Source organism: Monodon monoceros, unplaced genomic scaffold, assembly GCF_005190385.1.
Source record: "Monodon monoceros isolate NGI ecotype Baffin Bay Population unplaced genomic scaffold, NGI_Narwhal_1 Super_Scaffold_14, whole genome shotgun sequence".
Classification (NCBI taxonomy): domain Eukaryota; kingdom Metazoa; phylum Chordata; class Mammalia; order Artiodactyla; family Monodontidae; genus Monodon; species Monodon monoceros.
Window position 1 is genome coordinate 72753938 of NW_021703770.1, and position 136365 is coordinate 72890302.

Here is a 136365-nt window from a genome sequence, read left to right on the forward strand (position 1 = left end):
CTGTCTACACACCTGAATGATTGCAATTCGTGCACAGAGCAATAAGAAACATGAAAGAAAGGGGATCAGCCTCAGGACATAGTTATGTATGTCACTGGATGACAGTGGTGTCTGTAAGGAAATTTATATTGGTGGGCCAAATATAAACCACAAATACTTGTGATTAAACCATTGGAAATCTTATTCCAAGCAAGGCAACAAAAAGAGTGTTGCATCACATTAACTACTGTTTGAAGAAGACTGATTGTGTGAAATCAGAAGTAGCCGTAAAATAAATAACTTCTGAGTAGTAGGAGACATAGAACTAATGGAAGAGAAATGTTTCTCTAGTCCTGCCAGAAAAGCCTTTCTTTTAGCTTTCTGCCCCTAAGTAGCAAAACGCCACTGTGAGAGTCCAAAACAATGATGGACGGCTTGACACATGGGGAGGGTCACTGTGTGTGGTTCTCTGTGGCACTCGTCTGCACACTGCCTCTGAGCACCGAGCTGACTGGGCTCCCGTATCTCTTCATGGTTTCTATCTACACCCAGAGTATAAGGCCTAAGGCTACTTCCCCGGCTGCGTACTTGGCAGTGGTGGAAAACTCCAAGCGAGGCACTCGGGGCTTTGGTCTCCAGCTGGTTGAGCAGGTCTTGAAGAGGGAAACAGAAGAAGATAGACAAACAGAGCAATTTTGAAAGAGAACAAAGTTGGAAAATTTTGCACTATCTGGTTTCAAGGCTTATTATGAAGCTACAGTAATCAAGACAGTGTGTTTTGGCATACAAATAGACACACAGATCAATGAAATAAAATAGAGAGTGCAGAAATACTCCCACACATACATGGTTGAATGATTTTCAACAAAAGTCTAGACTTTTCAATTTCAAATTCCAAGTATTTCAATGGGAAAAGAATAGTCTTTTCAACAAAGGGTGATGGAATAAATGGATATCCGTATGAAATAAAATGAACCTTGGCCCTTTCCTGCTACCATATAAAAAAATAACCTTAAATGAGTCAAAAGGACCCAAGATAAGAACTAAAACTGTAAAACTCCCACAAGAAAACAAAGAAAGTCTTATCATTGGGCAGAGATTTCTTAGATAGGACTTGAAAGATATAAACCATATATCTTATAAAATATATGAAAAAAAAATAAATAGAACTTTACCATAATTTAAAACTTCTGCTATTTGAAAGTCTCACCAATAAGAAAATTAAAAAGCAAGCTACTGACTGGGAGAAAATATGTGCAAAACATAGATCTGAATACGTTATACCCACAGCGTATAAAGAATTCTTACCACTCCAGGACTGCAAAGACCCAATAGAAAATAAGATTTGAAAAAACACTGTGACATAAAAGACATATGAATGGCAAACATCAATAGTTATTTGGGAAATGCAAATTAAAACCACAGAGATATCACTAAACACAAAGTAGAATGGTTAAAATTTAAAAGATGATAACACCAAGTGCAAGCAAGAATACAGAGCAACTGGAATTCTTATACATTGCTGGTGAGGATGTGAAATGGTACAGCTACTTGTGAAAGCGGCTGGCAATTTCTGATAGAGTTAAATATACAATTACCATACATCCTAGCAATCTCACTGCTAGGTGAAATAAAAACCTAGGAGAAATAAAAACCTATGTCCTGTAAAAAGACTTGTACGTGAATGTTTATATAATTTACATTCATAATAGCCAAAATCAAGAAATAACTCGTGTCCTTTAATCAGTGAATGGATAACCAAATTGTGGTATATCCATATAATGGCATACCATTCAACAAAGAAGAAAAACAAACTGTTGATTCAAACAACAATATTAATGAATCCCAAAAGCATTTTGCTAAGTGACAGAAGCAGACATCAAAGATTACATATCAGGCTTCCCTGGTGGTGCAGTGGTTAAGAATCCACCTGCCAATGCAGGGGACACGGGTTCAAGCCCTGGTCCGGGAAGATCCCACATGCCGCGGAGCAACTAAGCCCGTGCGCCACAACTACTGAACCTGTGCTCTGGAGCCCGTGAGCCACAACTACGGAAGTCTGCGCACCTAGAGCCCGTGCTCTGCAACAAGAGAAGCCACCGCAATGAGAAGCCCAGGCACCACAACAAAGAGTAGCCCCTGCTCGCCGCAACTAGAGAAAGCCCGCATGCAGCAACAAAGACCCAATGCAGCCAAAAATTAATTAGTTTTTTAAAAAAGATTACATATGATATGATTATATTTACATGAAATTCCAGGAAAAATACCATAGCAACAGAAAGCAAATCAGTGGTTTCCAAGGGCCTGGCAAAGGGGAAGGGGACTGACGGCAAAGGGGCACAAAAGAACTCTTGGGGGTGATGGGCATGTGCTATACCTTAATAATAATGGTAGTTATATGGCTGCCTATCTCAAAAGCCATTAAATTGTAGACTTGAAATTGAGGGGTTTGTTGAATGTAAATTATATCTGAATAAGGTTTATTTTTTTAAATGATTAAAAAGGAAATACAAAAGAAAACTAAGACATTAAATCAGAGGTTCATCGTCTTCAGAGGATATTCATAGTAGGATTTCTAAAATGAAAGAACAAAGAAACAGAAGGGGGGGAAAAATCAAAGAAATAACATAAAACAACTTCCAGAACTGAAGAATATGGGTACTGAATGCTTAGCATAAAAAATGAAAAAAATGCCTAAATCAATGTGCCTCTATGTTAAATTTCAGAATATCAGAATAAAGGGAGGGTCCTAAAAGCTTTTGGGAAAGGGAGGGTGGGGAAGTTACACACATAGAAGCAGGAATGAGAATGGCTTAGCACTTTTCACACTGGGATTAGGAGACAGAAGACAAATGAAAAAATGTTATTTCCAACATGTAATGCTATATCATTTTTATCAATTAAGCATGAGAATAGAATAAAGGCAGTTCCAAACATTTAAGACACGAAAAGTTCCTCCATGCATTCTTCCTTATAAACCATCAGAAAATTCGTTCCATCAAAACTGAGGCCTAAACTAATAGTAAGATATGGGTTTCGGAAACAGGACATCCAATACCGAGAAGGAAACGAGATTCCCAGGATACTGCGGAAGGAAAGCTTCAAGCTGATGGCTGTGCAGCAGGCCTGGAGATCAAACAGTCCGCTTTGGATGAGAAGGGGTCCGGTGAGGTGGGAGGGGGCTTTATGAAGAATGTCTCCAAGACAACTAATGTCCCCAAGGGAAAAAAAAATGGTCCAGTGGAAGAACTGATACGCACTTCTATGATGATAGGGATTTTCCACCGTGGAAGAGGGTTTGGTAATGTATGAGCAGTGGTCAGGTTTAAAGTTCAGGGAAAACAAAGAATAGTTCAAGAAAGGAAATATAGTCCGAATACACTAAGAGGCTCATTTCAGGAATAATATTCGCATGGTAATTAAAATAAAAATTCAGAATAGTGTTTGTTTTTTTAATTATAACATTATTGGGAGGAACAGAGACAGGAAGTAGAAAGTGGGAGGTGGAGGATATCAACAGACAGACAAAATCTAAAATTGAAAAAATACCAGTATCTTAGACATACATAAACAGAAGAAAGAGCTAAAAGTTTTAAAGATAAATGCCTCTGTGGAGTGGAAATTATATGTAAAGGGTCAGAAAGTGGTCTACGTTTTTTTTATTTTGAGCCTTGTACTTCTACCTGATTTTTAAAAACTATGTATACATGTATAATTTTAATTAAAAAATTAAAATGCAAGGGGAAGGATTTGTCATCCAAAGAAGTAAAACTTCTGAGCCGGACCACCTGCCAGTGCAGGCCCACCCCTGGCGCTAGTTCCTTTCGCCCGGCAGAAACCAGCGGGCGCGGCTGCATGCGGTGCCTGCAGCGTCTGCAATTAGGCGGTCACTGTGGATGGACCCCCATTCCCACCCCACTCAAGGCCACTCAAGGTTTAAGTCAGTTCCATCAAGACATTCCACATTCTTCGTATCAGTCAACTTAAGCCCATCTGTTGACCCCCGTCAAGGTCTACATTATAATTACGCCTGGTGGGCTGCCAATCAAGCCACCTCCCCTGTGAACCTCCAGAAGGAAGAGAGCACCACCCTGAACCCCCATAAGGCCATCCTATACCATAACCTCTGGAAGGGTGAGAGGGGGAGCGTACGTTCTGCGAAACGCAGGAGAGTTCAGCGTGCACACTGGTGCCTACGAATGGGTGAATAGGGCCAAAGTCAGGAAAGGCACAAAACAACAAAACTAGGGCTTCCCGTTGGCCCAAGTCATTCTTCGCGTAATTACTTTACCTTTTTGACTGAGAATTTCCACTGTCTAATCGTCCTGGGTTTACATGTGTCTGTAAAAGAGTTCCCGATATCATACAAATGATGTGGAACTGGGGCTCCAGATCAAGACGGCAGAGCGGGAAGATCCTGCGCTCCCCTGCTCGCACAGACACACCAAAACTAAAGCTACACACAGAGCGATTATCTCTGAGAAAGACCTGGAGGCTAGGGGGACAGGTGTTCGACAGCGAAGGGTATAAATAAGCAAAGGCCACTTCAAGACAGGTGGGAGGGGCAGAGATGCGGTCTAGTCAGAACCCACCCCCCAGCCCACGTGTGGCGACCCCCAAGTGTGAGGGACGTCACAGCCATGGAGGTCCCCCCGGGGAGCAAGGGGTCCAAGCCCGGGTCGAGCTCCCGAGCCCAGGGAAACCGCCCCAGGAAACAGGCCCTCCCCACGCCTGGTTTTTAACAGCTGAGCTGACACCCAGGAGAAGCCAGGCTCTGCTCTTGCGGCGCTGGTCCAGGTCCCGGCACCGAGGAGGCAGCTTGAAAAGCGCTGGGCCCCGCACGGAGAGCCCCTGATGGAAGCTGCCTTCAGGGGGGCCGGATGTGGCGCACCGCCTCCGGGGGCCGCAAAACGTACCCGGTGCTCCGGGCCAAGCTCTGGGCCTCGAGCCTCAGCCACTCTCGCCAGACCCTCTCCGCCGTCTCACGAGGCAGCTCCGCACGAGGCCCCATTTTACGGATGAGGAAACCGACAAATCGAGCGCCGCCCGCATGGACCCCGGCGTCAACACCCCAGTCTAAACCTTGAAAACGGGACACGGGTTGCGTATCACTGAAAGGTGAAGAGGTAAGACGTCTGACAGCTTCATGTGAGAGCGACCCCTACCCGCCGGGCCAACAGCTCGCTAACTGAGCTTCCGCTCGACGTAGGGGTCCGTCTGCTCTTTGCTCCTACTCTCCCCAGGCTTTCCTTGGCGCCGGCTCCGAGGAGTCTTGACAGCCGGCGTTCCCCGTCATAGCCCCTCCATTTGCGAACTTAGACTCCTTGCTAACAGTGCCTTTCCTTTCATTCCGAACACTTCTATACCTCCGGGCTTTAGGACCTGGGGCTGCCTGCACAACTGGGTCCTCAGCTCTTTGAAGCAGCAGCAAACAGCCCCCGGACTGCCCCCGCCCCCGCCCGTCCGCCCGCCTGCCCGCCCCGGGCCTGAGGCGCTAAAGGTGCTCCCGCGAGCCCGGGAAGCCTCCCCCCGAGGGGGTCTTAGCTCCCGGCCGCACGGGGCACAGCTGCCATCTGGTGGGCGCAAGCGGGAACTGCATCAGCCCGCCCTGGGGACATTCCCCTGAACGCAGCAGGCTAGCGCCCCTTCCTCTGCCGCAAGCACTTATCTCGAAGGCGGGCAGATCTGGGCAATATTCTTAAATTTCCTCTAATGTCTCATTTGGTCTTCTAAATTTCACAGCCTTTCAAGGTTTTTTTTTTGATGTAAGCCTTGTGGAAAAAAAAATCCTTTGAATGTTTAAAAGAAAAAAATCATTTTCACGTTCTTTTAAAGATGATTGGAATATTGCTTCAAAAAATATAAGAAACTTAGTTCTATCCCTCAGCATCTTTACATATCTTTCTACATGTATGGATTCGAAGTTAATAAAGAAAGAGCGCTCAAAAGCACTTCTTATCCATCCAACACACATTTACGCGGTGCTTACCACGTCCCAAGTAATATGCTAGATCTGGGATATCAACATGAGTAAGACCTGGTTCCAAAGCTCAGACAGAATTCAATGCCTCCGAACATGTTCATTTTAGACAAGTACATTACACAGTCGTGCATTACCCATTCATTTCTGTCACTCCCAATTTCTTCTTCCCAATATCGTCTGGGTCTCCTAGGACATCATTTGATGTAGTATTACTAAAAACCATATGCTACATGCCACATTTTCCTAAAAACTCCTTGTTGTTGTGAGTGATTCCCCCAATCTCCTTGGTACATCTAAATATCACTCCTTCCAAATTAAAAAGAAAAATAATTTCCTTGTCTCTCTGCTCTGGGGAGAGTGCTAATAACTTTTAAAACATCTTACTCCTTCTTCCTCACGTGAGAAGAATAAAAATGTAGTAAAAGTAGCATTGACTTTCAAGCACAAAGGGACTGGGTTCAAATCCTGACATATGTACTGTGCACCACTGACAAAAGTACTTTACCTCCCTGCTTCTGGGTTCTCTCATCTATAAAAAGGGAGCAACAAAGCTAAACTCACAGCGTCTTTATTAGGAAGGGTTACAGATAATAAACCCATAAGATTACCATAGCCCCTCGTATACAGTTAGCACAACTTTAGTGTTAATTCTCCTCCCCTTTCTATCACAGGAATACCTGGGAGATACTGCAGGTTCAGTTCTAGACCACTGTAATAAAGTGAATGTCACAATAAAGCAAGTCATACAAATTTTTTTGTTTCCCTGTACACATAAAAGTTATGTTTACACCATAGCCTATTAAGGATGTAATAGCATTACATCTTTAAAAAATAATATACATGCCATAATTTTAAAATACAAAGCAAAAAAATTGCAACAGTAATATCAAAGATCGCTAATCATAAATCAACAAATATTAATAATGAAAACGTTTAAAACATTGCAAGAATTACCTAAATATGACACAGAGACACAAAGGGAACATGTGGAAATGTCGGGAAAATGTGCCCGACACACTTGTTCGACACAAGGTTGCCACCAACCTTCAATCTGTAAAAAGCGCAGTATCTGCAAAGTGCAGTAAAGCTAAGTGCATGTATATCTCCACAGTTTTAGCCCTTTTATTTCACCAAAATTTCTCATTGCTCATTACAGAAGCTTACATAACAACTTCCATATTTCAATTAGAAGAGTGCATCACAATGTAGAAAAGTCATACTCTATGTAGAGGTAGACTTCCTCTGGTTAAATAGCAACTCATAATTTTTTATGGATTTATGACTCATGCTGAACTGAAACCAAAGGTATTCCTTATATAGGTAATTACTTTTAGTTCCCCAATGCCAAATTTGTTATTTTAGCACCTCCGTGTGTGGCTCCAAAAACATTAATTTTTCTATTTTGAGTCAGTTCCAGACAAGAGACATAAATTCCCACGTTTTATAAGACTTGTTTCTATACCATCAAATAGTCATGAAGAACAAGGAACCTTAAAAGATACCCTGGTTAAGCCCCAGGCAAAAATAACAAGTATTCAAGAGACAATTTATGGTTCTTAGTCTAATCAAATTTATTTATCCTTCTAAGCAACATGTTTTTATTTATATCTAGTTAAATATTTTATTAATGCAGGTGGACACAGAAAGAAATCTGTCAAGTTCCTCTCCACAGCAGTTCTTTTTCGATTTTGAGAACTCTGGGTGAAGTCACCTTCCTCTTTTCTTTTCCAAGTTAAATCATTCCAGTTCCTTTCATTTTTCTTCACAGGGCATGCCTTACACTTTTCCATTTTTTTCTGACCTATCTGAATTTCTTGACACTTTACTAATGTTTAAGCGATCATTAATTTCTAGGCAAAGTACTGGAGAGCCAGCTTTGTAGTACAGCATCTTTTTCTAGTCATGAGGAAACACAGTGAATCCTCTCCCATGGAAATGCTTGCAAGTACATTAGACAGATGCTCTGAGGAAACTAGATTCAACACATTTGGCACACACACACACACAAAAAAAACTTATGAGATTGTTGCTGAGATCTTACAATCAGACTTTTATCGAATCAGCAGTTAAAATAAATGAAGTAATTTGAGGCTATGTCTATTCCATTAATTCACCAATATCTTCAATACACATTTTGCACTAAGTTGACAACATAACAAAAAGGGGGGGGTATAATTCCTGTCCTCGGGGCATTTATGATGTCTTAGGAGAAAAATAACAGAAACAAGAAATTATACATGCTCAAGAAAAAAAAACACAGAAACTTCAAAAATAACAGAATAGAAACTGAGTCTGTAATTGCTGAAAAAATGAAGAACACAGAAATGATGAAAGTCAAGATGGATAATCCAGTGGCAAGATTTCTGGGGTAAGCTCATTTTGAAGAAGTGGCAAATTCTTAGAGGTTATCTAATCCACACCCATCCCATGTGCTTCATCTTTCTCATGAAGAAAGGCCGTGCTGACATTGAAATGAGAGACCTTCTTGTTCATCACGGCTTTCAAGACCAGTTCAATTTAATTAGTTTTCCTCTTCCCAAATGAAAAGATTTTCATCTTCAAAAATATAAAATATTTCTAATGTGCTTCTGTTGCTGATATCTAAGGATGCCTCAACTTGGCAGAACAGGCAGGCTCGGCCAAGCATTTCACAGGAGCAATGATAGTTATTTTCTCTTACTACTTGGTTGAGATTTGTTCTTGAGTTCTGGAATCTGTTATTTAGGACGTTGTTATTCTCATCAACTACTTCAAAGATTTCATTTGTCTGATTTTCGGGGTCTTGTATATTTGAATTCACAGGACCCCCAACTAGCAACAATGTGTGCAAGAAATTCTTTAAATATGACTGAAACTTATTTAAATTATTTTCTTCCTCTAAGTCCAAGAAGTTAATTCTTTTTAATTTTCTCCTTTTATCCATCAAGTCAAATGTGCTATTATAATAAAGCCAATCAAATGTACTGCCAATGGCATTATCCATAAATGCTTTTCTACTACTTGCTTTATTGTTCTTATCTCTGAACACGTTTTTGTCTGACTGTAGTAAACATGCGTGTATTTTCATCCATAATTGGAGACTCAAAGAATTTTCAATATCAGAATCCTTGCAATATGCAAATCCTCGGTGTTCCTCATTTACAGGCTGGTTAATAACAGGTAGTATTGGGCAATGTTGACCACAAATATTATAGAGTTTATCCAAAGAGTCACCTTCCTGAAGTGCACCATGAATTACAGTATTACCAGGCAATGGTTGGTTTTTAATAGTATCATCAGAGACAGGATGGACTTTGTTACCAGCAGGTGTGAAGACATGAGTGACAGATGTGCATACTCTCTCTGACCTACGATTACACTTCTCTTCTGCATGGTGGTTTGGTATTCTCTCCTGAGAACGAGTTTTATTTTGAACATCCAGCAAATCCTCATGAAAAGGCTCAGAGTCACTACAATGAGGCACGTTAAAATAATTGCATCTCAGTTCAGGAGGTTGAGTCAGCTCCTCCAATTCTGAAGAGGAGAGTTCAGCCATGTTTGGGCCTGGGGCCAAATTTCCAAAATGTGAATACAGTACCTCACTGCTGTTATTATCAAGTAGAGTATCCACTGATGTGGTGTCTGCATTGCCACACATGCCCCAATTTTCAAGAGATGATACTCTTAGCAAATGATTTTCTTTCAGGAGCCACTTGCCCTTGTCAATCAGTACCCCCTCTTCCATGTCTCTGGGAATTCTGTTATGACCATTTTGTTCAGTACCATGTTCCACAATGTCTTCCCCATGGTAACTGGCCCTCACATTATTAAAATCACATTTATCTCGCCTTTCCTCCTGAAATTTCTGCAACACAGTTGAATTACTAGATACCTGTTCAGAAGAGCCAAATGACTGACCTTCAGAATCATAAATACCTACTTTCCCAGCACCCTGAAATTCCATAGAATCATAAGGACAAACCTGAGATGTATGTGTAGACCCAGAGAAAAAAGACGGTTTCATAATCTCCGCTTTACCATAAAGTTTTTCTATTGTCCTTTTAACAAATCCTTTATTATAGTCTTTCTCTTGGGCCACCTCCTCACCACCGTCACTGGGGCCATCACTGGATGTTTTATATGACTGTTCATTCTCACTGTCTTGTCTATAATCTGACCAATCAGAAGTCCCTGACCTTTTGAAGTCATTTTTAAAATTAAGGAGAGACTCTGCAAAACTTCCAGTTTCCATGCTTTCCACCATCTTTTTTACTCTCATTTCAGTTTCTCCTTCAATGAGCTGCTTTTCAGTATTTTGCTTAGAATCATAGCAAAATACTAAAGATGGTGGTGTTGCCAGCCTCCTACTGATTGTCTCACAAATGACACCATTCCTTCCTTCTTCTTCTGTAATGTTCCTGCTAGAGACTTTGATCAATTCCAAATTTTTACCAGCCTCTAATTCTTTTTGGATCAATTCTTCAGTAGCTTGCTCTCCTGAATTTACCTTTGTATTAAAGATATCAGTGTTCTGGTTTTCTAATTCTTCAGAAGATTCCAATTCTGAAATGTTTCTTTCACTTGATGTCATGCTGTTGGTTATTGAGCCTGGTTCTTCAGAAGTCTTTGAGTCTTCCTTATCAAAAGATGTATATGCATTTTCATCCTGAAATTTCTTTAATGAACAATTTTTAAATTCATCTAGAGAACTATGTTTCCTATGAAGTTCTGGTTCAGTTGCATCTTGGAAAAAGCCACCGTGGCTTAAATTACTGACATTTTGGTGTGGCACCAATATACTAAAGCCATGTTTACACCCAGGGTCTGCCAAAATATTTAGGTCTTTCTGAACTTCACCAACTCTTTCTAACTCTTCGGTCAATTCCAAATTATCAGTATATGTGTTTTCTTTGGAATTTAAGAAGTCACTGGTATTACAGACTTTGATGGGAATGTAGGCCTCATCAACTGAGCAAGCCATCTCACAGATACGGTTTTCCTCATAAGCACAAGGCTTATGAGAAGACACAGTGTCAGTAAGTGAAGAGACCTCTCCTAGGAAACAAGCCTTATGCATGGAGGTCTGATCCGTGGTACAGCCATCACTGGGGAAAGAATTATCACTGAGGTTCCAGGTCTCTTTTGGAGGATAAGTCTTATTCACAGTGCACGTCTCACACGGAGAGCAAGTCCCCTCTGCAACACAGACTTCAGAGACACTGTCCTCACCGGCAGAACAGCCTCCATCTAAAGAGGAGATTTTCTGTGTTCTCTCATTTTCAGTGCCTTTAGGAGCTATCTGAATGTTGGGTGTAGAACAATTTGCAGAAAGATCTATTGGAACCATGTCCTGCTCTTTCTCAGTGAGTCCAAAGTGATTTGTGGTTGATTCCACTAAACTGGCAACAGCAGCCTTCAAGTCATCTGCTTCCTCTTTGACAGCAATGTGCTTCAGAACCTCCAACAACGCAAGTATTTCTGAAGTTCTGCTGGTAGTCTTGTGAGCATCACCTCGACAGAAGCTATTCATACCTCCCTTTAGGTTTAGCACCAGGAGCCAAGCCAGAAGAACATTAGTGGATGAATTATATATCGGAGAAGGAAAGGGAATGTCTGCAAGTGAACCTGGCATTTGAACAACTCCATTCTGAGTCTTGTGACTACTAGGAACTAAAGCTTGCAGTTGGCGAAGCAACCAGACTGGTAACAGGTGTTTTGGGGTGTCCTCTTCCATGAGATCTACTTGAATGGCAGCCTCTACACTTTGTCCTTTTGTAGCTAGGTTTATGTCTCTGTAAACAAGGCTCACCTCGTGTCCTGACTTTTCAGCAGATACCTGACTTTTAGTATTAGCCTCATCAATAGCTGACTGTGACAAAGTGCGATACTCATGGATGGAAAGCAAGTAAGCATCCTTCAGAGATTCAACCTGGCTCCCATAGAGATCTTTGCTAAGTTCTTCACTGTTATCTTTGTCAAAAGATGTACCGACCTTTTTCCCTAGATTATCTCCTGTCAAACTGGCATTTTCAGTTATATGTTTATTACCTTCCAGGACAAAATTATTTCCTTTTCCAGAACTTTTGTGGGAATTATTTCTTGGAAAACAACTGTTGTTATAACCTACCACACTCCTTTCCTTTGTGCATATTGGAGCTGACTGTCTAGGTTGCAAAGCTGAATCTGAACTTACGTTCTGCAACCATCTCTGTACATAATTTTGAACTGAATGATGGGTAACAGCCTCAGGAAAAACAGCTTTTTTCAAAGAAGCTAAGGAATTTGCCCTGGTTGTGACATGCTGTTTACTTACAATAGTATCTGATTTCAACCTATCCCCTTTTTGTTTTCTCTGGCTTCTTAAAGTTATGTGTGAATTATTAACTTTTGAAACTAAACCCTTCTTTGACGCTCCTCTCAAATACCAAGATGCTATTTCTGCTTGAGCCTGTGGACCACAAAAAGCATCGGGTTTCTGCTCAAGAAAGTTAAACATATGAAATAAATTTTGATTTTCAAAAGTATTTTTGCAATATCTAAATTCATCATGGGAAAACACTTTTTCTCCTTGACCAATTCCTCCTTTTGTAGGTCCTCCTAAGTTTACTTTGTTTAGTGGTCTGGATTTTCTTTTGGCTAAAAGTCCCTGAACCTTAGGATTATGAATAGTATTTAATTTATGTCTAGGGAGATTCCTGGAATTCACAGCATTATTACTTTTGGAAGAAAAATAATTTGACTCAATTACCGTATCACTTGCATGGAGGTCTTTCTCACAAAGTACCTCTCCTTTAAGGGGACTACGTGAATCTTGCAGTATGGTTTCCTGTGCAATTCTACCTCTTGTGTTTATCCTTTTACTCTTCCTGGGGATTCCTTTCCTTGCAGTCTCCCCACCCTGATGCTGGGAATTCATCACACGCTGCTGACATGTCTTCTTTTGGCTGGCAACAGATGATGAAATCGGCTTTTCGTTTTCTGGAAGTTTTGTTAAACCACACTGAGAAAACTCACTAATTAGTTTGTCAATTCTTGTGGTGACAGTAGAGGATCCTACTGAAGCTGGGGTCTCTGAAATAGTTTTGTCAGTTCCAGAGTTGTTACCTGAAGAATGAGTTGCATCTGCTAAAAAGGGACTGGATCTATCGTTGGTGTTACCGTAAGTTCTTAAATTCTTGACACTAGTTTTGTTGTCCGCTGTTACACTATCAACTATACCTTCCTCCACAACTGAGTTTTCTGATGCAGTCTGTGGCGAGCCATTATTATGCGACATCTCTAACATCTTCTGACTTGTAATTTCTACAACACCAGCACTTAGTGCGTTTGATTTGAGCAGTCTGCTTTCCCTTTTTCTTTCTAAAGATGACTCTACCTGCTCATTGTTATCAACTTGAAGAAGTACTGGTCTGTTGGATACTGATGACATTTTACTGCAAGAATGTGTGAACATGTGATACTCAGATTTGTTTTCCCCATCTTTCCTTTCTTCACTATAGGAAAACTGCCCAATCATTTTCTCTTGCACTTCAGTTTCAGATACTAAGGTCACACTCCCTATCACAGATTTCTTTTGCCTGACTCTCCTTGGTCCAGGTGTAGGGGGCCTATAAAAATGATGTTTCGCTTGATCCTGAGTTCCCTGGGTGGCAGTTGTGTCCATAGCAGCGCTCTCCCAACTAGCAGAATTGCACGTTTCAGTATCCTGATCTCTCACTGGACTGCTGACCTCCTCCGCCAAACTGCCGTCTTGAATACTGCCTTTCTCCAGAGGTGAGACATCTGCAGACAATGAACATGCTGTAATCTTTAAACCAGATGACCCATCATCTGTTCTTCCTGGGAAACTGCTTATCTCACTCTTTTCATCATTATTAGAAAGATCAGCTCTACAGACAGTGGTTGTCCATTTTATGGTTTCCTCCTCTTTTATCTTGAATCGAACTTTCATCTCAACTGTCATAGTACCATCTTGATTAAAAATAATTGATTTCTCAACATCATCTTCAGAAGGATATATCAATAAATTCTGAGAATCATTTTTTTCTAAGGCCAAGTAACTTTCAGAAGCAAAAGAATGGTCTGAGTAGCAATCATTACTCTGCATTTTGTCAGAAGAAACAGAATAAATTTGAGACCTTGGGCTTGAAGGTCCATGTGTGCTCACTTTCAAGATTTTAAAAGTAAAAGATGCCCCACATCAAAATATAATGCGGAAGACAGAGAAGTTATAAATATCCAATAGAAGAGGCAGCAAAGAAAGAAAACAAAAAATAATTAGTATGAAAAATACCATATTTTCCAAATTTCATAGTAAGATGTTGTTAATAAGTTTCTCACCTCTATATATTCATTAGTCAATTTAGTTTACTGTAATATCTGGTACATTTCTACAAACTACCCTTTAAAAGAGAACTTATAACTCTACTTCAATGAGGAAATTCACAGAATTTTAATCTTAATGAGTTTAATAAGACAATTTTAAAAAGGAAAGTATAAAGTAGAAACTGCTAAGGATTCTAGCAAAAATAAAGAGATTTTTGTGGGATTTGGTTTTGTTGTTTTATTCTGTTCACCAGTACTGAAATTGGGGTCTAACCAAGTGCTGCTTACCTATTCATATAAGCAAGTAATAATTTACGGTGGTATTCATTTTCCTACCTGTGTATATCGACGAGAGATATCTATACCATTATGAAAGTAAAAACATTTTTAGAACTTATTTTAAAGGCTAGGTTAATCTAGTAATAATTATTAATTTAGCATTCATTTTGTATAATCAGTGCATTTATTTAATATCAGTCACAAAAGAGAACAGAGCTAGTCAAAGACCCAGATATCTAGGTATTTTTTTTAATGTGTACCTCTAGAGATAACCTTGGAACTCATGCTTTCTAAACTCAGTCAAATTAGTAGTTTGTATAGATGTGCACATGCTTACCATCAATTAAATACCTTTAGTTTCAAAGGATAAGCCTAGAGGTACTTCCTCTTATTTTTAGTATACTTTCACCAAAATTATAAATGAAACTGTCTCACTCATCATTTTTTAAAGTAAAACTTAACAAAGCCCTTAGATTCCCTGAAGCCATTAAAAATCATGCTCAGAAACCCGCATCAGACAGAAGACAATAAAATCATTTTGATGAAATGACCAGGGTGAACTAACACTACCTGCACATAAGATACTGGGCAGCTGACGCCTACGGAACAAGACACATGAACGACTGGCTATTAGCGTATCCATGAAATAACTAAAGAACAACAGGAAGGAATAGTTGAGTCTGTCTAGTTTAGCAATAAGTAAAGGAATTAACACCACTTAAAATGTACCATTCCATGTTTACATAAAATAAAAATTAAAAAGGAAGTGTAAATGGCAATCAACACATTCGCCTGGAGCTAAAATACTGAGCACTGTAAATAATGAGATTAGCTCTGCCTGAAAAAGGGAATTTACAGCCTATCCCACACTCTTGGGTGTCAAGAGGCACTCCTCCTCCCCTATCCAAAGGATAACATCTCATTAGACGGCATTTCCTAAGGAACTATCAACCCGGAGTACTGTTAACCAGCATGAACTGGCTATATGAACCTTTTTTTTTTTAATAAATAAAAAGTGGATTTAAGGGCCTGTGACTTTTACTGGAATAACTTCAGAAAGTAGAGCATGTATGTGTAGTTAGAGGTTTCTTTCTTTTTTTTTTTTTTTTTGGTCACGCAGTGCGGCATGCAGGATCTTAGTTCCCTGGACAGGGTTCGAACCTGTGCCCTCTTCTCCAGTGGAAGCGTGGAGTCCTAGCCACTGGACAGCCAGGGAATTTACAGAGCTTATTTTTAAATACGTCGATCAACTAACCTGAGCTCAGCTATGATCTGCATGGTATTATTTAGAGAAAACTCTGCAACTACCAGAGTGTCACTTACACATATTCCACGGAATTTAGAATTCCTCTCTAAATCAATGGTGGCACTTCGATCTTTTATCTAGGTATTAGATGCAAAAACAAAACCAGAAAACAAACAAAAAATAAACCTCATCCATTTAAACATATATCATTGACTGACTGACTTCAAAAAAATCTTTTTAAAAAAATTATCAGATGATCTCTACAACTCTCTCCAGCTACAAATATAACAAATTTCAGTTTAGAAGGTTTTGATCCTCTCCTTTTCTGTGATGAAGGAAATCGGTCATTTAAGATGAATTTTTGTTGTTGTTGAGGTTAAAAAAAAAACAAAAACAACTCAGGGCTAAAAATAAGGGCTATATATTTAAGTGACTTACTTTTTCTGCTTTCTGACCTAGCATTTCCCTTGGGGTACACACGGTGAGAGATTATCCCCGGTACTCTAGCAGGAAGCAAGTACTTTTGGATGTCATAATTTCCTGGTTTAAATGGCTCCCTTCCTGCTGCCACCACAGCTCCAGAGCTCAGGATCACAGCCTGGAGACTGGGAACCTAGGGGGGAAAAATCAAAGAGTTATGGTCCTGACATGAGCAGCATGAAGTTTTGTTCTTTCCATACGGTGAGTTTATAACTGATTAACTCAACAGCCTCCTGGGTTTGAAAGTGATAATCACCCACCACTCGCTGGGCACCAAATGACGTATAAAAATACCGAAGAACCAAGGGTGAGGGGGGAAGGGGGTGTTAGACCAACACCCGTCTTCAGCCCACAGCTGGCACAGGCCGACCAGTCTTCTGCCATCATAACCAAAAAAACCTTTAAAGGGTACACAGTACTGCCCCTGTCCTCCCCACCCAAGCATCCAGCTGGGAAAGGGCCTGACGGACACACCAGGACCGGGAAAGTGACACACAGGTCACAGGAAAAGGCTTTCTTTCTGTACCCAACAGAATGTCACTCTTGGCCACACCTTTTCAAGAAATATCGTCGAGACAGATTCTGTGCCAACACATTCTATAACGTGAGGCTCAGGGAACGGAGCACGCGAGGAAAAAACAAAGAGCCCCACAGGGCCCACGCCTCATTGCAACGACCCAGAAACGAACAGCCACAGGGGGGAGGGGGGAGGGGGAGCCAGCGCCCTCCCATGAGCAGGGAGCACGCACAGGCGCGGGAAAAGCCTTCCTTCCCCGGGGCCGCCATCACGTCCCTCACGATGCTCACCTTCCTTCCGTCCGTGGCGTAGAGCTTGGTCACCGGGCGCTGCATGACCTCGGTCAGGTGCTGCAGAAAGACCTCAAAGCTCTGCATGACCCTCCTGCTCAGGAGGACTGCACGTCTCGTCTTCGGGTCGCCATTCCTGAAGACCACTAGCCGCCGCGGCGCGCGCAGCATGCCGGGAATGGCGGGAGCGGCGGCGGCGCGTGCGCGCTGCGCATGCACGCTGAGGGCCCGGCTGCTGAGCCAGGGCCGCGGGCGCTGGCGGGCCTTTTCCAGGTCCACCGGCTGCATCTTCCTGCCATGGGAGCACAGGTACGACTGGCCGTCCTCCAGCTCCTCCAGGCGCGTGATGCTGTGCCTTCCTCGGGGGGTGCTGATGTTCCTCACCCCGAAGGGTAGGGGCACCTTCCCCGACAAATTATCCAGCAGAGCATCCAATGTCTTGAAAGAACGAGGGTTCAGCACCACCCGGACGCCGCCAAATTGCGGGTCTCCGCTCTTGTAGAAGCTGATCCTTTTGGCCACGACAGGCTGAGTGACGCCCAACTGGCGAGAAGGAACCTGACCTTCAGAAGAAATCCGACGAATCATGGAAAAACTGGTGGAAGGAGTTTCACTCATTTTGGTTGAGACCTGGAGAGGGAAGGAAATTATTCATCTTCACACAGTGAAGAATAGGTGCTAATGCTAAAGCCAGCTACCGATAGCTGTTCCTCGAATTTCATTCATTCATTCATTGATTCATTCATTATACCTACCTATTTTGAAAGATAACTTTCGGGGCTTAAAATAAGACATAAAAGCAGGGGCTTCCCGGCTTAAAATAAGACATAAAAGCAGGGGCTTCCCTGGTGGCGCAGTGGTTGAGAGTCCGCCTGCCGGTGCAGGGGACGCGGGTTCGTGCCCCGGTCCGGGAAGATCCCACATGCCGCGGAGCGGCTGGGCCCGTGAGCCATGGCCGCTGAGCCTGCGCGTCCGGAGCCTGTGCTCCGCAACGGGAGAGGCCGCAACAGTGAGAGGCCCGCGTACCGAAAAAAAAAAAAAAAAGACATAAAAGCAGCAGTTAAGTAAGGGTATTTATAACTGAAACATTAAAAACAACCTAAAGACACTAATAAGGGCCTAGGTAGATAAATCATGATGTATACACCCATGGAAAACTATGAGCCGTTGAACATGGCTTTATTTATTGGCATAGAAAAATGGTCATGACCTATTTATTACTAAGTGAAAAAGCAGCTTATAGAATACACATGCTATGCCATTGCCAATGTGTACAATATTTATTATACTAGAAGGAGAAAGTGTGAAGTATACACAGCCCATTGTTGATGGTGGGTTATCTCTGATGGCAGAACTATGGATAATGTGTGTGTTTTTTATACATTGCCAAATTTTGTGAATCTTTAAAATTAGCAGGTATTATTGAACAGTTAAAAAAAAATCAGAAACCATCATCCAATGAGAAAAGAGTTTTGCAACTGATCGATTTAGTTCTGCATGTCCTGGCAGTTAAAGAAAAGGGAGAAAACAGGAAAAGTTTATAAAGTTCAAATTGTCTGTTGGATGGAGTCAAATGAACTCATCTAGAGGAGATTGGCTCCTGACATTAAATTCTAGAAGGAATGTATCATATATATCCTTAAATAAGGGCCACGTTAAGGTAGTGTAAGATGTTTCCATTACAGATTGTAGAACACGCAGGTAAATTATCTCACACACTACTAATCTTGCTTTGGGAAACGCTGCACTAAACAAATATTTTTAGAATGAATGACATTACTATGGGCTGCTTAAAATGGTGCAATCTGGTTACTACTCCCCGTAGTGGTTCTAAAGTGAGCACTTCAGGAGGGAATTTAAGAGCCATTTTCACCAATCACTGAGGTTTTTCTCTCTTCACTTTCCAAGTGAAGCCAGAGTCTGACTGACAGCTGAGCATCTTGTGGGAGGGTTTATCTGATGCTGGGCTTGTTTTTCATTGGTAGCCTAGTGTGGCTATTTTCTGTGGTTTTTAAATCAATGTAATTGTTGGTGTCTTTTGACAGAGTAAGAATGCCCTGCAGCCTTGAAGACAAATTGAACAAACTAAATAAATATGATCAGTATTACAGAGATGAACAAGGCATGTCTGTCGTTATAAATCAGCTATAAACCTGGCCCAAATCACCTAGTTAAATGGTTGCAAGCTGTCTTCTAAGACTCTTCATTTATCTCCAATACGATTTACAAATGTCATTTATATGTAACTTAGGGAAGTGCATTCAAAGATCAGCCTAGAAATTAGATGTGTCTCCCCTTCTCTCTTCCCAAGCAGTTTAAGGTAATGATAACACTTAAAAGACACTAAAGGCAGCTGTAGCAAGCATGCGCATCGGGAGCTGGGGAATCCAGGTTTGCGGTGGAGTCAGCGAAACCTCAATCTCCCCTCATCCTCAGCTGATAAACTGTGCCATGCCCTGAATCTCCAGGCCCTCACCAGCTGTGAAAGGGATGAATTCCTTCAGTATTTAAACAAAAGACTTCAGAGCTCTTTCCCTCTAACTACTTTTTAGGTTGGTTTGCTTAGTATTTATTTGAAAATATTTTACATGAATAATGTTTGAGACACATTTTTCACCTAATTGTGGAAATTATATTTATCTACATGGAAGTGCGTAGTGAGGCTTTTAATTCCAGTAGTTTTCTGCCTGGATCTCACTATTTGGAGAGCTGTTGACCTGGTCGTCATGTTGAGAACACAGTTATGTGAGCTGATATGCTAAGGGTTTTCTTTGGGAGGGTTTGTTGGTTTTGATTTCTTTGTTTTGGGCTAAAATAAGAGAAAGGAGATTCTGTGCTGGGACCAGAAAGGAGACCATGGAAGATAGGGTCAACTGGAGGGAAGAAATGGCCCCCATTGTCCCCATCCCACTGCTGCTCAGTCCTGATCATTGGTTTTGAACCTGATGCGTGAAGGGAAGAAGCTAAAGTTACCACATCCTGGGGAGATGCCATATGCCCAGCAGTGGAGGAGCTTTTACAGAGCAAGTACTTGCAGCAGGGTAGTTGCCAGGCACCTTGATGAGGAAGCTGTAGCAAAAGCAAAGTGAAAATACAAGTTCCTCTGGTCCTAGTTGCATGTAAGAGGATCTCTGGGAACTCCTAGGAGTCACTGGGGCAAGTTTTGGAGAGTGTTGAGATTTTGCATACATGCGGGTAAGGTTTAAGAGCCTATGGTGAGGTGGGCATTGCACAGAGCATGGTGAAGAGTCAGTATTACGGGTGAATAAAAGGATCTCTGTGCGTACAGTGCACAGTATCATCACTGGGGAACAGAGTGCAAAGTTGATTCGTTCCAGAGGGAGTGTTTCAGCCTTTGCCTTGACATCATCATATGTATGTCCTACAGTGTCCATGGGAAAATCACAGAGTAATTCAGTAGCACAATTGAGGAAGAGTCACGGTACCATGAAAACATCAAGGAGAGTTGCTGAGGGTGGGAAGAGGTGGCGGTCTCCAGAGGAAGAGCTGTGTACAGCTGAGATGCCAGAGGCACAGAGTGGGGGGATGCCCTCCAGGAAGATGGCAGGGATTAGTGCAGCTTCTGCCAGTGCACGCGAGCAGAGCAGCGACGCAGTCAGTCAGCCTCGACAGTAGGGTGTCTGCTTTTGTGAAACAGAGCTACCAGCCTCCACAACTTTTAGCTACCCTGTCGTAGTTGTGCACCTTTCGTAATCAGCTTTAAAGACTAATCGGAATTATTTGGATGGAAATTTTTTTAATGTTTATTTGCATACATTTTAGATAACAAGGTTTATTTTTTGCCCTCTGAAATCGGATAATGCAGTAGGATACTTAGGGACTCTGTAGGGAACAAAAACACTGAGTACTTAAAGTGGTCTAATTCTTGTCCCAGCAGGTTATGCTGAGGGAGGAGAAGTGGAGGTGGACAGAGGGAAAAGGGGAAGCTAGGGTCTTAAGGCTTTCTACTTTCCTCACCACCGACTGCCCTAGAGGTAGCAAAGGACCCAGCTAACAGTCTCTTGCCTCCAGCCCAAATTATATTGAAATCTTCTTCTAATGGCCTGATGCTTGCTATCGATATCTTCCCCATTTCTCTGCAAGCTCTTCATTGCCTACAGTCAGACCAGGGACCTGTCATGGATACTTGTATTGCTTTTTAACATAAACCGGATTTTTTTTTACACCCTTTGTTTCACTAGGTCCAACCATTGTTATTGCTGATCCGCGCCTTCATTGGTCCGAATCATCTGTGCTGCTCAGAGCTAAACAGTTGCCTCTACCAAGAGGGCTGTACCTTCTCTCCACGACTCTCTCGGCAAAACAGATGACCGATTCACAAAATGCAGGTGCATCATGTCCTAATTACATTTTTAATTTACTTTTCTAGCATGTAGTAGGAATTGAAGCAATTCAGAAAGAAAAATGAAGTAGAAAACAAAACATAAGAGAGGTATATTCATAATGTTCTATAGCAATTCAGAGATCTGATGCTGCAAGAAAAAGTAGTTCATCTCACAGGTCATAACGCTGTGGGGTGGCCTTGGGGGTGAGGGTTCAGAAGAGAAGCACACGGCAGCCACAGCACTGCCGAAGCACAAGCAGCTTCCTCCTTCTTAAGGTGTTGCCCAGATTGCTCTAAAGAGTCAGCAGAGCTTTTATAATCAGGAGAAAACAAAACTTTACCCGTGTTTTAATACACTCGAATTGCTTGATTTCCTGATACTGAAGTTCCCTCCTACTTGAATATCAGCATATTGTGCATGTTTCTTGCATATTTGGGTAAAGATAATATTAGCAGTATTTATTGTTTTTCTAATGGTTACATACAGAACACAAATATGTAGGCTAGATATGTAAAATAAAGTACAACTGGCTAAAACAGATTATTTTCAAAATAAAGATTTTAAGTAGTTTTGTACTTACCAGAACTTGAAACTTCCCTTATAAAGGAAAAGATGGGTTAAGTTGTTTGAATAATTCCCATAAATGTTACCAGATATGTAACCTGCTTGTTTCATGCAAGGAAACTAATGTCTTTGGATTTATTCTTAGTGTATCCACTCAGGGATTGAGTACAGCCAATTAATTTAATCCGAGGTGATGCTCATCACCAGACAGAATTCACCTTAAGGGGACCATAGCCAGAAACAAGCCAGTTCCCAGCATACTCCACAGTGCTGAAATCTTCCTAATTAGTTGCCCTTGCATTGCACCTTGCTTACCTAGTATCATTCTCAGGAGAAAATACTTCGCCAATTCATAAGCATTTCCCTCCCAGACAGCCTTAAGTCCTCATTTATTTTTATTAAAGAGAAAATGTTGTTACGCTGCTAAAAATGACATTTTGTCATTCTTTGATAAGCAAGTCTGAGTCAGTATTCACTCATGGTAGTCATTATAAAGAAAAGGACCTAAGCCTTTTGCTTTTGTTTTGTTTTGTTTTGTTGCTTTACTTTTTTCTTTTTTTTTTGCGGTACGCGGGCCTGTCACTGTTGTGGCCTCTTCCATGGCGGAGCACCGGCTCTGAACGCGCAGGCTCAGCGGCCATGGCTCACGGGCCCAGCCGCTCCGCGGCATGTGGGATCTTCCCGGACCGGGGCACAAACCCGTGTCCCCTGCATCGGCAGGTGGAGTCTCAACCACTGCACCACCAGGGAAGCCCTGTTGCTTTACTTTTAAAACTCTAGGGTTTTTTTTTTTAATTGGAGTATAATTGCTTTACAATGTTGTTTTAGTTTCTGCTGTACAATGAACTGAATCAGCTATATGTATACTTATATCCCCTTCCTCTTGGGCCTCCCTCCCCGTCTCAATCCCACCCATCTAGGTCATCACAGAGCACCATGCTGAGCTCCCTGTGCTATACAGCAGGTTCCCACTAGCTATCTATTTTACACATGGTAGTGTATTTATGTCAAACCTAATCTCCCAATTCATCCCACCCTCCCCTTCCCCACCACCGTGTCCACACATCCATTCTCTACATCTGCGTTTCTATTCCTGCCCTGAAAATAGGTTCATCTGTACCATTTGTTTAGATTCCACATATATGCGTTAATATATATTTGTTTTTCTCTTTCTGATTTACTTCACTCTGTATGACAGACTCTAGATCCATCCACATCTCTACAAATGACCCAATTTCGTTCCTTTTTATTGCTGAGTAATATTCCACTGTGTGTGTGTGTACACACACACAAACACACACACACACACACACCACTTCAGACTATATTACAAAGCTACAGTTATCAAGACAGTATGGTACTGGCACAAAAACAGAAATATAGATCAGTGGTACAGTATAGAAAGCTCAGAGATAAACCCACGTACCTATGGTCACCTAATCTATGACAAAGGAGGCAAGAATATACAGTCTCTTCAATAAGAGACTGGACATCTACACGTAAAAGAATGAAATTAGAATACTACCTAACAGGACTTCCCTGGTGGTGCAGTGGTTAAGAATCCGCCTGCCAATGCAGGGGACACGGGTTTGAGGCCTGGTCCGGGAAGGTCCCACATGCCACGGAGCAACTAAGCCTGTGTGCCACAACTACTGAGCCTGCTTTCTAGAGCCCATGAGCCACAACTACTGAAGCCGGTGTGCCTAGAGCCCGTGCTCTGCAACAAGAGAAGCCACCGCAATGAGAAGCCCGCACACAGCAACGAAGAGTAGCCCCCACTCACCACAACTAGAGAAAGCCAGGGCATAGCAACGAAGACCCAATGCAGCCAAAAATAAATAACTTTATAAAAAAAAAAATACTACATAACACCATACACAAAAATAAGCTCAAAATGGATTAAAGACCTAAATGTAAGACCAGACACTATGAAACTCTTAGAGGAAAACATAGGAAAAACACTCTTTGACATAAATCACAGCAAGATCTTTTATGACCCACCTCCTAGAGTAATGAAAGTAAAAACAAAAATAAGCAAATGGGACCTACTTAAACTTTAAAGCCTTTGCACAGCAAAGGAAACCATAAACAGGACAAAAAGACAACCCTCAGAATGGGAGAAAATATTTGCAAATGAAGCAACGGACAAAGGATTAATCTCCAAAATATACAAACAGCCTTTGTTTTTAATGTAAGCACTCTTGCTTATTATGGTATCAATGTAGTTCTATGAAAATAGCTGTAAATGTAACAATTTGGCTACTCAGCATAACGGGACACGAGAGAGGCACCACCCAGGAGTGATGTGACACTTCTGCACACACAGCTCTCCCACCGCTCTGCTTAATCATCATGGGGTTTGAACGTGTTTCAGGGCTTTGTCCCACATGCAGTCCCCAGATGACACGCACTGCCTCTGATGGCTACCCGTAGCCTAATCTGATTTGAAGGTACCTCACCTAATCAGATTTACCAGGCTTCCCACCTCAGCTCTGAACCGCAAAGACAAGGTCCTCTGGGAAAGAAGGACCAGGTTCACACTTGTGCTGCCAGACACTGCCTCCAAACAGGTCACAAAAGGAAAAAGATTATAGAGCTGCACGGTTTGCCATGTAAATGCTGCCTTTGTAACAAGTGACCAATTAAACAGTAAAACGGGTAAGAAAGGGAGGGAGGGAAGAAGGGAGGAAGGGCAGAGAGAGAGAGGCACTGAGTGAAGGAAGGAAAGACAGAGGGAAGGAAGGGAGGGGGTGGGCAAGAGAAACAGTAGTGTTTAACTTGATACAGACCTCCATTTATAACCATCACCATCACACAAAGACAGGGCAATTGCATCATTAAAAAAATGCATGTTTACAGGGTAGCAATAGGCATGAATGGCATTATTACCAGCTCAAAATTGAAGTGTCAATTTTAAAAGTTTGGAGTTAGATATAATCTGCTCTTAAATAGCTAAGGACTAATGAATCCTATAATCCACGTTGGATAAACCATTCACATCCATTGGTTCTATTTCAACAACGAAGGAATTTCAACTAAAGGAATTCCTTTGGGGCACTTCTAGAAAAAGTAAAATTTCATACATATAAGTCAGCATGAAGGGGCCCTCCCTTTCCAAGCATCTCCCCTAACACACGTTCCACTCCCAAGTCTCCAGTCAGGAACAGGGACCAATACACCTGTTGCCCAATCATGCCACCATGCTGTCTTCCCGGCATCCCTTGTCTCTGGAAGACGCCACTGTAGGAAGTCTAAACCACTGCTTCTCAAGTTTGATCGTGCACACAGATCACCTGGGGATCTCTGTTCCATTCTGTCTGGTCACCACTGACCAAGGAGCCAGACCACGGGGAGCCAGTGCACAGAGGTTAAGCATGTGTGCTCCGAAGTCAGACCTCAGTTCAAATCCTCTCTCTTCCTTCCAGGCCATTCACTTAATTTCTCTGTGACTGTTTCCCTGGCTATAAAATAGCGGGAAACACCCACCTTCTAGGCTCATTGTGAATACTAAAATATATATTACACGTTAGGCAAAGCGCCTAATGTCCTAATGTGTTCAATAAATGTAAATTTTTATTTTGCCATGTCAATATTCTTTTAAAACACTTCCACTGTTCTCACATCCTTTAGTAAATACTCTCACACCCTACTGTACCACACCGTTTGTGGTCTGACTCCAGCTTACTTTTCCAATTTCATCTCATGTGTCTTGACTCAACAGTTTGAATCACTTGACATTTCTTAAACGTGGCTCCACACTTCTGCACACATTGTATCTTTTACTCGGTATGCCTTCTCTAGCCCTAACCCCCTGCCCTACATTACCGTCCACCTTTCCATCCCTTCCTTCAATACTCAGCTCATCTCAGGAACCTTTCTTGCACCCTTGCCTTCCCACTATGCAAGCATTCTCTGCTGAATAGCTACCCTCCACTGTGCTCACCTATCTGTATAAATATATACTCTCTCACACTTGTCACCACACTGCCGTTGGTGGCTTCTTAGTCAATACGCTCATTAAGCACCAGAAGTGTAACTAATTTATTCCCTCAGAATTTCCAGAAACAGCTCAGTGCCTCGTACACACCAGACACTCGATAAGTATCTGTGAAAGGAATGAGCCTCTGCCTGGGTTTAATGTAGTGTGTTATAGAGATATACATGCCTGAAGAACCCTGCCTCATTTTCACTGCTAGAATTTACCTCCCTAGGAAGATCCAAGGAGCCCAGGGAAGGGCTCAGATTTCCTCAGGAAGCATAATTATTTGGAGCAGTTAGTATGGAACATGCCCTCTGTCATTCCCATCCAGCCCACATGGAACCCTGTGTAAGGTCCATTCTGATGAAGTTAAATTACTAGACGTTAAACCTGGACGGTCTCTACCTTGGAAACAATTTCCCACACTACTGATCTCCTGGACTTTGAAGCAGGCATCTGTCATAGTTCAGGCTGCTGTAACAATACCATGAAGCGGGTGGTTTAAACAACAGACATCATTTCTCACAGTTCTGGAGGCTGGGGAGTCCAAGATCAAAGCGTCAGTCGATGTGGTTCCCGGTGACCCTTCTCTTTGGCATATGTGAATTGCAGCATCACTCCTCGTGTGCTTTGGGGCCATTATTAAGTAAAATGAGGGCCAGCTGAACACAAGCACTGAGATACGATGCCAGTCGACCCGATAACCAAGCAACTGCCAAGTGACTAATGGGTGGGACACACAGGACAGAGGGATGATTCACGTCTCAGGTGGGATGGAGCTGACCGTGTGAGATTTCATCACATTACTCAGAATGGTGCACAATTCATAACTTATGGATTCTTTAACTCTGGAATCTGGACAACAGAAAAAAATAGATTTTTTTATAATTAACAGAGCCTCAGGGACCTCTAGGAGTATAACAGAAGAGCTAACATTTGGGTCATCAAGAGTTGCAGAAGAATAAAAACAAAACAAAACAAAATCCCACAAGGACTCAGAGGCAAAAAATATACAAATCAATTTTCACTGCAAAGTAAAGAAGCTGTTACAGTGGAGAATTCCCGGACTGAATGTCAATATTATGACATAGTGTGAGTGTTTCGTGTTTGGTAATTGCAATCATTGTTGCTTCTGTTGTGGTCACCCATTTACAATGCTTGGTGTCAGTCTATTTATCTCTTGTAAAAATAAAATACAGCATGTGTGTGTATGAAAAAAAAAAAAAGAGTTGCAGAAGAAAGAGAGAAAGTAGGTGGGGCTGAAAAAAAATATTCCCAGAAATAACGGCTGAAAATTTCCCATATCGTGCAACAGAAAAACTATGATACAAGAAGCTGATTGAATCCCAAAGACAATAAACTCCAAGAAATTCACGCCAAGATGCGTCATAATCAAACTTCAGGAAACTAAAGACACAGAAAAAATTTTGAAAGCAACCAGAGATGACATATTACGTACAAAACAAAAAACAATTCAAATGACAGCAGAGTTCTCACCAGAAACCACAGAGGCCAGAAGGAAGTTACAACCATTTTTCAAGTACTAAAATGAAAGCTGTGTCAACTAGAGTTCTATACCCAGTGAAAATATCCTTGAGGAACGAAGAGCAACCCAAACATGTTCAGATGAAGGAAAGCTAAGAGAATTTGTCACCAGCAGACTTACTCTGAAAGAATTTATAAAGAAAGTTAACAAATAAAAAGGAAATTATGAAAAGAGGAATCTTGGAATGTCAGGAAGGAAGAAAGAACAACAGAAAGACCATAAATGTGAATAAATACAATAGACTTGCCTTTTCTGGAATTTTCTAAATTTTGTTTGACAGTTGAGGCAAAAAGCATAATACTGTCTTACATGGTTCTCGATGTATGTAAAGGAACTATTAAAACAAAGATAAGTGGGGGAGGTTACGGGGAACTAAGTTTTCTACACTTAAACTGGTAAAATGTCTACATCAGTAAACTGATAATTATGTATGTACAGTGTAATACCTAGAGCTACCACCAACATACACAAAGAGATATGCTCAAAAACAATATAGAAAAAGCAAAATGAAACTCCAAAAACCGTTCACGTATCCCACAGGAAGGCGTGAAAGAGAAAACAGGGAAATGAAAAAACAAAGAGAACAAAAAATAAAAAATAATATGGCAGATTTAAGCCCTAAGATATCAATAATTAGATTGAAGGTAAGTGGCCTCACATACTGTATGATTTTGTTTATATAACATTTTTTAAATGACGAAATTACAGAACAGATTGGTGGTCGTCAGGGTTAGGCATGGTGTGGGAGAATGGTGGGTGGGGTGACTGAACAGTTCTGTGTCTTGATTGTGGGGTGGTTACACATGTGATGAAATGACAAGGAACCAGACACACACATTTCCATCAACCCAAAAGGACACTTTGTCCCCATTTGCAGTCATTTCTCATTTCCACCCATACCCCAAAGCAGCCACTCATCTCCTTTCTGTCTCTGCAGATTTGCCTGTTCTGGACATTTCATATAAATGGAATCATACAATATGGAGTCTTTTCTGTCTGGCTTTGTTTACTTATCAATAGCATGACGTTTTTGAGGCTCAGCTATGTTTTAGCATATATCAGTACATTGTTTCCTTTTGTTGCCGAGTGGTGGTGTGGTGTATGAACACACCATATTTTGTTTATCCATTCATCAATCGATGGACATTTAGGTTTTATTACTAATCCTGTAAAGCAAGCAGTCATGTCAATTTTTTTTTTTTTTTTTTTTTTTCGATACACGGGCCTCTCACTGTCGTGGCCTCTCCCGATGCGGAGCACAGGCTCCGGACGCGCAGGCTCAGCGGCCATGGCTCACGGGCCCAGCCGCTCCGCGGCATGTGGGATCTTCCTGGACCGGGGCACGAACCCATGTCCCCTGCATCGGCAGGTGGACTCCCAACCACTGCGCCACCAGGGAAGCCCAGTCATGTCAATTTTTAATGTGCTCCATACAACACAACAGGCATAGGCCTTCGTCTGGAAATAACTGCTAACGAGAAATACACGAGAACTAAATGACATGGGAGCCATAATTCCCAGTGCTGTAGCAGACTCACATTCCAGCTTCCAAAATTTATAAAGAACTGAACTGATACCAAATTCCATGTATAAACAGCATCTATTTATCTACCCATCTAGCAGTGCTGTAGTAACAAGAACAATAATAGTAACAATAATAATAATATAAAGTGTATTGATTACTTACTTTGTGCCAGGAACCATGCTTAATGCTTTAACTAAATTATTTCATTCACTCCTCGCAACAACTCTATGAGGTATGTACGATTATTATCCCTGTTTTCCAGCTAGGAATACCAGGGTCAAGGAAGGAATAGTATTTTACCAAAGGACACATAATTAGTAAACAGTGAAACCTCTTCACCACTTTGCAGTAATGTTCTCTATCTAATGTTAAAGTCTATATGTGTGTTGAGGGCATACTGTGGAGGGTCAAAAACACCTGGCTAAGATAAAAAAGAATGAAATAATGCCATTTGCAGCAACATGGATGGACCTAGAGATTATCATACTAAGTGAAGTAAGTCAGAAAGAGAAAGACAAATACCACATGATATCACTTATAGGTGGAATCTAAAATATGATACAAATGAACTTATCTATGAAACAGAAACAGACTCACAGACATAGAGAACAGACTCGTGGTTGCCAAGGGGGAGGGGGGTGGGAGAGGGATGGATTGGGAGTTTGGGATTATCAGATGCAAACTATTATATATAGGATGGATAAACAACAAGGTCTTACCATATAACACAGGGAACTCTATTCAATATCCTGTGATAAATCAAAGAATATGAAAAAGAATGTATATATGTATATATATGTGCATAACTGAATCACTTTGCCGTACAGCAGAAATTAACGCAACATTGTAAATCAACTATACTTGAATAAAATAAAATTTTTTGAATACCTGGCTAAGGAGTTTTGATTCTATTCTGTAGAACATGGAAATGCACTGAAGACTTTTGAGCATGGAAATGACAACATCAGAACCCAACATTTCACTGACATTTTTGCTAAACCAGATGATTTGGAGGGAGGAGGCTGTGGTGACAGAAACTGGGGAGGTGGCCCTAAAAATAGTTAAATCAAGAGCTCCTGAGGGTCTGACTTAGAGTAATGAGAATAGAAATAGAAAGGAAGGAAGTTATTTCCAAAAATTTCAGAGGTAGACCCAAAATAACATAACAATAGGTTGACTGTGGAAGGCAAGGAGATAGGTAATTTATTTAATCCTTTAAATGAATCATCTACTGTAACTAAAGAAGCCAGTACAGAGCGTAGTTCAGCAAAAGTTGTGTGAAGCAGGCAGAGCAAAGATGACAACAGGAGTTGGCTTTTCACCAAGTATTTGCCGTAACCTCGTTTAAATGGGTAACAAGTTTTTCAAGCCTGGAAAAAACTGTAGTGTCAATAACAACAATAAATCTATGTAAGAGGAGAGGCTGTTAAGTCAGGAATTGTCTAAATCCATTCCATTTCATTTTTTTTTTAACATACTTAGTTTGAGGTCACAGAAGTGATCCAGGTAGTGATGTCCAAAAAGCAGTTATTAATATGACATTCAAGATTGGGAGAGAGATCAGAAGAAGAGAGATTTTAGAGGCATTCAAGTAGGGGCTGTAATTTGTGTCTTGGGATCACTGAGAGAAATAATTGTGAAAGTGGTGAATATTATTCATGTAATGAAACGAGCAAACTCTAGAAGTTATACAGTATTTACAGTTGTGATATGGACAGAGCCCATGATGGACTTGATAGTCTAAGCTATGGTGAGATAACAAAAAGACCCCAAATTCACAGTGGACTTTCACATTTCCATCATTGGCTGACCAGATGAAAACTGATCTAGATGTACCATAAATTAAAATTCAAAATGATCCTGATTAAAACGTCTTCAAGCCTATTATAGTCTTATGGAGAAATAGTATTATTGAAGCAGAATTCTATATATTCCAAGAATTTCTTAAACTATACTTACTTGAAGTTTATCATTTCTGTGACTAATATTTATTTTTAATTCAGGACAAATTAATGAGTTATAATCTCTTGGTCAGAATTTGATAAGTACTATTTACTAAATGAAAGACTGAAAAAAAATGGGTTGCTCTAAAAAATTTGCCTGTCAGGGATAAATCACCTTTTCCGTAAAATCTTCAAGAGTGTTCAAAGCACTGTAAAGGGGTATATTTTACTCTACCAAAAAAGGAATAACTTCATTATTAGTGACAGAAAATGCACCTATCATCAAAATGCACATAACCAAGCTAAGGTTTGAGACAAGTCAATCCAAAAAACTTATTTCTAAATATCTTGACAGAACAAAAAGCAAAGCCTCTGCTTAGAAAAATCAGATAAGTAGATCCTCAGTTTACACTTTGCTCTCTCAGCTGATAAGCAGTTCTTGGGATTTCACATCAATGATTGGAAACAGCCAGTTTAAAAAAAGCGATTTTGGGTAAATATCCCGTGGTGTGTTCTTAGCACGCTGCCACAGGGAAGTATTCAGATGCTCGAAGATTCCAACTTGCTACAAGAGATAAAAGTGGAAAATTTCATTCTGTCCGTGTGATTAGATTAAGTTGTTATTTTAAAATAACAACTGCCTGTGGAAAGATCTTTTATTTCTTAGGGGACATAGACATTCCTGAATAAAACTGCACTATGCGAAAGGATGTACTTATTTTAAGATAGATGTTGGTTATTTTTTAAAAGTGAGAAAAACACCTTGAAATTCTTTTCGACTGACTTGACATTTTTACCTTAAAAAGGAAGTCATTTGTATAGTCTCTCCAAATAGCAATTTCATGCTAATCCTTACCACTAATGCTCTACCATCAGGAGCTTTCCCTTCCCCTTAAAGAAAATTTTTTTAAATCTCAAACACGGTCTTTTCAATTCGTTCTAAAAATGGAAATTTCTAATTTCTAGTTTAAATTCTTAGCACGTGTACTTTTTAGTGACGTGTAGTTGACTTACCATACTTACTTCGGCTATACAGAATAATGATTCAGTACTTTTAGGGATTGCACACCATGTAAAGTTATTATAAAATACTGACAATATTTTGTTTTCTGTACATTACGTCCCTGTGACTTATTTATCTTATAACTGGTAGTTTGTACCTTCACCTATTTTGTCCCTCTCCCCACCTCTCTCTCCTTTGGCAGCTAACTAGATTGTTCTCTGTATCTCTGAGTCTGTTTCTGTTTTATTTGTTCATTTGTTTGTTTTTGTTTTTCTAGATTCCACATATAAGTAAAAACATACATCTTTAATTAACTTTCATAATACTTGCAGTGGCCCTCTAGTGGCCCTTTATTTGTCTTCGAATTCTGTGTTTCTCAGTTCTTTCCATCCTAGTACCTCTAAGGAAAGGGGAGGATGAATACGTAATCATAGACTGGAGTTTTAATAAAGTTTGAAACTGAAATTTTAATTTTGCCTGGAAAACAGCATGACAATTTTATATTGTAATTTTGTAATGTTTCGATATAAAAATGGTTCAAGTTTTTTTTTCATCAACTAAATTGAGATGTATCAGAATTGTCCCCCATGGCTTTTCAGAATCTCCCTCTAAGCACAGCAGCAAAGAATTCGTTTCTAACAAAAAGTGCACCACTTGTATAAGTACAAAGAAGGCAGGCAGGTGGGGCTACCACTCCCCGCCTGACCTGACTAGGTCTGGCTGCCCCACTGAGGCCCAGCAAAGTGCAGACTCAGCCTCCCCAGGCTGACCCTCCATGGCCTCATCCTCTCTAGAGGATTAAGAATGGCTGAGTGCCTGCTCAGCCACAGGGCCCTGAACTTCAGCCTTCCCTGTGGGCCAGACTGTGTTTCAATCTGCTGTTCTTGACCTTGGTGCAAAAAGACTGCAGTGGACCCCACTGACTGGACAGAGATGGCCGTTGCCTTGCAGCCCAGTCAGATCCCCCGCCTGCTATAACTTCCACTGATGAGACTGCAAGGTAAGTAGAGTGAATGGCGACTGCCCACCCCTTCCAACAGAGCAAGGTAAGTAGAGTGAATGGCGACTGCCCACCCCTTCCAACAGAGCAGCATGGCAGCCCGCCCTAACGCTGAGGGTCTTCCCTAAATCAGGTCTCGCTTACTCGCTTCCCCCTACCGCCTTCTGCCTCGGCCCAGCGAGCCCGGCAGCCTGTCCTCTGCATACTCTGGTTATGGCAGCCTACACCAGATGGCGGAGAGATTAGCCGTATTTGGGAGCGATTACCAATTAAGCTGCTGATGTGGGGAGGTAACAGACAGCTAATGCAAGGAGTTGCCTCCCAGGCTGAGATTGCATTTACTACCACAGAACTAATACAGATTTTTGAGAAAGAAAAGGACGAGACAAAAATGGCATTCAAGATGATCTTCTAGTGGCAGAATGTAATGTAGACAAAGGATGGAAAAGACCAGGGAGAGAAATATAGGATGGAAACAAATCTCTAATCAATAAATCTTTAATAATTGGCCTAGAATAACATGGCGTTCTGTAATGAAAGCAAACTACAAGACAGATTTTGAAGAAAGAATCTCCGGCTGTTGGTAGCAGATTAAAAATCAGTTAGTCAACGAATTTTGAGGTCCTGTGTTTGCCAGGCCCTGTTCTAAGCGTGGGAGAGACAGCAGTGAGCGAAGTTCAACCCTACCTGCCAGGAACCGCCCTTCCAAAGAGGGAAGCTAATGACGCAGCAGCCAATGGTCACCATCTTACTCAGCACACATTCCCAAGCTCTCTCCACTCATACCTTCCTCCCAGGGGTTAAGAAGCCGGATACTTCCCAGCCTCTCACGTCAGTCATCTAGGTGATCTTGTTTAGGCAGAAGCTGTGTAAGGGAAGATCTGAAGGAGCACTTGTTGAAACTTTGGCTTTCTCGACAAAAGGAACAGACACAGCAGGCACCACCCCATTTTCCCTCTTCCTGTCTGCAACGTGGAGGTAGTACAGGGAGCAAAGAGACAACACGTATGAAGACAAAACACTAACACACAGAGGATGGCCAAGTAGAAAGAGAGGCGTGGTCCTGAGGGCTCCAGGAGCAGCTGGGCTAATCTGGAAACCTCCTGACTCTTCTCATTATGTAGGAAGAATTAACCCTATTCCTGACACCGATTTCTGGAACAGAACCCTCCCTGGCAAACAACTAAATCTGATCCTGGGGATTACACACAAAAGGAGTCTATCGAAAGAATATTGAATGCCTCACAGAATCTCTGAGAGGTGTAAAGAATACAGCTCAAACTTAAGGTTTCAGAAACAAACATACAAAACCTTTCATCATACCGGCCTGATGAAGAAATCACCTGGATGCCACAGACCCCAAGCTGCTATGGCTGGTAAGCTTGCCAATTTCCCACCAGGAACACAATCGTACTGCAAATAAGACCAACCTAGGTAACTGACTGTACTGCTGACCTGAATGAATAAGCGTTTTCAGAACTCTAATGGAAAACTGATGAATTCATAAAAGTGCCAACAAAAGATCAAGATGAAAAAAAAATTAATTACATGGGACTGAGTGAACTGATGAGGGTGATTATAATTTTTGTGACTTTCTGTTTGAATAAAAAAGAAAAAATCCCACAAGGACTCAGAGGCAAAAAATATACAAATCAATTTTCACTGCAAAGTAAAGGAGCTGTTACAGTGGAGGATTCCTGGGCTGAATGTCAATATTATCACATCATGTGAGTGTGTTTCGTGTTTGGTAATTGCAATCATTGTTGCTTCTGTTGTGGTCACCCATTTACAATGCTTGGTGTCAGTCTATTTATCTCTTGTAAAAATAAAATACAGTGTGTGTGTGTGTGTGAAAAAAAAAAAAAGACCAACCTAGCACAGTCACCTTTGCTGTCACCCTAACTGGAGAATCAGGTCCCCAGGGAGCCTGCTGTCTCACCTTGCTCACCGCCAACCTGCACAAGTACCTATGCCCTTAGTGCAAAAAAACAGACAGAAAATATGTAGCTCGTTCGGCTCCTACAGGAAGAAATACTCTTTGCCCTACAACGATTCGTAAGGTGGGTAATCTCCCAAACTCAAAAGAAGGTGCAGATGCGAATCATTTAAAATGAATTGCAAATATACACTGTTACGGTAGGGTGTCTGCAAAAATGAGTACATTTATTCCTTCCCTACATTCTCACCCCTTTACAATGTGATCTGTAGCTCCTCCATCAGAGGTGGTGTCTGTTTCCTCACTGCTTGAATTTAGGCCGCTTTGACCAATAGAATGAAGCAGAAGGACCTTATGGCGGCACCAGAACTAAACCTCAAGAGCACGGGTACACGCAGCTCTCCTGAGAATCCTCTGTTATCCACGTGAATAAGCCCAAGCTGGCCTGCCAGGTGATGCGAGAAACCTAGTCCAGGTGCTCCAGTCACGCCAGCCAGCAGCCAGCTGACCCTCAGAAACAGAGCCGCCTACCTGACTACAGACACTTAAGTAAGCCCAGTCTAACCCAGAAGACCACCCATCAGAGCCCAGTCCAACCAAAGAATTGTAAGCTTAATAAATGCTTGTTGGTACTTCCCTGGTGGTGCAGTGGTTAAGAATCCGCCTGCCAATGCAGGGGACACAGGTTCGACCCCTGGTCTGGGAGGATCCCTCCCATATGCCGCGGAGCAACTAAGCCCGTGTGCCACAACTACTGAAACCCGTGCACCTAGAGCCCATGCTCTGCAGCAAGAGAAGCCACCGCAATGAGAAGCCTGCACACCGCAACCAAGAGTAGCCCCCGCTCGCCGCAACTAGAGAAAGCCTGCATGCAGCAATGAAGACCCAACACAGCCAAAAATTAAAACATTTATATATATATAAATGCTTGTTTTAGCCACTAAGTTTGGGGTGATTTTTTTATGCTGTGAAAGCTAACTGATGGAACTACAGACAGCAAGAAAGAAAAAGGAAAAAAAAAAAGAAATTTAGTAAATAAGATAATTTCAGGTACAGAAGTGATTTGAAAAATACAAAGTAGGGTAATTTGTTAGAAAGTGATGAAGATCAGTCCATTTCTTGGGGAAATCCTCTCTGACAAGGGGATGTGTAAGATGAAACTAAATCTGAAGGAGAAAAAACTATTCCAAGGTATAGAAGAAACACATGCCAAACAGAAGGGACAGCACGTGCAAAGGTCCTGGGACAGAAATGAGGCCAGAGAGGCTGGAAAATATGAGCCCAGTGGAGGGTGAAGAAAGGTAACATCAGAGGGTTTACACCGTGGAGAGACCACCCTGGTTGCAGCAGGAACAGAGGCCGGAGCCCTGATAGGCAGGTACTGGGACAGTAAGGGGAAATCTGCCCTGCTGCTGAGCTATGCTGTGGACATAAAACTGCTCTAGAAATAAAGTCTATTTTTAAACTTCATAGAAAAGTGGATTTTAAGAGATTAGTAGGAGAAAAAGAAAGAGACGCAGGGAGACAGGATGTCGACAGCATGTAATACTTACTGAGAGCCACCGGGCACCGAAAGGAAGCAGCATGTAAGGTGAAAAGAACAGGATTTTAGAATCGATGGCTAAAGGCCACCACTGGGACTTCCCTGGCGGTCCAGTGGTTAAGACTCCATGCTTGCACCACAGGGGTGAGGGTTCGATCCCTGCTCGGGGAACTAAGATCCCGCATGCCGCACGGCACACCCCCCCCCAAAAGAGTCCACTACTTACAGCCCGTGTGCACTCGGGTGAACTTACCTACCTTCCCGTCTATGAAAAACAGGTAAAAATGAGTATCTCATAGGCTGCGGTAACGGTTGGATGAGAAGCGTACGTAAAGTGCCAAATACTTTTTAAATGGTAGACATTCCAGCAGGGTTTGCCTAATTCCCTTTCATCTTCCTTCCCAGAGAGAAGATCCAGTATCTGAATAAAAGCTGAAAATCCAGGGATATTGAAATCAAGATAGACCTATATCTGGAGATGTTGTAAAATAAGCAACTGTCTTTCTTCCCGCAAATCCCCCTCCGTGACATTTCCCCCAATGTTCTCACCTACCTATACCTGCACCTTCTGACCTAAGGTGCCAGTTACAAAACTTCAGGCTAAAGGGGGAAGGGAGCGGGGAAGGGGTGGATTGGGAGTCTGGGATTAGCAGATGCGGACTTGTATATAGAGAGTGGATAAACAACAAGGTCCTACCGTATAGCACAGGGAACTATATTCAATATCCTGTGAAAAACCACAATGGAAAAGAATGTGAGAAGAATATAGATATATGTATAACTGAATCTCTTTGCTGTACAGCAGAAATTAACACGACATTGTATATCAACTATACTTCAATAAAATAAATTTTTTTAAAAATTCAGGCTAAACTGAAATGTCAATTTCGTGTCCAAAGCCATTTCTGTTGCCAAAGCCTGTTGTCCAATTCCTTCTTGGGTCCTGTTTCCTACTGTGGTGAGATCCTAATACTGCAACTGCTTTCCTAAACTCCTGCCCACCTGCTTCTTCTAACCTTCCAAACTTGCTTCCTGCACTAGCCCAGGTTCTGAGCCTGACTCTGACCTCGATGCCACGATTAGCTTCCTCTGGGCCCCTTTCAGTCCCCTCCTGGTCTCTCCCTTGCTTCTCCAGCCTCGTTTTTGCTCTTTTGCACCCAACTCCCTTGCACACGTCACGACCAATCGCACCCCTCTGTGACATGCCATCCTGAAAGCATTAGTCCACCATGGGAACACTGTTCCTGTAAAATGACTTCTTTAGTCCTTATAACACAAAGTATTCTTCTGCCTTTGGACTGGCTTTCTGTCCCAGGGAACAGCTAAACTGGAAAAATGCTCCATAATTCGCAGCTATAGTCACGGGATAAAGTCAAGAGTGGACCTGCCAATGGTATTAAAATTCCTTATCAAAGGTGGATGAACTCTTCTGTAAATGTAATTCAAACATAGCAACAGACAGAAGGCAACAGGATGGGACAGCTTTGCTTTGTAGGAGGAGAAATTTGCAAGACAGGATTTAAAATGGACTAAACTTAGTGTATGAAATGGCATTTTTGTTGTCATTTTAAGCTTTGTAAGTAGAATCTATAAATATATGTGAGAGAAAAAAGTGCCAAGAAGGCTAAAAGAAAAAATATACATATATTAGAAAATACAAAAAAGAAAGAGACCTTTCCACAGCCTCACAGAAATTAGAAACAGAAAAAGTCCTCCGGCCACCTTGGTCATTTCCGGGCCAGCAGAGCTCATTCATGAGTGTTCGTTGGTCTAATTTTCGATGACCCAGGAGTGTTGACTCTAGGCCCTTCGTGTGTAAAATCATCCTGCTGTCTAATGGACCTTCACAAGTTGCCAAGACTTCCAGCCTAAATTTCCAACATTCCAGTAAGTTCCAAAGGCTCCCTTGGCCTTCCCTGGCTGAACATCCAGGTATAGTGCTACAGGGAGAATTTCCTCTTCCTTGTCAATCTACCTCTAAAATACCTAAGAAAGGTGAAACTTCATCAAAAGCAAGATAGGCATCCTTTAAAGGTCACTGGGCTGGTACAGGAGAACTTGAGTCCTGATCTCTTTGTTTCCAGTGTTACCAACTATCCCGGGCGGCTTAAGAACATCTAAGTTACATTTGTAACTGCCCAAAGAGTTCATTGAAAAGACATCATCAACACTACCAAGTAGTGATGGCTAACACACGCCAGGTTTCACACCAGGGGCTTCATATGCATCGACTCAGACGTTACAACAACCCTGGGGAAATGGAGCACTTGCCTAGGGTCCAACGGCAAGTTCAATGCGGGTTGGAACCAGTGTCTCGGTCAAGTCCATCTGGCTGAAACCCTTGCTTTTTCTGCTGCCCTGCGCCGTTACTACAGCACCTTGGTCAGAGAGTGTCAGCCCTTGGTCAAGTCCAATCAGAAGGTATCTCCTGAACCAGGCAGAATGCGAGGATGAAGCAGAGCTCCACGCTTCCCAGGGGATGAGCTGCCTCTAGGGGTTCCGGAGAGAAGGAGGGGAGTCTCGCAGGCTGACGGTGGGGAAGAGATTGGTGCCTGGCGCTAACTCACAGGAATGAGCAGCCCCGGCGCAGAGGCTCGGGGGACACCGGGGTACGGAGTGGGAGAGACAGAGCCCAGCTGCCCTAACTGGGGAGAGAGCAGGACGAAGCAGCAGCGCCTGATACTCAGCCTGCAGCCTGCTGACCACTCCACAGCGGTTTCAGGGACCCTGGACCGTCCAGGGCTTTGATTCAGGAGCCGAACAGACTAATGGGACGGGGTGTTTTCAAGAACCTGACCCAGAACTCCTACGAGGAATATTAGGACTCGTTCCTGCAGTCGACTCAATAATCCCAGAGGCCCCAGACTTAACGAAGGGAGGAGGTTGGAATTCCCTGACACCCAACCTTCCTTAAACCAAAGCGACGAGGCAGGAGCAGGCCTGGCAGGAAGGCGAGCCATTGCTACCTCTCTGCTCTCCGGCCTGCGGAACTGAGCCTACGTTTCAGCCTCTGGAATCTTGATGCGTAAAACACGCTGACTGGGCTCGCAGCCCCTTGCCCCGTGTGCCCTCTCATTTGGAGGGAAACGTCGAGAATCATCAAAGGAGCCTGCCTGGAGCTACAGAGTTGCAGCTGTGCGTCTACTGAGATAACACAGAATGGAAGTCTGGACACTTCGGGCCCTGATTTCAGCTTCCTAGACAAAGCTATGTTGATTAGATTGGCAGTTCTTGAAACAACAGACAACGCAGCTTTTCGAAGTTGCAGCAGATTTTGAATTGGGACTCATATTGACTCTGTAACCCAACCACAGAGACGAAGCCCTGAAACAGAGAATTGGAAGGTTAATTAAGAATCTGCTTATATGGGGAAATAATCGGATTTCCCTCGCTTTTCAAGGGACAATAAATCTATTTCTAAGAAGGGCATGCGGCAGAGTTGGAATCCCAGCCCTATGGTTTGCAGTAGGCACAAGTCTTGTTAAGGCACTCAGCCTTCCTGAGACAGCTTCCTCAGCTGAAACGGGGCCACACTCACACCCAGCTCACACAGCGCAGGTGAGAATTAAATGAAGTAACCTGCTTCCAGCACCGTGGCTTGTGCTTAACAAACTGGAGTCTTTCCTCTGATTAACAGGACAAAAGAACACAGCAGCTCACTTTGTGAAGCCATAATACAGGATATTTTTACTTGAAAAGTATGACATCATCCTAGGACCTTTGTGAGAAATTCTAAAGTATTTCACTTCCAGAGCAAAAATCAGAGGTAAGAAGAAACGAAACACAGGATTGCTTTTGTAAAATTTCAACTGATCTGTGTCAACTAAAATTCTTTAAGAAATTAGTGGATTACTCTGAGCCATTCCTCACTCTATAATTAGAAAATGCTTCCACCTCCTCCTTTCTGGAAATGTCTACCAACCTTCTCATCAATGGAATTTACCCAAGTCTGAGGTCGTCTAGGCACCGTGTGTAAGGCTGGTGGAGCACACTGATTAAATGCATGGTTTGACACAGGCACACCTGTACTTCAGCCTCACCTGTACACCTTCCAGCTGTGCGACCTGGGTGATTACACAGTGTAAGCCTCCATTTCATCATCTACAGTATGGGGAGGTCATCATGGTATACGGCTTATGGTATTATTTTGAGATTAAATGAGACAGAGTAGCACAGTACCTACTAAGAAATCGTGTTAGCCGTAATTATTAATAAGCAATTTATAACATCCGTGACTGCTCCATAATGTACGTACCGGGTAAGAAAGGAATGTGAACTTAATAATACATTTTTCTCAACACTGCATAAGGAAAAAAGTATTTTTTCATATAAGGAAAACCACATGGGCTATAAATTTTGAATGCAGATTCATTACTTCTTGCATTTATATTTTAGTTAATACGACAGTGACATTTTCTCCCTTACATGGAAATCACATATGAATAACTGACATTTTTTACACCAAAAAATAGGCAGTTTTTTCCCATCCTCTCAGATAGCTTTCTCTTATTTAAAGAAGCTTTCATTTCATATTTAAAATTGTAGAATAGTAGACAGAGCAACTAGAAGTGACAGCATTGCAAAGAAATCTAAAACATACTCTGATCAATTGAATCAAGCCAGGTTTTCAGAAATGTCTATCACACTTAACCTGGGGCTGTTGATAACGCCATCCACACCTAGATTGCCTCACCACCACATCCCTGTCGGAGTCTTATCAAGGACGCAAAGCCCAGGAATTTCCGGACCCAAAGTGGAAAAAGATTAGCTCTGGCTCTGAAATAAATCACTTCCCGGTGTTTCCACTTCCAGACTTCCAACGTTTTCCCTGCAGTTTTGGATATGACCAGAAGCGTTACACAGCCATCACAAAGAGGATCAATTACACTCGGATCCCAAATAAAAATGGGGAGCTGTAAGTTAGAATTTTGTCATTGTCACCCAGGCGGCATCATTTTTTTTTTTTCTAACATGGCTGACAATGACTTTTCTGGTATCTACTGTATCTTTGAAGAACGTCTGTAAAGCGTGAGAAGAGGCCCGGTGTCAGTTAGGTTGCCACTAAGTGATGCAAGAGAAGCAGAAACATTTGATTGCACAGCTGCTGATGAACTTGTTAGGTGAACAGCTGTTGCCAGGTCCTCACCAGCACTGATCAGAGGTAAGAGGCTGACATTCATTCAGTGCCTCCTTAGGACGTGCAAAGGGCACATAGGCTGGGAACTTCCTAAAGCAGCTAAGAGTGAGAAAGTGGCGTCTTCCTTCTCTCTGTCTACACCCTCGGGTGAGAAGGAACTCCCCTCTCACCCATCAGTCATGGTGCAACAGAACTGGATGTTTTCCGTGCTTCCCGTTGTCAAGTACACTGCTCTTTGACCGCCTCACTGGCTTTTCTCCATCTCCATAGTTTTGGTACCTTAGGGAACAACTAACTCAGGACCCTTAATTCCAAGTCACCATAAGACCATCGTCTAGTGGAATAGAGTTTTGGAATGAAAGATTTGATTCTGCAGAACCCCTGAGCCACAGTCGTGCATCCTCTACTTCAATTCATCTAAAAGTGGAGGCGTGTTGGCTTAGGACAAAGCCCATAATTAGACAGCTCCAGATACAAGAATCAAAATGGTCCTCAAGATGTCCACCCTTTTTTCTTTTTTTTTTTTTTCTTTTTTTCTTTGGCCGCTCTGTGTGGTGTGCGGGATCTTAGTTCCCCAGCCAGGGATCGAACCCGTGCCCCCTGCAGTGGAAGCGCAGAGTCTTAACCACTGGACCACCAGTTAAGTCCCAGGTCCACTCTTTTCTGTAAATTCTGTGCTTGACAGCAACGGGAATTTCTACGTGAATTGTGGAAATATCCCCAGAGGTGGCGTTTGGTGGGGAGCCCCTTGACAGGTTAGCTGTTACTTCAAACTCTCAGCAGGAGGGCAGGCACAAAACATAAAGGAGGCCTCAAGATAGGCGACAGGGCCCCAAACACCAGGCTGGGGTCCTGGAGCAAATTTCTACTTCCTGGCTGAGCAATCCCAGATGGCAGAGTCACGGGAAACGATAAGTTGTTGCTGTTTTAAGTCAGTGTGTTAGCTAGCATCGGAGTGGTTCATCATGTAGCAAAAATAACCGAAACGTGGGCATGCGCTCAAGGTGTCAATAAAACATCATAGACAAACTGAGGCCCATTCCTAGGCTTCCCAGTGAGCTAGGAATGGGCTTCAAGTTTGAAATCCCTGGACGGCAATGCTCCCAGGCCCCAGTCTTACGAGCTTAGGGCTGCTTTTCCCAGTATTTGTCCCAAGCGGTGCTTCTCTACAGAAGAGGTTCCCATTTTCACGCCTCTTGCTTATCATTCCCTCTGCTCGCAATGCCATGTCCCACACGTGCTTCTTCTCACCCAAACCCCAACCATCCTTCAGGCCCGTCCCCCGTGCCCCTTCCTCTAACAGGTCTGTCCTTACCCTCTCGCCCCGTGATACAGCCCACCACCGTCAATAGCCATCTGTGGATCTGAGTTCAGAACGGCTTTGGCGCCAGGATCTCTCCCTCCTTAGGCCCCCAGTGGCATTATTTCATGAATTGTTCATGACACCCTTATTCTCCCTTTTATCATAATGATGTGTGTATTTTCAGGGTCCTCCTAACAGTACCCTGAGGAGCTGTGTTTCCTACATCCCTGCCTGCCCCTGACGGCCTATTTCCAATCCTTCTCCTTCTGACTCCGCCAGCACTGGCCTGGCTTAGATTAATGATGCCACGGGAATCCACGTCAGAACAGGGGCTCTGTACTCATCTGATGCCCGCGCCCGGAAAGCTGTGTGACGGCAGCATTTGCGCAAATCAAGGCCCTATTAATAGGACATCAGAGTTTTCGGAAAGAGCTCAGGGCTTGAGCCAAATGGTCCTACTGCAAGCTGGAATCCCGAGCATACTATTTCCTAATTGGACGAAGATGAGATTATTTAACCCCCTCTATGTTACATTTTCTTCATCTGTAAACTGGAGTCGTTCTGATGCCCTAAGGTTGTTTTGCTCTGAATGATATCGTGCATGCTAAACACCTAACCCACTGACTGACGCACCTCACAGAACACGAGATACTTTGACGAGTGACTCTACTGGTGTATTGCCTCATCATCACAGATCGTATGTTTTTGTAAAAAGCAAAGTTCTGAAATCACATACTAGTGAAATGTAAATCTAAGCGTTCTTCAATCTGAGGGAAAGGCCACTGTATTGAGAGCCTGTCTCCCTAGCTTCATATAACATCTATATTCCCCTCAAACTTAAACTAGAACTAAGGTCATGAATCAATCCTCTTTTCTCCTGAGGTGGTTATTTTCAGTCTCAATTTTAAATGAGTCGAAACACTGACAGTGTGGCCTCTTTCTCTTTTCACAATAACGATGGTTGCACATCCTTAGACCCGATTCCTCACAACTGACCCGGCACAGCTAGCAGACGGTTACCTCTTTTTTCTGTTTGCTTTGGAAAGACCAAATGGAAAGCAGAGTCTACGCCTCACTCAAGCTGCTCTGCCTCATTTTTCTTGGAAAAAGAAGGTGATGACTGATTTATCCAAACATGGTTAAGACATCTGGTCTATTGTGTTATCCTCCCAACCATCAAGGGTCACGGTTTTATGACGAAATAAAGAAAAAGGGTTAAGATGCATTGAGTATTGTAAGAGATAGGACAATAGGAGGAGAGGGCATCTAAAAACCTCTATTTATAGTAAAGATGCTATCATTAGCAGGAGTTTTTATGCCAAGATTATCAAGAGTGAGCGTGTACACCCTGAAGGCCCCGTTGTACAAGGAAAAACTCGGATTAGGCTCCTGAAGATGTTATCAGAGACTTACAGAAATAACTGTTTGAAAAATTGGTCATTGTGAGGATGAAAATGACACATTCAGCCCCTAAGAATTCTGACACCACAATCCCACCAGCGTCTGACCCCTGGAGTCGGATGGGGAGCAGTGCTGCTAGCAGAGGGCATGTGTCCCGTGTGCTGGGCTGTCCCTTGCAGGGAATAGACGCTGAGCACATAAAAGTTGTCGAAGGCAGGGACCAAGCCTCTGTGCTGAGGCTAGAGCCGGCTCACGTCTACCGCCGATAATGGATAGGAAAAGCGCTTGACTGATAGCGCTTGATTGATCCCTTTCTATACTTGCACAGCCCAATTCCTCACAGAACTTTTCTGCTTTCAACACTAAAAGAACCACACAATCCACAGAAGCTTCCAGCCAGAGGGGTCCTTGGAGGTTACCTGATCCAGTGCCAGAACATCCCAGACAGTGCACTGATGTCCAGACAACGAAACGACTTGCTGAGGGCCACACAGCTAATATGGGGCAGAACTTGAATTACTCCTCATTTCAAAGCACCCCAGCAAAGCGGGTCGGGGAGGGAGGTGTCACGTGCCAGCAGGACCAGCACACAGTGAGTCCAGGGGAGGGGACCGCCTACCCGGGCAGAGAGGAGAGACAGAGGGCTCTTGGCGACACATCTGGTCAAGGCCACACGGGGCTGGGGAGGCGACGTCTGGTGCAGTGGCAACAGCACAAGGCATAAAGGAACCCTCCGCGGATGAGTCACTTGCAAACCTCAGTTATATTTGCATTTCTGTCGGGCCTAATGGCATCCTTTCTGTTTCCTATTTGAACACAGCAGGCCAGAGGCAGAACTGATGACTAAGCGCCAACTATTTCATCTAGGCCGAAAGTCAGTCTTCATTTTCAGCAACGTTTGCTTGTTAGGTTTCTGGGAGAAGGCGTGTTCTGTGCATTTGCTTATTTGTCTGAAAATCGCTGAGAACAGTTTGACAAATGCTGCAAACTATACGAAAGGAAAGAGACACAGACCGTTAAATACTGATCAAACTGGTTTCTGGAAAAGGACGAGCACAGTCTGCGAGGATTAATACTGTGATACTAGCTGCCCTCTTCCTCCCCTCAAGACAGCCCAGGAATAAAGGCATGGGGGCCACTGGATTTTCCACATCACTTTTTAAGATTTCTGTTCTGCTCTTTGCATTATTAATAATTACCATTAATATTTATTGAGTACTTAGTATGTGCCAGGCACATACTCTTCACATTCATTTTTTTTCTTAAAACTCCAGCCCTTTAAGTACTTTAAGCCGAGCACACTTGCCAGTGTCCATCACAGCCATCTGCTTCCGGGTCTGACCACAGAGTTGGAAGCAGTAGTGTTGTATGGTTCTTTCAGGAAGGCTCCTAAATACGGAGGGATTCTCTCTTCGTTTTCCTTCTTCTTCCTTTCTGTCCTGGAATGTGGTTCAATGGCCGGAGCTCCAGCAGCCATCTTGGACCACAGGACGGTCCAAGGGAATGGTAGCTAGTCACAGCAGAGTGAAAAGATAGAAGAACCCTCGGTCTCACATTGTAGATCCACCAAATCAGCCCTGCACTGTGGATTCATATTTTTTTAATAAGAAACATATTTATATCTATTTTTCATGTTTCAGTTATGTGCAGCCAGAATTATCTGAGAGAAGCGTTACTGTGTGCCAGCCACTGGTCTTGAAACAAATCTCCCTCCACCTCCCCCACCCCCAATACACACATTCAGACAGTAAAATAAATAGTTTGGATGTTTCGGCAATGCCTGATCTAATGCAATAATCACAGATACATCACACCAACCACAGACATTACTCCTAAAGATTTTACAGAAATGCTTCAGAGGACCCTGAAATTTTGTGAAACATTCTCAAATCCAATACTTTATAATAGATTCCTCTCCCACAAGAGTGATTTTTTTTTCCTGAATCTACAAAGTGAGGTCATTTTGCTTCCCATTGCTTACTGCATTCAAAGACCATTACGCTGAAAATAATTACCTCAAACCAGTAGCAATATTTTTCCTTCTCCTTCCCACCTATTAAAAAGTAAAGTTGTGCAACCTGCATGCCTCTATTTTTACTCTACTTTTCCTCAGGAAGCCTTCTGATAATAAGTGAAATGCCTGTGACCTTGATAAGCTTTGAATTAAGCTGTAAAAATAAAGCCTTTTGTAGTTTCCTGAAAGGTATTTGGATGTAAGGCTATAAAAAAAAAATTGCTTAGGTATTGATGCCCATATTAAGTTGGCCCTTTTACCTGAATATAATGGAAGTTCTCTACTCATTCTGCCAGGTGTAGGCATCCCTCTGTACGTCTAAAGACCTTAACTGACGAATAACAATATTACATTCTGTGACTAAAGGAAGTTTGACAAAATATGTCAAATAGGCACTTAGATGTAAGGAGACAAAATAATTGCCTATATTGAAGAGTTTTTCCCTTGAGATTTGTCTTTGGAGACACAGAAGTGAGATTGCCTTTTGAGCTACAGGGATTTCAGATCAACTGTAAGAAAATCAGGGAAAACCCAGGACAAAGGGTGGGCCCAGAGCTCCAGGCAGAACTTGCAAGGGGACCGGTCGGCTCTAACCCCCTCCCCCTGTACTAGGGTGGGACCAGGCGAGCCTCCGAGCTTCACCTCCGCCACGGACTCAGCCGGGATCCCCAACCCCGTCGGGCTTTGGAACCCTCCTCTGGTAGTCCCACACACCTCAGTACCTTCCTTGTCCTGTAAGGTTGTTTTGTCTCTGTGGCTTGTAGCACTTGCTGATTTGAGCCCTTTGTAGATAACTCCACAGCATGTAATCTCTTATCTTTTCCCCTTCACTTTGGAACAGGAGGGGAGGCCCAGGGTCTGGGGAGATGGTAGGGGCTCTGAGCTTAGCGCTGACCCTTTCTACTGCCCGGCCACCACCGGAGCTCTCCTGGGCCAGCCTAGGTCACAAAGTCACAGCTCAGATAGGGAGAAAGGAGGCAACTGAACGAATACAGCTCTTAGGAAGGAAGGAACAAGCAGCCACCAAGAGGAGATGCTCCAAGTGGGAGACTGGGACTGACACATACACACGACTATATATAAAACAGATCACTAGTAAGGACCCACTGTAGAGCACAGGGAACTCTACTCAATACTCTGTAATGGCCCGTATGGGAAAAGGATCTAAGAAAGAGTGGATGTATGTATATGTATAACTGATTCACTTTGCCGTACAGCAAAAACACTGCATTATAAATCAACCGTACTCCGATGTAAGTTTTAAGTTATTTTAAAAAGGAGATGCTCGAAGTGGACGGCTTTGATCTGAGCAGCACCTTCTCTGGCCGGTCCTTCCGCGGGGAGGAGGGGGACGGGGCTTTCCTTGGGGATCCTCCATCCTCCACAGCCTGAAAGGTGTGCCTTCCTTTGACTGGGAGCGAGGGCCGAGGGCGGAGGGCCTGCGATGGGGCCTTAGCACCGCTGCACAGACCTCGAAACCACATCAGACAGGCGGCTCAGTCCGCGGCGCTCACCGAGTCCGTGGGGAGGCTGTGCTCGGGGCCCACTTCCACTTGGAACCCCGGAACTTGCTTCCCCGGCTCCCAAAGCCCCGTGTCCTGGGCAGGCCGAGTTCACTGACGCGAGGCGGGTACCCACGGCCGAGTCCTGGCGGCGGGCGGTGCTCTGCGCTCCTGGCCCGGCTCCTTGAGGGTGGGCAGAGCTGGGGAGAAGCTGCGGAGCTCGGGAGGTGGCCGATTCCTCCAACGTGTAGGTGCTCATCTGGGCATCAGCGGGACGGGGACACCGGGGGCCTCCAGCGTCCCAGGAGGAAGGGTAGCGGACGTGCGTGTGTCGGCGGACGGGGTCTGCAGGTGGCGGAGGATTTCTGTAGAGCGTGACCTCTTGGGCGGGTGTCGGAAAGAAGAGCGCTGTGAGCCGTCGGTGAGCGAGGTGCCAGGAAGACTGCCGGGCACGGGACGACGTGCCCATCACAGGCAGCTCAAACCTTAGCAGGCCAAGCCCGTCCGCTGTCCATCGGCGTGTAGGGACTCCCCCCAGACATCAGGGCTGCCTCTGTCCGGGCAGGAGGAGAGGGCTCCCCGCTCCATTGGCAGAAGACGTGTAGTGGACGCTTGGCAGGAACGCGTTCCCCCACGGTTGCTCTCTGGGGGCACAGAGCCGGGCTTGGGGGGGCTCTAGGCTCCAGACAGGCCTGCCTGCTTGGGCGTCTTGTCAGGCGGACACCTGTATTAGTTAGTGCTCTAGGGCCCTGTCATTGCAGGCTCTGATGGCGCCACCAAATGGCCATTTCCGGGGCCCTGGGGGCGGACCTGACCTCAGAAGGCAGCTGTGCAGCTGTGGGTTACGTGAAGGTGACGTGGCACGCGGCCCCCGCTAACACGTGCTGGGCACGCCTTTCCTTCACGACGACCATCTGAGGTCAGTTCCTCTACCCTCCCTGTCGTACCAGGAAGGAAACCGCGGCTCAGAGAGCTTGAGAAACTCCCCCAGGCGGCACCAGGAAGTCATGGGTCCAGGTCTCAGGCCCAGGCCAGGCCCCGGCTCCAGAGCCCAGCCTCACCCCTCTCCCAGGAAACAGGCCAGGTTCTTGGCACCCCCAGGTCCCCCCAGAATGGCAACATCCATTTCAGTGTGGCCATCAGACCCTGTAATGACCGAATGAGAGAAATCCTCCTAGCCAAAAAGTGTGCATTCAGAAACAGGCCTCCAGAGGCCGAAGACCACTGCTGTACATCTGTGCACAGAACGCTGTGTGTTCCCTGTGCTTTCCGGCCCTGACGTCATGAATACAGGGCAGGATGGAAGCCTCAAGCCCCACCCACAAAAGACCTGGACTGGAATGTTCTAGTGAGAGTCACCATTTCTGTGAGGAAAAGCCATGGCCATCAAGTCTGTCACATCAACGTAACCTGAGGTCGCTCCTCCTGGGGTGAGCGTACATTTCTGATGAAATAGCCAACATTACTGCCTACAGGTCAGTCCTTTCCTGCTTTTTCCGTTTGTTGGACAAATGTATGGGCCTTGGGGTCATGGTGTGAAGATTTAACCGTTAAAAAAGATATAACAATAGCTAATGCTTGTAAAGCATTTAAAATGTGCTGACTCTTAAAAATCAAACAAGCCTACAGAAGAGGTCCTTGTTCTGCATCACACACGTGGAAATGGAGACTCAGGAGGGGGAAGACAGTCCTCTGCACGGAGGTTCTCGGAGGCCCATCCCAACACGCAAGCATATCTCAGGACCCAGCTTCCCAGTGTGTGGGGGGGGAGGGGGAGCGGAGGGGGAGGGAGGCCCGGGAGCGCCCCCCTCTCGGCCTTCTCCCGATCTCCCATCTCCTTAGGAAGCCCCCCAGCAACCAGAGCCAGCCCCCGGGCTGACCCTTCTGCCCCGGGCTTAAAGGGAATCCAGTTATGTTTTCCTCTTTCTTTCTTAGGATTTGGTCTCCTTCCTTGTCAGTGGTGAGACCGGGGGCAGACAACAGGGGGCAGACTTAACGGAAAGAGTCCACAGTTACTGCTGGGCCACCTTGAGTGTTTAGGGTTAGGGTCAGGGTTAGGTTAGGGTTGGGGTTAGGGTTAGGCCTGTTGACAAGCACCTGCATCACCCGCCAGGGCAAAATCTGTAGAAATAGGAGATGTTTGCCTGGCCCTGTGCTCTTTGCACAGAACTCCCTTGGGGACCTTCAAAGACCTTTGAAACCCTGCTCTTCTCTTCTATGTTGAAGAAGATGCCATGTGTCTAGTACCTGCTATGAAAATGCTTTTCTGATCAATTAATATTGAAATCTTAGAGGACGATTATAAATGTATAATGACACTTTACCAGCTCTAACATTACTAAAAATCTTTCTTTTCTTTCAGAGACTGGCTTATTTATCATAGACAAATGTTATCATTTCAATATCCAAAGATGCCTTTTCTGAAATGTCAGGTAGCTTTATTAATTGTTTAATAAAAAGCAATCATCAATCAGTCATCATTTTCTTAATGGGTGTAAAAATGTTATACCCATATTCACTAGTTTCATAGATGAACGTAATTAAGACAAGAAATTTGAAACTGAGTTTTAAACCATTTGAGTAATAGAAAAGCTGTGGATACTTTAGAAAGCTTCATTTTAAATTACTTAATACTAACTATTAAGACCTTATCTTTCTCTAGGTATATTAGGGGACCATCTGTGCTTCGGCAGCCAATCTCATATGCCTTCTGCAGCTACGGTACTTTATTACGATAAGTGATATTTATGATAATGTCCCTGAGATGCCATAAAAATTTGAAATACCTTCTCAAAAAAAGTCAAAAATTATTTTCATTTATATTTGAGTGTATTTTCATTATCTGAGTATAGTTATTGTATGTACAACACCATGGTATTAATTCATATGTTATCAGGATATATAAATAATTGGAATGTGGCATTCACCAACATTCCTCATAGACTTTTCTAGCAATGATATTTGTCATTGATCTTTTCTCCATTTTCTAATTGCTAAAATTATTTTGTGATTATGTAGATTAACCTGGAATAAGATAATCCAATGGCCAGAGTTTACACACTGCCGATTAATCACCTGAAAAGCCATGGTTTATTTTTTATAAGCTGACCTTCTGCGATGTTTCCTTTCTACACGGCTTGACTGGTTAAGTCACGTTTGCCAAACTTCTCTAGCGTTTCCCTGTACTGAGGCATCCTTCCACTGTGGTATATCCAGGCCTTTGCTGTGCTTACAAGTCTCCAGGGATGCTGTTCGGCTTTTGTGTTATGTTGCTATGAAATCTGTGTGAGACTAAAGAAAGTAAATGTCAACAGACACTGAACACCTATTGCTACAGTGCTGACGGCAACTAACTTGAACAGTCGCTCTGAGTTTACTCAGAACCCACATCACAGGTTTTAAATATATAAACTCTGGTTGGCCAAAAGGGAGAAAGAGATTTCATGGTACATTCCTGTGAAAGTGTTATGCTCTTAATTTCAGATATGCCAAATGAAATAAGGAGGTTAAGGATTTATTAACAGGTTCAGGAGTGGGGCCAGCTTGACAAACCCTCTTCTGAGGATCCCCAGCTCCTGGGATAACGGGGCTCAAAGAGTTTCCCTGCCTGGCGCTCCCCGCAATCCGCTGTGGTCTCTCAGCAACCAAACTCTGCATCACACTTCCTGAGGATGCAGAGTGGCCCCGCCCCCAATGCTTGGGCGTTGGGGGAAGGGTGCTAGAGCCTGCATGCCCACGCAGATGCTCCCGCGCTAGCCCCACATAAAGCCACTGAATGCCACCACATAGCGATGACACCAGATGTGCCACTGGCCACGTAGGTCTCCCCACCTGAATGACGTCCACCTACCAGACCAGAAGAAACGAGATCTTTGTTCACATGTTGGGCCCTCACAATGTACTGACCACCGTATGTGGTGCCCTGCCCAGTCCTACCGTTACTGTTCCCAACCGACAGATTTGGAAACAGGAGGAGGAGAAGAAATAATCTGCCCTGGGTGAAGGACTGGGGCAGGCACCCTGGACCACGTTGCGATGCTGCCTCACGGGAAACCCAGCACCGGCCGCGTCCTTCTCCCTTGGGGAGCGTGTCCAGGGAACTCAGCCCTGAGCGAGAGCAGAGGGGCTCCCCAGCGGCGCTCTTGGGGCCAGAAGACCCCAAGGCTCTGGCCTGTCAGCATCTGATGTGAGCTGGCAGCGGGAGGAGGTGGGGAGTGGATTCCTGATGCCCCTTCCAGCCCCACAGCACACAGAGCACCTAGGAGCTTAAGCGAAATGACAACGGACTTCCGCCTGGACCGCCAGAAAATCCTCTAAGACAACGGCTGACATTCCCGTAGCGGACTCGGGCTGCCGCAGTTACGCGCCCAGGGGTGCCCCCCACTCCACGCCCCATGTTCTCGCCAGGATGCTCCGGAAGCTTCTCCTCTCAACTTACCTGTTCTGCACACTAGGAATATGCTTGCCGCTTCAGTGTTACTCACGGAACATGAAACACTGCAGTTGCAAGAACATGAGAAGTTAATGTCATCCAGGTTAGAAACCGCAGAGCCGTGTCAAACTCTGCCTTCTCCCGCTGGAGACCGGGTCCCTACACGCATCACTGCTCCTTCCTTCTCGTGCTCTCCGATCTGGCCCCTCGCCTCCCTAGGAGTCAACCCACATCACACTTCCCCGCGGCCTCCCCACTGGCCGTCAGGCCTCCGTCTGGTCTGGCCCTGCTGTAAGTCACTCTCCTGTCTGCCTCCATAGTTTAAAAAATGTCAGTTATTCTTTCTAAAACCTAAGGCTGATCATATTATTCCTCTGACCACCCTCCATTGGTCCCCGAGGGCCCTGAGGATCGATTCCAAGTCCTGTGCACGGCCCACAGGTTCCTGAACTTGAGAACAGTTGTCCAAACAATCTCTGAAAGCTAGAATTCCTTAGAAACATCTGCAAAAGTTCCCCACAAGAAAAATAAGTTCATTCCCCACAGCAACCAAGACTAAAAATGATTTAGCTGCGGGCTTTCCTGCTTTCGTTACCATCGTTGGCGTACTTTCCACACAATTAAGCAATCTTCCACATTTCAATCGAAGTGTAAGACATCCTCCCTTTTAAAAACCCAGTTATAAAGCTTAAAATTTTAATTACCGTTTTCTGTTTTTATAAGGGCAGGGAGAAAAACAGCATATATTCCACCTGTAATTTCCAAAACGAAATTCCTCAGTTGCCTCCAGGATTTCTTAAAGGAAGGGCTGGAGTTCGGAAGAATCAGAGTCCAGGGCCTGGCATCCTAGGGAGCCTGTGGCTCAGGGACACTGCTCGGGAGTAAACCTGGCTCTTGTTTGTGCCGGTCGGAGGGAACAGTGACATTTGCGTCGTCACCGGATTACCTGGAGCAACTGCAAACACTGCATGTGACTCACGCTAGCGAAGACCAGAGCTCGTCTGAGATTCACGGCTCTTAGGATGTAACAGAGAGCACATTTTTCCTCTTCTGATAAAGAAACGTCCAGACTACAGCACCTGTAACTGCTTTTCCTTTCTAGTTGCCTATACCATCCAACCAAATAATCTACTTTCAATTAAACTTTATTAAATTGCCAACAAAATAACCCATTTTGTTCAATAGATCGTCTGTGGCATACAAATAGAATGTGGCATGTGAACATGGGAGCTTTTCACCTTATTTCGAAGTTGACGTTTTGAATATTTATCTTGAAAACTATGTTTTCGTTTAATAAGACACCATGAAGTGGAGGTCAAGTCCCCATAACAAGTAGATTGGTTCAACTCAACCTACATCTGTTAAGTGCCTGCTCCATTTAAGACGTGGGCCTGTGGCGGGGTGGGGGGGGAAACCCTGACTTCTAACAGTCACAAGCCAGTAATCTTTTGTATTAGACTATTAATATGCAAGCATTAGCTTCACTTGTCACTCTCTCAACACCTATGTAAGTATGTCTTCAGCCCAGGCAGAGAGCAGCTCTGAGCGATGCCAGTTGCCCAGGGAGGTGGGGGCCCCAGAGGGTGATAAATCCCTTGTCATCTTCATTACCTTCATTTCGGTCACCAGAACCCCTGGTTGAGGGTCTCGTACTGTTTTATGTTTTTTTTAACAGCTTTACTGAGGTGTAACTGATACACAAGGAGCTGCGTATATCTGATGCGTACAATGTGATGAGCTTGAACGTCTGCACAACAGCCATGACACCATCACCACAATCGAGGGAACAGACTGATCCATCACCTCCCAGTTTCCTTGTGTCCCTTTGTTTCTGTTTGTTGTTTGTTTGTTTTTATGGTAAAAATACTCACCATGAGACCGACCCTCCTAACACATTTTGAAGTGCACACCACACTGTAAAGTGCAGGCACCATGCTGTATGGCAGATTCTAGAACTCACTCATCAAGTAGAGCTGACACCTTACAACCATTGAAGAGCTCTCCTTTACCCTCGCTCACCTCCCTAGCCACCACTCTTGTACTCTCTGCTTTTATGAGTGACTATTTTAGATTCCTCATGTAAGTAGAATCATGCAGTATTTGTCCTTCTGTAACTGGCTTGTTTCACTTAGCATAACATCCTCCAGGTTCATCCATGTTGCTGCAGTTGGCAGGATTTTCTTCTTTCTTCATATGTGTATGGACTTCACTTCCTTTATGCGTTCATCTGTCAGTGGACACCTGGGATGCTGCCGTATCTTGGCTATTGTGTGAAGAGCTGCCATGAGCATGGGAGGGCAGATATCTCTTTGAGATCTGATTTCAGTTCTTTTAGATAAATACCCAGACGTGGGATTGCTGGATCATACGGTAGTTCTAGCTTTAACTTTTTGAGGAATTTCCATACTCTTCTCCATAGCAGCTACACCATTTTAATTTAACACCCACAGTGTACAAGGGTTGCGCTTCTCCACAACCTCACCTACACTTTTTAAAAAATAATAGCCATCCTAACGTGTGTGAGGTGACAGCTCGTTGTAGCTTCGATTTGCACTTCCCTGATAATTCATGGTGTTGAGCACCACTTCATACCCCTGTTGGCCATTTGTGTCTCTTCTTCAGAGAAATGTCTGTTCAAATCCTTTACCCACTTTGTAACTGGCTTATTCGGGGTGTTTTGCTATTGCGTTGTGGTCTTATATTTGTTTTAATGCTCAGAGAAAAGGCACAGTCTGTTTGTTTTCCTCCTTGATACAGAAAATATCATTTTTGTGAGTGGAACACACAAGAAACAAAGTTCCTTCGAATGTAGCTTAGAATGTCAATTCCGGAGAGTGAGAAATTCTGTCCAGAAGAACCTGTGCTTTTAGAAACACTGACCGTTTTTGTTTTTTTGTGGGTTTTTTTGATACGCCAAGCAGCAGGGGGCAGGATGGTGCAGTGGAGAATCAGAGGCTGACCAGCCTAAACCCAGGGCAGGTCCCATCCTGCTGGAAGTAGCTTCCCCTCTGCTGAGTATCTAACGCGTCTGCAAGGTAAGGACCTGGGTTGGATAGACTTGACTACAGTAGCTTTTTTTTGTCTTTCATTGAGTAATGTTACTGCCTACCTACTATGTACCAGACGCAGTGCCAGAGCTAGATTAGAGCAGGAAACAAGAGTAAACAGATGAGTCCCCGGCCATTTGGAGTTTAGGTTCTTAGAGGATGGTAGACCATTCACAAGTAATTTCACAAGTAACACTGTTTCAAATGGTGCTGAGTCTTCTGACCCTCTCCTTGCCCAGCCCGCCCCCTACCCAGTCCTGGCCCCACAAGGGCTCTGCACACCCCCCGTGCTGTTCCCCAGTCACACACAGGGCTCTTTCCTCCTCCCCAGTTGGGTCTCAGCTCTGATGTCTCTGCTAAGAGCCCTTCTGAGGCCACCCTGTAATGTCAGCTCACCTTACCCCAGTCACTGTGCAGCAGGTCACTCTGTTTTATTCTCCTCGGAGCATTTAGTGCTGCTGAAACAATATTACTAATTTATTTGTAAGGATGTCATCTCCAAATGGCCAGTTTTTCCATTGATATGCAGGTGTGCAAACAATTTCATTTCTACCTTGTCCAAAATGTACCACGAGATATAGAATGAAACGCTATTTCTGACCTATTTTCCAAAGATGTTCTGAAGAGTATTTTTAATCAGTGTTAGGTACTGAACATATTTGTATTTATGGATTTATGCATCTATCTATTTTGCAGCTTGTTAAAAGAAATCACATATGTGGACCATTTGTCTCTTTCAGTAAAAGGATTAGACAATTAATTTCTCTAAACTTCAGTTTTCAAATGGGGCTAATAATCCCTCCCTGCAGGAATTTTTTTTCTGATTCTTGAACAATATAACCGAAAGCTCCCAGCAAAGTTATCAGTCATTAGGAGGGTAGGCCCACTAGATCTTCCCTGAATTAGAATTAGTCATTTAGTGACTATTTGAAAGAGTTCCCAGTAAAATGCTTCCACGTACTCTTACATAACGCATAACTTGTGACTTCAAGAATCAGCAGCCTCACCAGACAGTGCAGTCAGAATCTCAAGGGCAACTCACAACAAAGAGGGAGGCAACGAGCAAAGTAAACGGAAAACACTCTAGTCTGTACTCCAACCCGCCAAGCAAAAGGAACCGCGCAAAACGTGCTGCCCCCTACCCACCCTCCTTGTGGCCCAGCCACGCCACAGCACTGGCACTGAGGGTACGAGGCCCCACACGGTCCAGGCAGTGGCGGCATCACCATCACCGACGGGCTGCAGACTGAAAAGTGACAGACAGAGGGTCAGAGCAGGCGGGGACTCTGGAATTTGGGGTGAAGACTGTGAAACCTAAGTTCTCTCCCAAGGCCAATTTCCTCCGCAGTATGTGAAGGTGCCGCTGCTTCTCTTCTCCTTCTCATGGCTTTAAGCTTTGCGTCTCGTCTCCATGTGCTGTTCTGGTCTGGGGACTGAATTTTTCATCTTTATGTAAAAACTGCTTGTTGGTTTACTGTCAGATGTTTCCTATTTGCATTTCCTCATGCAGCATCTAAACAGCTTCAAGGAAAAGCCCTACATTTGTCCCCTAAAAACCGGACACGGCCTGTTCCTCTCGCGTGTGGAATGCTCAGGCTGGGGGACGCTGGTTGAGCATCTGTTATGTGCCCTTGACTCTGGGGACACAAGCCTGGCTGAGAAGCAGACCCCAGACAGTTCCTGTCCCTCCAAAACCCCTTGACAACTGAGGTGAGCTTATTTTCCTGGTAGAAAACGTCCCCTGCTTTGTGCTTTGAACAGGTTCTGGGAACTGATAGAAAGAAACTGAATAAAGATTTGTTTTTAGAGTGGAGGTTCCTCACTCCTTCAGCACCTCTCCGGACCTCAGCTGCCCGTGGGGACAAGTAGGTTGCATTTTCCTGAGCTCAGCTGGCTTGGGTGGTGTCCCTTGAGCTGCTGCAGAGCCTTGGTCCTTGGCCAGTTCCTAAGTGCCCTTCTCTGCCATCCCCCTGAACGGTCCACCCCGCTTCCCTGCGGAAATCCACCGCTCATGAGCGCTTGAGGGGGCTCGACCGCAGGGCTGCCGGCGCTCGGGGGTGTGGAGCTTCTCAGAGGGCCATGGCCCTCCCCGTGGAAGCACCCAAAGCCTTGACTTCCCCATGGCCTTTGGAAAATGAGAGAAGCATGTGTCTCTCCCTGATGTTGGATCACAACTTATCACCCGGGCACTCGAAGCAACACTGTCCCCCCTAGAAAACAGTCTCTCCAGCTTCCGACTCTACCGCCTTCTGCCGGTTTATCAAGCCAGGTGAGGACAGTACCTGCCTGGGACGTGTTCATGGTGCAGCTTGGTGGTCAGGCCATCCCAGCTCCGCAACCTTGGGCGAATCCGCTAGCCTCTCTGTGCTTTAGTTTCTTTAACTATAAAAGGAGGGCAGTAATAGTAATCATTTAATTGGGTTGTTGAAATCAAATGAGACCATCCTATACAGTGCTTAGAACACTGCTCGTGCATAGGGCATGCCCCATACGTGACAAGTGATGCTTTTGTCAGCATCGAGCTCCATCAGTTCGTCCCTCCCGACTCCGCCCCGAGGCGCGCATGCGCACAACTTCCTCTGCTTCAGCAGCCCCTCCCTTCATCTCCATCAACTAGAAGAGGTGCGGGGCTGCGGGGGGCCACTGGTCTCTCCCCACCTGAGAGAGCAGAATAAAATGAAGACAGCCGTTTTCAGACAGCACCTCGTTAACCCGTTCATTTTAGGTCTACTGAAAGAACCACCCAAAATGCATGTGTTAATTATATCCTAAAAGTGGAACTCAATCCAGGATGCCAGCAGATAAATGTCATCTAGGACAACAGCCCAACTCCAACATCCCTAAGACCCACTTCACCCTTAACTACGACCACGTTTCGCCCCAAGGACCAGGATTTAACATTGGACGGTAAGCAGCTGTGCGGCAAGATCTACAGAGCATTTTAACCCCTCCCGCTCTCATGAACACAGACTTTCACGGACACAGCTCCGACTCTAAGCCACAAACGAAGTACCATCCACACTTCCATCCTCTCCCCCCGCCCCCGGTCTGTACCACTTCAGATTTCCCACTGTGTTCTGGTGGCCTGATTTTGCTCCGAGGTTTCCCAACCACATAGACTTTGAGTCATTCTTGACTCCCCTCTCCCCTTTCCTTCCTGAATCTAACAAACTACCAACAGACCTGCTGCTACTTGTTCCAGCAGAACGCCCTACCGGCCACACAGCGCAAACCTCTATTGTTGGAGCCACCTTCCAGGGGGAATTCCAGCCCCAGGCGTTCCCGAGGCCCCGTGAAACCCGGGGAGGGACCGCTCAGCCTCTCACTCCCTCCTTTCCTGACTCATGGGGAATCGGCTCTCGGCTGGAGCCCAGGAGGGAGGGAAACAACCGGGCAAGAGCTTCCCACCAGCCCAGAGCATCAGAAACAGGGGGCTTTCCCGCCGGGTGGGCCAGGCTCCAGGAGAGGAATGTCTGAGTTCCAAGGCACAGCCTGGGCTGCAGTCGGTCCCGCCCTCTGAAACCCCTTTGAAGCTGGGCAAACGTCTGGCCAAGGGCAAGCTTGAGAGCTCCTCCACTTACCCTGGGAGGGGCGGTTTCCTGCCTGCCTTTCACAGGACGGAAGTGCAGCAACAATCATTCTGCATGATTCTCAGCTTAGACACCAAAATCCAAAAACCCAATAAAAATAAGCTTGATGTGAGATAATGCATCAGACGGGCCAAGACTTACTCAACTACCTTAGAGACCTATTATCATAATATACTTTTTTGTCTTTTTTTTATGGTTTAGAGACTCTTTCCCATCAAAATCAGATGAAACATGACTGGCTCCTTGAACAATTTCAGACCCAGCTCCACCTTGACTGTCCTTCTCCGAACGTGTTCAGGTGGTTGACTTCTCCTAGAACTTGGCACCCAGAGGGAATGCAGGGCTCCTGCGGGGGCCTTGAAGGCAAGCCTTCTGCCCTCACCTTTGCAGTGTTTCCGCAACTCAGCCTCGGCTAAAACCCTTATTCTTTTCCACATGAACTGCTCCCAAGTTCAGGTCTTCTGTTCTGGATGAAGGGAATTGGGTTTGAAGGCTTTTGTTTGTGTTTTTTGTTTTGTTTTGTTTTTTGGAGAATCAGAGAAAATTAGAACTGAAGAGTTCATAGGAATTGCTATTACAGCATTTTCACCTTGTGGGTTCCAGCCCATTTGTGGCCCAGGAGATCAATTCAATAGGTCACCACCCGCTTTCTCGTCAAAAATGAAATACAGTGGAGTAGAAGATATCAGAGTGCATCGCATTTATGAATGGCAAGTATTAGTTCATGTAAGTTTTGTTTCAGATTATATATGTGTCTGTGTACCTGGGGGGAGGTGGGCGGCAGTGGTACTAGGTTATGACTACAGTTGAGCTTTGGTCAACAAATTTAAAAGCCACTAGTCTAGCCCAGCCAGGAACGAGCAGTGTGCTATGATCAACAAGCACCTGTTTGGAATCTAGAGTCAGAAAATCCCTGGGTTTCAGCCTGGGCCCTGACACGCAGGAACGGCAATGACCACAGGACGCTGTTAAGCTTCATTGAAACTCAGCCCAATTCCTCACCTACGAAACGGGGAAAACAACAGTATCTTCCTCCAAGAGGTATTAAGGAGAAGCACACTAATTCTCACTTGCAGGGAATAAGCACATTTGTACCATGTGCCGAGAAACGCGCCATGAACTTTGCCTGCGTTATACTTCTGACCTCCAGCATGACAGCGCTTTGTGTTAGATATTACTGCTACCACCCATCAGATGAGGAAAGCGAGGCAGTTTGGTCCAACATGTGAACGTCCACCTTTCACGGCAGTGGCCCTAAGTCCACTGTGCCTCTATCCAAAGGTGAGGATGCACTTAACGTACTTAGCACCATTAGTACTAAGTACTTAGTACTGACGCCAAGGAGCCTTTGCAATTCAGTGCTACTCAAAGGCAGGCCCTTCCCAAGATGAAGAGTTGGTGCTGGAATGTGGGTGGATGCCCTGCTTCCCTCACCAGGTGAGTTTTACCTGTTTGGCTCCACTAAGCAATGTACTTCGTGATGAATTTCACTGACCCCTGGCAGGAGCGCCTGCCCTCATCCAGGACAGACAGCACGCCATTTCCCACGGGCGGCGCATGGCCCGCACGCTGAGTAGCACTGCGTGAGACGGTACGGTTATCAGCATCACAGCTATCGTGACACGCTCGTCCAGACCTGCCCTTTCACTGTCCAAAGCTCTTTTTGCTGCTCCATCAAAGGCAACCTTGTGCCTCCATCCCTGTCCACTGGCAGCCCGCGGAAAAGCCCCCCGAATCTTTACGATATGTCCAGAGGCCCCCATGCTCCTCCCTGGTTTTCCATCACCCGCCCTCCTGCTAAAGCTTGTCTTTTGTGTCTTCCTGGAAGACGCTGATAAGGATGTTGATCGAGATCGGGCCGAGGACAGATCTGCTCTCAGGCACAATGACTGGAACAGTCTCTAATCCACTCAAGGCCTGTGTGCACCTCTTCACGGCCATGTTTGCTTCACTTTCCGAAGCGTGAACAGGGTGGAAGGAAGCCCTGGGAGATGAGCTGCTGTAAGGGCTCCATCTTGTGGTGCACACGTGTCAGTGCACCTACAGCGCGGAGATGCTGAACTGGCGCAGGGCTGGATGGACAGAATAGGGCGTAACAGCACCTGCGAGCTTAGAAGGTATTTGCCTCACTCTCTGGATCTGAACAGTGAATCCTTTTTCCTCATCATGTCTCAAAGTAAATCAGACTGGCCCTGTTCCTTTGGTTCACCACTGTGAATTCAATCAGTGTAACACGACCTATTCGTTGCATGGCCCAGAAAAAAAATTTTTAATGAGCTACCTAGGCAAAGAGACAAAATTCTTATAATACTTTCTTCCATCCATAGTTCTACATCTGAAATGAAAATTCCCTTTCCTTTTGCTCATGATTTGGAAATTAACTCTAAGGAATCCTGGATTTAATGTGGGCGTCTATAAAGAAGGATGCAGTGCTGCCCTAGCCAGGCTGCTTCCTCGTGATCCCCAGGACCGATGCCAGCACCAACACCACGGTCACGCTGGCCCGCTTCTCCCACACCTGGATCCCACCTCCTCCAGGTGCGGCGTGATGCTGCCTTCCCCAATTCACTCAGAGTTCTACTCCCTTCTAGGGTACGAGACAGCTGGGACCAAGGACGTGTTTCAAACACACAAGCAGGCACGAGCCTTTGGCGTGAGTTTAAATGATCCTGTCTCAGTCTGAGCTGGGGGAGGGATCAGCTGGGGCTGCACAGGTAGGGCCTGTCGGGGTTGAGGGTGGTTAAGAGGGAGCTGAAAGTTGCAAGAAGAAGAATGAGAAGCAGCAGTGCCCTGGGATCATAATAGCAGGAGAATGACTGTGTTTCCTAAAGCAAACTCAGAGCTCAAAACCTGAAAGGGCAAGTATGAGAAAAACCGTGTCGTCATTTACATGGCCTATGCACACACAGTGGTGGTATGTTTCGAAAACAGGGAGAACGGAATCCTGCCCAGAGGTTCCCTGTCTGGAAGGAGGCTGACGCGTGAATAAGTAGCTGTACGTGTTCCTAAAACTCTTGCGATGGACACTTTGAAACAAGAGCAGGAGTGAGACCTGTTGTGACCTCCTCTCAGGAACCAAATGGATGCATTTTATCTGACAATCCTCTCTGCCATCAATTTATAAACTCCCAGACTGGAGGATCTCAACCCCATAACGCCTCTGGAATTTTGATTATAGTTCTTTCTTAGCCTTGAAACAAACTTAGAGTGGATGTAATAGAGCACCTTAACCTTACAGATGAGAAAAAGACTGGCTGATAAAACAGCATCTTCGTGCAAAGCGTTTGCACTTCTTACGCCAGCTGGCTATGCTGCTTGTCTTATAGCTTACTGCTCCATGAAACTGCTTCGAGGGGTCACAGAAATAAACCACATCTTACATATTAAAGACTGGCCACTTTACCCAGTAAATTCCTTTTGGAGGTCTGCCCTTTACTGGAGGAAAGTTATTAAAGTAAAAAGTATACAGGGCTCCCCTGGTGGCGCAGTGGTTGAGAGTCCGCCTGCCGATGCAGGGGACGCGGGTTCGTGCCCCCGTCCGGGAAGATCCCACATGCCGCGGAGCGGCTGGGCCCGTGAGCCATGGCCGCTGAGCCTGTGCGTCCGGAGCCTGTGCTCCGCAACGGGAGAGGACACCACAACAGTGAGAGGCCCGCGTACCGCAAAAAAAAAAAAAAAAAAAAAAAAAAAAGTATACAGTCAGTACCTTAGTAATTAATGAAATAACAAGAAATGCAATCCCTTACTAAGGAGAATGTTTTCACTTAATATTTCTCTTTTTATTTCACTGGGGAACTTAAGGTAATGATCTAGGAATATCTTGAGTCTCTCCTCCATTTCATCTTCCATTGGTGGCATCTCTAGAACATCATCGAGGGGTAGAGCATTCTTCTTGAAAGCAAAGTGCAGAAATTTGAGATGCTTAATTCAGAATGCTCCTCAACTGGTGACTATCTGGGAATTTGAAAAAGCATCACTAATAGGAATTGCCGGTGATATTGGGAAAGTGACATTTTTTTCATACATTTCCTCTTAACGTAAGTAGCAAGTTAGTTGACTTCGGTAAGCATGGGTAGTAGTTAAACGTGCATTAAAATAACTAAAGATCTAATATGAACTCCCTGAATATAAAGCAAAATGCCCTGACTTCATTGTCACACGGACAGTAAAAAAAACATGTGTAGCCTTCGTATTTACAAATCATTCAAGTGGTCAAGAAGAGAAATTAGATATCACTAAATTCCATAACCCATATAACTAAGGAGGGTGAGGGTTCAAACTGGCTTTGACCCGAATCTCTCTTTCTTAAGGAAACTGGAGGGAGACACATTGCATTTGGGGGGGTCACCCAAATTCTAGTCACATGAGAGCTGTACTTAGTCCGTTTCCAGCCACATGGCCGCTCGAGCTGAAAGGAGGAAGATCTGGGGGCAAGGAGTGGAAGGACCCTCTAGAAACAAACTAATAGAATCGTCCGGTATGATATCACTTTCTCTTAACAGTGTACTTGGGGGATAGAAATTCCTGGGCTCCGGAAACGAAGAGAAGCCTCAGAACAGAGTGTAGACGCTGTTGCCATGGAGACCCACAAGGATTTCAGACTTGGCCCGAAAGCTGGGATTTTAATTCCAGGGAGAGGACTGGAGAAGAAAGAAAGAGGGAACTGGTACTGAGCCAGCTCCTCAAGACCCAGATGTGTCAAAAGGCTGGCCAGCCTGAGAGGCAGACAAGAAAATTCTGTGTCCTCGTCCCAGGAAGCAGCAAGGAAACTTTCAGTCTCCAGGTACTTTGTATTAAAAAAATGACTTGCAAGAAATCAAAACCTCGGACTATACCCTGTGCAGATGTGAATTTATACCGCCCAAAGGGAGCAGGAACCACACTCAAGAGTTAAACGTGAAGATTGGTCCAGAACAGTGAAATCCTGAGACACCCCCCCCCGCAAAAACAAATGAAAAGCTGTTCCATAGGAAAATGCAAACAACACATGGCATTATGGATCCTCCATAGAAAGGATAGTCCTTGCTGACAGCAAATCAAAATTCAAAGTGACGTGATCAAAACTCCGCACGCAAACACCACTGAAGCTACATGAGGAAGCACCGTGGAAGACAGATGGGCAGACTCGACACAGGAAGAACCAGCACTCAAGAATTAGAGGAAATGGAAAAACCTGAAAGACACCACTAAAAAAAGATACATTTAAACTTGCATGGATTAACAAAAGAACATAAGCAATAACAAAAGGCAGGACAGCATTTTCAAAGATCAAGAAGATTTGAAAAAAAACAAATATGAAATGTAGGAATTCAAAAAAGGATTCTTTGGATTTCTAGATTCAGCATGGCGACACAGAGAGCTGGAAAGAGAGTCACACCCACCCTGACAACAAGAAAACTGCTGGACAAACTGCAAATTAATTACTTTCCTTGTCCCCCTTAGAGAACTAAGGTCACAAGAGCAAATAGCTAACTGGAAATCTTCAAAGAGGCAAGCGCCTGTAGCAAGAAACAGGACCCATGCTTTTCCTTACCTGGGGCAGATACTGTCAGAGGCCGTAGAGCCAATAAGAAGATTCAGCTAGATACTTGTAATAACGTGCTAAAAGCTGAGTGTGGAGGCTGAGGGAGACCTGGAGACCCTGGAGACAGCAGACGGAGCAGGGTGGCAGCTCTACAAGAAATGTTAAAAACAAGTTCTTCAGTCAGAAGGAATGCAATATAGGTCAGAAACTTGGATCTACACAAAGAAATGAAGAGTATTAGAAATGGACCATACGGGGTGGGATGAATTGGGAGATTGAGATTGACATATATACACCACTACGTATAAAGCAGATAACTAATAAGAACCTGCTGTAGAGCACGGGGAACTCCACTCCACTTCGCTGTACAGTAGAAACTAACACAACATTGTAAAACAACTATACGCCCCCCCAAAAAAAAGAGAAATGGAAAATACAAAGTTAAAATAAAATATTTTTTCTCACTTTAATTGCTCTAAAGATAATTGAATGTTTAAGAAAACAATATATTCTTCATTGATAGTTTAAATAAAAGTAGAATATAACAGAAACAAATTTGGGCAAAACCCCAAATACTGGGGGGAAATGGTTCTAAGAGGAAGTCTCAACCAAAATTGAAAATTATTTTGAACTGAATAAACATTAAGACACAACACATCAAACTTTGTGAGATGCAGCTAAAACAGTGCTCAGAGGAAATTCATAGCACTAAAAGCTTATATTAAGGATGAACAAAGATCTGATCTAAATTTTCACCTTAAGAAACTAGAAAATGAAAAGTAAATTAAACCCAAAGCAAGCAGAAGGGATAAAAGAATAATGATGAAGACAGAAATCGGTGAAGCTAAAAACAGAAAAACAGGGGACTTCCCTGGTGGTGCAGTGGTTGAGAATCCACCTGACAATGCAGGGGACACGTGTTTGATCCCTGGTCGGGGAAGATCCCACATGCCACGGAGCAGCAAAGCCCATGCACCACAACTACTGAGCCTGTGCTCTAGAGTCCGTGAGCCACAACTACTGAGCCCGTGTGCCACAACTACTGAAGCCCATGTGCCTAGAGCCCATGCTCCGCAACAAGAGAAGCCACCACTATGAGAAGCCCACGCACCACAATGAAGAGTAGCCCCTGCTCGCCACATCCAGAGAAAGGCCGCACAGCAATGAAGACCCAACGCAGCCAAAAATTTTAAAGAAATTTTTTTAAAAAACAGAAAAACAATAGAGAAAACCAATGAAACCAAAGACTGATTCTTTGAAAAAACTCAATAAAATTGGTAAACCTCTAGTGAGTCTGACCAAGAAAAAAAAAGAGAGAGAAGGCATAGATAACAATACCAGGAATGAAAGAGGGAACTTCACTCTCGACCTCACGGACACTAAAAGGATAACAGGAGAATAAAACAAACAACTGTAGACTCATAAATTTGGCAACTTAAGTGAAATAGACCAGTTCCTTGAAAGACATAAACTACCAAAATTCGCTGAAAAAGAAATAGAGTCTGAATAGTGCTGTATTTATTAAAGAAATCGAATTTGTAATTGAAAACCTTCCCACACAGAAAACCCCAAGCATAAATGGCTTCTGGTGAATTCCACCATCATTTAGGGAAAAAAATAATGCCAAATCTACCCAATCTCCTGCAGGGGGGAAAAAAAAAAAGAGTAGGAAACAATTTCTAAGTCATTTTATGAGGCCAGAATTAAGCTAATATTAAAACCAGACAAAGATATTACAAGAAAAGAAAATTGCAAACCACTATTCTTTGTGAGTCTAGATGTAAATTTCTTCAAAAAAACTTCAGAAGATTGAATCCAGAAATATATACAAAAGACTGACCTAAATAGACATTTCTCCAAAGAAGATATACAGACTGCCAACAAACACATGAAAGAATGCTCAACATCATTAATCATTAGAGAAATGCAAATCAAAACTACAATGAGATATCATCTCACACCAGTCAGAATGGCCATCATCAAATGATCTACAAACAACAAATGCTGGAGAGGGTGTGGAGAAAAGGGAACACTCTTGCACTGCTGGTGGGAATGTGAATTGGTTCAGCCACTATGGAGAACAGTATGGAGGTTCCTTAAAAAACTACAAATAGAACTACCATGTAACCTAGCAATCCCACTACTGGGCATATACCCTGAGAAAACCAAAATTCAAAAAGAGTCATGTACCAAAATGTTCATTGCAGCTCTATTTACAATAGCCCGGAGATGGAAACAACCTAAGTGCCCATCATCGGATGAATGGATAAAGAAGATGTGGCACATATATACAATGGAATATTGCTCAGCCATAAAAAGAAACGAAATTGAGCTATTTGTAATCAGGTGGATAGACCTACAGTCTGTCATACAGAGTGAAGTAAGTCAGAAAGAAAAAGACAAATACCGTATGCTAACACATATATATGGAATTTAAGAAAAAAAAATGTCATGAAGAACCTAGGGGTAAGACAGGAATAAAGACACAGACCTACTGGAGAACGGACTTGAGGATATGGGGAGGGGGAAGGGTGAGCTGTGACAGGGCGAGAGAGAGGCATGGACATATATACACTAACAAACGTAAGGTAGATAGCTAGTGGGAAGCAGCCGCATGGCACAGGGATATCGGCTCGGTGCTTTGTGACCGCCTGGAGGGGTGGGATAGGGAGGGTGGGAGGGAGGGAGACGCAAGAGGGAAGAGATATGGGAACATATGTATATGTACAACTGATTCACTTTGCTATAAAACAGAAACTAACACACCATTGTAAAGCAATTATACCCCAATAAAGATGTTAAAAAAATAATTAAAAAAATAAAAGTACTAAAAAAAAAAAAAAAAAGACTATACATGCCAATCAAGCAGGATTCATCCCAGGAATACAAGGCTTGTTCAACATATTTTAAAATCAATTAGTGTAATTCATGATATTAAGAGACTGAAGAAGAAAAACCATATAGATATCTTGGTAGCTTCCAAAAACAGCATTTGACAAAATTCAACATCTATTTGTGATAAAAAAAACTCTCAGCAACCTAGAAATAGAAAAGAAGTTCCTTAACCTTATGGAAAGCATTTACATATTACATAAAACCTACAACTAACCTCAATGGTAAAAAAAAAAAAAAAAAAAAAGGAATGTTTTCCCTCTAAGATGGGAACAAAGACAGGATATCTTCCCTCACCACTCTTGTTCCGTATCAATATCTTGTTCGAAGACTAGAACTTCTGCTGGAAGTTTTTACAATAGGCAGGAAAAAGAAAAGGCATACAAATAGGAAAGAAAGAAATAAAACTGCCTCTATTCTCAGATGACATGACGGTCTTGAAGAAAATCCCAATCTACAAAATCATCTCTTAGAACTAAAAAGTGAATTTAACAAGATCACAGGATACATGGCCTATATATAAAAGTCAGTCATCTTCCTATATACAATAAACAATTGGAATTTAAAATTCCAAAAACAATACCATTTACAATAGCACTAAAAATGAAATGCTTAGGTGCAGATCTAATAAGAGTCTGTATGCTAAAAATTACAAACACTAATGAAAGAAATGAAAGAAGATCTAAATAAAGAGATCTACAATGTTCATGGATTGAAAGACTCAGTATTTTAAGATATCCATCTTGTCAACTGATAAATAGATTCAGTACAATCCAAATCAAAATTCCAGCAAGTTTTTGTAAATGTAGACAAGTTAATTTTAAAATTTAGATGGAAAGTCAAAGGAAAAAGAAAAGCCAAAACAACTCTGAAAAAGAAGTACAAAGTTGAGGACTCACTCTACCTGACTTCAAATTTTATGATAAAGCTACAGTTATCCAGACAGTATGACACTGGTGAAAGAGTATGTGCATTTCACAATGGAACAGAATAAAAAGCCCAGAAATAGACCCACAGTTCACTTTTGGCAAAAGTACAAAGGCAATTCAATGAAGAAAGTTTTATCTTTCCCACAAATGTTTCTAGAACAACTGAGTATCCATGTGCAAAAAAGTCAAAAAAAAAAAAAAGAAAAGAAGCTTACAATTATACCCCAATTAAAAATATATGTAATTTTCATTAAAAAAATTTTTAAAAAAGAACCTTGACACATACCTCATACCGGGTACAAAAATTAACCCAGAATAAATCATTGACCTAATTCTAAATCTAAAAGTTTAAAATTTCTAGAAGAAACAGAGAAGAAAATCTGTGTGAACTTGGGTATGGTGACAAGTTTTTAGATGTGATTCTAAAGACATGAGTCATAATAGAAAATTTGATAAATTGTACCCTTAAAATTTTTGAAACTTTTGCCCTGTAAAAGACACTGTTAAGAGAATGAAAAGTCAAGCCACAGACTTGGAGAAAAATATTTATGTATCCTATATCTGATAAAAGTCTCATATCCATGTAGAATATATAAAGAACTCTTAAAGCTCAACAATAAGAAACAACCCCCCTTTCAAAATGAGCAAAATACATGAAAAGATACTTCTCCAAAGATAATACACAGATGGCAAAAAAGCATATGAAATGATGCATTAACAAAGTTAAATCAGGGAACTCTTTGGCGGTCCAGTGGTTAGGACTCCACACTCTCACTGCCGAGGGGCCGGGTTCGATCCCTGGTCAGGGAACTAAGATCCCGCATGCTGCATGGTGAGGCAAAAAAAAAAAAAAAGTTAAATTAAAATCACAAATTGGGACCACTACATACCTGGGATGGCTAAAATTTAAAAACTAACCATGCAAGACTGGTGAAGATGCAGAGCAACAGGAACCCTCATTCACTGTTAGTGGGAACACAAATGACGCAGCCATTTTGGAAGTTTAACAATTTCTTACAGTGTTAAATACATGCTTACCACATGGACCCAGAAATCCTACTCCTAGGTATTTGCCCAAGTGAACTGAAGACGTGTGTTCTCCTCAAAACCTCTGTGCAAATGTTTCTAACAGCTTTATTCACATCCTCAAACTGGAAACAAACCAAATGTGCTTCAGCGGGTGGCTGGATAAACAAACTGTGTATGTGCACACACCAGAACACTACTCGGACACACAGGACAAACTGTCAGCTCACGCAACAACAAGGATAAACCTTAAATAAATTTTTCTAAATGAAGGAAGCTGGTCCTGAAAGACTTAATGCTGTAAGATTCCATGTATATGACATTCTGACAAAACGGTGCAGACATAAATCACACCAGTGGTTTCCAGGAGTCAAAGGTAGAAGGATTGATTAACTGAAGGGGCTACACAGGGACTGTTAGGGGAGCACTGAACACAAGTCTCCTTGGAAAATGGCAGATCAAGATGACAAAATATTAATAAATGTTTTCCCCATTGATGGGCTTGATCTAAGGGAAGTACATGTGAAATATTGCACCCAGCAAATAGGAAATATTTCTCTGGTTCAAGCATACATGAGATATTAGGAAAGTTAAACATAAACACACATTAAGTCAAAAGGAAATTCAATACATATTTTTTAAATTATATACTGACCACATTGTCAGATCAAAATTCAGTAACAATAAAAATCAGTAACAAAAAGGTTGCCAATGCCCCCCCCAACACACATACTTTTCTTTAGAAACTACAAAGCACACTTCTAAATAATTCATGGATCAAAGGAGAAATCATAAGAAAAATTACTAAATATTTAGATTTAAGTGAGGGTGAAAGTGATATATATTTTTTCCATCATCACATTTGCACATACACACACATATAAATGTGTTATATAACTATAAATACATACTTTTAAATATGTAAATATATATATATATATATGCACACATACACACACACACACACACAAATAGGATGATGGAAAATAAGAGAGAAAGGACAAGAAACGTAGAAAAAACAGAGGATAAGTTCAAGAGTGCTAACATCTGAATAATAGTTTTTCCATAAAGACATAAAAAATAGTGACAGTTTTCTCCTAGAAATAATTATAGAAATTTCCCTACTACTGAACGAAATGAGTTTCCAAACTGAATGGGCTTACTAAGTTCCCAGGACAATAAAAGAAAAAGACCCACACCAAGGCAGGTAATAGAGACAGATGAAAATTACATGTATTTCAGAAACTGTTAAGAATCCCATGAAATGATCAGGAATAATATGCACGCCTCTCAGGAAGCTGCTGAAGAATGCAGTCTATCAAAACAATAGCATAAACAGAGCGGTAAAAATCAGATGCGGGAACCAGTGGCAGAACTTTGGAGAAAGTCCCCTTTGCCTTTCTCTGGTGTTCAAGCCACTGGTCCCTGGCATAACAGTGAAGAGAAATCCCTGGACAGGATCCCCAGAGCAGGCCTAGAGCACAAGAAGTAAAGATTGGAAGAAGCAGACAGAGGATTCTAGGAGGGTTATCTCTGAGAAAGAGATAAAATCAATCAAATACCTGATGTGTGTGGCCAGTGAGAAGAGATTTAAACTTACGGAGGAGACCTTGGGAAGGAAAGAAGGATAAGAAAGTGGAAAACCAAGGAAAACAAAAATCAAAAGCCTATTATTAACTTGAGGGAGGAAAAAGATTGCGAAACAGGAAATGTAATCACAGTATACTGCATAGCTCTTCTGTGAATAATACTTATATATCCATACAATAGTGTAAACACTGAGTATCGATTTAATGTAAAATGGTGACATTGACTCTCTAGGAGGACAGAGGGAGAGGAAGGATATGGGAGCACCTATTATCTTTCACAGCAGGAGGTCAGTAGATAATAAACTGAAACACCAAGCAATGAGAATACATCACGTTAATTAGAAATAAAGAGATAAACACAAAGGAAACTGTCTAAAAAGTTGAAAGCTAGTTGCCCTTGTGGACTGTGAATAGGGATGGGGATAGTGGGAAGGGAATGCTTCTTGTATTAAAATTCTTGGTGATACTTGAAGCTAAATATATGTAATACTCTGTGGGCTACCACAAAAATCAATATTCAGAGAGAATGTACATGCTTAAGTATAAATACTAGGAAAAATGGAAATGAACAAGCTAAGCATACAACTCTAGGAGTTCCTAAAAGAACACAGTTAACCCAAAGAAAGGAAAATGAAATAAATAATGGAACATGATGAACTAAGGAAATTAAAGAAAAGAGGGATAGATAGAAGCAAAGACTGAATCTTTGCAACAAACCAATAAAACAGATTTTACTCTTTCCATGAAAAAACAGGTCATAAAAGACACAGTAAAACTTTAAGATATCATAAAAGAATACTCCAAACAACTTTATGGCAATAAACCTGACAACTTAAATGGAGTGTAAAATACGAATTGCCAAAATTAACTCAAAAAGAAATTGGAAATATGAATAGACATAAAACATTAAAGAAACTGAATGAGTCGTCAATGTCAGAAAATCTCCAGGTCTAAGCAGTTTTAAAGGCGAGTTTCACCACAACTTTGAGGAATAGATAATTCCTATCTTTACATTAACCCACTCAAGAAAACAGAAAAAGACTAAACTCTTTTTTTTGACATTTATAAACCCTGATATCAAAAACAGATGGAATAGGGCTTCCCTGGTGGCGCAGTGGTTGGGAGTCCGCCTGCCGATGCAGGGGACACGGGTTCGTGCCCCGGTCCGGGAAGATCCCACATGCCGCGGAGCAGCTGGGCCCGTGAGCCATGGCCGCTGAGCCTGCGCGTCCGGAGCCTGTGCTCTGCAACAGGAGAGGCCATGACAGTGAGAGGCCCGCGTACCGCAAAAAAAAAAAAAAAAAAAAAAAAAACAGATGGAATAGCATGAGAAAGGAAGCTTGTCGGCTGACCTCAGTTTTATGTTGTGGTAGTTGCAATAGTACTAATGGATAAAATCTACTGAGAACTTTATACGTGTCAGGTGCTGTTATAATGGCATTTTGGTTGTTTCTGTATTGAGATACAGTTGATATATATACAAAGAACTGCACATATTTATGAATAAAATTTGATGAGTTTGGACATATGCAAACACCATGATACCATCACCACAATCAAGGTAATAAACACATCCATCACCTTCCAGTTTTCTTGTATCCCTTTGTTGTTTTTTTTTAATTTTGTGTGTGTATGTATGTGCGGTAAGAACACAACATGAGTATTGCCCTCTTAAATTCTGAACGCACACACTACATGTACCATGTGGTACAGCAGATTCTAGAACTCATAGAGCATAACTGCAACTATACCCACAAAATAACAACTCCCGCTTCCCCTGCTCTAAGGGTATTATAAGTACTAACTTATTTAAAAACAGCCTTATCAAGAGGGTACTATTATTATGCCTATTTTATCAGTCAGGATACTAAGGCACAGGTAGTTAAGTAACTTGCGTGTGACATGAACTCAAGCAGTCCTCCAGAGTTCTGTAGTAGTGAAGCTCAGTGCAGACCATCAGTGGAGGACAACCCTAGTTCCACCTGATCATTTGAGGACATAGAACTGATACAGTGCAGGTGCACAGCTGGACCAAGGTAAAAATACTAGCCAACAGAATAAAACAAGAATAAGAAATATTACCAAGTGCTGAAAAGGAAACACAAGTATTTTTATTTATAGACAATACAATTGTCTACATAAAAATCCAAGAGGATCTATAAACAACTATTAGAACTAATGAGTTCTTCAGCAAGACTGCTGAATAAAAGTTCATGATTTACTAAATACCTACAAAAATCTATCAGGAATGTCACCTTTCAAAAATCTCATTCAAAGTTCAACCAAAATTACAAGGTACCCATAAAGAAATCTAAAAAAGGATGTATAAGATATGTATTAAGAAAAATTACAGTACTTTCTTGAAGGCTTTTACAGAAGACCTAAGTAAATACGAAAAATGCTATGTTCATGAACAGGAAAGCTCAACATCGTAACCATGATAATTTCCCCCAAATAGATCTATAAATGTAATGTTATTCTAATCATGATACTAACCACATTTTTCAAAGACAACTCTAATAACTCATTTGAAGAAGTAAGATGCACTTTTGGAGAATAAGGTGAAGGGAGAAAGAAGGAAGATTCCCTACCAAATACTGACATATCATAAAGCTATAATAAATGTTTAAAAGTGTACAGTTCATGAAAGAATACACAAATAAACTTGGAAAAGAATAGAGGGACTAGAAGCAGACCGTTGTATATACGGGAACTTGGTATATAATGGAAATTGCACTGCAAATCTAATCAAAAGCCTTATTCAATATATTGTTTCAGGAAATGGTTTAGCCAATTCCTACCTCATTTTCTACTCAAAGGAATCCTAATAAAGATCTAGATGGGAAAAGGCAAAACTATGAAAACTTTTAGAACATAATATGTGAGAATACATCCCTGGCATCGGGGTAGGGAAAGTTTTTCAAAACAAGACGAAACTCATCAACCATAAAAAAGAAAGATTAGTAAAATTGACAAAGTTAAAATAAAATCTTCCGTATGAAGAAAGACACCACAAACATTGTTAAGAGACAAATTACAGACTGGGAGAAAATATCTGACTTGTGTACAATGGACAAAGCATTACGGTCAATCTTCACTATGTGAAGATTCCATGTGTGTGAATTCACCGACTTGCTAATATTTATTAGTAACCCACACATCCATACTTTTGGTGCCTTCGTAGCCATTCCAGCCGTGCACAGAGAAGTGAAAATTTTGACTAATCTGACACGTACATTCCCAGCAGAGGCCAAACAAGGCTACATTCTGCCTTCTTGTTTCAACACTCATACAGTACATGAGTCCGTTTTGAAGTCTATTTAGTGCCATATTTTCTCATTTTTGTGACTTTTGTTGGTGAATTCATGATTTTAAATGTCTCCCAAGCTGAAGTGCTATCTAGTGTCCTAGGTGCAAAAAGGCTGTGATGTGACTTAAGGAGAAAACATATGTAATACATGTATTAGAGAAGCTTTGTTCAGGCATGAGTTATGGGGCTGTTGCTTGTGAGCTCAATATTAATGAAGCAACAGTATAAATGAGGTGCCTTTAAACAAAAACACACATAAAACAAGGTTATGTATTGACCTGCTGACAAAAATATAGCAGCCAAAGGCACACAAGAACCTGACCCCCTATTTCCTCTAGAAGCAATGGTTCTGTATTTGCTAATTTGGTGTTCGCGATGACTTTCTAGAACAATGAGAATAATGAGAATTGACCATACTTTCATGAGTATAAAGATCCACAAATCAAAAGAGGAAGAGAAACAACTTGATAGAAACATGGCAAAGCAGACAAAAAATCAAGACACAGAAGACACCAGGAGGCCAGTAAGTATGAAAAGATGCCCAGGCTTCTCCATTCATAAGGAAAATGCAAAATAAAACCACAGGCTGTCTTGTCACAGCTATCAAATTAGCAAAAACAATACTAATGTTGATAGAGGAGAGAATAGAACTCTCAAACAGGCATTGTTGTGGGAATTGTGACTTTGATTAATTTGGAGAGCAATGTGGCGAGTTCTATTATGGTTGATAATATGCAATTCCTATGACCCAACAAATCCACTTCTAGGTAGACAGCTTAGAGATAACCATTGGTATTGAGTTAAAAAAAATGAAGTGCCTAAATGTGCATCAATACGGCAGTGGGTAAGTAAACTCTGTGTCATGCATTAGGGAAAATCAATAAACTAGATGTACATATATCAATATAAACAAATCTCAAAAACATTTTGCAGACTGAAAACATTATAAAAAATATGTATTACAACAATTACATAAATTTTTAAAGCACATATTGTTTACAGGTACACAAAAACCTATATAAGAATGATGCAATAATACACATTATTTCAAAGAGGAAGGAAATAGTACTGGGGATCAATAATAATATATAATATTAATACTAAAATCTTTACCTATAGTATAAACACATTCAGTTAATCTTCAAAATAGTCCTATGAAGTAGGTATCACTACCTTACAATATTTATGTTATAAACATTATAGGGGCTTCCCTGGTGGCGCAGTGGTTGAGAGTCCGCCTGCCGATGCAGGGGACACGGGCTCATGCCCCGGTCCGGGAAGATCCCACATGCCGTGGAGCGGCTGGGCCCATGAGCCATGGCCGCTGAGCCTGTGTGTCCGGAGCCTGTGCTCCGCAACGGGAGAGGCCACAACAGTGAGAGGCCCGCGTACCGCAAAAAAAAAAAAAAAATTATAATATTTCAGATGAGAAAACTGAGACATAATTAAGCAACATACCAGGAAATCCTCCTAACTGCAATGTTAAAACAGGAACAGTATAAGTCTCAGGATCTTCCTCGGGTTTTTGAGTCTGTAAAATCTAAACTGAACAATTGGCTCATGTGCCTGGTGAGAGCTGGGCCTTCATGGCCCTTGCTTCTCTCAAAGAGGAACCTTGTTAGATGCCACGGCTGGGCACACAGGCTGTCAGACACATGGGTCCTTCCTCGATTTTGCTAATTCATGATAACCTGAGACAACACCAATGAGACATCATTTTATACCCTTTTATACCCTCCAAAAGTGGAACCCTAGAGCTCCTCTGATGAATCTGGTCAAGATGTCCTTCCCCTTTTCACTCCAGTCTTTTATTTCAAATACTTTATTTACTCAGCAACTTTTAGTGTGAGTCAGACTGGCAAATGCAGAATAACTTTGGCAGTCAGTTCCGGTATTTGGGTGATATATGGAATTTGATCTATACAGGGCTGGAACCACAGAAGTGGAAGAGACACAGCCCCTCATTCTACAAAGTGGCTTCTGCAGTACCACATTCAGGGTCAAAACTAGAACCCTACCCCATTTTCTCAAAAATATTAACTCAGAAAAATAAGCTTTAGAGCACTGAGAGCTTCTAGCAGTAAAAGCTGCTCGGAACATTTGTGTGCAGTTTGATTTCCTCCACGTGGATAACCCTGAAAGCATAAAAACAACAACAGGATGCTTGCAAGGTACCAAGCTAACCGCTCACACAGCTGCAGCCTGTCACTGAGTAGCTTATTTGGGGACCAGAAGTGTGGAATTGCACACAGAGAACTCTCCCTCGTTATGAGCGCTAATGGAAACCAAAATTAGTTTCTTCTGTTTTTCCTCCTTCCAAATGAAGCATGTTAAAATCCTCATCTCTATTAAGAAACATCTTCAAAAAAAAGAAAAAGAAAGTTGCAAGGACATGAATGTACCGTTTCATGAATATTTTCTTACTTACCGTGACACTTTTATACTCTGACCCACACTTACAAGTGATCCAGCAAAACTACATCTCAAATCTACACACAAAAAAGGATAAAACAATACTCTAAGATGCACGTAATGGCCTCTAGCGTATCTTAGCTGACTCAGCGGCGCTATTCCAACACACATGATTTTTTAAAAGCCTGATGATCCATGGATATTTCCTTTACACAATTCAAACGTGCCCATAAGCAAGTATGAACACTGCACTGGCTCTCATGAAAATCTCATTCTAAACCCCATTAAAATGGAGAGTAGTAGGGACTGGGGTTCTAGTTACTAAACATAAATGACAAGCCCTTCCATGTGATAATAAACTACATTTTTAAAAAGTCAGAACACTATAATTTGGAATGTACTTACATATTTTTTTCACTGAACATAAAAGTTTGAAAATACATGAATCTTAAGAACAATAAAGTAAATTGAGAAACCTAGCTTAGTAAAAGTGTAAGAAAAATATATTTGCGCTCTGATTCAAATTCTAATATTTTTTGATTGATATAAAAAAAATGGCCACTAGTATTTTTGGAGCCTGAGCAGCTCATACAATAAAAATGAAATAGGGAGAGTTTTTCCTTCCTTTTGTTGTCCCTCTTGGCTCAAACTTCTTATAAAAATACACATCCCTTCCCCATCGGATGTTAACTTTGCGTCATGGAGAAAACGGGGACCATCACACAGGGGGATCTCACCTTCCAACCACCACAGAGCAAGGCACGTGCTTCTGTACCATCCGGAGTGCTCCACCTAGTGCTCTCAGTGAAATACTCCATCGAAGGCCCGGTGCCTTTCCACTTCTGAGCTCCAGTTACAGCCTAGGTCCACTGCTCTCTTCCTTTGTCGTATCAAACATGCTCTAGATGGGCTTCCCTGGTGGCGCAGTGGTTGAGAGTCCGTCTTCCAATGCAGGGGACGCGGGTTCGTGCCCCGGTCTGGGAGGATCCCACGTCGTGGAGCAGCTGGGCCCGTGAGCCATGGCCGCTGAGCCTGCGCGTCCGGAGCCTGTGTTCCGCAACGGGAGAGGCCACAACAGTGAGAGGCCTGCGTACCGGAAAAAAAAAAAAAAAAAAAAAAACATGCTCTAGAATTACCTACATTTAATAAGAAAGTGAAACCCCTCAATTCTTCCCAAGTCCAGCTTCAGCTCTCCCCCCATGTCTTTGTTCCCTTCATAGCGAAGCTCCTGAGAGAGTGGTCCACAGTCCCTGACTCCACGCCGTACCCCTCGCCCTCCGCACCCCACTCCACTCCATCCCCGCTAGTCCACTGAGCTCGCTCCGTGGTCAGTAAACCCCAGGTTGCCATTTTTGTTCTGCGTAACCAAATACCCCCAAACGTAGTGGCTTAACACAACAATGTAACACAATCTCCCAGCTCCGTGGGTCTACTGGGCTCCTCCGGGCGGCTCTCCTGTGAGATCTCTCCTGAAGCTGCCATTGAATTCAGCTGGGGCTGAACATGGACTTCTGACCCACAAGATCAGTGGGTCTCAGAGCAAATCACTTAAAACCACTGTGCTTTAGTCTCTTCGAAAATTGATGAGAGTAATGATACGCACCTACTGACCTCAAAGAGTCCTTCGGCTCGAGGGCTAGAACATATTCAAGAAAATTTTCCAAAGAGTGAAGCTCCATGTCAATGTTGGTTCCCATTTCAAATACTTTTAGGGGCCAATAAACCATATCATGGGCTCAGACTGAAAACTTACGGACCTCTTTCTTCCGTCCAGTACAAAAAATTTTTGCAAAGCTCACAAAATGTAATCTCATTAGACTAGAATTTTGTGAGAGTCGGAAAAAAAAAAGCTGGGTATAAAAAAAGAATAAATAGATGATTTTTTTAAAACTTAAGAAGCATAATTGTACTGAATCTTTAACCTTCAGTGATAGGGAATTACATCTTTGTCAATATGTTATACATCAAATATAGTTTAAAAAAACGTAGTAGGGCTTCCCTGGTGGCGCAGTGGTTGAGAGTCCGCCTGCCGATGCAGGGGACGAGGGTTCGTGCCCCGGTCTGGGAAGATCCCACATGCCGCGTAGCAGCTGGGCCCGTGAGCCATGGCCGCTGAGCCTGCGCGTCCGGAGCCTGTGCTCCGCAACGGGAGAGGCCACGGCAGTGAGAGGCCCGCGTACCGCAAAAAAAAAACAAAAAACGTAGTAGTCACACAATTACACCATATGCTGGTACTGATATGCTGTGCCTGAAATATTTTTAATATTTAAATATTTTAAAATTAAGTCACGCAAGTGAAAAGATTATTTGGCAAAGCCAGTAGTTTCCCTCAAATAAATCATTGTAAACAGATTGAGCACAACAGCTCCTCCAGAAAAAGTTCTTCTTTTAAATATGGGGATCAGAGCTTAAAACAAGGATGCACCACAGAGCAAAAGGGATGCAGAGCATAAGAGTACAGGGGCTGGACCACATCCCAGGGTGGAATCCGGGCTCTGCCATTCTCTCACTGTTTGACGAGATGGGGAGGGGCAAGTTATTCAGCCCCCTCACCGTGTATCACCCTCCCAATCTCATTCCTCTCCCTCCCCTGCAGAGACCCAATATCCCCAATTTGGTTTCAAATATTCCCATGCGTGCATTTTTTTAAGTAAGAATACATATAATTGTAAATAAAATATAATTGTTTTGTACTTTTTACACTTTAAATAAACAGGAGACTGCACACTTCTGTAACTTGCCGTTTTGCCCAACATCACCTTTGGTATCTATGTTAATACTTAGAGCTATAGTTTATTTATTTTCATAAAAGTATACCTATAGGTTATAGGGCATCTTTAACTTTATTAAATATTATCAAATTGCTCAGAAAGTAGTAGCGCCAATTGATACCCTCACCAGCAGCCTGAGTTTTTTTTGCCTTACAATTCAGTAAATGTTTGCCCATCTGGTGGATGAGAAATAATACACACTGCACTTTCAACTGCCATTTATTCACCTAGAAACTGGAGGGGGGTGGGGGGAGCCTCTTGCATTACGTTTATTGGCCATTCCAACACCCTCTTCTTGGTTATTTATATCTCCTGCCTATTTTCTCTTGGGTTGTTTGTCTTTCTCTTCTTGACTTTTAGGAACTTATTATATATTTTTAATTAATTTATTTTATTTATTTTTGGCTGCATTGGGGCTTCGTTGCTGTGCGCTGGCTTTCTCTCGTTGCAGCGAGTGGGGGCTGCTCTTCGTTGTGGTGCACGGGCTTCTCATTGCGGTGGCTTCTCTTGTTGCGGAGCACGGGCTCTAGGCACGCGGACTTCAGTAGTTGTGGCACACGGGCTTCAGTAGTTGTGGCTCTCGGGCTCTAGAGCCCAAGCTCAGTAGTTGTGGCGCACGGGCTTAGTTGTTCCGCGGCATGTGGGATCTTCCAGGACCAGGGCTGGAACCCGTGTCCCCTGCATTGGCAGGCAGATTCTTAACCACTGTGCCACCAGGGAAGTCCTTGCATATTTTTTATACTAAAGCTTTGTCAAGTTGTGCAATGCAAATTTTTTTTCCAGTTTTTAGTTTGTCTTTTAACTCTGCTGATGGTGCCTTTGATGTCCTAAAATTTTAATTTACTTGAATTTATTAATTATGATTTGTGCTTTTTGTTTGTTGTCCTTTTTTTCCCCAAAACTTACTCCTTGCCCTGACATGATAAAATGCTGTCCCATGTTTTTTTCAAATAAAATTCTGAAGATCCATCTTAAACTGAGTGTGTGTGTGTGTGTCTGTAAGTGTGAGATGGCTTTTACTTTCTTCCACATCCATTAATGTATCTTATTTTTCATCAACTCTTAAGACAGAGTAGATATTAGCAGAGTGGACAGATGAGGAAAATAAAAACCAGGGAATATATCTGGCCCAAGGACACACAGCTTGTCAGTGACCAAGAAGGTCAAAGTGAGCATCTTCTTCGTCTAAATGACCTCCAGGCATGTCAAGCTCATCAGCATTTAAATCTGGAATCTTATCTTCACCCCCTCCCTCCACCTGCCGCCCCCTGCACAGGGAGCAGCTGTGCACCTAGCCTGGTGCGCAGCCTCGAACTGCAGGGCTGGCTGAGTGTCAGGTTTTCCAAAAGCTGCCTGAGTGTCCTGCCCCACCTCCACCAGAGATTAGAATACAATCGGTCTGGGTGAGGCCAGGCATTGATAAGTCCTGAAGCTCCCCAGACCATTTTAATATTTATCTATCAGGGCTGTGAGCCCCTGGAGCAGTGCCCCACACCCCCTATTTAGTGATGTCAGGGTATTTGGGGGTGTTGCACTGGGGGGTGATACTGTCATCCAGTGGCCAGAGGCCAGGGATGCTGCTAAACAGCCTGCAATGCACAGGATGTACACCTCCCCCCCCGGCCGTGACAAAGAATTGTGTGGCCCCAAAAGTCAACAGCTGAGGCTGAGGGACCTGGACGTGGAGTCTTTCTGCTCACAAGGTAGCCCCTGACCACAGCATGGCCACCGGCACCAAGGACCTTGCCATGGATGCGAGGTCTCTGGTTCCTCCCCAGACCTACTGGTCGGAATCTAGTACAGGACCCCCTTAAAGTCTGAGAAGCCTTGCGCTGGACTGTGCCCTCCTGTGCCCCCTGCAAATCCAATCAGATAACAAATCCTGTCAATAGGTCCCTTAATTACCTCCAAAATTGTCCTCCCTTCTGCCCTAGGGTCAGTCTCTCAATCCAGCACTTCATCACTTGTCATCCCACCTATTACAATAACCCTCCAATCGGACCACCTTCTTCCAGCCTAGTAGAGATTTTTACCTTCTTTGAGAGTTAAGAAACATTGTAAGATTGAAGGAAAGAGCTGGACCTTCCCAGGAGAAAACACACACACGCACACACACACACTCACACACTCACACATGCTCACATATTTCTACCGTATTACATACAATTTCAAAGGGTTCATAGAACCTCTGAAGCCCTCCTTGGACACTTCCAGGTTAAGAACCACCACCTGATCTCTGAGCAGAGGGCTTGTTCTAACATGCAGATGGGACCATCTGAATCCCCCCCTGACAGTTCCAGCTCTTAGTACAGCTCACTCCAGCCAACCTAAGTCTTAGCAGTTGCTCTGCGTGCCAGTGAGCACTCCTCTGAGCCCGCTGATGCTGCTTCCCTGCCTGACACAGCTTTCCCCCTGGGTGCTGGCTAAACCCTCTCCATCCAGACCCAGCTCAAGGACCACTTTCCCTGGGAAACCTTTACTGACCTCTCAGCTCCATCCCCACCTTCGCTCTCAGTTAGATTCTCCTTCTTTGTGGTCTCTTAGTTCCCAGAGAGCCTACCTGCTATAGCCCTTCCTGGCTGGCGTGTATTATGTTGTGGGTTTTTTTTTCTTTTTTTTTGTATGAGTCTCCCATCACACCTGGGTCAGCAAGGATATTCATCATCTCTGCCACCTCCATGCCTGGCACAAACAGGAGCTCAATAAAGGTTGCTGGTAAATTTAAAGGAACAATAAAGCTAGTGTTCTTTTCACTCTGTCATGTATTGCTCTCAATTTATGCTTTGGTGACTTTGTATTTTTCCCTTATAATTAGTGAAATGCCTTATTTCGTAATCAGGGCGGTGAGTGGGTGTTCATGATATTACTCTTTATACATATTTTTTATATTCTGGAAACATTTTATATTTATAATTAAAAACTCTTAAAAGGTATGATCACAATAAACAAGTGAATTGCCTAGGTGTCGCCTGGGTTCTGTGGAAACGCAGCCCCAGATCCACCATCCTGTGATGCTGCTTCTTGAGACCCAGTTCTGATTTCCCCAAGAGTCTTCCTCTGGGACACAGAGCCATCCTCAGTGGACTGCAGGAGGTGAGTATTTAGAAACATGTTTCCAACCTTAGAGTGTCCAACTGAAAAAACTCATCAAGGGCAGAAGAAACGTAACTTGAATTAGGATTTAAAAAACAAGAAAGAGTTTGGCTCCAGAAATTTTACACAGAAAACATTTTAATCTCCCCGAGGATATTATGAAATAGAGTATTCTGTTTATTTTAACGTGGTAAGAACCTCATTAACACTGGATTTCACCAGTGTGGAAATAACACCAATTTCCAGGTAAAAATCACATCCTCTTCTAGAGAAATGTTGAGAATCTTGTTTAATAAAAATAGAGCATACTCATTACAGAGAGGGCTTTTACAAACAAATAACTTTGAATTATTCTATAGCAGTGTTGTTTTATATCTTCTACCCTTTTACCATTGCAAAAACTCATTTCTCTCTGCCCTTTAAAACAAACAAACAAAAGTGTCATTTGCTTTTAAAATATCACCTCTTTTTCACTTTGATTTACTGCCCTTTGGCTACCAGCCCGCTGGTTCTCGGCCAAGTCATCAGACTCCTCTGGGCTGCCTTGCAAGGGAGGGACCCCAAATTGCAGCTCAGGAAGCCTGCTCGGGGCCAGTGTTCCTACAAAGTGCCCTGTACGTGTCAGCTGCCATCTGTTCGGTTTTCTCTCCTTGGACAGGGCAGGTCCTCAGGGATGCCCGTTCCCCTTCCTCTCCAGCAAAGGCTCTGCCCACAGCCCCAGGAAAGCAAGGTAGAAAGCAAGAAAGGTCCTTCTCAGGGATGAACTTAGAGAAAACAGCCTCTGTGTATTTGAAAGTGATGACAAGGGCCAACCCCAGGAAAACAACAACTAACAAAACAAAACAAAGCAGCACTCTTCTCTTCCAAGGATCCTAACTCCTCAATCCTGGAATCACTTCCCCGCTGTCTACATGAGCTCAAGTTCAGTCTGTCAGTCCAGACAGCTGAGATCACAGGGGACAGAGGTCGACAGATCTTATAAATAAGCTTTTTGGATCATACTACAAGAGCACATTTGGCCAGAGTTTGTAGGTTGGCGTTATATGGTTTAAGATCAGCTCTGCTACTAACCAGCTCTATCTTGAACAAGTTACAGAATCTCGTGGAGCATTCCTTTGCTCCCCTGGAAAACGGGAAAGAAGATAAAAATAAAACCTCTCCTAGCAGCTTCCTACAGACTCGCCTTTGCTTCATTTAAGGAGAGGTTTTACCTGAATTATCAGGGTATGGACTTAAAATATCCAATTCTCTTTGTTGTGTGAGGAGAATTTTTAAGAGTGACAGTTTTTCTTGGCATTGACTCAAGTTCTCTGACAGGAAACTACTCTAGGTGGATATTTTCCCAGATTAGCACTATAAGAAGAACCAACCATATGGAATATTAGGAAGAAATATTTTTTCTCCCTTTCAAGCCTATACCTTTTGAACATACATTCCCTAACAGTTTGAAAAAATAGGAAAATATATTTATTTCTATAATGAAGCTATTCTTTTTAAGATTATAACAAGAAAAAAAATCAAGTTGGTTTGGGATGTCTGTCCAATTACACATAAAACCAAACAAGATCCCTAGAGTATGCAGTGCAGTATACTGTGATGGTGCATTGCAGCTCCATGTACAACAGTCAAGACAGAAGTGTGCATTGCAGCTCCATGTACAACAGTCAAGACAGAAGTGTGCATTGCAGCTCCATTTACAATAGTCAAGACAGAAGTGTGCATTGCAGCTCCATGTACAATAGTCAAGACAGAAATGTGCATTGCAGCTCCATTTACAACAGTCAAGACAGAAGTGTGCATTGCAGCTCCATTTACAATAGTCAAGACAGAAGCAACCTAAATGCCCATCAACAGAGGAATGGATAAAGAAGATGTGGTATATATATACAATGGAATATTACTCAGCCAAAAGAAAGAATGAAATAATGCCATTTGCAGCAACATGGATGGACCTAGAGATTATCATACTGAGCGAAGTAAGTCAGACAGAGAAAGACAAATACCATATTATATCACTTATATGTGGAATCTAAAAAAAATGATACAAACTTATTTACAAAACAGAAATAGACTCACAGACACAGAAGACAAACTTATGGTTACCAAAGAGGGAAGGGGAGGAGGGATAAATTAGGAGGTTGGGATTAACATATACACACTACTATATATAAAATAGATAAACAACAAGGACCTACTGTGTAGCACAGGGGACTCTACTCAATATTTTGTAATAACCTATAAGGGAAAAGAATCTGAAAAAGTTATTTATATATATATATATATATGGCTGAGTCACTTTGCTGTATACCTGAGACTAACACGACATTGTAAATCAACGACACTTCAGTTTTAAAAAATATCCCTACAGGACAAAATCGCATGCACACATGCATGCACTCACAAAAATATGTATATTCAGAAGTATTGAACACATGTATTAGAACAGAGACTGATGTGTTTCCCTCTCCTACGTAAGAGCTGGAAGGCTTTATCACTCAACATAGTGCATGCCTCACCTCTTCACCTGTTTGATACGTCAGTGAATCGTCACAAAAGAACACATGGTGTACAATTCAGTGCTGATCAGTAACGCATCACTACAACACTTTGGAAATGCAAAAACCTTTGCATCCAAGGGGCCATTCACATCTCAGGCTCTGAGGTCAGTTACTCTCTTCCCTTAAACAACTTCCTGTTTTGTTCTCCACGATCGTTTACCACACTGGACTCTGCACTATTTTTGTTCTTTTGCTTTTTTTTGACCAGCAAAATCATTGCACCTGAACAAGAAACTGATTTTTTTTTTAATCTGGCTTTCTCACAGAATCAATGACATATGAGGATTAATTGTTTGTTTTCAATCCTGATTTTTTCTCCTCCTAGATCTATTTTTGAAACAAATTTTATTTTGGGATGTCCTGACTGATATGATACTAAATTGGAAAGCCTGGTGCAAATTTTATTGACCTCCATTTCCTACTATAAAGGATGTTCCCCACTAATCTGTCATCCACAGGGCAGACAAAGGTTAGAAGCGAGGGAAGCTACGCCAGATGGTGCGCTCAAGAAGCCCAGGGCCAGACTCTTCTTGTTTTGTTGGTTTGTTTTTAAATCAATGGTCAACAAGAAAGAGGAAGCAACATTTGGTCATCCTCCTTATTCCAGGCTGAGCTCAACCCAATGTTAACTGCAATGTGCATGGCGAACACCATGTCTGAGAATTGGTCCTTACTAACTGTTGCTTGGCTACGATAAAACAAATGAATGGAACTATGGGTAGATGATGGATAGATGGATGGACAGGTACGAGTGGAGGAATAAATTAATTAATTAATTCATATTATTCATGGGTTTTTATTTAAACAATGCAGAAAAACTCAAAAAGATCAAAGTTACCACTTAGAAAACTGTATGAATTAGAGTGAATGTCCCCTCCTTTGCTTTTCAAAAAAAAATGTTGATAGTTTTGTCCATATTCTTCCCATATTCTTTTGTCACATTATATTGTATTATTAATTTATCTACCTATATTATTTATCAATCATCTATCTATATTATTAATATTTTCAATTAATTTTAATTTTTCCCCAAATTATAATCATATTGCCCATAGTGATCTACATCTCTTTTTTTCCCCTTATATAACAAGGGCATCTGTTCATATCACTGTAGAGATCTATCCTGTTCTCTTTTAATGACTGCATGGTATTCTGCGCTATAGGTACACCATATGCAATTCAGTCAGACTCCAACTGAAAATTATTTTCAGTTTTCATGCCTTTACCAAGAATATTGCAATGTACTTCCTCGTACATGTGATTGAACATCTGCATTTTTTAATTTTTAATATCCTTTGCTATCTTCTCTAATCGGTTTGTCATTTTTTCTTTATAAAAACTGCACAGTAGGAATTTTAATATTTTGTCATTTATGTATGTGGCAAATATCTTCTCTCAATCTGTCGCTTCCTTTTAAGTTTTTTTTTTTGGCATCTTTCACTGTTTAATGCCTTAAAACTCTTTTGTAGTCAAATCTATTTTTTTCTTATTGTTTTTTCTTTTCTAGACAATCGTAAGAAATGTTCTCCCAACCGAGGCTATAAAAATGTGTATCTAAATTTGACTATAATACTTTTTTGATGTACACATTTAATCCTGACTAAATCTCCATGGGCTCCAGCACATTTTAGAATTAGGTTCTAGATATATGACTAGTTCTAGCCAACAGGATGTGGACAGAAGCGACTCACACAGTCTTTGTCATTTCTACCCCTGACCATGGGTACCCCTGTCTGACCCTCCAGCTCTCTCTTCTCCTTCAGTAGCCCAGCTCAAAACCACATATTCCAAATTGCATAGAAGATGGAAACAGCCTCAGTATCAATACCTGAAGAGGTGCCCTGGAGAATTCCAAACTCACTTCAGACTTTGCACAATCAAGATGCTCTCCTATGTTAAGCTACTGTGATCTTAAGATATTTTTGCTGCTAAACATAGTTACCTTAACATAACAATATAGTTTTTCTTCTACATTTCAATGTTCATCTACAATTTTTATAAGTGTGCAACGTGGGAGTAACTTTATTTTCTTCAAAATACCTTCATTATCATATTAAACCCACATATGCAAATGTGTCTATTGATTTATTCATTTTAATGTGCCACTGATATAGTAATCTGCTTTTGTACGATGACCCAACTATTTTGATGTAAATAATTATATATTTTAATATTTTAGAAAGCAAATTCCTCCTCATGATTCTTCTTTTTCAAACACTTTTTCTTCCAAATGAATCTTAGAATCAACCTGTTTATTTCCCAAAATAATTCCTTGGGATACTAGTCAGATTTGCATTACAGTTGTACATTGATTTGAGGAGAAGCAGCATCTATATGCTATTGGTCTGTCCATGAGGAATTATATGTCTACTTATTTTAGTCCTATTTTTATTTCCTTTAATAAAAATATATAATTCTCTTATTAAATACTTCTTAGGTGTTTTACAGGCTAATTTTGAGAGTATCTTGAATATAATTTTTCTCATTTCAGTTTCTAATTGTTCAACGCTAATAAAAAGGAAAGTAATATTTATTTTGTATTTTGTCTTACATATATAGCCACCTTATTAATTCTCTTACTAGTTTAACAATTTCTGTTGAATCTATTGGATTTTTAGGAAATTTGTCATAGCATCTGCAGCTAATAACTTGTTTCTTTCTTTCCAAAGTAATTTTCCTTGGTTCCTATTTTTCTTAAACCTTTTTTAAAAAGGGAATTAGAATTGGCTTCTAAATTTGACTATTTGCTGTTCTTTCGTCATCTATGGATATAATCATGATTTTTCCCCTTAAATTTTTAAATAATGAATAAACTTAATACATTTTCTAATGATGAACCATCTTATATTTCTTCCATAAACTCTACCTAGTTGTGCTATATTTAAGTAGTCATATTTAACTGGAATAATATAAAAATTTAACTCTTAACAACTAGAAACCACCTATGGTCAGGAACTGAGAAATGGTTTAATAAATTAATGGGATAGCAACGTTGTGTAATATTATACGACCACTACAAAAAGATAGTATAAAAAATAAGGTGCATACAGATTCTGAGTCCAATTTTTAAAATATTTCATGAGATTTAATCTTCTATGTGACCTAAAAGCTAAACAATAAGAAGATAAACTTTCTTTTCTCAAATATAAATAATAATGCTGATCACATTGAACAATGCCACTTCCCAACAGTCATAGCATAACCTAGCATATGATTTGGAAGATGATTCTGTTTTTATGTGAGAAAAACTCTTGTGTCAATTGTTACAAGCAATTTCTTAAATACATATTATACAAAAGCATACAAAATCCCTGCAATATCATATAGGAAGATTCACTGTATATTTCCTTGAGCTCTTTGTCAGTGCTTTATATGTAATACTTTTTCCTCCCCATCTTAACTTTCAACTATATATTAGCATCTTTTTATTCCTCACATCATTATAATTGTGAGCTTAAAGAAGCCATTCAGGGCTTCCCTGGTGGCGCAGTGGTTGGGAGTCTGCCTGCCGGCGCAGGGGACGCGGGTTCGTGCCCTGGTCCAGGAGGATCCCACATGCCGCGGAGCGGCTGGGCCCATGAGCCATGGCCGCTGAGCCTGCGCGTCCGGAGCCTGTGCTCCGCAACGGGAGAGGCCACAACAGTGAGAGGCCCGCGTACCGCAAAAAAAAAAAAAAAAAAAAAAATGAAGACATTCAATAAATATGTATCAATTTATTAAAGTCATCCCCGCTCTCTAAGAACTTAAATTCTTCTTTAAAAACTGTCAACTATTTATCACTATATTCACCTTCTATTCAGAAATGTATCAAATTCCTACAATGTATTCATTCAGGGCTCATGTGGTAGGACCTAGTTAGGGAGGGGCTTAACCAACTTTAGAAGTTTGGATAGGTAAATAATAATAAGGGGAAAACTAAACAACCAACTATGAATCAATTTGTTAATATCCACAAAATAACTTGCTGGAATTTTGAGTGGGATTGTATTAAATCTGTTGATCAAGTTGGGAAAAACTGACATCCTGACAATATTGAGTTTCCCAATCCACGCGCAAGGAATATCTCTCCATTTATTTAGTTCTTCTTTAATGTCTTTCATTAGAGTTTTATAGTTTTCCTCATATAGGTCTTGTACATATTTTTTTAGATTTATACCTATTTTATTTTTTGGTGTGCTGAAGTAAATAAATGGTTTTGTGTTTTTAACTTCAAATTCCACTTATTCCTTGATGAAGGAATGCAATTGACTTTTTTGTATATTAATCTTATACCCAGCAACCTTGCTATAATTGATTACTAGTTTCAGGAGTTTTGTTTTGTTTTGTTTTCTTGTTTTTTTGTGTTGTTTTTGCTAATTCTTTCAGGTTTTTTACATAGATTACCATGACATCTGCAAACCAAGACAGTTTCATTTCTTCCTTCCAATTTGTATATGTTTTATTTCCTTTTCTTGACTAATTGCATTAGCAAAGATTTCTAGTACGATGTTTAAAAGGAGTGGTGAGAGGGGACTTCCTTGCTTTTTATTTTCCTTGATCTTAGTGGGAAACCTTTAAATTTTTCACCAGCAAGTATGATGTTAGCTGTAGGTTTTCTGTAGATATTCTTTTATCAAGTGGAAATTACCCTTTATTCCTAGTTAACTGAGATTTTTTAACATGAATGAGCATTGGATTTTGTCAAATCTTTTTTTGCATCATTGCTATGATCATGTAATTTTTCATTTTTAGCCTACTGATGTAATGGATTACATTAATTGATTTTTGAATGCTGAACCAGACTTGCATACCTGATTAAATTCCACTTGGTCATAGTGTATAAACTTTTTATAGATTGTTGGATTAGATCTGCTAGTATTTTGCTGAAGATTTTTGTATCTATGTCCATCAGAAATACTGGTCTGTAGTTTTCTTTTCTTGCAATGTCTTTGTCTGGTTTTGGTATTAGAGTAATGCCGACCTCATAGAATGAGATAGAAAGTATTTCCTCTGCTTCTATACTTTGAAAGAGGGTGTGGAGAACTGGTATAACTTCTTTGTTAAGTGTCTGGTGTAAAATTCACCAACAAACCCCATTTGGGCCTGGTGCTTTCTGTTTTGAATGGTTATTAATTATTGTTTAAATTTTTAAGTTTATCTAACAGATACAGTCCTATTCAGATTATGTATTTCTTCTTGTGTGCATTTTGGCAGATTTTGTCTTTCAAGAAATTTGTTCATTTCATCTAGATTATCAAATTTGTGGACATAGAGTTGTACATAGTTTTCCTTCATCATCCTTTAATTTCCATGGGATCTGTAGTTATGTCCCCCTATTTCATTTCTGATATTAGTAGTTTGTGTTCTTTTTTTCCCGTAATTAGCCTGGCTAGAGGCTTATCAATTTTATCAATCTTTTCAAAGAACCAGTTTTTAGTTTCATTGATTACCTCTTTGATTTTGTTTTAAATTTCCTTGATTTCTGCTCTAAGTCTTGTTTCTTTTCTTCTGCTTACTTTGGATTTAATCTGCCCTTCTTTTCTAGTTTCCTAAAATGGAAGTTTAGATGACTGATTTTAGATTTATGTTTTTTTCTAATATATTCATTCAGTGCTATAAATTTCCCTGTAAGCACTGCTTTTGCTGCATCCCACAAATTTCGATAAGTTGTGGTTTTATTTTCATTTGGTTCAAAATATTTTTTAAATTTCTCTTGATATCTCTTCTTTGACACACGTTATTTAGAAATGTGCTTTTTAATCTCCACATATTTGGGGACCTTCCAGTTATTTTTCTGTTATTGATTTCTAGTTTAATTCCTTCTGAGGGAAGATTTTGCATGCTTTTTATTCTTTTAAATTTGAGAAGCTGTGTTTTATTGCCCAGAATATCATCTACCTTGGTGAATGTTCCATGTGAACTTAAGAATGTATATTTGGCTGTGGCTGGATGAGGTAGCCTATAGATGTCAATTATATTTAGTTGATTGATAGTGTTGTTGAATTCAACTATGTCCTTACTGATTTTCTGCCTGTTGGATCTGTCCATTTCTAATAGAACGGTATTGAAATCTTCAACTATGATAGTGAATTCATCTATTTCTCTTTGCAGTTCTATTTGGTTTTGTCTCACATAGTTTGACACTGTTGTTATGTGCATACACATTAAGGCTTGTTATGTCTTCTTAGAGAACTGACACCTTCATCATTATAAATGCCCTTCTTTATCCCTGATAACTTTCCTCACTTTGAAGTCCACACTCTGACTGAAATTAATATAGCACTCCTGCTTTCTTTTGATTGGTGTCAGCATGGTATACTTTTCTCCATTCATTTACTTTTAATCTATGTTTGCTTTTATATTTAAAGAGGGTTTCTTGTAGACAACACATAGTTGTAGACAACATATATTTGATCCATTCTGATAATCTCTGTCTTTTAATTAGTGCATTTACACCATTGATGTTCAAGTGATATATTGATATAGTTGGATTAATATCCACCATACTTGTCACTGTTTTCTATTTGTTGCCCTTGTTCTTTGTTCATAATTTTGCCTTCTAATATGTCTTGTAATTTTTTCTTGATAGCTGGATGATGTACTGGATGAAAGTAACTGCTGTAAATAGACCTTTAGTAATGTGGTAGTGAGGTGTGGGAAGAAGAGAAGTGTTCTATAGTTTCATGATCAGGTTTCAGTTTTTTAGTGAGCCTATGCCTCTGGACCATGAACCTCACAAGAGTTTCTCATTTTTTTCTCTCCCCTTAGACGGGACAGGGTGGCTAGAGTAGACTGCAGTTGGGTATATCTCCTCCCCCAGTCAGTTAGCCTCGATAATATCTCACCTGGTTAGGCTCTAGTTAACTAGTTTCCCCTGAGGGCAGGTCTTCTAAAGAAATCAGAGTGATCTGGTGTATTTCAAAATGGTTCCTCTCTCCCTTCCCCTGCTGGAAGCGCAAGGGGATTTTTCTTTGATACTATGGGAATCAAGCTCCTGGAGGTAAATCTCTCAAAATCGTGGGTCTCCTTGGAGTTTTTAACTCTCAGAATCATCACATAGAGCCTCCTGCAATTTGCCAATTACATTTCAGGTTTTCCTTCCCTAGCACTGAAGTCTCTGCTCCAAGAAGCCATAACACTCTGTATTCATCCGTCTGTCTCTCCAGTCTGGGGCACAGTGGTTTTCTCTGTATCCTTTCCTTCATTCCTAAAGGATATGTTCACTGGAGATAGAATTCTGGGTTAGCGGTTCTTTTCTTTCAGCTCTTGACAATGCTGTGATACTTTCTGGCCTCCGTCATTTCTTATGAGAAATCCACTGTCATTTGGATTGTTATTGCCCTATAGGTAATGCAACATTTCTCTCTGCCTGCTTTCAAGTTTTCTGTCTTTAGTTTTCAGAAGTTTGATTAGGATATGTCTTGGCACAGAAATATTTCAGTTTATCCTGTTTGTGGATTTCTCAGCTCCTCTAATCTGTAGGTTTATGTCTGTTGCCAAATTTGGGGACTTTTCAGCTATTATTTCTTTGAATACTTTCCAACCGCACCTGGTTTCTCCTCTCCCTTTGGGACTTTGATGACATGAATAATAGATCTTTATTATAGTCCCACATGCCACTGAAGCCCTATTAATTGCTTTAGCATTGTACTTTTTATTCAGATTAAATAATTTCTATCGTTCTGTCCTCAAGTTCATATATTCCTCCACCTGTATTCCTTATTCTGCTGTTGGTTTGTTTATTTGGTTGGTTGGTAGTTTTTTCATTGTTTGGTTATTACATTTCTCAGTTCCAGAATTTCCATTTGGTTCGCTTTTATATCTTCTCTTTCTTTTCTGAGATTTCTTATTTCTTTGCTGAGACTTTTTTTTCCCATTTGTTTCAAGTATCTTTGTAATTGCTTATTGAAACATACTTATTATGGCTGCTTTAAAATTTTTGTTAGATAAATCTCATATGTGTATCATCTCATTTTTGGCTTTCCTTGATTGCCTTTCCTATTCTAGTTGAGATTTCCCTGGTTCTTCCTATAATTAGTGATAGTTAGTTGAACTTTGGACATTTGGGGTATTATTTTATACAGTCTGGATCTTATTTAAACCTTATGTTTTAGAAGTTCTCTTCTGACGCCATTTTGGTGGAGGAAGGAAGGTGCCACTCATTAATACCAAGTTTTCTATTTCGCTTCTGTTGACACCTGGGGGGAAGGCTCTTCAGGCCAGCTCCCCACTTGGTCTGCATCCACACTGTGGACGGTGGGCTCATTATCACTTAGCAGTAGTGAAAGCCCTGACTCTCACCTGGCTTCCTCTGACACCACCTCAACAGAAGAGGGAGGTGGAAATCCAGTCACCCCATGCTGTCTCCACTGACACTGCAGGGGGCTAGGGGTGGTGTAAAAGTTCCAACACCCCACTCAGCCCTCACTAAAGCCACATCAGTGGGTGGGGCACCTTGTTACAGCATGGCAAGGATGGAAGTCTAGGCTTCTGCTGGCAGGGCAATGGGGGGACGGAGGGGAGATGAGACAAAAATTTTTTCTGTGGTGTTTGGTTGCAGTAGAGCAGATGTTATCTAACAGTTTTCTTGCTAGGGTGCCCTTTTCTTGGTCCTTTGTGTAGAGATCGCAGACTTTTCTTGAGGCTTTTTTAGCCTGAGTCCATTGGTATTTCCAGGTTGCCAGTTTCCCTGATGCCTGATCTGGGATACAAGAGACAAAGTAAAACCTAGGTCCCAAGGTCCCTAGCCAGTCTACCTTTTGTTCTCCATCTTTCAGAGTCTTCTAATATTTGTTATATAAAATGTCCGGTGCTTTTAGTTAGCAAGAGGAATGGGGAAAATGCTGTCTATTCCATCTTCCTAGAGGCAGATGTTAAGATAGATTGTCTTTAACAATTCTGAAATGCATTTACCCTTACAGTTAACTTTCTTATTGCCTGATACAAAATTTTATTCCATAACTATAAACATAATTAGCCCACATCTTCAACAGCATATCATCTTGAGTAAATCTTTCCTTTCTTTTCACACACTTTACCTTCAACAAGAGATGTTTGAGAATGAATAAATGCATATGGAAGATGAATATTCACTATGGCTCTGACTTTTTAGTAGTTCAACAAAATTATTTAAATATCTATCAATACAGGACATGGATTTTTACTTTCACACAAGGAAATAGTACATAGGCCCTTTAAAAATGAGATATAAATTTATGTGTAAAAATGTTTAAGACACATTGTGATCAGGTTAAAACAATTAAAAAATATTTTCAGCTTTTCTGTTTTGAATTTTTAAATGAGTTTAAAACTAAATTAGTGATGATTGAGCCAGAGAAATAAGAAATCTTTTAGCTTTTCAATAGCTATGCCCTGAAAGCAACTTCATATGGCTTCTCTCATTGGATGTTCACAATATATATAATCAGGGCAGGCATTAGTCCTGGTTACCTTCCAGTCCAACACAGTTTCTAGATACCACACAAAGTTTTTATATACATTTCTTGGTTTCCCGATGCACTCATATTTTCCTCTTTAAAACCACCTATCCAAAGAGCAGCCTATGATGTAAGATAAACAAATGTGACCCTGTACAGAGAATCAAAATTTGCAAACGTGGGCTCACTAATTCCTCAGAGTCCATTTTCAACAAACAGGTGTTTCTCCTTTCCTATGTACTCTATGTACACATCAGATAAACAGCCTTAAAGTTTTTAATCACAAGGAGGCCTGTGACATATGACTTTTCTACTTCAAAGGGCTCTAATAATAGCACATGCATAGAAATATAGCTCCCTGAGCAGAGTAAACAAACACTGCTCTCTCCTGAGAGGGATCAGATGAATCCGCTTATGTCAGATCTCTCCCAGAATTCCATTGTTGTCTCTCTTTAAGGAAAACCACTGAATCTGGGATTGGGAGCTTTTCTCAAAACGTGTTTCCTTTAAAAACACAGGGAAACAGGATTTTTGGCCACAGGAGGTCAAGGTCAGCAATCTAACAGAATTGGTCCTTTTGAACTTCCTTTCTAAGAAACACATGTGATGAAAGCTGTTACACTGAAAACCTCGGTTGACAAGTGACGATCAGTTTTCTTCATTACACAAGGAATGATTTCAGGAAGCATACCTATGCAATCTACAAGTCAGTTTAATGATACAAACTGTAAAGTTCCCAGATAATGTGAATAGTTCTGTGAGGATCGAAACAGTGTTTTATCATTTTTGTGTGCCCCACAATGAACTGTACACATTCCTGCACATAATAGGTATCGATAATTATTTATTTAATGAATAGCTGTATTTTTAGCAACAAAAGAAAAAGAAACTTATGAAAAATCAGAATTAAGAACGCATAGAAATGCAGACTAAACACCCAAACTGAGCTCCTCCAATATCGCATTGCTTTCAGTGACCTGAATTTATAGAGAACTATTTGCAAATATGAGACTGTTATCAAATAAAACAGAAATGCATTTTTTATTAGGGTGGTTTGAGTACCGCTGTCTTAGATGTGTACAGTATTTTTTGAGAATTTAAGAAAATTTCCAATAAATTAACTCATGTTAGTGTTACAGAAATTTCAATGTTGTTCTCTCCGTTATAAAGATGGAAAAATTCAGATGAAATTTACCTAAAGGCACCCAAAGGTGAGCCACAGAGCTTCCTGTTATCTAACCTTTGCTCCTGTAGATGGGACTCTCTTTTGTTTCTGAAGAGAAAGCAGCTCCTGAAGCTCTTATCTCCCTAAGAAGGGCTTAGGGTGCAAGCACGCAATTCCCTCCCTAATCGCTTTCAGGGGCAGTCCCACCGCTTTCTCCCTGACATTGAAGGGCCACTGAGCTTTGGCTGATTTTTAAGAAATGTTAAAGAAAAAAACACATCAAGAGGGGAGGTAGACGTTTTGTCACACTGGCAGGTTTTCCTCCATCTGATGATGGCATTTTCGGTTGACACTGTCCACTTCCTGCCCAGAAGGAGAATGTTCAAGGAAAATGTCTATAGCACATTTCCTTTTGCTTTAAACGGAATCATGGAAACCCATAAAATTGTCTCCTACACCAGAAAGTGAGAACTCCTAGATATTGTGGCAATTCTAAATTAGGAAATGAGAATCATTAAACAACAGAGTTGTTTGTTTACATGAAATACCACAACATTGTTATTCATCACTCGGCCTTACTTAGGTTTTACTAAGTTGGCCTATTTCCCTTTAATATAAGGAAGCTTCTAGTTTCTCTTTTTAAAAACTCGTTTCAGTAAGAATCAATTTGGGAGCTGTCTATCTTTTTTAAAAAGGTTATGACAGGGACTTCCCTGGTGGTTCAGTGGTTAAGACTTGTGCTTCTAAAGCAGGGGATGCGGGTTCAAACACTGGTCTGGGAACTAAGATTCCATGGGCCTTGTGGCACAGCCAAAAATTTTTTTAAAAAAGGTTATGATATCTGCCATCAACTTATGTTTGTAAATTAATGAGATGAGAAGTAACAACTGACTACTATGCTTCCCTTAATTTTCTTTTTAATGCTTGAAATGACCAGAAGACCCAAAGAAGAACCAGATTTTGCCTTATGATATGTTAATTAGGAACTAGTTAAAAGTGTTTTCTAGAAAGGTCCAAAATGTCTATCCAGTGAAGATATCAACTGGACCCAAATGCTATGAAAGTTAGCATGATGTTACAGCGAAGCAGACGCCTGGGAGGTGGGCGACACAAACTTGCCAATGCGCTGGTCACATGGGCCCCACCGTACAAGGTTGGAGAGTAAAGCCTCCCCAGACTTGATGCTTTTATAGCTATGTCTAGTCTCGGCCCAACATACAAGGCAGTTCAGAGCCAAACACAGCAGGTAGCCCCACAGGAAGTTCCACTCGCTATAAACGCTCTCACTTCCTCTCCTGCCCCAGACTCACAATTCCCACAGGCAGCAGGAGGAGTGGGAGTCCCAAGGAAATACAGAGCCAGCTTCAATGTGTTACTACTCCGGATAACGTGTAACCTTTGTTAGCAGCCATGAAATAAGTACAGCGCTACACCCTCTCCTGGAAGAGTGTGTGTCATGGGCATGGCTCAGTAAAGGCATGTCCAACTGAGTAAACAGAATTCCATCAGACTGCACTCTCTTAGCGTTTTGTTAGAATTTCTGATAAGCCTATATTTGGAAATTTTGTCTTAACAAGACATGTTGCTTTGAGAAACACCTGTGTTCTCTTAGAAGATATTCTTTAGGTCGAAAGAAAAGCGATGGCTTGAATTCTACAATTTTACAACTTCAAGGGACCAAAAAGGTCGTGTTGTCCAGTAGTTCCCAAAAGTAACCATAAATCACTGCCTAGCTTATCAAGAATCACCCTGGGGAGTCGGTAAAAATGTTAGGTTCCTTCCCGGCCACAAGGAGAAGCCGAGTGTCGGTGTCCTGAGCCACAGTCCAGACATGTGAGGAAGGAAGCCTTCAGAATGACCCCAGCCTCAGCTGCTTCCTACTGCCCCGCATGAGAGACCCAGGGCAGGACCTGCCTAGCTGGGCTCAGTCTACCCCCAGAACTGCGAAAAGATAGTAGTGATAGTAACGATAATAATAATAAGTGATTGTTGTGCACCACTAGTAGAAATATATGCGCGCATGCACACACACACGCACACACGCACACACACACGCACACACGTACCTGGTCTGACTCAGGAGCTTGCGGCCTGAGGTGGAAACATCAGGAGGAGGGTCCATCTCAAGCATGTGTATTTTTTCAACATTGTAAATCAACGATACTCCAATAAAAATTTTTTTTTGAAAAGCAGCTGTATTTTTTTACAAGCTCATAGGGTATTTTGAATAAGCAGTCAAGTCTGGAAACACCTAAAAATCTCCTAACCTCTTGCTCTTAAAACAAGATTACCTGCTTTCTCCCTAACTATCTCACAGCCGTTCAAGGCAGAGCACGGTTAGGCACTGGCGGACACATCTCCCAGCGTGATTCCTAGGACCCAGAGGCAAAATGTCTGAGGGCTGGAGTGAAGCTCCAAGGTCTCCTGATGGATGCGCTCACACTCTTATCCCAGCCGCCCTCCCCAGGCAGGGCTCAGGAGGGATCACCTCCTTTGTGTGAGCTGAAGATTCAGAATCAGAAACGCTGGTGATTTGAACAATGAACTTATGCTGGGAATTTTCTGCAAGGTTCTCTCATTGTTTTTAAAACTTGGCAAGCAGCAGCTTTCCGAATATTTTTTCATTCATGTTCTCTTCTGTAACCATCAGCCTGTTTAAAGAGACACCCACCAACAGCTACATACGTGAATGTGAGAATACATGCCTAAAAGAGGGCTGGCTCTGGCCAGGGACAGGCAGGGGTGCCCTTGGGCTGGCTCCGGCCAGGGACAGGCAGGGGTGCCCTTGGGCTGGCTCCGGCCAGGGACAGGCAGGGGTGCCCTTCTTTCCACCTGCTTCTTCCCTGACAGCAAAGCATGGTTACTGGAGCTTCTGGTCATCGGCAACAGGAGAATGTTCTCTTTCATCTCCACTTTTGCCTTAAGCGGGCATCTCCATCACTCTGTATCATCTGGACGTTTAATTCTGATACTCCTTCCCAAGACCCAGAAACCTGAAAGCCTCACTCCTCCAACACCTGAAGTCCTAGATGTGGAAAGAGAGCGGTTAGGGCACCCATTTCGAGTGACTACAGACTAGGTACACTGGGAACAGCATTTGTACTTGAAGGCAACAGAGTGCTAAGACCGTAGAGAATTTCCAAGTCAGAAACCAAGCCTCAGTTCCTCCTTAAGAAGCTAGATAAAGAAGAATAACTTGAACCTAAAGTAGGCAGAAGAAAGGAAATAATAAGGAAAAAAGTAGATACTAATGAACTAGAAAAACAGAAAACAATAGGAAAAAAAGGAATTGAACCAAAAACTGGTTCTTAAAGGTCAATAAAACTGATAAACCTCTAGCCAGATTGATCAGTAAAAGAGAGAGGAAGAAAACATAAATTACCAATATCAATGAGACAGGTGTTATTACTATAGATACTATTAAAAAGATAATAACGAAATATTACAAACACCTTTAGGCCTCACAAACACCTTTAAGCCAATAGATCTGACAATTTAGGTGAAATATACAAATTTCTTCAAAGACACAAATTACCAAAGTTCACTCAAGAAGGAACAGACTACCTAAATATCCTAAATATTTTATAGAAATTGAAATTATAGTTTAAAACTTTCCCACAGGGCTTCCCTGGTGGCGCAGTGGTTGAGAGTCTGCCTGCCGATGCAGGGGACACGAGTTCGTACCCCACTCCGGGAAGATCCCACGTGCAGCAGAGCAACTGGGCCCGTGAGCCATGGCTGCTGAGCCTGCGCGTCCGGAGCCTGTGCTCCACAACGGTAGAGGCCACAACAGTGAGTGGCCCACGTACCGCAAAAAAAAAAAAACTTTCCCACAAAGAAAATTATATAATCAAATGGCTTCACTGGTGAGTTCTACCAAAAGAATTTTAAGAAGAAAGAATGCAAATTCTAAACAAACTCCTCCAAAAAATTGAAGAAGGAATTTTTTTCAATTCAGTCTATGAAGTCACCTTTACCCAATACGAAAATCAAAGACATTAAAAGAAAGGAAAACTACAAATGAATATCCCTCACGAACATAGATGCAAATATTCTAAACAAAAATTTCAGCAAACTGAATTCAACAATACAGTAAATGCATCACACATTAGGACCAAGTGGGGTTTATTCCAGCTGTACAGGGCTATCTTAACATTTAAAAATCAATTCATGATATTATCAAACTAAAAAAGAAAAACTGTATAATCATCTCACATATACCCCAAAAGAAAGGCATTTGATGAAATTCAGTATCCATTCCCGATATAAAATCTCACAAATTAGGGTTACAAGGGAACATTCTTAACCTGATGAAGGACATATACAAAAAAACCTACAGCTAACATCATTCTTAATGTTGAACGTCTGAATGCTTTTCCCTTAAGATAAGAAACAAGGCAGGAATATTTGCTCTCACTGTTTTCACTCAACATGATATCTTAAGTTCTAGCCAGTGCAACAATGCAAGAAAAAGAAATAAACTCATCCAGATTAGAAAAAAAGAAGTACGATTTTATGTATTCACAGATGACATAATCATTGATATAGAAAATCTAACAGAGTTTACAGAAAAGATAAGAGAACTAATAAGTGAGTTTAGCAAGATTTCAGGTTACAAGATCAATATACAAAATGGAAAATAAGAAATTTAAATTTAAAAAGATATTATTTACAATAGCATCAAAAATATGATGGAGATAAATCTGATAAAACATCTGAAAGACCTGTACTCTGAACACTAGAAAATTTTGCTGACAGAAGTTAAAGAAGACTTAAATCAATTGGAAGATACATATTGTTTATGGCTTGAAGACTCAATATTTTAAAGTAGCAATTCTCCCCAAATTCACCCACAGATTCAGTGCAATACCAATGAAAATCCCAGATGACTAGTTTGTAGAAATTCACCAGCTTATTCTAAAATACATATGGAAATACAAAGAACCTAAAATAGCTTAAACATTTCTGAAAAAGAACAAAGTTTGAAGATGAACATAATTTAATTTCAGGACTTAATACCAAGCTACATTAATCAAAACAGCATGGTATTTTTGTAAATAGATCAATGGAACAAATAGAGAATCCAGGAATAAACTCACACATATACAGAAAGCTGATTTTTGATAAATGCGCAAGAGCAATACAGTGAAGAAGAGCATTTTCAACTAATGGTCTGAAACAATTTGATATCCACAGGCAAAAAAAAAAATGATCTTCACATCATATACAAAAAATTAACACAAAATTGATCATACACCTAAATGTAATACTTAAAACTATAAAACTTCTAGAAGAAAATAATAGAGAAAACCTGCATGACCTGGGTCAAAGACTTATTAGATACAACACTAAAAGCACAATCCACAAAAAAAAAAACTGAGGGAGGGGATTCTGGGAAGATTGCAGAGTAGAAAGCATCAGGAATCTGTCTCCCCACTTAGACAACAAATACACTGGCCAAATCTATCTAATGTAACTATTTTTGAACTCTGGAATCTATTAAAAGCTTGCTACTTCCAGGGGAACACTTGGACAGTAAATTGCTATTAATTTCAGTCGGTTTCACTTCTTGGCACAGTACTAGCTGCCCATCCCCCTCTTCCATTGCAGAAAGCTGTGCACGTGTTCCTGGAGCAGCTCACACACAGCCTGTGGGAGCGAGGGTGGACAAAAGGATTCTTTCCCACAAATATTGGGGACCTGTGCTCTGATCATGGATTGCTCCTTCTGATCACAGAGGTAAGACAATGAAGCTGGCAACCTTTGTTGTTCCACCTCCCCTGGTTGTTGCAAACCCCTCTCCCTCTGGCTGAAATGACTTCTGGGAGATTTAATATGCCAGGGCCCCTTCTCCTCCTGAATTTTTTGCTTTTTCCTTTTGGGAGCCAGACATGAATGACTAACACATTCAAAATCAACTGCGTATACATGAAAAATTAGAAAATGACCATATATGCCCAAGGAAAGGCTCAGAAAAGAGCTGAGAAGACATTCAGCTTACACCTCAGGCTGATGCTCAGCACAAAGACAGCCTATAACAATCAAAAAACAACAACAACAAAATAATAATACATTTTAAAAAAAGCAAATCCTGGGGGGCTTCCCTGGTGGCGCAGTGGTTGAGAATCTGCCTGCCAAGACAGGGGACATGGGTTCGAGCCCTGGTCCGGGAAGATCCCACATGCCACGGAGCAACTAAGCCCGTGTGCCACAACTACTGAAGTCCACGCACACAGAGCCTGTGCTCCGCACAAAAGAAGCCACCACAACAAGAAGCCCACACACCACAATGAAGAGTAGCCCCCGCATGCCACAACTAGAGAAAGCCCATGTGCAGCAACTAAGATTATTAATATAATTGTTAATATTAATAATAGAGTATTAATTAATTATTAATATAATTAATTAATGTAAAAAAAATCAAACCCTGGGGAATGAGGAGAATCTGATTTCCAGAGCTACCACACTACTCAAATATCTAGTGTTCAACAAAAATCACAAAGCATACAAAGGCAAGCAAATTATGACCCATTCAAAGGAAAATAAATAAATCAATCAACAGACACTGTCCCTGAAAAAGGCCTAATGGCAGATATACTAGACAAAAACTATGAAATGACTGTTTTAAAGATGCTCGAAAACCAAAGGAAGACATGGAAACAGTCAAGAAAATGATGTGTGAATAAAATGGAAATATCTATAAAAAGATATAAAACCTAAACAAAAGAAAAAAAAAGAAATTCTGGATCTGAAAAACATGATAACAGAAAAGAAAAATACACTAGATGGATTCAAAGGCAAATTTGAGCAGGCAAAGAAAAAAACAGTAAACTTAAAGATAGAACAATGGAAATTATTAAGGCTGAGGAACAGAAAGAAAAAAGGTTAAAGAAAAGTGAATACAGCCTCAGGGACCAGTGTGGGACACCATCAAGCAGACCAACATATGCATCATGGGAGTCCCATGATGAGAAGAGAGAGAGGGAAAGGAGCAGAGAGAATATCTGAGGAAATAACGGCTGAAAACTTCCCAAATTTGATGAAAGACATGAATATAAACATCCAAGAAGCTCAACTTAATCAAACATTTAAAAGCCAAAACAAAGAGAAAATCTTGAAAGCAGAAAGAGAGAAGCAAATAATTACATACAAAGGATCCTCAATAAAATTATGAGTATATTTCTCATCAGAAACTTTGGAGGCCAAAGGACAGTAGGCCAAGAAGGAAAATCTGTCAACCAAGACTCCTATATCCACCAAAAATGTTCTTCGAAAGTGAGGAAGAAATTAAGATATTCTCAGATACACAAAAGTTGAGGAGTTGATGACCACTAGACCTGCTCTGAAAAAAATGCTCAAGGGAGTCCTGCAGGATGAAATGAAAGGACACTAGACAGTAACTCAAAACCACATGGAGAAAGATCTCAATAAAGGTGAATGCATGAGCAACTATAAAAGATAGTGTTATTGTAACAATGGTTTGTAACTGTGCTTTTTGTTTCTACATGATTTAAGAGACTAATACACGTAAAGAAAAAATTTATTGTTGTAAAAGCTAGTATTACAGTAACTTTGGTTTGTAATTTCTTTTTTTTTTTTTTAATTTATTTATTTTTGGCTGTTTTGGGTCTTTGTTGCTGAGCACAGACTTTCTCTGGTTGTGGCAAGCAGCAGCTACTCTTCGTTGCAGGCTCAGTAGCTGTGGCTCACAGGCTCAGTAGTTGTGGTGCATGGGCTTTGTTGCTCTGTGGCATGTGGGATCTTCCTGGACCAGGGATTGAACCCATGTGCCCTGCACTGGCACGTAGATTCTTAACCACTACGCCACCAGGGAAGTCCTTGGTTTGTAATTTCAAACCTTATTTTCTACATAATTTAGGAGACTCATGCATTTTAAAGAACTATTAGTTTATGTTCAGGGGCACACAGTGTATAAAGATAAAACCTTGTGATATCAGCAACTGAAGAGGTGGGAACAGAGCTGTAAAGGAGCAGAGTTTTGAATGGTATTAATCTTCCGTAATCTCAAATTAGAGTGTTATAACTCTAGGATGGTAAATCCTAAAGAGTTAACCACAAAGAAAACAGCTACAGAATATACACAAAAGGAAATGAGAAAGGAACTTAAACATTTCACTGCAAAAAAATAAGTAAGCACAAACGAAAACAGTAATGCAGAAAATGAGAAACAAAAAAGCTATATGGCATATATAAAACAAATAGCACACTGACAGAAGTAAGTCCCTCCTTATCAGTAACTAATTTAAATGTAAGTGGATTAAACTATCCAATCAAAGGACAGACTTGGCAGAATGGATAAAAACACATGACGCTAGTTGCTGCCTACAAGAGATTCACTTGAGATCCAAAGACACAAACAGGGTGAAAGTGAAATGATGGCAAAGACATTCCATGCAAATAGCAACCAAAAGAGGGCAGGACTGGTACTGCCAGTACTGATACTAATATCAGGCAAAATAGACTAAATCAAAAAAGGTCAAAAGAGACAAAAGGAACATTATATGTTAATAAAGTGCTCAATACAGCAAGAAGATATAAGAGTTAAAAACATTCACACACCTCCCTATGATCCAGCAATTCTACTCCTGGGTATACATCTGAAAAAAACAAAAACTCTAATTCAAAAAGATACATGCACCCCAATGTTCATAGCAGCATTATTTACAATAGCCAAGACGTGGAATCAACCTCAGTATCCATCAACAGATGAATGGGTAAAGAAGATGTGGTACATATACACAATGGAATACGACTAGGCCATTTAAAAAAAAAAAAAGAATGAAATGTTGCCATTTGTAGCAACATGGATGGACTTATGTTAAATGAAATAAGTGTGACAGAGAAAGACAAATACTGTATGATATCACTTATATGTGGAATCTAAAAAATACAACAAATTAGGGAATCTAACAGAAAGGAAACAGACTCATAGATATAGTAAACAAATTAGTGGTTACCAGTGGGGAGAGGGAAATGGGGAGGGGCAGTATAGGGGTCAGGGACTTAGAGGTACAGACTATTATGTATAAAATAAGCTACAAGGATGTATTTTACAACACAGGGAATATAGCCAGTATTTATAGTAGTAACTATAAATGGAGTATAACCTTTAAAAATTGTGAATGACTATGTTGCTCACCTGTAGCTTGTGTCATATTGTACATCAACTATACTTAAATTTAAAAATGAAAAAAATTACACACCTAATGACAGACCATCAAAATAGATGAGGCAAAAACTGACAGAATTGAAGACAGAAATAGTTCTACAACAATAGGTAGAAATTTCAGTACCCCACTTAAAATCATGAATAGAATGACCAGACAGAAAATAAGTGAGGAAATAGAGGACGTAACACAAAACCCAACTAAACCTGACAGATGTATACAGAGCACTCTACCCAAAAACAGCAGCACACACATTCTTCTCAAATACACATGGGAGTTTCCAAGATATACTATATGTTACACAACAAATTAAGCCTCAAGAGATTTAAAAAGATAGATATCATACAAAGTTTCTTATCTGACCATGGCAGGATAGTTAGAAGTCAATACAAAAGTAAAACTGGAAAATTCACCAAACTGTATAAATTAAACAATACACTTTTAAACAACATATGAATCAAAAAAGAAATTACAAGAGAAATTAGAAAATTATTCAAGACATATGAAAATGACAACACAACGTAACAAAACTTATAGGATGCAGCAAAAACAGTGCTAAGGGGAAAAATTAAGCCATGAATGCTTACATTAAAAAAAAACAAAACAAGAAATACCCCAAATCAACCCAACTTTAAAACTTAAGGAACTAGAAAAAAAGGAACAAACTAAACCCAAAGCTTGCAGAAGGAAGGAAATAATAAAGATTAGAGCAGAGATAATGAAATACAGAATAGGCAAACAAGAAAGGAAATAAATGAAACCAAAGGTTGGTTCTCGAAAAAGATCAACAAAATTGACACACCTTTAGCTAGATGGACTAATAAAAAAAGAGAGGAGACTCATAATATTAAAATCAGAAATGAAACTGAAGATATCACTATCAATTCTACAGAAATAAAAAGAATTCTATGGGAGTACTCTAAACAACAGTACACCAAAAAAAACTGGATAACCTAGATGAAAAGGACAAGCTCCTAGAAACACAAAACCTACCAAGACTAAATGATGAAGAAATAGAAAATCTGAACAGATCTATAACTAGTGAGGAGATTGAATCAGTAATCAAAACTTCCCAACAAAGAAAAGTCCTGGACCTGACAGTTCGTGAATTTTACCAAACATTTAAAGAAGAATACCAGTCTTTCTCAAATTTTTCAAAAATTTGAAGAGGGAAAGCTTCCCAACTCATTCCATTAGGCCAGCATAACTTTGATACGAAAGCCAGACAAAGACACCACAAGAAAAGAAAACTACAGACCAATATCCCTTATGAACACTGATGGAAAAATCATCCACAAAATACTAGCAAATAGAATTCAGCAGCATAATAAAAAGATTACACATCATGGCCAAATGAGATTTATTTCTGGACTGCAAGGACGATTCAGCATAATGAAAATCAGTGTAATATGCCCCATCAACAAAATAAAGGAAAAGAACCACATAGTCATCTCAATTGATGCAGATAAAGCATTTGACAAAATTCAACACACTTTCATGGTAAAAACACTCAACAAAATAGGAACACAAGGAAATTACCTCAACATAATAAGAAGCGTACGTTAAAAACCCACAGGAAACATTATACTCAACAGTGAAAGACTGAGAGCTTTTCCTGTAAGATGAGGAGCAAGGCAAGGGCGCCTGTTTTCACCACTTGTGTTCAACATAGTACTGGACATTGCAGCCAGAACAATTAGGAAAGAAAAGGCATTCAAATAGGAAAGGAAAAAGTAAAATTATCTCTGCTTACAGGTGACATGATCGTATATGTAGAAAACCCTACAAACTCCACAAAAAAAAAAAACTGTTAGAACTAATAAACAAATTCAGCAAAGTAGCAGGAAACAAAGTTTGAGCAACCTCCTAGAGTAATGAAAATAAAAACAAAAAATAAACAAATGGGATGTAATTCAACTTAAAAGCTTTTGCACAGCAAAGGAAACCATAAACCAAATGAAAAGACAACCTACAGAATGGGAGAAAATATTTGCAAACGAAGTGACTGACAAGGGATTCATCTCCAAAATATACAAACAGCTCATGCAGCTCAATATCAAAAATACAAACAACCCAATCAAAAAATGGGTGGAAGATCCAAATAGACATTTCTCCAAAGAAGACATCAGATGGCCAAGAGGCACATGAAAATATGCTCATCACTAATTATTAGAGAAACGCAAATCAAAACTACAATGAAGTATCACCTTACACCAGGCAAAATGGCCATCATCAAAAAGTCTACAGACAATAAATGCTGGAGAGGGTGTGGAGAAAAGGGAACCCTCCTACACTGTTAGTGGGAATGTAAATTGGTAAAACGATTACGGAGAACAGTATGCATGCAGGTCCCTTAAAAAACTAAATAGAGAACTACCATATGACCCAGCAATCCCACTCCTGGGCATATACCCAGAGAAAACCATACTTTGAAAAGATACATGCACCCCAATGTTCACTGCAGCACTATTTACAGCCAAGACATGGAAGTAACCTAAATGTCCATCAGCAGAGGAGTGGATAAAGAAGATGTGGTACAGGGCTTCCCTGGTGGCACAGTGGTTAAGAATCCGCCTGCCAAGGCAGGGGACATGGGTTTGAGCCCTGGTCTGGGAAGATCCCACATGCCACAGGGCAACTAAGCCCATGTACCACAACTACTGAGCATGCGCTCTAGAGCCCGTGAGCCACAGCTACTGAGCCCGTGTGCCACAACTCCTGAAGCCCACGTGCCTAGAGTCCGTGCTCTGCAACAAGAGAAGCCACCGCAATGAGAAGCCCATGCACCACAATGAAGAGTAGCCCCCGCTCACCACAACTAGAGAAAGCCCACACGCAGCAACGAAGACCCAACGCGGTCAAAAATAAAAATAAATTAAATTTTTTTAAAAAAGACGTGGTACATATATACAATGGAATATTACACAGCCATAAAAAAGAATGAAATAATGCCATTTGCAGCAACATGGATGGACCTAGAGATTGTCATACTGAGTGAAGTAAGTCAGACAGGGAAAGAGAAATATCATATGATATCATTTATATGTAGAATCTAAAAAAAAATGGTACAAATGAACTTATTTACAAAACAGAAATAGAGTCACAGATGTAGAAAACAAACTTCTGGTTACCAGTTGGGAAGCGGGGGGGAATAAACTGGGAGATTGGGATTGACATATACACACTACTATATATAAAATAGATAACTAATAAGGACCTACAGTATAGCTCAGGGAACTCTACGCAATACTCTGTAATGACCTATATGGGAAAAGAATCTTAAAAAGAGTGGTTATATGTATATGATATATGTATATGTATAACTGATTCACTTTGCTGTACACATGAAACTAACACAACATTGTAAATCATCTATACTCCAACAAAAAATTTTTTAAAAGTCAACACACAAAAATCAGTTGCATTTATATGCATGAACAATGATCTGAAAAGGCAATTACAGAAACAAATTCCATTTACAGTAGCATCAAAAGAATAAAATACTTAGGAATTAACCAAGGAGATGAAAGACATGTACAATGAAAACTACAAAACATTACTTAAAGAAATTAGAGAAGGCACAAGTAAATGGAAACATTCATGTTCATGGATTGGAAGACTTAATTTTATTAAAATGTTAATACTACCCAAAACAATCTATAGGTTCAACACAATCCCTATCAAAATCTCAATGATGTTTTTTGCAAAAATAGTGAAACCAATCCTAAAATTCATATGGAATTAAAGGAATCCCAAGGCCCAAACAGACAAAACAATCTTGGAGGATTCACACTTCCTGATTTCAAAACCTACTACAAATCTACAGTAAACAAGACATTGTGGTACTGATATAAAGGCAGACATATAGACCAATGGGAAAGAATACAGAGCCTATAAATAAACCCTTACATACATGGCCAAATTATTTGTGACAAGGGTGCCAAGATCATTCCATGGGGAAAAGACAATCTTTTCAGCAAATGGTGCTGTGAGAACTAGATATCCACATGCCAAAGAATGAAGTAGGACCTTTACCTCACACCGTATACAAAAACTATCTCAAAATGGATCAAGGACCTAAAGGTAAGACCTCAAACAATAAAACCTTTAGAAGATAACAAAATTTGAAGGACAAATGCTTCACAGCATTGCACTGGGCAATGCTTTCTTAGATATGACACCAAAGACACAGGTAACAAAAAAAAAAAAACTTGAGAAACTGGACCTCATGAAAATTTTTAAATTTTGTTCATCAGAAGACACTATCCACAAAGTAAGCAGGCGACTCACAGAACAGAAGAAAATATTTGCAAATCATATGTCTGATAAGGGGTTAATATCCAGAATATACAGAGAAATCTTAAAACTCAACAACAAAAAAAACATACAACCCAACTGAAAATTGGACAAAGAACTTGAATAGACATTTCTCCAAAGAAGACACACAAAGGACCAAAAAGTACATGAAAAGATGCTTAACATTGCTAATCATTAGGGAAATGTAAATCAAAACAACGAGATACCCCTTCACATCTATTAAGATAGCAACTATCAAAAAGCAAAAAAACAGAACAGAAAATAAGAAGTGTTGATGCAGATATGGAGAAATTGGAATGCTTCTGCACTGTTGGTGGGATTGTAAAATGGTGCAGCCACTGTGGAAAACAATATGGCTGTTCCTCAAAAAATTAAAACTAGAATTACCACATGATCCAGCAATTCCACCTCTGGGTATGTATCCAGAAAAAAATTGAAAGCAGGGTCTCAGAGAGATTTCTATAAACCTATGTTCATAGCAGCACTATTCACAATAGCTAAAATGTAGAAGCAACCCAAGTATCCATCCACCAATAAATAGATAAGCAAAATGTGATATATGCATACTATGGAATATCATTTAACCTTAAAAAGGAAGGAGATTCTGCAATATGCTACAACATGGGTAAAACTTACGGACATTATGTTAAGTCAAATAAGCCAGTGACAAAAAGACAAATACTGTATGATTCCACTTGCCTGAAGTACTTAGAGTAGCCAAAACCATAAACACAGACATTGCGATGGTGGTTGTCAGGGACAGGGGGGAGAGGAGAAGGGGGAGTTAGTGTTTAATAGGTATAGAATTTCAATTTACATGATGAAAAGAGGGACTTCCCTGGTGGTCTGGGGGTAAGACTCCGAGCTCTGCATGTAGGGGGCCCAGGTTCGATCCCTGGTCGGGGGAACTAGATCCCGCATACATGCCACAACTAAGACCCAGCACAGCCAAAATAAATAAATAAATATTTTTTAAGAAATGAAAAGAGTTCTGGGGATGGATGGTGGTGATGGTTGCACAACATGAATTTATTTAATACCACTGAACTGTACACTTAAAAATGATTGAGACGGTAAATTTTATATTATGTGTATTTTACACAATAAAAAAGAAAGAAAATAGGTATGTGGTATATGACGGAATGCTACTTTGTAATAAAGAGAAATGAAGTACTAATACATGTTTCAGCATGGATGAATCCTGAAAACATGCTCAGTAAAGGAAGCCAACCACAAAAGACCACATATTACATGATGCCATTTGTATGTAATGTCCAGAACAGGCATATCTATAGAGAAAGAAGGTAGGTGAATGGTTTCCAGAGGCCGGGAAGTTTCGGGGGGGGGGGAATAGGAGGCGACTGCTAATGGCATGGGGCTTCTTTTTGAAGTGATCAAAATATCCTAAACTTGGGTGTGGTGATGGTTGTACAACTCTGTGGATAAACTAAAAACCACTAAATTGTACGGTTTAAATGGGTGGATTACATGATATGTCACTTACGCCTCAATAAAGCGGTTCTTTAAAAATTTTTGAAAAATTGGACTTCTTCAAAATTTAACATTTCTGTTCTTGAAACAAGACACCGTTAAGAGAGCAAAAAGATAATCCATAAACAAGATGATCTTTGCAAAGTATATATCTGAGAAAGGGCTTGTATACAGAATACATAAAGAACTCTAAGAACAAACAAACAAAAAAAGAAAGCAACTAATCACAAAAATGGGGAAAGATGTGGACATACTTTACCAAAGAACACACAGAGGTGGCACACAAGTACACAAAAAGATACTCAACATCATTAGCCACGAGGGAAATCCGAATTAAAAACATGAGATACCAGTACATACCTAGTAGAATGACTAAAATGCCTAACATCAAAACAACTAAACAAAAAAACGAAAAACAAACAAAAAAAACCAGCTAAACATACTGAGTGTTGGTGAGAATGTGGAGAAACTAGACCTCTCATTTGCTGCTGGTAGAATTCTGTAGCCATTTTGGAAAAGTCTGTCAGTTTCTTCCAGAGCTAAATATATTTACCCTACAGAAAAGAAAATATATATCTATACAAAGACTTGAACAAGAATGCTGGTAGCAGCTCTATTTGTAATAACCAAAAATTAGAAAATGTCCAACAACAGATGAATGGATAAACGAAGTGTGGTTTATCCACTCCATGCAATACTACTCAACAATAAAGAGGAGAATGGATGAATGATACATACAAATATATGTGTGAATCTCAAAAATCATTATTCCAAATGAAATAAGCCAGACCAAAAAATAGTGTCTACTGTGTGATTCCATTTACATAAAACTCTAGAAATCAAAGGCTAGTCTATAATGACAGAAAGCAGGTTCTTCCTGCTGGCTTGGGGATGAGAGGAGAGGCAGGAAAGAAGGACTACAGAGACACATGAAAACTTCTAGGTTTTGTGGCTATTTTAACCCTTAGATCCAGCCATGCCTGAAACAAGTGTTACTGCTAAACATCTGAGTTAATGTGAGTGAATAAGATCATTGTTACTTAAGCAAATTTGGGGTGGATTTTCTGTTTACATGGAACTAAAATTTCCACCAAATTATAAATTAGAACAAGACCTGAGCTGGGGTGGTAGATGGAAGGAAAACGGTTTCTACGTGTCTAAGTAGTATCATAATGCTATACATAAATACTTGTACATGCAGCACTTCTAAAGTAGAAGAAGATGGAAGAGGGAGAGGAGGAAAAGACATGGATTTTCCTTAATTTTATATATATATTTTTTATAAATTTATTTTATTTATTTAGGCTGCGTGGGGTCTTTGTTGCTGCACGCGGGCTTTCTCTAGTTGCGGTGAGCGGGGGCTACTCTTCATTGCAGTGTGCGGGCTTCTCACTGTGGTGGCCTCTCTTGTTGCGGAGCTTGGGCTCTAGAGCGCAGGCTCAGTAATTGTGGCATGTGGGCTCAGTAGTTGTGGCACATGGACTTAGTTGCTCCACGGCATGTGGAATATTCCTGGACCAGGGCTCGAACCCGTGTTCCCCGCATTGGCAGGTGGATTCTTAACCACTGCGCCACCAGGGAAGCCCTCATTTTATATTCTTAAGAACTGACTGCCACCCTCACGACATAATCAAATCACACATTCAAGTGTATGTTTGATTTGTACCCCCTTCTGCCATGAAACTGATCCCGAAAAGCACCAGGTCTCATTTTCACCTAATATCAAGATAAATTCATGTTATGAAATTCATATTCTTGCATTCTTTATCTATGTTTAACAGAGGAGAAAATTCTGTTTTAAATAGGATGTGTGCAGGACACATTTTGCTTCTCAACTGCAAAAACAAGGAGCTTTAAAGTAAATGAGACACTGTAAAGTACTTTTACAATGCCTTGGAAAGAGCCCAAGACTCTTAAATAAGTTCTCCCTGGTAAATGGTGCTGCCACCCTCTACATGAACAATAAGCCTATTCCCTTGATAACTCCAAGAAATATCCATTGAAATGCATTTCAGTCTGATAAGAAAGAGAGTGGATATATGTTCAGATCTTGGAATTTTTAACTCATTGTGGGAAAGTTCTTTTTTCAGAAGTGTTGTTCAGGACTTTCTCTTTCCCGGTACTTTATAACTTCTCCTCCACTGCAAACAGGCTGGGTGGCTTGTCTGCTTGACCCTTCAGGCTTCATACACACTATAAGCTTCATCCCCTGTGATGACACTGTGCCCTTAGTATACAGTTGCTTATGGAATATTTCACACATCCGTTGTTTCCTTCCTCAAAAACATTTAATGATTCTGCCTTGCCTACAGAATTAAAGTTCAAACACATCCACCTGATTTTCAAAAGCTTCTATAATCTGACCTCAACTCATTGTAATCAATATAAACAAACGCTAAACACTTGGAGTTCAAGTACTTTTCATTTATTTCATTTCCTCCAATTAAATTAAAATTGATTTGACTCCCCATGTGTGTGTAACAAGTACAGTTTCACCCCATTAGGAGTCCCCCTTATCCTCTTCTGGATCATGCACGAACCCCCAGCTCTTACACAGTCCCAAAAGAGACCCCTTGGACATCCACTACCAACTGGCAAGAGCCCCTGGGTCTCTCAAACCATCGCTGCTGGGGTTACCATAATCTCTGCCATCCAGGACTGCCTTCAAGTCTGTCCTGCCTCTGTCCCAAAGCAAAGGCTGGCAGGGACTTCTGAAGGTAAATGCTGCCTCTGTATGCCTTCATTTCCTCAAAGCCACACCTGATTCAAAGAGTTTCTTACTATATTTACCAAGTCGTAACCTAAGCATCCAGTCCTCCTAGTTACAAGAATGGCCATTCCCCTCTGAGCCCAGCTGCCCCAGAGACAGTTTAGGGTCCACCCATTAGGGACCCCTAATCACTAGAGGTCCAGTTCAGGGTGAAGAGCCACCACTTCTGTTGAGTCACCCTCATTTACAGCTCCCAAACCACCAAATTCATTCCACTCCCTTCTCACACTGAGTTGTCTGATTGCCTCTAAAGGTGGGGTGTAAAGGAGACAGATCCCAGAAACATAAAGTGTCCATTCACCCTCTTGGGAGATTACTTGCCAATGATGTGTCACAGAGAAAGAAGAAAGACTCTTAGGTGCTCCTCCTTTCCAATATTGTACACAAAGTCCTAGCCAGTGCAACAAGGCAAGAAAAAGAAACAAGGCATCCAAATTTGAAAAGAAAATATAAAACTGTCTTTACTCACAGAGGTCATAACTGTCTATGAACAAAATCTCAATCTACCAAGAAGAAAAGAAAACTAATAAGTGAGTTAGCAAAGTCACAAGATACAAGATCAATTTTTTAAAAGCAACTGTATTTCTATAAGCTAGCAGCAAACAATCAGAAATTGACATTTATAATATAGTAATATTTGTAGCAGCACCAGAAAACATAAAATATTTTAGGGATAAGTCTAACAAAATATGTGTGATTAAAAATACAAAATACTGATGAGAGAAATCAAAGAAGACCTAAATAAGTGGAGACATATGTTCATAGATTGGAAGGCTCAATATTGGTAGATTGTCAATTCTCCCCAAATTAGTTTATAGATTTAACTCAATCTCGATGAAACTGACCAATTGGATTCTACAATTTATATGGAAAAACCAAAAGACCTAGAGTAGGCAACACATTTTTTTATAAAGTAGAACAAAGTTGAAGGACTCATACCACCTAAATTTCAACACTTACTATAATTCTACAGTATTTAAAACAGTGTAGTATTTGTTTGTTATAGATCACTTGAATGCAACAAAAAGCCAGAAATAGACCCCACACATGTATAGTCAAAAAACTGTTTTGTTCTGTTTTGTTTTTAACAAGGGTGCCAATATACCTAAATGGAGAAAAGATAGTCCTTTCAACAGGTAGTGCTGGGACAATGGAACATTCATAGGTCAAACAGTGAACCTCAATCCACATATAAAAATTAACTCAAAATAGATCGTAAACCTAAATGTACAGCCTAAAATTATAAAATTTCTAGAAGGAAATAGAGGGAAAAATATTTGTGAGCTTTGGTTAGGCAAAGATTTCTTACATGGGAAATAAAAACTCAAACTATAAAAACTTGATAAATTGGACACCATCAAAATTAAAAATGTATCTTCTTCAAAAGACACATTAAGAAATAGAAATGCAAGCCACAGACTAGGAGAAAACATGTGCAGTATAAATATCTGACAGAAGACCCGTGTCCAGAATATACAAAAGGATACTGTCAACTCAGTAATAAGAAGAAAACAAATGATCTAATTAAAAAGGATATAAGAGGGCTTCCCTGGTGGCGCAGTGGTTGAGAGTCCGCCTGCCGATGCAGGGGACACGGGTTCGAGCCCCGGTCCGGGAAGATCCCACATGCCGCGGAGCGGCTGGGCCCGTGAGCCACGGCCGCTGAGCCTGCACGTCCGGAGCCTGTGCTCCGCGAGGGGAGAGGCCACAAGAGTGAGAGGCCCGCGTACCGCAAAAAACAAAACAAAACAAAAAAAGGATGTAAGAGATGAGCACAGACACATAAAAAAGAATGATACATGGATGGCAAATAAGCTCATGAAAAATCCTCAGCATCATTAGCCATCAGAGAAATACAAATTCTATCACAATAAGATACCACTACACACCTCCTAGAAGGCTAAAATTCTTAAAACACCATAGCAACCGTTCAAGTGCATTGGACACAGCCAGAGCTGTTATTCATTAGTGGCAGGAACATACAGTGGTGCCAGCATGTTCGAGAATACTCTGGCAGTCTCTGAAAATGTTAAGCATATATACGGACCGTACAACCCATACACTTCCACACAGTATTTATCCAAGAGAGACAAAAGCGTGTATCCACATAATGATCATGTTTGTAACAGGTCTCTTCATCACAGCCAAACCTGCCAATTACCCCAAGGTCTATCAGTTGATAAAAGGATAAACAAATTGTGGTATAGCCCAACAACGGATGACTGACTACTCGGCAATTAAATAAAAAGAGGAACTGACATAGGCAACAACATGGATGAATCTCAAAACCATTACGCCGAGCAAAGCCGCCAGATGTAAAAGAGTAAATTTAATATGATTCTGCACATATAAGTTGGGGTGGACAAACTTTTCCTCATTCCTCCCGCAAAGCAACCAAAACCCTGGACGTAACATACAAGACAAACAGAAGAAGACTCTGAAAGGTGGAAAGATAAAGGCAAACCGGCCAAAGACCTGAGGACCCAAGAAACAACACGGTGGTGAGTTCCCTGGGTTTTCTTTTTGCCTCATATACCCCAGACTTCAAGCTGAAGAGGCTAGCAGCACAGAAGTGTCAACAGGCACAGACAAAACAACAACGACACCTGCTCTCTCCAGCCAAAGGCCAAGAAAGGGGCAGCCTAGCAGGACAGACAACTTTCAGACAACGAGCACAGTGCTCCAGTGAAACAGCACAAAAACAAACAAACAAAAGACATGGCCCACCACAGTACCACAAGCGAAGGTCACGTGGGCAGTCTCTGCTCCTGTGTCTCAGGCTCTGCCAACACCCTACTGCTGGAGGCCGTAGCTCTCATCCCTACCAGCTGGGAACAAGCCCTCTACCCACAGTGTCAGTGGAGACAGCACAGAGAGCCTGGATTCCCACCCCGCCTTGCAGTAGCAAGGCACCCCTCTCCCACTGGAGTGACGTCAGAGGAGCCCTACTGGGGATTCAGGACTTTCACAGCTGCCCAGCTGTAACAAAGCCAACTTCCCCACTGCAGGGTCAATGGGATCCACGTGGGGAGCCAGAACTCTCACCCCCAATCAGCAGCAATGATTCCACGCTCAGCCAACAGAGGCAGGATGGGGAATGTGGACTTATACCCCACCGGGCACTAAGCAGGGGGTGTTCTCATTTCTCCTCCCAGCCAGAACAGTATAAAAGAAAGCTAGCTGAAACGGAAGGTTTAAATAAAATCCAGTCTCATAATATAACACGAAAATGTCCAGGTTTCAACTGAAAATCATTCATCATATCAAGAAGTAGGAAGATCTCAAACTGAATGTTGGTTCACAAATTGGCCCCCATACAGAGGGCCAGGAGAGACTGAAGAAAGAGGCAGACTACTCCAGATTGACAGGTGACAGGTTTAATAAGCAAGGGAACTTGCATTCAAGGCTTGTCTTGGGATGCCAGAAAGATAGTACATCTCTGCATCCACCAGCCAGAATATTAAAAATTTATGTCACGGCCTTAACTGGTCCAGTTGCATATTCAGCCTAGAGGGTCTCAACAACAGCGCTCTCAGGCTTTCCTGGTGGCGCAGTGGTTAAGAATCCGCCTGCCAAATGCAGGGGACACGGGTTCGAGCCCTGGTCCGGGAAGATCCCACATGTCGCGGAGCAACTAAGCCCATGTGCCACAACTACTGAGCCTGAGCTCTAGAGCCCGTGAGCCACAACTACTGAGCCTGCGCACCACAACTACTGAAGCCTCTGTGCCTAGAGCCCCTGCTCCGCAACAGGAGAGGCCACCAGAATGAGAGGCTCGCACACCGCAACAAAGAGTGGCCCCCTCTCACTGCAACTAGAGAAAGCCCACGTGCAGCAACAGGGACCCAACACAGCCAAAAACAGGTAAATAAAATAAATAAATTTATTTTAAAAAAAACAGTGCTCTCCCAAGGTTGCGACCTTGAAAACAGCTCCCATGGTGGGAATGGTGGGCAGAGCATACATTCCAAGGATGGGTGGGGGTGGAGGGGTGAGGAGCCTCCAACTGCCCTGGTCCAGCTTGGGGTCAACCAGCGGTCGCATCCTCCCAATTTCCTCCTACTGCACTGAGTAAGTAAAGACAATCAGTAGATGCCAACACCAAGGTGACAGAGATATTAGAATTCTCTGACCAAGATTTTAAAACAGTCATGATGCAGATCTTTCAGTGAGTAATTACAGAAATGCTTGAAACACATGAAACAAATATAAAGCCTCAGATAATAAGTAAAACGTGCAGCAAAGAAACAGAAAATATAAAGAAAAACCAAAGAGAAATTTTGAACCGAAAAATACAATAACAAAACAAAATAAGAAAGTTTCAACCACAGAATGAGGGATAGAGGAAAGAATCAGGGACAGGAAAACAGAAAAATACAAATTACTCAGTCTGAACAACAGAGAAAATAGATTTAAAAAAATACAATGAACAGAGTCTCACGGACCTGTGCCTATGTGATGAGATAAAGTAAACGAAGACACAGAAAACATTTTGAAAGCAGCATTAAAACCAGAGAAAAAGAATACCTTACTGACAGGGGCAAAAACAAGAAATCAATGAAATTAAAGTCAGAAGAGCAATAAAGAAAATCAATGAAGCAAAGAGCTGGTTCTTTGAAAAGATCAGTAAAATTAACAAACTTCCAGCAAGACTGACAAAGAAAGACAGAAAACAAAGGTTAGCAATACAGTAGTCTCCTCTTATCCATGGTTTTGCTTTCCACAGTCTCTGTTGCCCATGGTCAACTGAGGTCTGAAAATATTAAACAAGAAATTTGTTTAATATTTTAAACAAACAAGAAATTTCCTAATTCAGATGGTTTCACTAGAAAATTCTCCCAAATAATTAATGAAGAATTAACATCAGGGCTTCCCTGGTGGTGCAGTGGTTGAGAGTCCGCCTGCCGATGCAGGGGACACGGGTTCGTGCCCCAGTCTGGGAAGATCCCACATGTCGTGGAGCAGCTGGGCCCGTGAGCCATGGCCGCTGAGCCTGCACGTCCGGAGCCTGTGCTCCTCAATGGGAGAGGCCACAACAGTGAGAGGCCCACGTACCACAAAAAAAAAAAAGAATTAACATCAATTCTACACAATGTCTTCTAGAAAACAGAAGAGGTGGGAATACTTCCCAATTCATTCTATGGAACTATTATTACTCTGATACCAAAATCAAACAAAGACAGAACCAAAAAAAAGAAAGTCTATTTCGATATTCAAATCTGTCTCTTCAAATCTTTTGCCCATTTTTAAACTGCTTTATTTGTCTTTTTATTGTTAAATTGGAAGAGTTCTTTATATAGTTCTTTGATACTGGACCATTATCAGGTACATGATTTGCAAATATTTTGTCCCAGGTTGTCTTTTCACTTTCTGGATAATGTCTTTTGATACACAAAAGTTTTTAATTTTGATAAAGTCCAATTCATCTATTTTTTCTTGTTGCTTGTGCTTTTGATGTCATATCTAAGAAACCATTGCCTATTCTAAGATCATATAGCTTTACCCCTATATTTCCTTCTAAGAGTTGTATAATTTTAGGTCTCTTGCTTCAATCTTTGGTCCATTTTGAGTTAATTTTTGTATATGGTGTGAGGTAAGGATTCAACTTCATTCCTTTGCATGTAGATAACCTCTTGCCCCAGCACCATTTGTTGAAGAGACTATTCTTTCCTCATTGAATGGTCTTGGCACTCTAAAAGTCAATTGGCGGGCTTCCCTGGTGGCGCAGTGGTTGAGAGTCTGCCTGCTAATGCAGGGGACACGGGTTCGAGCCCTGGTGTGGGAGGATCCCATGTGCCGCGGAGCAACTAGGCCCGTGAGCCACAACTACTGAGCCTGCGCGTCTGGAGCCTGTGCGCCGCAACAGGAGAGGCCGCGATAGTGAGAGGCCCGTGCACCGTGATGGGGGGTGGCCCCCGCTCACCACAACTAGAGAAGGCCCTCGCGTAGAAATGAAGACCCAACACAGCCAAAAATAAATAAATAAATAAATAAATAAATAAATAAATAAATATTTTTAAAAAGTCAGTTGGCAATGGATGTAGGGGTTTATTTCTGGCCTTTTAATTCTACTCCATTGACCTATAGGTCTATCCTCATGCCAGTACCAGAGTATAGTCTTGTACAGTCGGCCCTCTGTATCCTTGGGTTTCACACCCACGGATTCCACCAACCACAGAACGAAAATAATAAAAGAAAAAAATTCCAGCAAGTTCCAAAAAAGCAAAACTTGAATTTGCCATGTGCTAGCAACTATTTACATAGCATTTACTTTGTATTTATAACTATTTACATAACATTTACATTGTATTAGTATTATAAGTAATCTAGACAGAGATCATTTAAAATATATGGGAGGATTTCACAGGTTATACACAAACACTATGTCATTTTATATAAGCGACTTGAGCACCTGCAGATTCTGGAATCCAGGGAAAGTCCTGGAACTAATCCCCCACGGATACTGAGAGACAACTGACCTCAGGAAATGTAATTCCTCCAACTTTGTTATCGTTCTTCAAGATTGTTTCGGCTATTTGGAACCTTGCTTTTCTATAAACATATTAGGATAGAAGTGCATCATTAAAAAATACAAATCTTTCCAAAAGTAAGGTACAAATGTACTGTAATTCCACTTTGAATTCCTATTATTTTTAAAGTGGACAAAGCGATGTCCAGTATTACCCAAACATAGGCTTGAAAAGTACTCATGCAAGGAGATTTGCTGTCTTGTTTTGTTTCTTACGATGAGTGGTGGTGAACAAGTATCTGTTATCGCCTGTGTCCAATTTAGAATGTAATTTTGAGTGTCTTACCTATCACATAACAAACAATGTTAAGTGAAATACATTTTTAAAAGGAACACAGAGATTGCGAGGGATGTAATAAAGGAGAGTTAAATTCTGGTTCTTGGCTTGACATGTGGCTTAGAATCAGACTTGAGATCTTGCCTGAACAGAGGGGAAGAGAATTCCAGGGGAAGTAGCAGGAAGTGGCAGGGCGAGGGGGATAGAAGGGGCAGCCCAGGGTAACCTCATGAACTCCATAGATGCATGAATGTCACCATGCAGAGTGCCTCAGCCCTCTTGCTGCACCGCAGAGAAAGCTGCCTTCCCGGTGAGGCTGTGGGTTCACTGCCCAGGGCAGGGGTTAAGAAGAGAGTAGACGTGGATGCTTCCAGCCACAATCCATCTCCCACTCAGGCAAGGAGGCAGGGTGGAGGCCCTGCCTCTGTGCCTTCACTGTGGCCCACGAGAGGGTCAAACCCTGTCGTGCTGGGACTTTTAAACCAGTAAATGATTTCCGGAGGGGCACCAGAGAGAGAACTCCAACAGTGGCCAGGTAAGTACAAAGGCATCTGTCCATTCCCCCTCCTTCCTCCACACTCCCCCCGCCCCAGCACACACAGCAGGAGCTGGCCTTCAAGAGGGCATATCTGTGAGACAACCAGGGCCCTCCTCCAGGACCGAGATAGGGTCCCTGCTTAAGCCCTCGGGGAGGAGAATGGAAGGGATAAGATTTCAACTAAGAGTGAGGCTTTACAGTGAATTGACCTTTTACATTCTTCTTTCTCCAAATAAGTAAAATGGGTTAGATTTTAACAACTAAAAGTAACTAGAAATAATAAACTATTCCTAAGAATTCATTAAACAGCAAGTCAGGGAGAATTTAAGAGAGCATCATCGAAGCCATACTTGGAGAGAAACACAAAACTATTCTGTGTTTATATCCCAGGGAAATAAGACTGGTCAGTTACCTGGTCACTATAGGCTCAGGCCACAGGGTTTGGTGCAGACGCTCTGCCCCAACCCGCAAGGATACACGAGGTCAGAGGAACACAGATGTCCTACTAATGCCATCACTCAGCTCGGCACACTACAAATACTTCTAACCCTTGCAATGACTCTGCAGGTAGTCTCTATTATCCACATTTTATAGAAGAGGAAAAAAAGCGGTTGGGTGACAGTGGTCTCCCTGGGATGCAACCCACCTGTCTGCCTGGGCCCTGCCCACCACGGCAGCAGCTTGCCCTGACTCTCCTCAGAGCCCCTCACAAGCCCTCCGCACCGCCTCGGGCTGGTCCCTTCTCTGGGCCCCCTTTTCCCGGCTTCCCAGATGGACTTTTCTGCCCCCAGCCTCTCCCAGAACGTCTCTTCCCACGGTTCCCCCCATCTTTCGGCTTTCAAGTCTCCAATAACCCAAGACCCTGAAGCCAGCTCGTTGGACATGATCGTGGAGGGAGCAGAGGAAACACTTCTCCGGGAGCCCCCGAACCAAGAAAACAGGCTGGAGCGCGGCCCCAGGGAGGAAGCAGGGCGGGTCGGCCGGAGAGGATGTTGACCCCAACAGGTCAGACGTGAGGAGGGGCCCTCTGGGCAGAGGGAAGTGAGAACGGGGACTGCCTGGAAGAGATTGTTCACGCTTTCAAGCCGGGCCAAGCTAGATGAGTAATGCCAGAGGCTGGCGGCCCGGAGGCTCCCCGCGAGGAGCCGGGCCATGCGCCCCACTGGGTCTGGGGGTGGAGGGGCAGGCAACCCACGCAGTGATCCAGCCCAGGGGACCGCTGGGGACAGCCTTCGGGTTCTCCTGAGTGGCGTAAGTGGCACCGGATGCGGGGCCCACTTGGGAGGCTCCCTTTCTCTGTCCCTTGGACGTCTCAGCCCTTAGCAATGAACCCCTGAGTGAGGCGTGGTGCCGGCCGCCGGAGGTCGGGGATGGGGGATGCTCCTGTCCGGGGATTAGTGGATCGTGGCCTCCGGCTTTGAAGGTCCTTGGTTGGCTGTCTGTCTCTGCACGGGTGCACCTCTCAGGTCTCTGGGGCAGTATTTTGGGAGACTGTGACACTTCTCTGGAGAAGAAAAATTGGAGAGAACCCCCGTTTCCATGTCCCTGCAGGGCTCTCCTCCCTCCTGGGAAACTCTTCGTAAGCCACCACCTTTCTGAACCTGCCGTTAGACCTCAGGTCAGTAGTGCCCATCTTGACACAGGGCATCATCCTTGTGCCTGTACAACAGCCTCAAGGAACCTGGGCAGGGTTGCTCAATACTAGGAATAAAAGGATCTCTCTGGAGGTCAAGTGTGGGAAGTCAGGCACCCTCCGGGCTGAGCAGACCCCTAACCAAAGCCTGAGGCTTTGCCTCAGCTATCAGTACGGAGCTGATAGGAGGGAAATGGTTTTGTTAATAATGACTTTTCAAGTTTTGCACCTAGTGATCAAGAACAATTATTTCAAACAGGAAGTTCTCAGAAGCAGGACACTGCTCATAACACTTATCTGTAAACCTGTCACTGATGGCAAAATGGATAAGAGATGCTCGTTTGCTCGGCCTTGAGCTGTTGTTGCTGTCGGCAACGTGTCTGAACCCTGGATCTCTGGCCCCTACACTAAAAGCATCCAGCCCCGGGTTTGCAGAGGGAGGTGGAAAACTTCCTTTTATTACTAGGAATTGCTACCACTTCTTCCTGAGTCTGTTCCAGTCTAAGCGGGGTTTTCCTGTTTCACCATCGCTCCATTTTGCATTTCAATGGCAAGCTCCTTGCCTTCTGTTCTAACTTCCCTCCTTTATATCCCGGATGACATGATTAAATCCACTCCCACCGGCTGGTGGAGGGTGGGGGGAGCTAAGGAACTCTGCACTGAGAGGGTTACAGCCCTCCCTCCTCTGCTCCCCCTGCGGGGTTCCAGTGACCATGCGGGGTCGGGCCCAGGTCCCCTGGCTGCACAGCCCCGGCGCCCTTCACCTCCCCGCTCCAGCAGCCCCATCTGGCTCACTAGGAGCACCCTGACCCATATCATAGAGCATCTTGGAAGTCCCTTCTGATTCCCCTAGCATTCTGGCTTCTCCTTCGTGTTTTTTTTCCTTTCCTTTTTTTTTTTTTTCCCCAAGCCTAACAGCTCTCTCCAGACCTCATTTCCTCCATACCCATCTCCATTAAACCTCCCAGCCAAAATCTGACCAACACTCCCTGGCCAGTTTGTCTGTCTTCCCCACGGCTTCCAAAAGCCCAGCTTTGAAAGCATCCTCCTGTCGCATTTCTCTGTGTCTGCACTGGAGCTCTGCACAGGCAGCCCTGAAGATGGAACCCAGTCTGTGGAAGCCCGTCCCATCTGGGCCTTCAACAGTGCACGCACGGAGGCTCTCTGCCTGGAGCTGCTCTTCTCAAATCCAGGGCTCCACCCTTCGCCACACCCCTACCATCCTCTCAGGTCACAACTCCACCCTGATTTTACCAAAAAAAAAAAAGGTCACCTGCCCGAGTTTCCTCACCCTGTCATACCCCCTTCCCCCAACCTGGACTCAGAAATACCTTCTCCACCCCTACCCACTTTCCCCACTTGGCAGGCTCTTCCTGCAAGGCGTCAGGTAAACGTCAGCTCTTCCCTGGGGCCTCTGCATCCATAGGAAGTGCTCAGTACAGGTCAGCTCTTATTATTTTTAATCCATGCCCCTTCACACAGCGTCCATCACTCTGCTTTCTGCCATGACAATACTTTATCGCACTGACCCACATTAACAATTCTTTATCTACATGCCTTTCCCTCATATAAAACCACAAGCTCCTTGAGAACAGGGAACGTAGCTTTGTTCATCTTTGGAAAGAGTCGGGTGCCTGGCATTTAATAGATGCTCAATAAACATTCAATGAAATAAATACATAAATAACTGACTTCTCGGGTAGCTCTGAGGTCAGTATTTTCATCTATTTCCTAGCCATGATCAGAATCACCTCAAAAGATTTAGAAATTTTAAACACCCTGACTGCAGGCCGAACCAATTCGGTTAGAATCTCTTAGGGGGAGATCAAGCCTCAGTCTTCCTTCTGAAAGACTGATTGTACTGTGCAGCTTGCTTTGATAATCACCGGCTTGTGGAAGGCAGTGGACTCAGATTTAAAGGGTATCGAATTCTCATATGTTGTACTACAGGAAATGCCTGGCTGTAATCTACAAGAAACAAGCAAACAAGAAATTGATTCGTGAAGTGTTAAACAATAACGAAGTTGGGGTGAGATCAGTGGAAATGCCCAGTGGGTGGGGGGATGATTCCAACACCAGGGCTGTGCCAGCTCAAGTCCGTCAGGTTTGCAGCCTTGGCAGTCCAGGTACTCCCTGTTCATTGCCCTGGTGCCTTTAGCCAGCATCATGGTTCCCCAGTGCTATCACACCTGTGCTTCTAAGTCGACCATTTACAGGACTTTGGAGACAAGCAAGATAACCACGGCGAGCTGTAAGGGGCAGGCTGTGTGGGGAGGTGAAGAGCTGGGCAGATGTGGCCTCTAGGCAAAAACGAGCCAGAACTGTCCAGTGGCTCTTCTGAAATGACTCTGTGTTTGTTCATGAACTTGACATGTTGTAAGTCGTGAACGGTCGCTAAGAAGTCAGTGTGGATAAGGGATCTAGGATCGGACACTCCAAGCAGGGTGTGTCGGCCTTATCTGGGGATTTGTTAGAAATGCAGAGTCTCGGCCCTCCTCAGTCAGAATTTGCATTTTATTGAACGAGAGGCAAGCACACTCACGTTTGAGAAGCTCTGCTCTAGACCAGACCTGATGCAGACGAGCTGCCCTGGCCTGTGACTCAGCATTGCTAACAAGCTCTGAGGCAAGGCGCGTGCTGCCGCCTGCTGCCACGGGCTCCCCACATTCAGTACTTCCCTCTGACAAGCAGAGGAATGGGCCGTCCTACCTGCAGCCTGCCTTCCCCCGGGTATGTGTTAGGAATCCCTGGGTTCCAAGTGAGAAGAAAACCAACACCAAGGGGTTTAGACAGTAAACGACTTGCATCTGCTCACATAACTGAAGAGTTCACAGGTCTGGCTCACTCTCTCCCGGGAGCCTGGACACTCAGGCTCAGTACTGTCACCTGGAACGTGGGTTCTCTCGTGGCCCTGCTCTATCCCCATGGCGATGGCTTCACCTGCACTCCACCGGGTGTCTCCCTCCCCATCATGACCTGGGATCCCCGAGGTTGAGAAGGGCAGCAGCTAGCTGAGATTCCTTCCTGCCATCCGTTACATTTCACACACACAGCATGGCAGTCAGTTTTATCCACTTTAGTCTGAAGTGCTGTGCTGAACTCCCTTGTGTGGAGCTGATTCTAGGAAAGCCTGGACTTCTTCTACCCCAGGAGACGTGGTCCCCACCCCCCTCCCCGTGGCAGCATCCACAGGCCCCCCTGTCCTCTAGTTCTGTAGTTAGGTCTGGCCAAGGAGAGGTACTATCAGAAAGTCAGGAGAGCAACGGGATTTTTTTCCAGGATCTATTTTCTGGCCCCAGCCCGCTGGGCTCTAACTGATAGCTTCATTCGTCTTCCCCGAGCCTGAGCCGCTGGCTGGCAGGACCCCTAAGGCTACCAGTACCCTGGGCTCCAGTAACTGCCTCTCCCTCTTGCCAGGCACAGCTGATGGATGACGCTCTGAGCTACTGCCTGGCTTAGGAAGCTGCCAGAGTCTCCGCGGAGTCCCCTATATAAACGCTCTGTTTGCTCCTTGACCTTTGTCCATTCAGCATTTGAATTATGCCATCTGTCTCCTGAGGGACCCCGACTGACACAGACGCAACTTAATTGTGCGGAAGAATATAAAATCTCCATATACGGAGAATCTTTCTAAGCTTCGTTTACAAATTTACAGGTGTCAATAACCAAGAAGTCTAGGAACAGTAATTTGAAATGCAGAAGATACACAATAAATGTTTAAAACCAACTGGGATAACTTTCGAAGAAAAAAGTGCTTTCTACCCCGGTTCATTAATTTTTCACTTTATAAAAATAATCACACTTTCAGGTCAGAATAAGGTGCATATACAGAAAATGGGGAAAGGTGGGCTGTACATACATTGAAGCAGAGCACATCTTGCACCGCCTCCTTTGAGATGGTAACAGTGTCAACCGTTGTTCTTACCGGAATGTTCATCCTGAGAAAGACAGGAAACTTTCATAGACTGTGACGGTTATGGTTCACGGTGATGGCAACGGAACTCCGAGGACAGAGCCCAGGCCTTCAAGCCAGCACCGCAGCTGAGCGCTCCGCGGGGATTCTGCGGGCTCTGCCCGCGCGGTTCCTCAGGGCAGCGCCTCGGGCGGGGGCGGCTGCAGCGCCATCCGGAGCCCATCGCGCCGTAGTTCGTGTGCGGGACGCTGGGGGGCGCCAGGAGGCCCCCCGGCACCGCGGGGCGCGCGGGCTCCGGGCCCCGCCGGGGATGCAGGGGCCCGGCGGCCGGACGGTCCCCGGGCAGCGGCGTGGCGAAGAAGGCGGGGTCGGGCTCCTCACCGTCCAGCGGGAACGTGTCGGGCGTGGGCAGCGGGTAGCCGTCGAGCGGGGGCGCGCCCAGAGCCTGACAGGGACGGGGGGATCGGTCCCGTCGCCCGGCCGGTCCTGCAGGGCCCAGCGCAGCGCCGCCTCCTCCAGGAAGGCCGCCCCTCCGCCCGCGCCCGCCTATAGCTGCGGAACGAGTCGCTCCCGGACCCTCAGAGCGCGGGCCTCCCTCGAGCCGGCGGGAGGCCGGCAAAGCGGCGCCCCGCACACTCCATCATCCGAGTGAAGACCGTGTGGAGGTTAATATTATCCATTTTGCCTGACCAGGAACACCAGGACTCCGCCAGCCAGAGTGTGCTGCGGCCGATTTCACCCACCCCGACCGAATCGGCTTCACGGGACGCGGGCCCAGTCCGGAGATACTAGGGTCCTGGAAGGGCCAACGAAGCCCCCCGGCAGGCCAACCCCTGCCCCAGAAAGGCGGGCAACTTAGGGACGGTGACCAGGAGCGAGGACTGCCGGCGGGGTTTTCTATCCACCGCTGGGCTGCCAGCACCCCTGGGATCCGATACGGAAAGAACCGGTCCTGTTAAAGATTGCACTTAGGACGCGCACGGTTTCTACCTCTTTCGTCTCGGGTGAGGTGTGCTCTCCCACCGGGTCCGCTCTATTTTAAATGCAGGTCCTCTCCGTTCACGTTCACAAACTCAGTCTTTGCATGAGTGTGAGGGAGCCTTAGGACTGTAATTGTACATTAAAGGATTAGCCAACATACAAACTTACATGGGACTGGAGGCGGGACAAGTGGGCCTGACCCCGCAGAAGAGCGGAGAAGGCCACCAACCAGGTAAACAGAGGTTCAGTCTCTAGGAACACAAGAACACCATACATAAATAAATCTGAAAAGGCAAGCTGCAGACTGGTAGGGAAAATGTGATCCCACTAGTGGGGGTGGAGGGGAGAGGAAACCCTACGTGTCTTTATGATTGTGTATGCAGAGAAAACGAGGGCAAGGGAAAACTGGACTGGGAAGCGGTCACTAGTTTTCCCTTGATTTTCTACTTAAATTTTTTTATGAAAAAAAGAGGAAATTATTATTATTATTTGCAGTACGCGGGCCTCTCACTGTTGTGGCCTCTCCCGTTGCGGAGCACAGGCTCCGGACGCGCAGGCTCAGCGGCCATGGCTCACGGGCCCAGCCGCTCCGCGGCATGTGGGATCTTCCCAGACCGGGGCACGAACCCATGTCCTCTGCATCGGCAGGCGGACTCTCAACAACTGCGCCACCAGGGAAGCCCAGGAAATTAAAATTGTTAATGACGCTATTTACGCAGAAGACAAATGATTTTGCATTGGTAAGATGAAAATAAAGCCTGGCCATTTTATTCCTTCTTAAAAAAAAAAAAAAAAAAAAGCCAACTCTCCCTCAACTTGGAAAGACTGAAAGCAGAACGAGCTGGAACTCCTCACAACTAGAGGCCACGTCTCCTGGCTTTTCAAACACCAACTTCAGCATCGAAAAAAGACCTCAAGACAGAAGCCTGTATCACTTGAAGTTTAAAGCTTTGCACATTTTTCTGAAAGGGACTGTTGAATGCATTTCCAGCTTTGTTAATGATCAGCAGTTTTATCTAAGTCTCTAAATTTCTTCCCTGAAAAAATAAAGGAATCATCTCCCTGTTTGAAAACTTGGAATAAGAGCGTTCGAGTTTTCTTTTTTACAGAACCTTTGCCTGATTAGAGGACACCTTTAAAACCTTTCCCAAGACCGCAGAATTTTGTATTCTTTCTCATGTACACCTGGAGATGGTGAACAGTTTGATCTTGGGCCTCATTTCATCTCGCGCCTCCAAGACGATTCTGCACCTGCCAGTTGTTTCCCTACGTGTAAAATTCGCGGTACAGGCGAGTTCTCAGAGGTAGAGCCACGGACCCAAGCGGTGGTCAACCCACGCGGATTTCTCCGAGCCCGGCCTTCCCCCCGCAGAAGCCCCCTCCCCTCGCTCCCTCCTGCGTTCCCGGCGCCTCCCCGGGCGGCCGGCACAGCTCCGTGTCCTGCGGGCCCGGGGCCCCGCGCCAGCAGCCCGCGCTCCGCCTTAGCCACACCTCGAAGATGCCGGATGGAGACTCGCCCTCAGCTCGGCCCAAGGCCCCAGGACGGCGTCCCGCCGCCCGCCGCCGCCTCGCCCCTCACCTTCACGTCCCCGAGGAGGCTCAGTCTGGCGGTCACGGCGGGCAGCGCGCTCCGGGGCTGGCTCTGCTCGTCACTGGCGTACCCCGCTTCCGGGCTGCTCATGCGCTCCAGTCCTGCCCGGCGCCCCGCGACCCTCCGCCGAACACGCCGCCTCGCCGCCCCTGACCGGGGGGAGGGGGTGGGGAGGGAGATGCCCCGCGGGCCGCTCGCGCCCCCCGGCCGACCCCGTCCCTCGGCCCCAGCCCGCGGCGAAGCCAGCGCCCCCGCCGGCCCAGTGACACCGCGGATGCCCCCAGGCCTGGGGGCCTTTATCGCACAGACGTGGCCCTTCGAGAACCCCTGCTCCCGCCGCCGGCTGCACCCGCGAAGCCGAGAACGCGGGCGCCGGGCACCGCGACGCGCGGCCACCGCGACGCGCGGCCACAGCTCACTAGGGCGCGGCGCACGGTTACGGGTTTACTTTCCCCTCGGCAGAAGGTCACAGGCCGAGACCCAAAGGCCTCCCCGCCTCGGAGGAGAGTCAGTCCCGGACGTCACGTTTGGACCTTCTGAGGTCCCCGCGCGGCAGGCCCTCTCCTGAACGATACAAAAGGGAAACCCTTCGAGCCCGATTCGCCCGATTCGCCCCGAGCCGCGCACACCGGCGCTGGGCGGGCACCGGGGCGCAAAGCCACGGGCGCGAAACGCCTCGACGCGAGCGCACGACGTCGCGGTCTTTCTGTCCCGGTCACCAGGGTGGCCGTGCTCTCCTCCACCCGCACCAAACCTAAGAGCTTTTACCTTCTAAGTTGCAAGTCACTGCAGAGTCTGGTTGACATGCTCCCCTGAATTAGTAGCAGCCGGAGCGCGGTTCCCGGCGAGGGGAGCGCGGCGCCCTCGGCTTCCAGCGCCTTCTGGGCCCGGAGACGCACGCGCGGGAGGGACTCGCCGCCGCCTCCCGGGACCTAGACCCGCGCGCGGCGGAGGGTGGAGGTGGGCGTGGAAACCGACAGCCGAGCTTAGGGTTTGCCCCTTGACACGATCTTATTTTTTCTTTGTGTAAAGGTTTAGGGACACTTCTCTTTCCTAATGGGTGTAAGAAGAGACCGAACCTAAAAATCACAACCACGGTGGGACGCAGTCCTGATTGCCTGGGATTGATTGAAATGCCGTGAAGCGGACGCTGTGCCTTGTAATAACACGTGCATCACTATTCCATCTGCTCCCTTCCCCCGCCACACCCAGAAACTTTATCCCAAAATATCCACCTCCGCCGGAGAGAGGGGAGCTCCTGGGAGAGATGGGGGCACCGGTATCCTCACATTTCACAGTGGGGAGTCAAGGCTTCCAGCCTTTGCGATGAAACAAGGAAAAGGGTGTGTTATCCCAGTACTTTAGAAGGCAGCGGTAATCAGTATAAGAAATGGAAATAAGGCAGTAACTATCGTTATGTTCGGAGGAACGCAGGACGTACTTGGCTATTATAGCAGGAAGTCAGTGTCTAATACGGATAAACAAGGAATGAGCCTCGCAGGCATGTCAATTAATGAACCGCCAGAGGAACAGTTATTAGTGTAGGTAAAGCCCATTTCAAGCAAAAGAGGGGCAGGGGGATTGACTAACACGTGGAAGGGGGGCTGGGGAGGGACGAGACCTTCCTACGGCTCTTAGTTTCTATTACAAGCCCCTCTGTAATGTTGCTTTGCTGTGGTTGTTGTGTTTTTTTTTTTTGTAAGCATGCACATCACTTTAAATTTTAAAATTATTTTAAACCAATAAATAAAACTATACACTTCCCATACCCACAATCCTTCTACTGAAACAAGGAACTTGATTTTCTATTTTATTTCTCCCTCCTGTAGTCTCCCTCTGCAGTTTCATATCCTTGGTGTATGTGTGTGCACCTACGACCCCAAGTATTGTTTTCAAACATCCAGACAGATTTCTTAAAATAAGCAGAAGAATCCACTGTGTAGGGAACAACTATAAACTGTCTCTTCATTTCATGGCTGTGTCAGAATTTTCTTCTCTTCACCCCCTCCACCACTGCCCTGGGGAAATAACTTCTGAAGAGTGAGTGATTCAAAGTCCCGGGTATGAAGTTTCAACATTACTTGGAACTGCTGAAAGCCAGAATTTATTTCTTCATGTGCGGCCCTCTCCCATTCCACTCTGTCTTATTCATCCTCAAGAATTCCAACCCTGTTCAGTCCTTAAAAAGTAAATGACATGGAAATGTGATTCAGGACTTGAGAAACTATGATTGGTGGGGAAAAGGGCTGGACTGAAAGGTGAGTATTAGCAGACTTGACATTGAGCTCAGTATGTCCCAGTGAACTGTCCCTTTATAAAGACCTTGAGATTTTCATGCCAAATGGGAGTTCATGTGAATTGAGGCATTCTATATGAAGCTCTTCTTCAAGTGACAATTATTTCTATTCTCATTTTATAATCAGAGAGACTGAGCTGCCCAAAGCTTGGAGTGAAACACAGATGGTCTAGGTTTCCAGCTCATATGGGCAAACTTAAAAGACTGGGAAATTCTCCATCCACTAAGCAAAAGCACGAGGGGAAGCGAGTCACTGTTGTTTCTCTTTCCCAGTGGAATAACGAAATTAAATCCCCCAAGTCTGCTAGGAAAGACAGAGATACATAAAATCAAAAGGTCGAGAGGGGAGAGAGAAGAGAGCGCTTCCTGTGGCCCTGAAGCCATCCTTAAACACCATCTCATTCATCGCTACAAGATCCAATGAGGGAGACAGGGCTTTTATCATTCTCCCTACTTTTTACAGATGAGCAGACCAGAGACCAGAAAAGATTAGTGCCTTTTCCAAACTCACAAAAATCTGGTGCTGAGCCAGGGGGAACTTCTGACTCAAAATGTAGAGTCTTCTCCTTTTGGAACACTACTGAGTATTCAGCCATTCTCTGCTCTGCTCCAATAGCTTATGCTCTGTGTTGAGTCTGCTGTCCTGACACATATTCAAGAGGAACGAGTTCTAGCCACTGGGGACTGTCTCAAGTAGAAGAGCGACAAAGCAGGAACTCCCAGTTCCTTCGGAAAACTGCGGTTTTCAACTGAGGTACCAAGTCAGTTACTCAGTCCATTTCTGAGCACTTACCGGGTGCCAGGTCAGGTGACACAAAGTGAAGAGACAGTCCTTGCCCCGGGGGCACTCCTTGTGACCACAGGAATCAAACAAACCAGAACACTACTAACCATTCTTTTCCTTGCCTAACAAGAGATCAGGTATGTGCGAGGGCACTGCCCATGACCCTGTAGAAAACGGGGTCCACAGCAAGGCTACTGCAACTTATTGATACTCATCTGAATCTCCACACAGAGTGTTACTTCCCAGATCATCTTTTTGATCAATATCACCTTGGGGAATACTTGTTATGATTTCGACCCTGAAAAAATGTTCGAGACTTTGGCTAAAGTGGAAAGAAGATCCTCAAAACTAAACTGTCTTCAGCAAGAATAAGATTAAAATTTTTTTTCTTTTATTCAACCAAACCGTTGTTTGGACCTGAGCTTCAGAGAACGTTTACATTAAAGAACATTATTAATATAGTAGCAACAACTTCTTTAGCGCTTGCTGTATACTAGGGCTAAGAAATTTTATATTTTGCTAAGAAGTATTGTTTTATTATTTAAATACTATTTGGTACTGCCCTAAGAATTTTTAATATCCAGAATCTTGAATAAAGCTGGGAGAATTGCCAGTGGTGAGGGTTCAGTGCTGGTGTAAGGGGGACAGTGCAAATTGATTCACGCGAAGCTGTCTAATGATTCAGGAGAAAGCACGCAACTTTCTCACTAGAGGGAAGGTCGGGGTAGGTGTTACAGTGAAAAATTAAGGAGATGCAGCTTCATCCCAGGTCAGGGGACCCAAGGAATGTTCTTTAGGCCACAGGTTCATCCCGTGGAGGAAGGAGCAGAACATTCCACATCCTACTCCACCTGGGTGGTCAGGGACACCAAAGCCATTTTTTCTCAGATGAATGAATATTCGGGATTCAGAAGGAAGCACCTCGTAAGCAGGAAGAAAAAAATCTACGCTAAAATAATGGATGTAAAATCTCTCTCGCCCAGCCCCTGTTGTCAAAACAAATCAAAGGGGAATAGGAGGAAGGGAATGTTGAACATCTATTATGTGACCGGCACAGTTCTGAGTATTAAAAACAAAATGAAATGGGACATTTAAGGACGTCAGACAGCGATGATACCTTTTGGTTCATAGCACCCACTCCATTTTCTCTGAATTCCTTTTGCTTGTATGTGCTTTTCCTGACATCAGCATAAATGTACAGAAGAAGCTGAAGTCTTTTGCAGTGTGATTCAGATGAAAGGCGCAGTCATCTTCTGAGATAAGAATAAGAGGTAAGGGAAATAGTTTCAATGGGATATTGTCTCCTAGCTGCCTGTATAAGGAGCTTACACGTTTATTTGTAGCTTATCAGACCTGCCCTGGTAGCTTTAATAGAGATCAGGCAGTATCTGGTGGGAAAGAAAATACCGTCTTCTTTTTCTGGGTCCCTCAAAGGTGTGTAGACTCTCTGCTGGCACCCAATCTGGATATCTCAGCCCATGAAATGGTTGGATTCCTGCCTCGTGACACACTTCTCAGGTACCTCCGAAGTAAAGATGGGGTGGGAGGGAGCAGGGGAAGCAGTGTATCCTTTATGTATTTGTGCCCAAAAGAAAACCATTAAAAACTGAGAGAAATTTAATCCTTTTAAAAGATCAGTCACCAGCTGGTACCTGTGGTCACTTCATCCACGTCTGCTTGAGGAGAGGAGTCTACGCATCTGGTGACACCACGGTCGTCCAACCTGAGTCAAGTTTGACATTCTGTCCCTCACTTTAAAACTATTGATATATTTGACAGGACCCAAAACGCTTTTCCTGATTTTCCCGCCAGTGCCCACGTTCCTATACTTCAAAATAAGAAAGGGTCATTTAGGATAAAACCCATGTCAATAACCTGTTGCTAAGTTAACAAAGCTCCCGAGTATTGCCCGGTTTACAACAACTTTTTTTTTTTTTTTTTTTTTAATCTCTCCCACCTGTGAATTGCCTGTGCTCGTCTGGGCATCTGTTCTTCTGGCCTCTCCTGCGTTCCAGTCGACAGGATGGTCGCAGGAGATGGGAGCCCTCCCTTCGCAGGCCGGCGAGTGGTCTCTCCGCTCCGCGTGGTCTCTGCACGTGGTCTCACCACCTTGGTAGCTGGACTTCCTATACAGTAGCTCAGGGCTCTTGGGAGTACAAGAAAGAGACTCTGCCTAGGCTTCCTGAGGGTTGGTCCTGGTTGCCTGCACAGCCTCACTTCGATTGCATTCTATTGGGTTAGAGTAGCAAGTCCAACCCAGATTAAGTGTGGGAGGAGTTGATACAAGGATGTAAATACCCAAGGTAGGGAGATAAGCCACCACCCACCACACTGCACAAAGGGGAGAGACCGTGTCTTCATCTGGCAGGGCATCACAGTTGCCTTTGTGAGAGGGACGCAACGCTGCGTTCCTTGATTCAACTCAGTAACATGAGAGGATTCTTGAGATGTCCTTTTGTGTTTTCAAATAAAGGGAAACTACCTTTTTGCTACAATGCTTGGGTGCCATGCTTCCCAACAAAACTTCTCCATCAGCGCTTCTAAACCTGAGGGCTTCGGATTCCTACAAACTTTGGATGAGTTAAGAGGAGTCATGAACTGCCTAAAACTATGTCTAAAATATTGCACATGTGCGTGTGTGTGTGCTCCCTGGGAGGGCATTCCTAGCTTTCCGTAGACTATCATCTAAGGCAAGTCAAATAAGCATGACAACTAAGAGTGCTTACAACTCAGGAGAGCTGCCCTGATTTCTACCTCCCGACATACTTCTAAAGTATCTCAGAAGTGGGGGGGGGAACAATGGGTCTTTTATGTATTTGTTTCCAAGGTAAACCAAAAATCAGTCACTAGCTGGTACCTGAGGTCGCTTCACCTGAGTCTGCTTGGGGAAAAACAAGGGATGGATGACATGCCTCTGTCTCCAAGAATTATCGTGAGGACTAATTTCCCTCCACTGGGGGTTAAAGGCATTGGAAATGCTGAACAATTTTAGCTCTTATTTTCCCTCGTTATTTGACAGGTCCCTGGTGAGCAGTTAAGAATGTAACGTCACAGGACTTCTTCCCCCAAGCACTTTCTTTTCTCCTTTCCTCTTTACCCTGTGTACCTTCTGAATTATTTCATTTTTGGCCGCACTGCACCGGCACTCAGAACTTCCCCGATCAGGTATCGAACCTGTGCCCCCTGCAGTGGAAGCGCGGAGTCTTAACCACTGGACCACTGGGGAAATCCATATCTTCTAAACTTTGTTGAGAGGCAGCAGCAAAGGATACAACTGAGTCTCCTTGGGCCAACCAAGTATGCACTAAAATGCCTGGTGTGATCTGAACTGGTGACACAGCCTTGAACCTGAGTGAGGTACCTCTGCTCACTTTATCCACCAGGAATGTAGGAAGCAGAACCTGTCTGGGGTCAGAGGAAGAATGAATGGAAAAGGCTAGGGTACCAGAGGCAAACAAACTGGATTGGAGATAGCCAGAACCTGGAGTGAACGTTTTCATTTCAAATGTTTAAGGTAACCTCTGTTACGCCTAACAAAATAGACTTACCTTTCCTCACCGAAACCTTCATCCCGAACATTCCTAACACCCCAGAACCCTTTGTAAAAAACACACGCCCTGCCATTCTTCAAGAGAATCCAGCCAACCATGTCAGCTCAGATAACCCTCAAGATAAATGCTTTAAGCCATCTTCCTACCCCTTCCTTTTCTCTATAGCATTTATCAACATGGAAAATGAGACAGTTTCTCACCACCAGAATGCAAGTTCTCCCAGTGCCCACAGGTACACCCTGCACAAAGGAAAACAAATGTGAACGAATATGTTGTCAGAACTTGCAACACCAAGCTTTCACCATGTACACGGCAGGTGAGGGCTCTGTGCCTCCTTGCCTCACTTGCAAAACGGGGAGAATTGCACCTAATCTCACAGGCTCGATCAGGCTCAAATTCAGTACAAAATGGCACTGATGAAACACCTGGCACAAGAAATGCCCATTACAGGTCGTCTGTACCCATCCATTTATGTCTCATCTGCAAAGTGTGATGAGAAGGGCCACAGCAATGAGCGCTGCAGCAGCGAGCAAGGCTGACCTGCTTCACAACCTGTGCCTCAGTTTCTTCCCTGTAAGGGCAGGATAGTGATGCCCTAGGACTGCAGCTATAGCTGCATTTGTAAAGCACACTGCCCGCAAATCATCCCTGGATGCCCCCCACCCCCACCCCAAGCTTAAGAACTGCTGGTGCCGGGACCTGCAGTGGACCCTGTACGCAGTTTATAGCAAAATATCACACTGAAATGATAGCTGCTAAGTTTCATAACAGTTGAGGTCACAATGCACATTTTATTTTGATTAGTTCCTGTGACTCCTTCAAATTATTTTTAACCCAGCAACACTACTTCCCAAGGTGTAGATGTGTGATGATTGGCGAGTTCAGTGTTGAGAGGGAGCTTAAAGATTCTTGGTGAAATACAGACAAGAAAA

General features: G+C 42.7%; 1 protein-coding gene across 3 annotated transcripts; it reads right to left on the reverse strand.

Moving 5' to 3' along the window:
- Nucleotides 1–8483: 8483 nt before the first annotated feature.
- RP1 (RP1 axonemal microtubule associated) lies at nucleotides 8484–77489 on the reverse strand. Of its 3 annotated transcripts, XM_029223096.1 has the most exons (5): nucleotides 77309–77406; nucleotides 64423–64562; nucleotides 17079–17708; nucleotides 16230–16404; nucleotides 8484–14107 (listed from the first exon to the last, which is right to left on the reverse strand). In XM_029223096.1, the coding sequence occupies exons 3-5, from the start codon at nucleotides 17694–17696 to the stop codon at nucleotides 8484–8486; spliced, it is 6417 nt and encodes a 2138-aa protein (XP_029078929.1). In that variant the 5' UTR covers nucleotides 17697–17708; nucleotides 64423–64562; nucleotides 77309–77406. The 3 variants fall into 3 exon arrangements, with proteins under 3 accessions (XP_029078929.1, XP_029078928.1, XP_029078930.1); XM_029223095.1 differs by lacking the exon at nucleotides 64423–64562 and having other exon boundaries at nucleotides 77309–77489; XM_029223097.1 differs by lacking the exons at nucleotides 64423–64562; nucleotides 77309–77406 and adding an exon at nucleotides 22005–22086.
- Nucleotides 77490–136365: the final 58876 nt, after the last annotated feature.

Excerpts from the sequence above, each read along its gene's own strand:
- RP1 (XM_029223095.1), bottom strand. The coding sequence starts at position 77,389 with ATGGAGTATTTCACTGAGAGCACTAGGTGGAGCACTCCGGATGGTACA. Across the intron at positions 16,405-17,078 it reads ACGCCACGGACGGAAGGAAG|GTTCCCAGTCTCCAGGCTGT; the intron begins GTGAGCATCGTG and ends TTTCCCCCCTAG. Across the intron at positions 14,108-16,229 it reads TAGGTCAGAAAGCAGAAAAA|TGAGCACACATGGACCTTCA; the intron begins GTAAGTCACTTA and ends AAATCTTGAAAG.